Consider the following 144,179-nt stretch of genomic DNA (forward strand, 5'->3'; position numbering starts at 1 on the left):
TTAATTTTTATTCATATACATATTTCATTTTACTTTTTTTATTTTTATATGCATCTTCTCTCCTTCCTACTTCCCCAAACACACATTGAACAATTTAAAAAGAAAAATTAAACCTGTATAACAAATATCCAACAGCAACTAATTCGCACATCGACCATGTCCAAAAAAGGTATATCATTTACAATTTCATTGATCAGAGTTCTAAAGATTTTCAATTTTCTTTATAATGCCATCATTGTTTAATTGTTCTCCTAGTTCTGCCCATTTCACTCTACATCAATTTATAAGCCTCTCCAGCTTCCTCTGAAACTGTCCATTTTATCATTTCTTATGGTGCAATAATATTGTTATATTCATATGCCATAATTTGTTTAGCCATTAATAGGTGGCTATCTCATTGTTTTCCAGGGGGTTGCTACCATGAAAATGGCTGATATAAATATATTTGTACATAGGGATCCTTTTCTTCTTTGTTTGGGGTATAAGCATAGTAGTAGTACTACTAGGTCATAGGATATGGACAGCTTAGTGATTTGGGGGGATATACATAAGGCGTATCTCCCTAATTATAGTACAAGCTTCCCATTGGGTAGGATTATACTTCATGTTTCAAAGCTAGACACAAGTTAGGCACATAATCAGTGTTCCTTGTCATCAGTTGATGACCTCCAGGTTGAAAATAAGATGAAGTATACTTGATTATGCAAAGAACAGACAAACTAAGTTCACTCAAATTAAGTCTTGAATCATATGTTAGGACTGGTTAACCATGATAATTGAGAGATCATGCAGTATAATTGGTGTTTAAGTTTAAAAATTAAAGTTCAAGGGGCAGCTAGGTGGCGCAGTGGATAGAGCACCGGCCCTGGAGTCAGGAGTACCTGAGTTCAAATCTGGCCTCAGACACTTAACACTTACTAGCTGTGTGACCCTGGGCAAGTCACTTAACCCCAATCGCCTCACTAAAAACAAAAAATTAAAGTTCAAGATATGGTCCAAATTGAGAGCTACCAGTTGTCCCTCGCTCTTAGCATTTTCTCATCTTTAAACAACTTGTCCTGACATCTCAAAATGTCAATAATGTCAACATGGTACCCAGTATTGACATCTGTATAGCAGCATCAAACATATGTGCTATTTTGGCTGCTTTGATAGAAGAATGGTGACTAAAACAAAAAAAAATTGGTAGTCCTGCCATATTTGCCCAAGTCAAACAGAACTAGAGTATTGTGTCCAATGACAGGTGCTATTTTTGGTTTTGTTTTTGTTTTTGCAGGGCAATGGGGGTTAAGTGACTTGCCCAGGGTCACACAGCTAGTAAGTGTCAAGTGTCTAAGCTCAGATTTGAACTCAGGTCCTCCTGAATCCAGGGCCAGTGCTTTATCCACTGCACCACCTAGCTGCCCCCAGGTGTTATTTTTTAAGAAAGGTGTTAACAAGTACATCCAATAGGCAGAAGCCTAGAAACTGTGACATATAAAGTTGGACAGTTAACTAAGATTGTCTGGAGGAAAAAAAGACATAAAAGAAGACTCAAATATCTGAAAGACTTTCATGTGGAAGAAAGCAACTAGGTGTCCCAGTTGGTAAAAAACTGGAAATAGAATTGTGTTGCTTGACCCTGGAGGACAGAACATGTTCCACTGGGTGTTTTTTTTTTAATAGTTTCAGCTCTATATAAGGGAACTTTTCCTAACAATTTGGTTTTTGTTGAGTTGTTTCAGTCATGTCTGGCTCTCCCGGACCTGGGCTGCTTCAGAGGGTATTAAGCTCCCCATCAATAAAAGTCGCCAAAGAAGAAGCTGGATCACCACTTGGTAGGAGTCTTGTAAATTGGACTCAGGTGAGACGAGTTGCTCATTCAATCAACCAACATTTGTTGATTGCCTACCATGTGAAGGGCATTAGAGTAGGTTCTGAGCATACACATCTATCAATCAACAGTCAAGAAGTAATTACATGACACTCTTCATCAAGCACTGTGCTAGGCACTAGAGGTACAAAGACAAAAAAAAAATCAAATAGACCCTCTTCTCAAGCAGCTTGTGATCCCTTGGGGTAGACGACAGTTATCTTTATAAGTAGGTAAAAAGAAAACTATAATATACAACCTTCTCTCAGTGAGATTATAATCAAATAGGAAGGAAATACATCTACTTATAAACTATGATACAAGGAAGAATAAGATAAATACAAAGGAGAGGTCCTTTAAAACTGCAAGGAGAAAATTGAGGAGAGAAAGATCACCTTCACCTGGAAAGGCTAGGGAAGGCTTTAAGACAAATATGAGGAAGCACACAAACTGGAATCTGAGTGAAGAGAAGGACTTCAAAATATAGATTTGGTGGAGTACACATTCCAAGCATAAGAGATAGCATGAACAAAGGCAAGGAGATAAGACAGGATAGAACAAAAACAAGAAAGGAAGTCCAATTTGACTGGAACATAAGAGAAAGTGAATAATAGTAGTTTCAGATAAGACTAAGCAGCTAAGTAACAAAGTGGATAGAACAGGGCCTGGAGTCAGGGAAACCTAAATTCAAATCCCACCTGACATATTTCTGTCTTAATCCACTGCAGAAGGAAATAGCAAACCACTCCAGTATCCCTGAAAAGAAAATCCTACAGATAGTAGTGGTGTGATATGGTCCACGGGGTCATGAAGAGTCCAGTGAGAACCAGAGGCCCCTGCCCTCTGCCAAGAAAGCATGAGATGACCTTTCTGAGGTTTCTAAGATCAAATTGGCGTCCTGGAAGTTCATGGACCACCTTTAAGTCATGTCAATCAATGGACTTGAATGGTACCAACCAATTAGCTTGGAGTTGTGTGTGGGGACCTCCCAGTTTCCTGTTCCACAAAGAGTTTCTGATCAAACTGACTGGGATTCAGTCTCTTTGGAAGCGTGAGTGGCTAGGTAAAGGAGCTCGCTCTGGCTCTCTCTCTCTCTCTCTCTCTCTCTCTCTCTCTCTCTCTCTCTCTCTCTCATATAGATATGAGCTAGGGTTTTTCCATTCTTTCAGAGATGTGCTCTCCCTTTTTCTTTACTAACTTCTAATATTCTTTAATAAATGCTTAAAAGCCTAAACTGTTGCTGAATTTATAAGTAAATTCTAACTAGTTTCCTCCCACACTGGGGGGCAGGTAAGGACACATTAGATTTTAAATATCACAGTTGGGCATGACTGAACTACTGAACAACAACAAAGATAAGGCTGGAAAGGTAGACTAGAGAAAGATTATGGAGGGCCTTGAGTGCCAAGATCAACAGTTTATACTATATTCAGGAAACAATGGGTACCAACAGAAGGTTTTGAGTAGAGAAGTAACAGAATCAGAGTGATACATTTAACTATTTCTGGAGATACAGGAGGGACTCCCCGGGGATAGTACGGTTCTCCAGATGCTCCTGTTTGCGGACAACATTGTGCTGATTGCATCAAACCCCAAGATACCACAGAGCCTCCTGGAAGATGATCTGTAATCACTCAAAGGAATTTGATCTGCCCCACTACACAGGAAAGACCAAATGGATGAAGAATGTCTATTGCTGAAATTTCAACATGTATCTGAATAGACACCCAATGAACCTTGTCCAACTCATGTATATCTGGGAAAACAAATATGCATTTACAATGATCTGGTGCTAGAATTGAAAAGGAAGAGAAGAGAAATCGCTGGATTGCTTTTGAGACTGCAAAGCACCCTTCTTGAGCCCAAACTCTCCCAAGCAAAGGTTCATCATTTCTGTGCAAACATTCTACCAATGTTATACATGGCCATAATACCTACAATACCACTACCTCCAAAGAACTAAAGATGAGCATCACACAGAGGGCAAAGGAAATGTACATGGTGGGCATGGGCTTGTTGCAACACATGATCAATATGGAGTTCTGAAGAATAGGAGTAAAGGACATCCTCAAGGAATTGCTTGGATAGAAAGAGAAGATGGGTTGATAACATGGAAAAAGTGAGGGATGACAAGTGGATGACCAAAGCCCTCTGAAGATACCGCATGGTGCACAAAGTAAGTGAAAAATACATCAGTATGTTGCATGTAACACTCTATCCCAGCCCCTCTGTGGTGAACTTTTCTTAGGACATGAATAAGTATTGTAGGATGGGCAACCACAGATGAATAGCAATCAGTATCATTGAAGAGAACTCCCAAATAGATTAGATCAAAGATCCATTTGAGTTTTGAGTAGACAAGTGATCAGTGAGGTAGAAAAAACTAATGGGGTAACTATCTCAATAACTAGGTGACTCATCCTCACCATAACCAGAGCCCCAGAACAAAAATAGAGTTATATCTATAAGAACTGGATTCTTCCAGGAACACCAGAAAATCAAAGCCAACTTGAACAGAGGCTGATACTCCTAAGGAAAAATCCAAAAGATACATTTAAAGGGAGAAACAGCCCTATGGAGGGGGGAGATAAGACAACAATGATAGGGCACAGAAAAAGTAGCAATGATTTAAAACATCATATGCTAATATATGAGTGCCATCAACAACTTATCAACTAATATGGCACCAAAGAAGAGGACTGATGAGATATAAGATCATCCTGAGTGAGTAATGAAATATTCTCTCTCCCATTCCCAAACACACCTATATCCCTATTACCCTAACCCACATTTATCAAATGATGCCATTAAACTGACATGAGATACCCTGATGGGCAGGATGATCACAAATTGACAATTTATGGCACAAAATATATGCTAATCTGTATGGATGAAGCTTGAAGCTTGACAGTAAGGGAGTCTCTATCAAGGATCATATCACTAATAAATATCAGGGGCAGGGCGTAAAATCAGGAGTAGCCAACTCTAAGCTCATCCCTCTCTCCTTTGTACCAAGCTATCTCTCCATTAAGAAGGTGTATTTTTTCAAGGCTAAAGAGTCTATGTGCAGGTTATTGTTCCGCTTCTGTCATCTAAAGCAAAACTATCCAATGAGCATCTGCTTCCTTTCACATCCTGAGTACCTTATGACTAGAGATAAAACAGGATCCTCTGAGAACTCTCAGCCTGGAGTCAGTTAACCCTGAACCTAGCTATGGGAACTGGCTAAATCCTAACTTGTGCATTTAGTCACACTCCCAGGAGAAGGAAGTGGAGAATTTGCCTGGGGGTTTCCAAAAAGGGCTTCCTAGGATGAGGTACAGTGCTCACTCAATAGGATAAGAGAAGTTTTGATTTGTTCTCCCCATCCTCCCATTCCTGGCTTCTGACAGAAAAGTCAACACTGATTCCAGGAAAAACAAAATCCCCTGGCCTTAGGGATGCTGCTCCTAATGTCCATATTTCACTACTTATGTGTAGCTACTATGCCTTTGTTCCTAAAGGGTTCCCACTCTACTGGGTCAGAAGCCTCAGGTTTTGCTTTTAATTTGGATATTAAATGCTATTATGGTAGAACAGTGAAATATTTGATGATGACGATAATAAGTGGCCTATTAAAGGTATTTTTTTAAGTTAATGAGCTCTCACTAACAGATGGCCTTATACTATATTGAAAAATATCTATAAGACACAGGGCACTTTCTTACTATTTATTACTCTTTCAGTGGATGCTATAAAATCTTTATTTGTTTTTCATTCACCCATAGGCTTTGACAAGATACATTTTTTATTTAGGTCTCTGCCCAGCCACAATCAGAAACAGAAGTCTAACTTCCTAAAGTGCAGCCAATATATGTGTATGTATGTATGTATGTATGTATGTATGTATGTATGCATGCACATGCATGCATGCAATAATCAATTTGCTACTAGACTCTCCACCAATGGTGGGGTTGGTTTGGGTTTTTTTTTTCCTTAATTAAAGCGACTTGGCAACAGAATGATTTATCAATGATGTCATTCTGGAGTCTTTTTGTTGTACTGTCACTGCTGGCCACCTCCTGAAATTTACCAACATAAATAAAGCCCTCCATGCCCGAATAAAGTTTTGGTAGCGATTGATTGAGTCTGTCATGTACCCTGGGCCAAACCTGAAGCCAACGCCAAATGCAGAATGCTGTTATTGTCGCATAATTGACACGATGACATCATACACCTCCATTCCCAAAAAGAACAGAGCCCAAACCAGAGCTGAAAACTGAACAAGATTCCCCTAAATGACTCAAATTGCAGCGGTCTAGACTCTCACTCACTGATTGTTCAACTTCTGACATCGCTGCCCTCTTACTGTGGAGCGCCCCCATAATAAACTAATCTATGCCCTGATCTCAATTTTACATTTTCTGCGTGATTAAGTTTTGGCAGGAGCAAATCCCTGTTATTCTCACTCCCCAGGAATGTTTGGAAAGTTACGAGGGGAAAAAAAAAAAAAAAAAACCTCGGGATTTATCCGCTCCGCGCAGAAGACAGAGGCGCAGTGCACAGCCTCGGCTGCTGGTCTCAGCAGGAGCCTGACCCAAAGGCAGTTTGTGAGAGTTGGTGCTAATAAGGCGATGGGAAACATTTTTCACTTTAAAAAACAATCTTAAGTCCTTGCCTCTCTCCCCGGTGAATTGCTTTGCCCAAATCAAATGAAAGGTTATAATTAAATGCCTTAATGTAGCAAGAAATCCAACCAAATTATGTCTAAACATTCCACAGCAATATTATTGATCCGAGATGAAAGAGGGGGAAGAAACCTTTCAGAACATGCGTGCAGGACATAGAATTAAAAAGGAGAAAAATCTAATAACTAATCGGTGAAACCATAAAACCTGCAGTAAAAGAGTTTTTTTCCTTAAACTCCTTTACACGGAGCTGTATAATTTTATGTCACGTTTTATTTATGTCGCTATAATGGAACCTCTGCTGAAAGATGAGGAGCTTTGTGAGAAAGGAATGAAACAGTAAAAAAAAAAAAAAAGGAAGAAAGAAAGAAAGTCTGCCTCTAAGACTTCAAAAAATACTGTATAAAACATAAGCTAAGACATGGGAAAGAATGACTTTTGGATAGAGTTATCAACTCTTACTAACCTATTTACAAATAACACTGAATTCTTTGCTATAAGTATCCTTTCACTAATATTTACCCAGCTACACTCAAAAACAAACAAAAAAGCCCAATGCTCTACCATAAATTGATAGTTAACCATGAATCACAAGATAATCTCATGATAGATCTAAAGAGGTTCCCTAAAAATCTAGAAAGCTGGTATTAAGGGGACAAAACTGACGCAAGAAGTCAGGTTTTTTAACTCTGTCATATTTGGGTCCATATGATTTGATTTCCTATACATATGATTAATTGCCCAAGTTGGATAATTCTACCTTTATCCTGCTCTGATTGGCTTAGATTCTACAAGGCCCCTCTTACAGCCTATGGGCCTTAAAACACAGCCTACTCTGGGCAAAGCCACCATCCCTATCCACTGGTCAAATAGCTAGGTTATCTGAATCCCTATTATTCCTTCCTTCCTGACTCCAAATTCCCAGAATAAATCCAGGTTACATAGCAACAGTTACGGCACATAAAATATTCCTGAAAAAAAGGATCGAGGACATAAGTAAGGATGAAAGGCAATGCCATGCCATGCAGTGGAAAGAATGTGATATTTGGAATCAGACTAGTAACACAATATTTCTTAGCTAGGCAGTACAGTAGATGGAATGCTGGACCTGGAATTAAAAAGATCTGAGTTCAAATCCAGGCTCAGATAATTACTAGCTGTGTGACACTGGGCAAGTTTCTTAACCTCTATTTGCCTTAGCTTCTTCATCTGTAAAGTGGGGATAATAATAGCACCTACCTTCCAGGGGTGTTATGAGGATCAAATAAGACAACATTTGTAAAATACTCTGCAAACCTAAGAGTTCTGATAGAAATACCAGCTATTAATCCACTGTTGGTGGAGTTGTGAAAAGATCCAACCATCCTGGAGAGCAGTTTGGAACTATGCCCAAAGGACTATAGAACTGTGATCCAGCAATACCACTGCTGGGTTTATATCCCAAAGACATCCCCAAAAGAGAAAAAGACCTAGTTGTGCAAAAGTATTTCTAGCAGCTCTTTTTGTGGTGGCTAAAAATTGGAAATCAAAGGAAAACCCATCAATTGGGAAATGGCTAAACAAACTGTAGTATATGATGGTGATGGAATATTATTGTGCTATAAGAAATGACAAGCAGGATGACTCCAGAAAAGCCTGGAAAGACATGTATGAAATGATGTATAGTGAAGTGAGCAGAATCAAGAGAACAATGTGCACAGAAACAGCAATACTGTTTGATGAAGAATTATGGATGACTTGACTATTCTCAACAATACAATGATCCAAGACAATCCCAAAGGACTGTTGATGAAACATACTGTCCACCTCGAAAGAAAGAACTGATATTGACAGAACAGACTGAAGCATGCTATTTTTCACTTCCATTTTTTTTCCTTTTAATAAAGTTTTTTGTACAAAATAACAAATGTAGTAATTTTTTACATAATCATACATGTATAACCCATATCTGATTGCTTGCTTACTCAGGGATGGAGGGGAGGGAAGGAGGGATAAAAATTGGAACCCAAAACTATAAATAAAAATGCTTATTACATTTTTTAAAAGAAATTAAAAAAGGGGCAGCTAGGTGGTGCAGTGGATAGAGCACTGGCCCTGGAGTCAGGAGTACCTGAGTTCAAATCAGGCCTCAGACACTTAACACTTACTGGCTGTGTGACCCTGGGCAAGTCACTTGACCCCAATTGCCTCACTTAAAAAAAAAGAAATAAAAAAGAAATACTAGCTATTATTACACATAAGATAGGACAACTTTCTTTCTTGCCCCCCCTCTGTGTATTAGCCCAGAGAATTCTACATCAAAGAAAGGACTATCCATTAGAAAACTATAGGGAATCATGAGTTAATGGATTTTTTAAATAACTTTCCTATTTAATCAGTTAAGTTTCTTTAAAATAAGTACGAAGTAGAGGAGGGAGAGTACAAATAAAAAAACCAATAAATTAAAATAAGGATTTCTAAGATTCTCTTAGGGAAAATGTAGCTACTCTGAAAAGGCAGTCCCTCTTTCCCTCTGCTTTTCAAAGGAAGATGAGGTTGTTTTTAAAAACAATTTACCCTCTATTAACAATGAAATACAATTCAGCTTAGAATATAGGAAAGTGAAACATATATACAACTTACTGGGCATGTATAAGTATCAAACAGATTGTGTATTATTTAGGTAGGCTAAACATTCAAGTCCACTTTACACCATTATGGAACAGACTAAACAAATCTGACCTGGAGAATGACCCCCGAAGGATCCCAAAAGATTGAAAACTAGGAGTAGGCAGCCCCTACCAGACTTTTATGGCCTGGTAATGGCATGCTAACGACACTCTGTCTCTGTCACCCAGCCAAACTTTGGTGTTGTATATGAGAGCAATTTCCTCAAGAATTTGGAGAAAATGTGATACTTTTCCTTTTATGTACAGAGTTCACAACATCGAGTGTATTTACTAGCCTGCCATGTCGAAGCCCACCAATGACTGCCCTCCCCCCCAGGATCAGCCTGGTCTGGGCAGCAGGGAACAAGCATCCCCTTGGCCCCCTCCATAATTAGCTAGTGTCAGGATGGCTATCAGCACCATGGATATCGGAGCCATGGAGAGCAGGCAGATCTGCCCAGACAGAAAGACCCTCACTCTCCCAACTGGCTGGGATTGTGTGCTGGAGAATGTGGCCAAAGAAAACATCATCAGGATTCATGGTCACTCTTCAATCCAGCGACCATTTTTCATTCAGATCCTCTCTGTGCTGTTACCATCAGTGTCTTTAACTAGAATACTTCACTGAAGAGGGCTCCATGCACTGAGCCCTCAGTAATTCGATCTCGCTAATGACCTGACAGGCATGTGTGTGTGTGTGTGTGTGTGTGTGTGTGTGTGTGTGTGTGTGTGTGTGTGAATACCAAGAGCTGCTGTTGGCAATGGAGCAGCCACAGAGCCAAGATCAAACTCCAGCTCTGAGTATTAAAGGGGCCTGTTTTCACATGTTCCTATGAAAAAAATGTACACACAGGGCAAGATGATTCAAACCTGCTAGGCTGTCTTGGGTAGAATCAGTTAATCTCCAAAAGCCACTTAGCAAGAAGCCTTGGTTCAGGAAGAAAAAAAGTTTTCTTCTCTTGGAGCCTTAAAAAAATCTAGAAAGTTATTTGGTTTTAAAAGGAATAAAGATGGTTAGGTTGAGATTCTGATGCCAGTTACATTTTGAATCCTTAAGTAAAGTTGCAGCCTTCTGCTTGAGCATCCCTGACTCAAGGCTTTCCTCCTTCTAGTCCATCTTCCACATGGCTATCAAAGAGCACAGGTCAGCCATGTCTTTCCTCAGCTCAATAGAACTCAGTGGCTCCCTATTGCCTCTGGGATAGAATAGATTCTTCTGTTTAGCTATTGAAACCTTTCACAATCTTACCCCAGTCTGTCTTTCCCCTTCACCCACTCTACAACTCAATAAAATCGTCCTTTGCTCCTCACTCTATGTCCATCCTCCAAACCTTTGCACTGGTCCTGGAAGCACTCCTATCTTATTCATACTTCATCAAGTCCCTCTCTTCATTCAAGACACAGCTCAAGCACCACTTTCTATATGAAGTTATTCCTGATCACTCTATTAGTGCCCCCTCCCCCAATGACCTGACATTATACTACCTTAAATTTAGTTTTATCTTTATATTTGTTCTGTGTATTCTTATATATGCACTTGTTGTCTCCCCCAATAGAATGTTGGAATTCTTTGATTCTTTGCATTTCTATCCCTCCAGACATAGCATAGTGCCTAGCACACACTGAGTGCTTTAAAAATGTTTCTTAATGGATTGATTGATTAAATAAATGAACTACTAAGGTCCTTCCAGAATCATCTGGTTTTTTATATATTTTTCCCTTGGGTAAAAATTTTCTTATTTGCCATCATATACTCTCTACTTCCTCCCTGCCTTAAAGGTTTTTCAAATTCTAAAGAAAGTGGAATGGGAGAGGAGTCCCTACCCTAAAGACTTTTACCACCTCTTTGATCTCCAACCTTCATTATACCTATCTACAACCAAGGTACATGTGTTTGGTACAAATAAAAATTAGGTGGTGTCTCTAATTCATGGCACTGAAGACAACAAAATTCCTATCTAGAGCACAAACCATCTTGTACTAGTTTCAAAGGCCTGTGATGATTCCATCTAAGCAGCCCCTCTCCTCTCGCCACCATTCCAAATCTAAGTTGAGATCCACTCAACTTTCCTATTTTAGGGGGCAGTTAGGTGGTACAGGGGATAAAGCATTGGCCTTGGATTCAGGAGGATCTGAGTTCAAATACAGCCTCGGACACTTGACACTAGCTGTGTGACCCTGGGCAAGTCACTTAACCCTCACTGCCCTACCAAAAAAAAAAACTTTCCTATTTTATCAATCATATTTTGCACAGATGTCATAGTCACAGAATTAAAATAAATCAACATTATTATAGAAACAGTGAGATAGGAAATGTGATACACTGGAAGCTTGGCAGGGGCCATATTGATAGCCATATCCTTCCTTGGATCATTGCCCCTTTAAAATGGACAGAGGGAAGGGTACCAGGCCTCCTGGAAAGGTACCCACATGGCTTGACTGAAGAGGAAGACCAGCCATCCAATTCTCCATTTGACCTCAAGTGACCAATGAACTTCTGCCTGGTGAAAGGGGAGACATAAGACTTCCTTCCTGGAAGGATATTAATTACTCTAGTCCACAAGACAACCTCCAACGGTCCACTTTCTGAGTTGACCCTGGGGATCTCTAAGAGTTAATACAACTTCAAAATAGGAGGAAATTGCTTTTCCGGCACCAGTAGGACCCAGCACATTATCCTGTCCTATTTATTATATATGTTCCATTAGGAAAAAAAAACTTAGCAGAGCATTCAGTGAGCAGCATAGGATGGCTTCAACGTCCCACTCTAATGGTCTTCTTTCATCTCCATGAGGGTCAGTTCCCAAGTAAACTCTCATTCCCAATAAATCGAGAAAAGGCACTCCTTTCAGACTGACTCTCTTGTATATACAGCATGTTTATATAATTCCAATCCAAGAGACTTTCCCCCTACTACCACCACTGTTTGATCCCTTTCAAGGGAATTAAGTTATGCATATTGCATGAAAGGAGGACCACAGGCTGGGCCTCTACAAGCTGCTAATTGAAAACCTTGTCAGAAGGAGAAGGAAGTGGCCCCAAAAAGGAGGGGGGAGGAAAACTTGGCAGGACCCCACTCTTTTCATGCAGTACTTGGTACTTGGTACTCAGTACTTGCGAACAGCTGTGATTCCCCCCAGGGGACTGCAAGTGATGCCTACCACCAACCTAGCAGGGGATGGTGAGCACGTTCTCTAACACAACTGGGAAAGAGCCGCACGGGACTGCCACACTGACAAATAAATGTTTCATTAGAAATATATAGAAAGATATAAATTCCCGGTGACGGGTCTATCACTAATTCACTTGTTATCTTTGAACAAAAGAATTTGTTCAAAGATAACAAGCAAATTAGAGATAGCCTTTCTGTTCTATGATAAGAACAATAACAACAATATTAATAAATATTAACCAACCTTTATAGAGCACCTACTATGTACCAAGTACTGTGCTAAGCGCTTTACAAATATCTCATCTGAGAGCAATGGACTTGAACAGTCCAGATGTTTGAGCTTGAGGGGGGAAGGGTAGGAGGAAGGTCATAAACAAAATGCAATCAATAAATCAGTAAGCTTCATGCCAGGTACTATGCTAGGCCCTAGAGATATAAATAGTTTTTTAAAACTCCCTGCCCTCAAGAACTTCATAGTCTAGCCAGGAGAGATAACAAGTACATATAGAAGTAAATATAAAATAGATATAAGGGGAATTGGGCAGTGGAAGAAACAGCACTAATCAGCTTTGGGAATAAGGGAATATAATAATTGGGAAATAAGAAAAGACCTCATGTATAAGGTGAAATTTGAGCTGAGTTCTGAAGAAAACTAGGAGTTCTGAGAGATGGATGTGAAGAGAGAGTGTGGCACAGTAGATAGAGTACTGGGTTTGGAATCTGGAAGATTCATCTTCCTGAATTCAATCTGACCTCAGACACTTATTAGCTGTGGGACCCTGGGCAAGTTGCTTAACCCTAGTTACCTCAGTTTCCTCATGTATAAAACAAGCTGGAGAAGGAGATGATAAACCTCTCCAGCATCTTAGCCAAGAAAGCCCCAAATTTGGTAATGAAGAGTCAGAAAGGGCTGAAATGACTGAACAACAAAAGAGATTCTGAGAGTTGAATGTGAAGAGAGACTGCATTCAAGGCAGAGGACAGCCAGTACAAAGTCATGGAGGTGGCATGTAAAACAAATAAATAAACAAAAAGCAAGAAGGATAGTTTGGCTTGAATATATATACATATATATATATATATATATATATATATATATATATATATATTGTGCATGGCAGGGAGTAATGTATAAGACTGGAAAGGTAGGTTGGGAACAGGAGTGAAGGGCTTTAAATTCTAAATAGAGGAGTTTGCGTCTGACTCTAGAGGTACTAGGGAGCCACAGAGTTTATTGAATAAGGGAGGAATGTCATCAGATATTCACTATAGAAAAATCAGTTTGGCAGCTGTCTGAAGGATGGGTTGGAGAGGAGAAACATCTGAAGCAGGGGGAACAATTAAGGTTATTGTAGTAGTTCAGGTAAGAAGTAATAAGGGCCTGAATAGAGTAGTGATTTTGTGAGTGGTAAAGAGGGGACATATGCAAGAGATGTTGAAGAGACTTAAGAAAGGCTTCATGGGGTTGGGGGTGAGGGGTGGGGAAGGAGAAGCTATTGCTTAACTTCAATATTATTCCATCATTATCGACACTGACTAAATGTCAGCTTTGTAAATGTTCATTCCATTTTCTTCATTAGATATGAGGCCTGGTATAATCACTGCCATATCACAGAAAGACCCCTGGCTCTGTGATCAGAGGAACCAGTTCAAATAAATCCTGCTTCTGATGCTTACTACCTCTGTGATATAAAGATACTTAACTTCTATGGACCTCAGTTTCCTCATTTGTAAAATCAGGGCTTTGGACCAAATGGCCTTAGGTCCTCTCTAGGTCTAGATCTATGACCTTTGATCTTGTGATTCTCCTACAACCAGATTAGGTAGTGGTTGGGGATAAACCCAGGGAAGTTAACCCATTATATATTTGTTTAGTTGGAGGAGAATACCTGCCCTGTCAAACACTGAAATCAGTTCACATGGACCCTCAGACCCAGAAGTGTCATTGTGCTTATAAGTGTGTGTAGGCAGACAGACAGATAGATAGATAGATAGATAGATAGATAGATAGATAGATAGATAGATAGATAGATAGATAGATATAGATAGAAAGACAGACAGATAGACACACGGACACACAGAAAAACAGACAGACAGACAGACAGACAGACAGACAGACAGATAGATAGATAGATAGATAGATAGATAGATAGATAGATAGATGATAGATAGATAGATAGATAGATAGATAGATAGATAGATAGATAGATAGATAGATAGATGCATATATGCATGTGGATACATATATATATATATATATATAATGTGTGTACATGTGTCTTTATTTGTGTGTTCAAAGGTCATGGGATGGAGAGAACAGAGAGGAAAAGAATAGAGGAGACTTTCTATAGAATTTCTGGCTTAGAAAAAATATCTTAGGTAATCACATTATCCCATTTCCAAGCGTGAATTCAACCTTGGGGTGACCTCTGTTTTGCTGCCTTCTTTGAGCAGAAGTTACATCACCTACCCATTCATCTATGACAAACTGTTTTTAAAAAATATGAAATCATTACCTGACAAATGTTTGAATATTTCTCTCGAGAGCTCAGGTGGATGTTGACAGTGAACTAACCAGGTTAAGGAAATGAAAACAAGTTAAGTGAAAGCCCTGTGATTACGATGGTCGCGACTTTATCAAGAGACCCCCAAAATTGCTACAAATTAGGTGATCTGAATTGCCTACATTATGAAAACGGCAATGATTTTGCGGCTGCTGATGAGGATAATGACTAATACATTCAGTCAAGAGACATGACAGCTGTCTGTATGTATTTAGAGATATATATTTTTAGATGCCAGTTATGGTACCTCGAGCTACTTGAAGCACTAAATTCTGTTGACATGGTGGAACCCAGTAACAAGGAGGCTTAAGGGAAAAGGTTAAATTTCCTTTCCATTTCCAGCTGTTTCTCGTCCTTACATCATTTTTGTCTCATTATGCACTGGGATCCATAAATCTGCCGCTCAAATTCCAGGCTAAGTGATATGCTACAGGGAAATTGCTAATGTCAGTAAGAAGAGAAATAAAACTCGTTGCCCGGTTCCCAGCATCCATGCTCCCAAGCATCACGTCCGGCTGGCTGGTCCCTCTGACTTGTTCAGGCCTTCACTGACCAAAAAGGTTTCATCTGATAAGGAATATGTGTTTTATTTCCTCTTTTTCTCTTTCCCCCCATTTTCCAACACGGGGAGATTTGCAAGACGAACTCTAATTTTAAGACAAAAGCCAACCCATTAAATCTTAACAGATGTTTCTCAAGTTTAGAAGATTAAGAAAGATTTCAGCATCAGAAATCAAAGAAAATACTCCATGACCTTAAAAAAGGATAAAACGCAAAGCTCTAAACAAACCAAAAGTCCACTTTGACAGCTGCATCTGACTGAATTGATGAGGTGCTATTGATGTTTGGATTAAACTATGCCTGTGTGATCAAGTACTCAAACATGGGATAAAAGACGAATATATTCTTTAATCCTACCAACTAATTTTGTGTAGGCCCTGGAAAGCAGTGGTTACTGAACCAATGTTGAAAGTGGCTTCACTTTTGCTTATTGACAGAGCTATTTTTATTTCATTAATTTGCCAAGTATACTATCAGCATTTAAACCAACAGGGGGAGATCTATACGAGACAGTGGACTCGCCATAAGCAAATCACTACAAATTTCAAAATCACTAAAGACAGAATCGATGACATATTATTGGGGAAAGCAAAGGAATATGCTACTTGGAAATGTAATAGAAAAATTAGATATATTTTTTTAAATCATCTTGTTAAACCAAATAAATAATGTTAGGGATTTTGATTGTCATGCTGGAAGGTGTGTAAGTGTTGTGGGAGGGGAAGGTGTTTAAAAGGAGAAAAGAGAGAATTTTTTTTGAAAAGGAAAGGGTTAAGAGGCAATTAAGTCATTAATTACCATCTTTGTCTAATGCAGTCTAACCCTCCAAACTTATCCATTTCTGTCTTCATCAAAGGTGGTGCTCTCTACACTTTACAAGTATCTCTTAATAAGACAATCTAATGTTTCAAAAGCTACTCTATGAGGAATTTAGATGAAGATAAATGAATCTAAAACTCAGCAGGAGACGCCATTGCTGGACAGTCATACAGGACCCAATGACACCCGAAGACCTATTATTGACATAAAAGGGTTATTATAGCTAAGACAGCTCACAGAGACAGTACTTTGGGTAGCAGTGGCTAGAATCCTTGGGGGTTACTCGAAAAGGGGAGGATCTATAGTCGTCACATCAATATCAGACAACTAGAATAGCAGATTGGTTAATCTCTAGTAATCAAATCAATAGCACCAACATGTCAATCATTTATCCTTGGGCTTCCCTCCACTGACTATGCTCAAACCAAAAAATACCTCCCTAGCTATCATACAATATCAGACAATATGCATTGTCTTCCCCTGTTAGAATGTAAGCTCCTTGAGAACAGGAATTGTCCTGCTTTTTGTATGTATATCCCTTAACACGGTGTTTGGCACATAGTAAACACTTAATAAACATGATTACATTCACTCATTAATTCCTTAATTAACTAATTAAACTTTGTAAGAGGGAGAGGGAGAGGAAGGTAGGGCTTTCCGTCTCCTTGGAATAGCAAAGAGACCCAACTCAACCTTGAAACAAATGGATCAGGAATAATTTTAGAGACCTTGTGAGTTTAGTTGGGGAATGGGAGGAGGATTGGCGACCTTTCCCAGCTCCCCTCCTACACCACAGATACTGTATGGCCTCCAGTCAATTGGACTAATGCCAAAATAAAAAGAGGCTTCACCTCCAGCCTGAGGGAGCTATTTGGCATAATAAATAGAGTGCCAGTCTTGGAGTCAGAAAGACCTGAGTTTGAATGTTGCCTCAAACATTTCTAACTGTGTGACCTTGGGCAGATCATTCAACCTCTTAGCCTCAGTTTCCTCATCTATAAAATAAAGATAATATCCCAGAATTGTTGTGAAGAACAAATGAAATACTATCTATAAAGCACTTTGAAAACCTTAAAACACTATATAAATGTTAGGGGTTTTTTTAATGCTTGTTTGATAGACCTTCACAATCATTCCTCTAAAAAAGGAGAGAGAGAGGGGCAATTAGGTGGCACCGTGGATAAAGCACCAGCCCTGGATTCAAGAGGACCTGAGTTCAAATCCAGACTCAGATACTTGACACCTACTAGTTGTGTGGCGCTGGGCAAATCACTTAACCCTCATTGCCCCACAAAACAAAACAAAAAGGAGAGAGAACTTTATGTTTCTCATTGCTAGTCTAGATGGAAACTTTCCATTCTCAGACCTTTAAAACAAATATCTCTAGAGGCAATGAGAGGAAACCAAGGGGATATTGGAGCTGAGTGAGCATAAAAGGAGGTAATGGATGGGAGAAGTGCATTTCATTGTTGTTTTGGTTTACTAGGCTGCAGTACAGCCACTCCCAGGTTTCTGTACTCCTAGGAAACAGATCTGTGTATGCTTTCAGGAACTTGGCAATGTGCACAGAGAGATGTTCTGGCAGTGCATTCACTAACATGGTGCTCGCTTGGACCTTCCACAAACAAGATATTGGAACAGCACACGTACAAATGTAATGACAACAGCTTTATTTGGGGGTTGCCATGGAATTCTGAAAACAAACCCACAAAAACCACCGATGGGTTCCTTGGTAATTGTGACAAAAACTTCTTAGCCACAGTATTGAGAATAGGGCCTAATTATTCTATAAACACACTTTGATTTGTTTACTTCAACGTCAAATTAACTTCAAATATGTAACAACAGACGCTGATTTGAGATGGTATACAATACTGCCACAGACTGCTTTCATTGTACCTTGTGGAAATCTCTCTCTCTCTCTCTCTCTCTCTCTCTCTCTCTCTCTCTCTTTTTAAATGGGTTCATTTGTAGAAGTGTCTCCATAGAATATTCTGCATACTAAATAGGGGACCACATATGCATTTTATTTAAAAGGAATTGTTTCCAAAGTATTTGGTGTATGTTTTTGGCTCCCTCTCGTTTTTCCCTTTTGTGCAGTAGAGACAAGAACTCGGCAGGGAAAAGGGGAAGGTTAGAAGATTAATAACTCATCATTGAAGAGATACCAGGAGAATTATTGCCCACCTAGGAAAGCACTAGTCTTCTGTACAGGGAGAAGATGCTTCCACGGCTCAAAAGTCATTATCTCCTTAGGTGGGATGAGGTAAAGTGGAAAAAACTAGCAAAGCATTATAGGTTGGGCTCCTTTGCACTATACCTAGCCAGGGCGCATTCACTTGTGGCTGGGATACATGCTCCAGAGGTCATAGGGTGGCCAGAACAAACAATATCAAAATATGACTAACCTAAAAGCAACAACTGGAAAGTGATACAGGGCCCCACCAGCACTAACCCATATGGGACAGATCAGAACTGCCAGAGGAAATTGGGAATTTGGATAACCAATTACCAGTTTCAGAGGGGATTAGACTAGATGGCTCCTAAGCTCCCTTCTAGCTCAGAAATTCAGTGAAGCTATGTGATTCTTTCGTGATTCGTTGGCATTCTGTTTGTGCTCATGAAAGGCATCCTGAAGTTATGATGTTAATCTATCCAATGAAGGCTGACTTCATCTGACTTCTGCATCAGTCCTTATGTGGATACCTCGGAGTGGTAGGAAGGACAAGAGATGTAGCCTCAACTAAAAGGAGGCAAAGCTCCCTTAGAGACTTCATCCAAAAGGCAACAACTCCCACCCCACTCCCAACCTAGTTTACCATTAATCTAATTGTTAAACTCTTTCATTAGCATGAAGGCATATTGCATGAATTGACTACCCTAGAACAAAACTTTACTCAGAATAAAAATGGAATTCAAGGAAATAAAACCTAGCAAAGGCAGACCAAATCACTCTGTTTCCCAGATCAGAACTTAGCAGAACACAAAATCTAAAAAGTTCCCAACCTGTTTCCCTCTTTCCATTATACAGTAAGTTCCTTGGTCCTTGAGGAATATACTTAACTTTTCTATAATGGTCATTTGTATGACTAACCAACTTGCCTTAATCAAAGGAAACAAAAATTTGGGAAACCAAGTTGAATCAGAAGGATATACCAGAACGCTTAAATAATCCCTACCATGGTAAAGTCAGGGATACCAATACCATCTACATATTTTGCCATTTGAAGTATAGGGGAGGGGGCCTGCAGGTCCTACCTAGTCTAGACCTGACACTTAAATCCAACAGTAGGGACTTTTGAATAGTATCTTATCCCTCTGGCTGGCTCGCCCCACAAGACTGAGAACATCTGAGGTTCTCAAGTCTAGGTACTCAGCAGCTCACTGTGCTAACAGACCCAGGCAAGGAATATTGTTGAAAGAGTAAAACATATAATCAGGAAAGAAATAATAGAATACAGAAAACAATTTCAGTCATATTCTTGAAGCACACATTCATTCCTCTTTTTCCCTAGAATAATCTGGAATTAACAATCCACAAAAACTCATAGCTCTAATAGGGAAGGCATTAGCTATGTCTTAGTAGCCTGCTTCTACTACTGGACATATCCTGACTTGGCTTGCCTCGGTAAAGAACAAAGGTGTGTTGGTAAATGTTTAACAATCAGCTCTCAGGGGGAAAAATACACATGACACTTTTTAAAGTTTAATTTGCATTATTAACATTTTCCCCAATTTTTTTTAATCCTAGACAATCAACAAAACAATAAATCAAGCTCTGGTTTGTAATATTTGCCTTTTTCTGAGATATAAAGTGCTCACACTACAAGTTTAACAATTGGCTCCCCGATGAGCGGGCTGTAGCATACTCCTGTTAAGAGCCACTTTTATGTTCAGCTGATTGCCTAATTCCTAGTCACCATCACACTTAGTGCAACTCCTGTTTTGACTTGCCTTAGATACTACCTGGTTATGGTCATATTCCATCAATATTTCCACAACTAGGATGTCTCATTTTCCTGCTCTGTGGAGTCTCAGAGGTGCTTTTGTACTCCTAGGTCCCTGGAAACCATCCTCATTCAGCATGATCACATAGCCGTGGCAGAGAACTCCATCACTGTTCCATCTTGTAGCTCTCCTCCAATGATCCCCCTGAAGCAATTAACCTGTGCTTTTGGCACATAAAACCTCACAGGAAAGAGAGTCCTTGTTTTCTTAATAAATTCTCACATGTTGGGCCCAGACATCCTGGGAACCCTAGTTTCTTGGACATTTCTGACTTGTGTAAGTATATCAGAAGAGTAGAGAGAGGGTTTATTTGAGTTTCCATGTTTGTTTTGGGGTAAAGGAGTAAGGATAGTTTTTTTTTCCTTTCTGGATTGAAATAGTGTTCTTATGGTACTTGCTTTTTTTTCCTTAAAAATAGGCTTTTCCTCTCAGAATTTGAGAGGTAATCTCCAAGAGTTAGGGTATCTTTCTCGTACTATTGTTCATCCATTGTCTTCCCAGCAATGTTGATTGTCAGCTAGTAATTTCCCAATATCGTTGAAACAATATCAATTAACTTTTTAAAAGAAGGTATAGTAAAGACAAAGAACTCAGCCCCCAAAGAAAGTGGGCTCAAATTTAAACTATTTGTTATAAAACCTTCCCCCTACCACCAAGTTCAGTCCTGTGTGTGACAAAGCCAGTGGATGAGTACTCGCACTCTCAGAACACAGTGTCTTAGCTGCCAGGTCAATTCCTCTGAGGTCACTCCTCAGAGCTGGTTCTTCTTAAGACCAGCTACTGATGCTATAAGCTCTGGTTCCTCAGGAAACCTTTGAAGGCTCTTATGAACTTCTGAAATTCGCAGGTCATAACCTGGTCTATTCTCTCTCTGAAACACATTCACCTAAGATCAGAAAATAATAAACACAACAGAAGCAGAAGAAACAGGGACATGATGTGTTCATGGTAACATGGCTCCTGGATAGAGAACTAAGGCAGACAAAGGCAAGCGGTCACTTGGCGGCTCACCACCATTTCTATCACTGCTACTTCTCTACCCTTCCCCCCACCATCCACCCAGAGGCTTACAGCTGTACTTCACTTCTCACCAGGGAAAAGAGAATTTGTCCATTTGAGATTTTTGCATGCAAATTCATTTCTGGCTTAGCAGCCAGTTACAACGCATTTTATCACCATGCAGTAGGTTGACAGGAAATGGTAAGAAAATAGCTGTGTCTATTCCAAAGCAGGAAAAGTCAATCAATTAAATAAGCATGAAGTGGCTACTGTGTGCCAGGTACTACACTAAATGCTGGAGATATAGAAAGAGGTAAAAGACAATCCCCACTCTCAATGAGCTCACAGTCTAATGGGGGAGACAACAAGCAAAAGAATATATACAAACAAATTATCTACATGATCAATAGGAAATAATTAACAGAAGGAAGGTACTAGAATTAAAAGCGTTGAGAAAGTTGGGACTTGAAAGAAAGCAGAGATTTTAAAATTTTTAATTAAATTAAAAATTTTAATTAAACATTTATTAAGTATCTAATCTGTGCCAGACACCATGCTAAGCACTGGGAATATAAATACAGGGATGGACAAGAGAGTCCCCCTGCCCTCAAGGAGCTTATAATTTAATGGGGAAGACAACTCACAAAAGGAAGCTAATAAGGGTGGGGGAGAGGTACTTAATGTTAGGATGTGGTGGAAAAGTAAGAGAAGTCCCAGAGTAGTGCAGCCAGATGAGAAATGAGATGTCTGAGGTAAGCACCCTCCCTTCAATGAAAGTTTTACAGTTCATGGCTCCACCATCCACTCAGAGGGGCAGAAGGTAGTGGTAAGATGGAGTACCAAGATTGATGGATTCTCCTCCCAATAATGAGCTAACTGGCACATGGTGTAAAAGTCAGTCAGAGAAGTTCCAAAGTAGTGGCCAGGTGAGAGATGAGAAGGGAGAGCATTCTAGACATGGGAGATAGTCTGAGAAAATGCTCAAAAGCAGAAATGGAGTGATTTGTCCATGGAACAGAGAAAGGGGACCAGTGTCACTAGATGAAGAAAATGAGGTAGGGAATAAGGTGTAAGAAGACTGGAAAGTGAGGGGGCAGAGCCTAGGTTATGAAGGGTTTGAACACCAAACAGAGGATTTTGTATTTGACCCTGGAGATGATGAGAAGTTACTAGGGTTTTTTTAAGGGGGGGGGGGGTTGGAGAAGGGAGAGACAATGTGGTTGGACCTGCAAGATATCTTCCATCACATATATCCAGAAGCAGGCTCATTGAGTCTCCATATGAATATACAGCAAGTAGAAAATATTTTGCATCTTCTATGGAGTGGATCTCATTGGCCAATACTTCTATCACATCCATACACACTCACAAATATGCATGTATAGTGGTATGTGAATTATTTGGGGCAAGCAATGATTTTTATATAGTTCTATTTTGTGATCACAATAGCCATGTGTATGTGCTTCCAATAACAATAAACTGAACAGATGAAAGTGAATTTAGCTGGTTTTCCTAGCTTCAATTATTTCTCTGGCAGTTAAATTTTGGATTTCATGTCATAGACATGTATTTCATTGCTCTCTTTTGTTGCGTTTTTAACTTCATGGTTGTTAAGAATGGATATTTTTGGGGCACCCACTAGCTGCACACTAGGGTGCCTCCTTCTCATGAGAAGAAAATAAAGTCTTTGTCACCTCGCTGCTGAGTTCCTGAGAATTATTGAGAAGAGGATGGATTTTTCCCTCACATTAGCGGTCACACAAACGACCCGCCCCATCTTCTAGCTGCCCACCTTAGAAGAGTCCATCACTCAGCTTGGACTTAACCTCCTAGCTAAGGAAGAAGAAGCCTTAGCCACTAAGACTGGAAAGAGGAACTTAACCTTCAGTCAAACCCCCACAAACTCTCCAGCTGCCAGAAAGGGGAACCTTGCCTTTCAAAACATTATCTTATTCCTACAAAGATATAAGTCAGTCTCCAAATTATCTGCTGATAAACGATAAGGATTTATCAATCCATTTTTGACTACAGCACAGTGCTTGCACATCATAAGCTCTCCATGTTTACTGAAGGAATGAATGAAGTAGGCCCATAAGCTGCACCCGGAAGGTTGGATTGAGTCAGTTGGCATTTATCATCGTACAGAATGCATCCAATCCCATGCCTACCTGTGCCAGGCAGTGTGCTAAGTGTCCAGGATATAAAGAGAGATCCCCTGAAACTTTTGGAGTGCGGGAGTGTCATGGCCGAACCTATGCTGGAGAGCAGAAAGCCCTGAGGCAGGAAGACCAGTGGGAAGGCTACTGATCTGCATAAAGACAAAATTTGATACCCTGCACCTGACTTCTCTGTCCAGTGATGATTATGACAGTGACAAAGGATCAGATCTCCCAAGCCCAGTCTCCCTGGAAGAGGAGGCAGAGTTCACCTATGGTCAGTGCCATGAATCCTACACCACTTTGCCCAGCCCCTCCAAACAGCAGCAGCTCCAGCACAGTTTAGAAACCCAGCCCAGGAAGTGCTTCATCTGCAAGGTCTTTGAGAAGGAATATCTGAGCCTCGGTGCCCTCAAAATGCACATGTGAAGGGGGCAGCTAGGTGGAGCAGTGGATAGAGCAGTGGCCCTGGATTCAGGAGTACCTGAGTTCAAATCCAGCCTCAGACACTTGACACTTACCAGCTGTGTGACCCTGAGCAAGTCACTTAACCCCAATTGCCTAAAAAAAAAACTTCTTAATAAAAAATGCACATGTGAAGCCAAAAAAAAAAATGGATATTTTTCCAAGGAGACATATAAAAAAGTTACAGTTCTTGAAGGACACTCTTCAATGACTATTAAAGATATTGCAGTACCTCTTGGCATTAGGGAGTTAAAGGTTTTGAGGAGCATTCAAGCCCACAGTGAAACAACTTTAGTTACATCAAAGTGCAAAGAAAAGTGTAGCCAAGAACTGGCAAATTTTATATATGTGTGTGTGTGTGTGTGTGTGTATACAACAGCTTACTTAAGTCCTCAGAAAACAATCACCTCTAAAAGGACTTGGTCCCTAGAAGGCTTGTCACTGATAACTATACAGCACAATGTGGGCTTCTTAAAGCAAGAAGACAAAAACAGAAAGGAGACAGAGGGAAGGAGAAATGAAAGAAGGAAGGAAGGAAGGAAGGAAGGAAGGAAGGAAGGAAGGAAGGAAGGAAGGAAGGAAGGAAGGAAGGAAGGAAGGAAGGAAGGAAGGAAGGAAGGAAGGAAGGAAGGAAGGAAGGAAGGAAGGAAGGAAGGAAGGAAGACAGTAAAAGAAAAAAATCCTAACTGGTGCTCTGAAAAAAAATTATCATAGGCAAGAAAATTGAAAGAATGAAATACTAAAGACTGTAAAAAGGTCATTTTTCCTGATGAAACTGACTTTTTTTTTTAGATAGGCAATTGCGGTTAAGTGACTTGCCCAGGGTCACACAGCTAGTAAGTGTTAAGTGTCTGAGGCCGGATTTGAACTCAGGTACTCCTGACTCCAGGGCCAGTGCTCTATCCACTGTGCCACCTAGCTGCCCCTGAAACTGACTTTTAAATCAAGGCAATACCAAAAAACATTGTTAGAAGAAATTCAAGTGAATTTGTATGATCTGGGCATGTACAAATTATACAACCTCAAAAGATACCACCGCCCAGGAATCAGCTGAGAATAGGCAGCAAAACTCCTGTCCTTCCAGCGTCCAGCTAGAATGTCCAATTCTCCTCCCCCAATCCCATAAAAACCCCACACAGCCCCAACCAATGGGACGGCTGCTCTGACAGTCACATGACTGGCCTCACTAGGCTTCCAATCATTATAATTTTTCCAGGCCCATGTAGGCATCGGGGAGTGGTGATGAAGTGAGGTGCCAGCGCCATGGCAACGGCTACAACCAGTGGGTGGAGCACCATGCGGTTTGAGGAGCCCCAGGCCAGTGCGCGCTGAGGCATAAAAACCTCAAATAATAATTAATTCTTTACAATAAGACTCAGAAATTTATCTAAGAGATGGAGATAAACATCCTCGAATGGCCTGGAAACTCATCTGATTTGAACCCCATTGAAAATCAATGAAGTAGGGGGCAGCTAGGTGGCGCAGTGGATAAAGCACTGGCCTTGGATTCAGGAGGACCTGACTTCAAATCCAGCCTCAGACACTTAGCTCTTACTAGCTGTGTAACCCTGGGCAAGTCACTTAACCCTCATTGCCCCACAAAAAAAAAAAATCAATGAGTTATCTTCAATGCTAGATGTACAAAAATGGGTTGTTGATAATAATACTCTCAATAACAGTATTTATATAGTGCTTTAAAGTTTCCAAAGTACTACATATATTATCTCATTTAGTCTTCACAACAAACCTTTATTATAGGGTTGGTACTATTATTACTCTTCCCATTTTACAGATGAGGAAACTGAGACAAAGAGAAAGTAAGTATTTTCCCCAAAGTCACACAGCTATGAAGTGTCTGAAGCAGGATTTGAATAAAAGATATTCATAATATTCAATGTGATAAAAGTACAGTTTCATGAAGAAAATTAAAGAATATGTGTCAAAATCTTACAAACTCTGTGCTAAATTATGCCAAACAAGTGATTGCTACAAAAAGATATTGCATATTTCGAAAGAGGTTTTGAGATGTAAAAAGTTGTGAGATCTATTGTATACCCCAAAAATTAGTTATTTAACTTTGTATCAAGTAATCCACATCCCTCTGTATACACACACAAGCCCCACCCACCCCCCCCCACACACACACACACACACATACTCACACTGGCACTTTCACCATTCCTCAGAATGAATGCTACAAAGGACCACTGACAAATGTTTCTTTTTAGCCCTTAGCTATCTTCCTAAAGATACTTTCTTTACAAATTGTAGTCTCCACTTCCGACTTTAATTCTCTACATGTGCATGCATCTTCTTCCTCTTGTGAAGTTCTATTCATCTTGTTTCTCTATAAGTCCCCTCTCACTGACTGTGGAGTACAAAAATTTGGTTTAGAAATGTTCAAAGTTAAGTTCCAGGGGCGGAGCCAAGATGGCGGAGAGGAAGCAGCAAGCTGCCTGAGCTCTCCTCTGTTCCCTCAAAAAGAACATTAAATCAAGCCTCTGGACGGATTCTGAAACTACAGAACCTGCAAGGAGACAGAGAGACACAGTTCTCCAACCAGAGATAATTTAGAAGACTTCAGGAAAAGGTCGGTCTGACTCGGGCAAAAGGGAGGCCCAGCGCAGGGCAGCAACCCAGCGCCGAGGGAGTCAGGGCAAGTCAGCAGGAGTTGCGGGCCACAGCCGAACAACTGAGGCCCCTGGAACCTGGTTCAAAAATCTGGTGGCCAAGAAGGACAGTGGAAAAACCTACCTGCACCGGCCAAGAGGGCCACGAATGGGTCCTGCGGGATCAGATGCCAAGATCAGGCACCTGGCTGGCCGAGCGCAATCAGACAGGAAGTGCAGGGCGGGGGATCTCCACACACCATAAAGGCCTCAGAGTAAAAAGCTGGTCACACAGCACCTATACCCCTGCACAAGAAGCCCAAAACAGGGACCCTGGTGCCCCCAGAGCAGACCTCAACTTAAAAAAATAAATAAATAAGCTGCAATAAGGAGTAAGAAGCAAAAAAGAGCCCTCTCCATTGAGAGCTTCTGTATCAATAGGGAAGAAGCCAACACAAACTCAGATGAGGACAATAGCCTCAAATTGCCTACATCTGAAGCCTCACGAGGGAAGGTGAATTGGTCTCAAGAACAAAAAGCCTTCCTGGAAGAGCTCAAAAAGGATTTTAAAAATCAATTGAGAGAGGTAGAAGAAAAAATGGGGAGAGAAATGAAAGCAAAACAAGAAAACTATGAAAAAAGAATCAGAAGCTTGGAAAAGAAAGCACATAACTTCACTGAAGAAAACAAAGCCTTAAAAAATTCATTTGGCCAAATGGGAAAAAAGGTGCATAATCTCACTGAAGAAAATAATGCCTTAAAAATTAAAATGGGATAGTTGGAAAATAAGGAATCCATGAGACACCGGGAATCAGTCAAGCAGAATCAAAAAAATGAAAAAATAGAAGAAAATGTGAAATACCTCATTGGAAAGACAACTGATCTGGAAAACAGATCGAGGAGAGACAATTTGAGAATCATTGGACTGCCTGAAAGCCATGACCAGAAAAAGAATCTAGACACCATATTCCAGGAAATTATTAAGGAGAACTGCCCTGATATCATAGAATCAGAGGATAAAATCATCATTGAAAGAATCCACCGATCACCTCCTGAAAGAGACCCCAAAAGGAAAACTCCAAGGAATATTGTAGCCAAATTCCAGAATTATCAGGTGAAGGAGAAAATACTCCAAGCAGCCAGAAAGAAGCAATTTAAATATCATGGAGCCACAGTCAGGATTGCTCAGGACCTGGCAGCTTCAACATTAAAAGACCGCAAGGCTTGGAATATGATATTCTGGAAGGCAAAGGAGCTTGGATTGCAGCCAAGAATCTATTACCCAGCAAAAATGTGCATTTTCTTTCAGGAGAAAAGATGGACATTTAATGACATTGGGGACTTTCAGTCTTTCCTGGTGAAAAGACCAGAACTGAATAGAAAATTCGATCTCAACATACAAGACTCAAGAGAAGTTTAAAAAGGTAAACAGAGGGGGAAAAAAAAAGGTTACCCCATTAGGTTAAACTATTCATATCCCTACACAGGAAGATAATACTCATAACTCTTAAGAACTGTAAATGTATTTGGGCAGAGAGAAGGACTTTACATAGAGGGTATAAATATAAATTGTCTTTGATGTGATGATACAAAAAAGAATTAAGGGGGTAAAAAGGGAGTCTATGGGGAGGAGAGGAAAGGGGAGGTGGAATGGGATGAATTATATCATATGAAGAGGTGAAAAAAAAACTATTACAATAGAGGGAAAGAAAGGAGGGGTGAACATTGTTTCAACCCTATTCTCATTAGATTTGATTCAAAGAGGGAATAACATATACATTCATTGGAATAAAGAAACTTAACTCATTCTTTAGGGAAGTCAAAGGGGAAGGGAAAGGGGGGACTGATAGAAGGGAGGACAAAAGCAAGGGAGAAAAGGGTAAAGAAAAGAGAGGGGGTGATAAAAAGGGAGGGCAGATTGGGGGAGGCAGGGGTAAAAAGTAAAACCTCGGTGAGGAGGAATAGGGTGAAAGAAGGGGGGAAAGTACAAAGGGGGTAAATAGAATGGAGGGGAATAGACAGTCAGTAATAAGAACTGCGAATGTGAATGGGATGAACTCTGATATAAAACGGAAGCGAATTGCAGAGTGGATTAAAAACCAGAATCCTACAATATGCTGTTTACAAGAAACACATCTGAAGCAGAGAGATACACACAGAGTAAAGGTAAAAGGCTGGAGCAGAATATATTATGCCTCAGCTAAAGTAAAAAAAGCAGGGGTAGCAAGCTTTATCTCAGACAAAGTGCAGGCAAAAATAGATCTCATTAAAAGAGATAAAGAAGGAAATTACATCTTGCTTAAAGGTACTATAGATAATGAAGTAATATCAATATTAAATATGTATGCACCAAGTGGTATAGCATCCAAGTTCTTAGAGGAGAAGTTAAATGAGTTAGAAGATGAATTAGACAGTAATACTATACTAGTGGGGGATCTGAATCTCCCCCTCTCAGAATCAGATAAATCTAGCCGAAAAATAAATAAGAAAAAAAGTGAAAGAGGTGAATAAATTACTAGAAAAGTTAGACATGATAGATGTCTGGAGAAAATTGAATGGGGATAGAAAGGAATATACCTTTTTCTCAGCAGTACATGGCACATTTTCAAAAATTGACCATGTATTAGGGCACAAAAACATCATAGTCAAATGTAGAAAGGCAGAAATAGTAAATGCATCCTTTTCAGATCATGATGCAATAAAAATTACATGTAAGAAAGAGCCAGGGAAAAGTAGAATGAAAATCAATTGGAAGCTAAATAATTTCATTCTAAAGAATGAATGGGCCAAACAAGAAATCATAGAAACAATCAATAACTATATCCAAGAGAATGACAATAATGAGACAACATACCAAAATCTATGGGATGCAGCCAAAGCAGTGCTTAGGGGAAATTTTATAGCTCTAAATGCTTACATGAATAAAAAAGAGAAAGAGGAGATTAATGAATTGAGCATGCAACTTAAAAAGCTAGAAAACGAACAAATTAGAAATCCCCAATTAGACACTAAATTAGAGATCCTGAAAATTAAAGGAGAAATTAATAAGATTGAAAGCAAAAAAAAAACTATAGAATTAATCAATAAAACTAAGAGCTGGTTTTATGAAAAAGCCAATAAAATAGATAAAATACTGGTTAATTTGATTTAAAAAAAGAAAGAAGAAAACCAAATTACCAGTATCAAAAATGAAAAGGATGATGTTACCACCAATGAAGTGGAAATTAAATCAATAATTAGGAATTATTTTGCCCAACTGTATGCCAATAAATTTGACAATCTAAGTGAAATGGATGAATATTTACAAAAATACAAACTGCCCAGGTTAAGTGAAGAAGAAATAAAATCCTCAAATAAACCCATATTAGAAAAAGAAACAAGCCATTAATGAACTCCCTAAGAAAAAATCCCCAGGGCCAGATGGGTTTACGGGTGAATTTTACCAAACATTTAAAGAACAATTAATTCCAATATTATACAAATTATTTGGAAAAATAGGTGAAGAAGGAGTTCCACCAAATTCGTTTTATGACACAAATATGGTGGTGATACCAAAACCAGGCAAAGCAAAAACAGAGAATGAAAATTATAGACCAATTTCCCTAATGAATATTGATGCTAAAATCTTAAATAAGATATTAGCAAGGAGATCACACCAAGTGATCACCAGGATAATACAGTATAACCAGGTGGGATTTATACCAGGAATGCAGGGCTGGTTCAACATTAGGAAAACTATTAACATAATCAACCACATCAATAAGAAAACCAACCAAAATCATATTATTATCTCAATAGATGCAGAGAAAGCTTTTGACAAAGTACAACACCCATTCCTAATAAAAACACTAGAGAGTTTAGGAATAGGGAGAGCTTTCCTTAAAATAATAAACAGTATCTACCTAAAGCCATCAGCAAGTATTATATGCAATGGAGATAAATTAGAGGCCTTCCCAATAAGATCAGGGGGTGAAACAGGGATGTCCGTTATCACCCCTATTATTCAATATTGTCCTAGAAATGTTAGCTTTAGCAATCAGAGAAGAGAAAGGAATTAAAGGAATTAGAATTGGCAAGGAGGAAACAAAACTATCACTCTTTGCAGATGATATGATGGTATACTTAAAGAATCCTAGAGAATCAACTCAAAAATTACTTGAAACAATTAACAACTTTAGCAAAGTAGCAAGATATAAAATAAATCCACATAAATCATCAGCATTTTTCTACATGACCAACAAAGCCCAGCAGCAAGAGATAGAAAGAGAAATTCCATTTAAAGTAACGGTAGATAATATAAAATACTTGGGAGTCTACTTGCCAAGACAAACCCAGGAACTCTATGAACACAACTACCAAACACTCTTCACACAAATCAAATCAGATCTAAATAATTGGAAAGATATCAATTGCTCATGGATAGGCAGAGCTAATATAGTAAAAATGACAATACTGCCTAAATTCGTTTACTTATTCAGTGCCATACCAATCAGACTACCTAAAAATTATTTTATAGAGCTAGAAAAGATAATAACAAAATTCATCTGGAAAAACAAAAAATCAAGAATATCCAGGGAAATAATGAAAAAAAATTCACAGGAAGGTGGGTTAGCAGTACCAAACCTGGAGCTTTACTATAAAGCGGCAGTCATCAAAACTCTCTGATACTGGCTAAAAAATAGAGTGGTAGATCAATGGAATAGGCTAGGCTCAGGAAATGCAGTAGTAAATGACACTAGTAATGTAGTGTTTGATAAACCCAAAGACTCCAGCTTCTGGGATAGGAACTCAGTATTTGACAAAAACTGCTGGGAAAACTGGAAGATAGTATGGCAGAAATTAGGCATAGACCAACATCTGACACCTTATACTAAAATAAGGTCAAAATGGATACACGATTTACACATAAGAGGTGATACTATAGGTAAATTAGGAGAGAAAGGAATAGTCTACCTATCAGATCTTTGGAAAGGAAAACAGTTTATGACCAAACAAGAGATAGAGTATATTATAAAATGCAAAATGGATGATTTTGATTATATTAAATTTAAAAAATTTTTGTACAAACAGAAGCAATGCATCCAAAATTAGAAGGGAGGCAGAAAGCTGGGAAACAATTTTTGAGGCCAGTACTTCTGATAAAGGTCTCATTTCTAAAATATATAGGGAACTAAATCAAATTTATAAGAATCCAAATCATTCCCCAATTGAGAAATGGTCAAAGGATATGAACAGGCAGTTTTCTGATGAAGAAACCAAAGCTGTCTATTCCCATATGAAAAAATGCTCTAAATCTCTAATGATTAGAGAGATGCAAATTAAAACAACTCTGAGGTACCACCTGACACCTATCAGATTGGCTAAAATGATAAGAAAGGAAAATAATAAATGTTGGAGAAGCTGTGGGAAAATTGGAACACTAATTCATTGTTGGTGGAACTATGAACTGATCCAACCATTCTGGAGAGCAATTTGGAACTGTGCCCAAAGGGCGATAAAGCTGTGCATACCCTTTGACCCAGCAATACCACTTTTGGGTGTTTTGCCCAAAGAGATCATGGAAGGGGGAAAGGGACCCACATGTACAAAAATATTTATAGCTGCTCTTTACGTGGTAGCAAGGAATTGGAAATTGAGGGTGCCCATCAATTGGGGAATGGCTGGACAAGTTGTGGTATATGAATACAATGGAATACTATTGTGCTGTAAGAAATAATGAGCAGGAGGAGTTCAGAGAAACCTGGAGGGTCTTACGTGAGCTGATGATGAGTGAGAGGAGCAGAACCAGAAGAACATTGTACACAGTATCATCAACATTGAGTGTTGATCTACTGTGATGGACTATATTCTTCTCACCAATGCAATGGTACAGAAGAGTTCCAGGGAAGTCATGATAGAAGAGGATCTCCAAATCCAAGAAAAAAAAAAAAAGAACTGTGGAGTATAGATGCTGAATGAACCATACTATTTCTTTTGTTTTTGGTGCTGCTGTGTTTTTTTCTATTTTGAGGTTTTTCATCATTGCTCTGATTTTTTCTCTTATAACAGGACTAATGCAGAAATAGGATTAATGTTATTGTGTGTGTGTGTGTGTGTGTGTGTGTATACATATATAACCTATATCAGATTACCTGCTGTCTAGGGGAGGGGGGAGGGGGGGAGGGAGGGGAGGGAGGGAGAAAAATCTGAAATTGTAAAGCTTGTATAAACAAAAGATGAGAACTATCTTTACATGTAACGGAAAAAATTAAAATACCTTATATGTAAAAAAAAAAAGTTCCTCATGCAAAAGGGTTATATGACTGAGCTAATGCTTATTTTGATAAACCATGCGTGTCTTATTTGTCTTTGAGCTAACTTGCTCCCAAAATTTCAATGTCTATTTTCATGCCAGATTTTAATAAATGTATGTAACTTTAGAGGTATTAGTAAAAAGAAGACCACATCCAGGGAACCTGGATTACTAAACTGTCTCATTTTTAAATGTAGACATAGGGGCAGCTAGGTGGCACAGTGGATAAAGCACCAGCCCTGGATTCAGGAGGACCTGAGTTCAAATCTGGACTCAAACACTTGACATTTACTAGCTGTGTGACCTTGGGCAAGTGACTTAACCCCAATTACCTCACCCCCCCCCAAAAGAAATGTTCTCAACATCTAGAAAAAAGAACTATAGATTATAAGTGCAGATTGAGCCACACTGTTTCTAATTTGGGGATGTTTTTTTCTTCCTTCCTTTTTGAGGTTTTTCCCTTGTGTTCTGATTCTTCTTTCACAACATGACTAATGCAGAAATAAGTTTAATGTGATTGCACATATATAACCTATATCAGATTCTTTTCCGTCTTGGGGAGGAGGGAGGGAAGGGAATGTGGGAGAAAAATTTGGAACTAAAAATCCTATGAAAACTATCCTTACATGTAACTGGAAAATAATAAAATAATTTTATTTTTAAAATGTAGACATAAAATTTTAAAAGAATATGATCGGGGCAGCTAGGTGGCGCAGTGGATGGAGTACTGGCCTTGGAGTCAAGAGGACCTGAGTTCAAATCTGGACTCAGATACTTAACACTAGCTGTGTGACCCTGGGCAAGTTACTTAAGCCCAATTGCCTCACCAAAAAACAAAATAAAACAAACAAAACAAACAAACAAAAAGAATATGATCTCCCAAGCATCCCTCGGTTACTAAACAGGAATTAGGATAGAGTGGACTATGGATATAGTGGATCACTTCCTTGGAATATTCTATTAATCACATTAGCTGTATGTTGGACCCACACCTACACCTACCACAGAGAAAGGTAACCAACACTATAGTTTCTTGGCTCTTGCCTTCTCTTCCAAGAGAGCACATATTTACAGCATCCCTTTCCTCAGAGTAAAACTAACTTTGTTAACTAATGTCTCAGACTCTAGCAGTTATTTCTGAAGATGGGCCTCCATGTCATTAGATACTCAGTTCAAGAATGGGCCAGGGTGGGGCAGCTAGGTGGCACAGTGGATAGAGCACCAGCCCTGGATTCAGGAGTACCTGAGTTCAAATCCAGCCTCAGACACTTAACACTTAGTAGCTGTGTGACCCTGGGCAAGTCACTTAACCCCAATTGCCTCACTAAAAAAAAAAACAAAACAATGGGCCAGGGATAGTGGAGGTATGGGACTTGGGAACTGAATCTAGGAACCCTCAGGAGTATCTCTGATGAGTGGGACAAATGGGAGAGTGAGTGATCCAGGAAAGGCTAGGTCCCAGATCTCTGCACTCAGTGTCTGCCCTCATGAATTCAATTCTATTCAATCCAGCCAACATTTAATAGATGCCTACCATGTACACAGCCTTGTACTAGGCAAGGGAGATATAAAAATAGAAATGAAAAACAGGCTCTGGCTTCAAGAAGCTTACCTTCTACTGAGAAATGCAAATGAGTCAATAGAGAAGTAAATAAAAGATCATTTGAAAAATAAGAGAATACCAACAAGGAGGATAATCAGGAAAAGATGCCCATAGGGATCATTTACACATAACAAAACAAAGGGTGCAAAAGGGAAGAGAGGAGTCAGTAACTAAGGTGAATTCAAAACTACCCTCAAAATACTTCATTTCCAAAACATGAACAAAAGTATCCAACATTATAGTACAGAAACTATGGATGAGACTTGTTCAGATTGATCAACAAGGGTGTAGAATAATGTTTACATTATTGATAAATCATGTGTGTGGAAAAATGAAAATTCACCTTATTGACTTTTCCTTGTAGAGATAACACATATCTCCATATATTCTGTATCATATATGTATATAACATATCTTTTTTATTTTAGTCTTTAGCCCTCCATGTTTTTTCTATACCATTTGTTGTTAGGGAAGCAATATGGTTAAGTGACTTTCCCAGACTCATACAGCTACTACATAGTCTGAGGTCACATTTGAACTTAGGTCCTCCTGACTCCCAGGCTGGTGCCCTGTCCACTGCACCAACTAGCTGCCTTTATACCATTTGTTGTTAATATGAACCCTTTGGAGGACAATTTTTGTAATCACAATGTAAATTAGAGGAGAAAAACAGGGAAATAATCTCTCTACATAAATTCTCATTCATTTTTATTTCTGAATTGGCTTACATTATATTCAAACAAAATGTTACTACCAAGAACTGCCTGGGCAAGGGAAGACTACCAAAAAATAAAACATGTCTAGGAGAAATGGACCTTTTGAATAATACATTGCTCTTAGCATGCAAAACGGAGTGACAAGGCAAGAGGTACTTGTGGCCAAAAAGTCTTCTGTGCAGGAGTCCTTTCCATATTGTGACCAGGCTGGCTTTAGATGGACCATTCTGCTCTGCTTCCCTGCCTGAGGTACCCTATCTCTGAATGATGCACACCAGCTTAGTCTGTCTGCTACTGAGTTTTCCATAGTGACTGTCACATCTTTTTCAAGTCAGGCTTTAGTTTTGCTATCACCTTTTATAGAATTCTTCTATAACATTCTGTTCAGAGGAGCTTACCAGGCAGTAGGTGCTTGGGATCCTGCTGCCATCTTTGTCTAATCCTGCTTGGCTGTGCTACACCAAGAATCTCTTTAAGCCCAGTAAGTGGGTGAAATAAAGAACCAAGTCAGTTATCCTGTCTTGATGGCTGATTATAATTATGGGGAGTATTGAGTTTAATTAAGTGAAGGGAAAGCTTTTAGCAAGACTGCAAAAAAAAAAGAGTCTGTTTCTAAAGCCCTCCCCTTCATTGGCCCTTTTTTATGCTTTTATATCCCCTATCTCTAACCTTAGGCATCTAGAAACCTCCCAGGGGCTTTGTCTTCCAAAGCTGGCCACTCTGAACCCTTCCCCCTTCCCTCCTCCACTTAGGTCCCCATATTTCAGTATTTACTTGATTGGGGGGGCGGGGCAATGAGGGTTAAGTGACTTGCCCAGGGTCACACAGCTAGTAAGTGTCAGGTGTCTGAGGCTGGATTTGAACTCAGTTCTTCCTGAATCCAGGGCCGGTGCTTTATCCACTGTGCCACCTAGCTGCCCCTATTTACTTGATTTTAAAAGAGTATATTGATTAACCCCAGTGAATCTATGATGGAATCTAAAGCAGAATAGAAGAGATATTTGGGCAAGAGGAACTTTTTAGTGCCCCTCAGAGCACAGTCCACCGATGCCAACTTACTCCACTAATGTGAGAGTTTCTTCTAAGGAGTATTTATGAAACTATTCTAGATTCTGAATCTGGAGGGACGTAACCATAGAGTATTCTGGGTATAACCACTGCTGTTAGAGACATAAGATCTGCATTGGTGCTATATGTTGACTGAAAAATAGGTCATTTGTACTGGTCATCAACTTCTAGGATAATCAATAAATATTCAGACAATGTCTTGCCTAGGAATCCAGAATTTTAAATTCTACCCACCTCACAAGGTTAAAGAAAACATTTTACAAACCCTAAGATACTATATAACTTTAAGTTATTTTATTATTATTAATTATAATTATTATTCACTGACATCTTCCTGATGAAAGCCAGCTAAGGACTGTACCAAGTAGCTCTTCTGGCATGGGCTGTGAGAATAAAGTCCTAGGCATGGAGCAGCTTAGAGTTGGTTGGAGCCATTCTTCTTTCCCTTTCTCTTTTCCTTCCACTATGAGATATTGTTTGAATTGGCTCTTAGACATGGCTCCCCTGTTAAGGTCTCCTATAGTACTGTACATAGGAAATGTCCATGGGATAGAAAGAGGATGAAAATCGGAACCGCATTTTTGATCACTTAAGGATAAAATGCCAAGTGGAGAGTGCTCAGATGTAACAATCCTTTGAAGGAAAAGAACCCCATACAGCCCTCCCTTTATTGTGGTTTACTACATCCTTAGAGCTAGTTCAGTGGAAATTCTGCATCCACACCTGTTCATTTTGTATAGATCTTGTCCATGTTCTTACACAAGTCATCCACAGGACATCCATTTATGATGTTGGGGGCCTTCTCTCAGGCCATTAAAATAGTACAGGCATGAGATGATAAAGGCCTGGATTAGGGTGGTGGCCGTGTCAACAGAAAGAAAAGCATCCCTCCGTGCCAGGTAAAGGAAGAAGTAACAGGGCTTGGCAATAGATTGGATGTGTCACAGTGAGTGAATGAACTGTTGAAGCTGATACCCAGGGCTGTGGCTGGATGACTTGGAGGATGAAGTTAGCCTAAGACTCACAGCAAATCACTTCACATCTAAGCCTGTTTCTGTATACATAAAAAATAAGGACATAGGGGCCGCTAGGTGGCGCAATGGATAGAGCACCAGTCCTGGAGTCAGGAGGACCTGAGTTCAAATCTAGCCTCAGCCACTTGACACTTAATTAGCTGTGTGACCCTAGGCAAGTCACTTAACCCCAATTGCCTCACCAAAAAAAAAAAATAATAATAATAATAATAATAATAATAATAATAATAATAATAATAATAAGGACATAAGACTTAGTTATCTCTAACTAGTCCCTTCCAGCTCTAAACCCTATAAAATCATAGCCAGATTTATTCCATTTTATAAATATTTGTTATCTTCCAGTCACATTAATAAATTTTTTAAATTATTCTAAATGAATTAACTGGATTTCATGCCAAGCATCCTACAGACTTATTTTCCCCTCTATTTCTACAAGATGATACCATTCACAATCTCCCATCATCTCTATAATATTTTATAAATGAACTTGGCCGCTAAATTAGTGTTGCAGTGGCAGCTAGGTGGCACAATGAATAAAGCACCAGCCCTGGATTCAGGAGGACCTGAGTCCAAATCTGGCCTCAGACACTTGACACTTACTAGCTTTGTGACCCTGGGCAAGTCACTTTACTCTCGTTGCCCTGAAAAAAAATCGTATTGTCCTTGGCTATCATATCTCTTCATTTGGCAAAGAAATCAAGTATCTATTGACTCAGCCAACAGATCTTCTGAGCTCCCTTGGCCTCTTTTTTGTGACAACTAGGACATGGAAATTCTCTTGTATCCAGAGCATTTGCCATAGTAATGTCCATGACTACTTCAACTAGTCGTAGACTTTCTCTTTCTCCATTTTCATCTCTTTATACTTCCTCCCATTATACAATGATGAATTATACAATGAAGAATCACTCAACTAGTTACTGATTGAGCACCTACTCACTGCACCATTTGCCTACATTGTGCTAGATGCTATAGGGAACACAAAGACATATAAGGCAAGGTTGTCACCAAAAGGAGCTTACATTCTATTTGTAGAGACCACAGTTGTAGGCCACATTATTTTACATTTATCTTTCAACACAAAGCAGTTATCACATGAGGGATATGGAAAAAAGATATTGCCAAAAACACATTATTCCAGAGCCATCAATTCACATGAAAACCCAGTGGGAAAGAGAGAAGAGGTAGAGAATATCAAACTTCCCTTACATCCACTGCCTTATTTCTCGTAGGCCTTGATCGATTTCTGGGATGCCAGCAGAAATGCAGGTGCTTATTTTGCTATTGATATTTGCTAACATCATGTGATTTTTTTTTTACATAAGGGATTTTTTTAAGTCAGTGGCAACCTCAGCATTTATTCACCCAATGGGCCCATGTTTGCCTACACCTAAGAACAATATCCCTTAATCACAGGGTAGGTGATGATCTCTTCTTATCTCCCCAATTTCATAGTTAGATAACACCTCAATTTAAGGCTTACAAGCATTCAGACTGGATTTCAACAGATTTTTTTAAATTTTACGGTAAATGTGCCCATAAATTGTTTCAGTTGAGACTAGAAAAAAGAAGGGTTTTAGTGGAAGGGTAGGGTGGGAGGAAGAGCACTTAGGGGCATATAAGCCTAAATCCTCCTAGAGAAATAGGCCGGTCTTTGGTCTTTCACAGCCCAGATTTTTGATGCAATGTACAAACTTACAAAAAAGAAAATGTCTCTAATAGCAACTAGTCATTCTGAACCAAAGTCTAAGCTCATCTTCTAATAAATTCAGTTAAATATGTATGTATGTATTAGGATGAACATATGTCCATGTGTGTGCGTATGTGTGTCGTATGGTTTAAAGGGCCCAGGGGAAGGTCCCCTGCCCAAAATTTTCTCTCTCATTCAGCTACCACAGTACCTGGAAATAGCATCAGGTTCTTAATTATTCATTTCTTTGGATTAAACATTTCCCCCTTTTTCTTGTACTTTTTAAATAGGATAAAGATAGCTACTGTATCTGTGTTTTCTTGGTATAAGCAACCCTCTCTACCTACACAGGTTAGAATCTTCTGTGCAATGTATAATCTAGCTCTAGCCCAGGGACACATTTGTGTTAGAGGGAGGACTTAAAACTCAGTTTACTGGTCAGTTCTCTATCCACCATGCTATACTGACTCTTTAATCTTTTAATAATAATAATAACAATAACAACGACAACCACACACACACACTTTGTGTGTTTATAGGCTTACAAAGAGCTGCCCTTATAGTAACTATGAGGTTGATCATGCAACTATTATTAGTCCTGTTTTATAGATGAGGAAACTGAGGCTTTAAGTGGGTGTATGACTCACTCAGGATGACACAGCTAGTAAGGATCAGAGCCAGGATTCAAAGCCAGTTTTTTTCATACTGAACTCTGCTATTTCATTTTAACCAAGTGCTTCTGGAAGAAGTGATTCATCAAGTCACCAATAACTTACTGAGAATCACTTTGGCATATCCCCTTCTGGGTGAGCATGAGAAACACCTAGTAAGGGGACATTTGAAAGGGCAGGATAGGAATTCTAAGGAGACACTTCAATTGTATACAGATAACCTTCTCCCTTCATGTCTCTTAAACAGGAAGTTCCAGGGATAGGACAGACCTCACTCCCCCTCTACTAATTTTATTGCCTTTTTCCATTTTTGTGATCCCATGTGCTGTGGCTCTAGGCCCCTTCCTTCCAAGAGCCAAAGTAAAAAGGCACCTTCTGCGTCCTCCCATTCTTAATTAGCTCTGAAGATGCCATCTATTACCCAGAGAAGGTAAGGGAATTTCTGACACCTGAGGGAAGTCTCTTGCCAACTAACACTCAAGGAAATAATACAGAGTAACAAATCACAGCAACCTTGTATAAGAAATAACAATTCCATTTATCCTGGTGAACACCTGTGTTCATCTGAGTGAATTTTTGGTTTTGAGTCGTTTTCAGTCATGTCTGGCTCTTCATGAACTTATTTAGGGTTTTCTTGGCAAAGATAATGGAGTGGTTTGGCATTTCCTTCTCCAGCTTATTTTTACAGATGAGGAACTGAGGCAAACAGGGTTAGGTGACTTGCCCAAGTTCATACAGCTAGTGTCCGAGGCCAGATCTGAACTCAGGTCTTCCTGACTCCAGGCCCACTGCTCTAGTCACTGTTGCACCTACCTGCCCTCTGAGTAATTTAGATTGGATTTGTTTTCAAAATCCTAACCATCCAAATTGTTTAACAACCTTTTATGGTAGATCATGGACACCCAACTCTTCCAAATTAACTTGCTGCCTATTACAGCACCCAAGCACAATTCTGCAGCATCCTTTTTATTGTTGGTTTTTGTTGCTTAACTTTTCTATCTATCAGCTATGAGTGTACATATGTACATATACACATACATACACATATCATGTATAAGTATATACACACACTCCTTTAAAGTAAGGAAATCCATAGTACCTAATAGAAAATCAATAATCAGTAAGACAGCAGATGTGTCTACTAGGTGCTAGATAATATCCAAGGCAAAAGGGATACATATAAAACAATGAAACAAAACAATCTCTACTCTCAAGGAGTTTCCATTGTAATGGGGGAAATAAAAACTTTATATATATATATATATATATATATATACACACACACACACACATATATGTATGTATATGTATGTGTGTGCATGTACTATGTGTCTATATTGCAGAAGCATATGTACAAAATAAACAGAGAATAAATACAAGATAGTTTCTATGTGTATACATGTGTGTAAGTGTATGTGAACAATATGTGTATATATGTACATATGTTACATGTATATATACAGAATAAAGACAAAGTATTTGCATTTGTGTGTACACATATATACATTGTCTATGTAGATGTATACACAGAATAAATGTAAAAGAAATCAATTAAAAGTGTTTATATTTATGTATATATGAATTCTACATATTTACATGGAGATAATACCTTTGTAGCAGTAGATTATATATATCATAAACATAAAGAGAATGAAATACAAGGTATTTGTATTTACATATACACATATACTTAGGCAGAAGTATATATACAGAATAGACATAAAGAGAATAAATGTAAAGTGTTTCTATTTTATGCATGTATAGATATATATTCAGGTATATATGTATATACAAAGTAAATATAAATAAAATAAATATAAGGTATTTGTGTATTTATATAGGTGTGTATACATGTATGTATACATGTATATATACACACATGTATACCTATATCTTTGTAGCAGTATAGTATTTGTAGAATAAACATGAAGAGAACAAATTCAAGGTATTTGTATTTTATATGTATTTATACATATGCAAATGTGCATATACATATGTAGAAGTATATTATACACAGAATAAATACAAAGAAAAGAAATATAAGGTGTTTGTATATATGTAGAGGCATATATATATGTATATAGAAGTATGCAGAAGTATATTATGCATGGTATAAATGCAAAGAGAATAAATACAAAGTGTATCTATGTGTATATGTATATATGTGTGTGTACACATACATATATATACCTTTGCAGCATATACATATATACATACACATATATAGAATAAATGTAAAGAGAATAAAATAGGGTGGTTAGGGAGGGAGGGAGGGCACTAGCAGTCGACGGATCAGAAAAGCTTCATGCAGGAGTCATTAATAATAACTGACATTGATATTATGCTTGCAAGTTTGCAAAAGCTTTCTTTAGCCATCTCATCTGAGGCTCCCAGGAACCCTGTGAAGTGGGTATCATCATGCTTATTTCACAGGAGCAGAAGGCAAGTCTGAGAGAGACTCAGTGACCTGTCTGTGGGAACTGAGCTTAGCAGTTGTCAGAAATGGGTTTAAACCCCACTCATCCTCCCTCCAAGACCAGGGTTCTGCCCACTACTTGATGTACTTGATGAATATTTACTCAGCAGAGAATACAGGAATGAATAATTCACCTTGTCATTAAACACAAAAACAATCCTCAGAAAGTCCTCATTCTTGAAAAGAAATGTTTAGTCCCTACAGACAGCATGAGAGGCAGCCTATGGAAGTAGATAGACAGCTGTGTCTTTACATTCTTCGACCACTTCTCTGATAGGGAATAGCTTTCGGGTTTCTATAGAGGGTGTCCCAAAAAGCCTTAGTGCAGTTTTAGGCTTTAAAAACTTAAGCTATTGATATATTTTAAAAATCAATTAAAACATAATAGCTTAAGCTATTAAGGCTTTAAACTGCACTAAGACTTTTGGGACACCGTGTATCTCTATTAGTTGACTATAAATCAAGGTAGTATGGATGGTCTCGCAGCCTGGGTCAAGCCTCACTTGTGACATACCATCTCAGTGTTCTAAGCAACTTCCTAAAGTTATATAAATTGCAAAGGAGATACTGACCTATATTAGTAGGAAGCATTTCCTTACCCATGAGTTTTCTATACCAATGGGATCGCTGGCCTGTCCCTGGCCCTAAACACAGGAGGTCTTCAATTTCTAGGAGTTTTCAGGTAAGTTATTGGCCTATATAATTCCTACCATGTCACTTCTCCACATTATCTTTCTCTCCTCCATCTGCCTTCTCTTCACCTACATACAAAGCAGCTAGGGAACTCGGTGGATAGAGAGCTAGGCTTAAACTAAAAAAAGATCTGGTTCAAGTCCTGCCTCTAACTAGCTGTGTGTCCCTGGAAAAATCACTAGCTTCTAGCAGCCTCTGTTTCTTCACCTTTAAAATGTTTAAAATGGGGGTAATACCTTTCTCATGGGGTTGTGATAAGGAATGGCTGAGCAAGTCAAGCTATATGATAGGGTTGTGATGGAGTGCTGTGGTACTTGCTATAGGAAATGATGAGCTCCAGTATCTCAAAAGGGCATGGAAAGACTTGCACAAAATGATGAAGAGTGGGGTGAGCAGAACCAGGAGAACATTGTATACAATACCAGCAATATTGTTCTTAGAATGACTTTGATCAACTAAAGTCATTTTGACTATTATAAATACCCACCTGGGGCAGCTAGGTGGCACAGTGGATAAAGCACCAGCCCTGGATTCAGGAAGAACTGAGTTCAAATCCAGCCTCAGACACTTGACACTTACTAGCTGTGTGAGCCTGGGCAAGTCACTTAACCCTCATTGCCCAGCCAAATGAATTAATTAATTGGTCAATAAGTGAATGAATGAATAAATAAGTAAATAGATGAATGAATAGATAAATAAATGAATGAATGAATGGGTAGATAGATAAATAAATGAGTGAATGAGCAAATTAATGAATGGATAGATGAATAGATAAATAGATGAATAAACTGATATGAATGAATAAGTAAATAAATAAATATGTGAATAAATAAATAAATAAATAGATGGGTGAATTAATAAATAAGTAGATGAGTGAATGAATAAACAAATAGATAAATGAGATATAGATATATAGATACATAAATGCCCAACTATGTATAACTATAAAGTACCTATGAAGAAAGACACTATCTGCATCCAGAGAATGAACTCATAAATAGAAGTATATATAGAATAATTATATATATATATATATAATACACACATATATGTATACCTATCTGTGACTAATGGTAGCCATCTTTAGGGTGGGGGAAGGATAAAAGAAAAAAAAGAAATTTACATGATAACTTTGTTGTATATTTGGAGGGAATAGCAAGTTGTACATGGTAGATTTTGCAGGTTCACATGTAATCACCTTTTTAATTATACTATGTTATGGAAATGCTTCTTTTGTTCCATAAATTGAAAATAATTTTTTGAAAAAATAATTGCATATGTAAAGTACTTTATAAGCCTTGAAGCACTATATAAATGCAAGCTAGTAGTAGTAGTAGTAGTAGTATACTTACAACTTTCAGAATATACCTATCCACAAGACAGAGATTCTCAGTGAACTTAATGGTAAATGGTCCTTCCCAAAGCTGGACTATCTCCAAAGCAGAATCCAACATTAGCTCTTGACCTGGATTTTCTAAGACTGAGGGTAAAGAAGTCCAGAATAGACGAATCCTTCTGCCCCTAGAAACTCTGCCTAGCAGCCTGGCATCTTAGAAATTTTCCTGATCTTTTTTTTCCCCCACCTTGAACATCCAATTCTATTTCATATAGTTTTGATAAAAGCTGCCACTGTCTGTTGCCTACTTAATTCTAACATGATCCATTTGCTACATACACCAGAGTTTGAAACTTCTCTCCCCAGATGTCCTTGTCTTGACATCAGCACTGGCATATTTTCCTCAAATACACCACTCCATTTCTCCAGTAACTTACTTTGCAGCTTACAAACAGAGCCCTAGTAAATGCACCCACTTAAATCCATATCATTCATTGTTCCAAAGAGTGTTTTGAAAACTAAATCCAGAAACAGCTTTCACCAGACAAAGCCAAGATATTATTAACAGTAGGAGGGTTTTGTTTGTTTTAAAGGTTCTTAATTATTATCCCCAAATTATAAAGGTTCTTCCTTGAACGTTACAAAATTGACTTGGGGAAAAAAAACAATAAAATAGAAAAGCTATTCTAAGAATTGCTTAATATTTTACATTTCAACCACTGAAATATGTCAGCTGCCTTATCAGCTTCCATCATCCAAAATTACACTTGAAAGACCAAAGAACAAACAGGTGGGGAGTGGAGAGAAGGGAGAGACTTAAAGTCCATCTCACTTTTAAAAGAATCACTTTCTGAACTCATTTCTTCTGAGATGAGCCTGAATACATTAGAGACTTTAGGAGGTAAGCCTGGTATTAGCCTAATCACTTGCATTACATTTTGTCAAATATACCCTGATGGAAAATGTACTTTCCTTTTTATTCCAGAAGATCCGAAGGAAGCAAAACCTTATATGAAATTTCAAAGGGGAGGGAGGAAAATGTCATTTCAGAAATTGAAATTCTATCTCCAAAAAAAGACACCAGAACTTGTATTTTCTTATTTAAAAAAAGTTTCCTATAACATGACATAAAAGAAGAAAAGTCTTTCATTTTAATATTATAATTTAGTTTAAGCTATTGTTTCCATGATCTAGTGTCTTACACTTGTTTCCTGGTCCTTTTCTCCTCCCCTGCCCCCCCCCAAAAAAGACTATATGGTAAATATTTAAATTTAAATATTTAAATTTTTTAAATGTTTTTCAATTAACCAAAGTCTATTTTCCTCCCACCTCTTCTCTCATTTCAAAAAACAAAAAACAAACAAAAAATGTATATGGATAATCAAGCAAAACTAATTTTTCCACTGGCCATGTTAAAAATATATATATTTCTGATTCTATACCCTGAGTCCATCACCTCTCTGTCAGGAAGTGGTAAGTATGCTTCATCATGTTTCCCCTAGAATTGTAGAAGATCACTGCACTAATTAAAGTTCTTTTTGTTTCTTTTGCTTTGGAGGAGGGGGGTGGAAATCATAGTTAAGTGACTTGCCTAAGGTCAAACAGCTAGTAAATATCTTATGCTGAATTTGAACTCAAGTTTTCCTTACTACAGCGTTAGTGCTCTATCCACTGAGCCAACTAGCTTCCCCTATTGATCAGAGTTCTTAAGTCTTTCAAAGTTGTATTTCTCTACAATGTTGTTCTTGAATAAATTGTTGCCCTGGTTATGCTCATTTCACCCTGCATATATAATAACATACCATTATTTCACTAAAGGTAGTAAGGTATATGATGGAGAATGCTAGACTTGCAATCAGGAAGACCTGGGTTCAAATTCCCCCTCTGACATTAACAAACTGTAATCATGGACAAAATGTTTAATATCTCTGAGTTTCAGTCAAGTCTCTAAGATTCTTAGTTTAAGATGGGTTGTTCTCTGCCTCAAAGTCTTCATGCCAATAAAATCACTAATCTACCAATATCTAACCCTATCTACTTATCTAAGAAAAAGTTCCACTGGAGGATGACTTGAGTCCAGGTGGCAAGGCAATCCAGGTGAAAGATAGTTTTCAAAATGCTATCAGTGAGCTCCTTATTAGAAAAAGGTCTGGGCATACATGACCTAGTGGCAATCTCAAATCTGTAGGTTTTCCTTAATTCCAGGAGTAGTGGGGACGGAGTAAAGGTCAGAGAGAGCAATTTTGCCTATCTGAAATTGTATTTCTTTGCAATTTGTTTTTAATTCCTGCCCCTAGGACAGGAAATAGCAAAAGTCCTTGCCTCACCTAAGTGCCAGGAATCTATCTAATCATGGCCAGCTAGTGACCCCAGGGTCCTGGTTCATCAGGGATGCCTTGGGTCTGAATAATGGACTCACTAGCCCCAGGATACTCCTCCTGAGGCACCCAGACAAGAAGGAGAATGATGTAGTGGATTGGACTCTGAAATATCTATCATCCAACCTGATTAATTTAGGTCAAAAGAGCTGCCTTGGCTTCAGCTGCGGGGTATTTTTCCTCACTTATATGGATAATTGCTTCAACTCTTCACTCTTCTTTTCCCATCTAGAAACCCATGGAGAAAAGCTTGCATTCCCAAGTTCCCACTACACATGGTACTAACACAATGCTGTCTTCTCTCTCCAGTCCCCACGTGGATACTCTCAATGATCTCTGCTTTAAAAAAAAAAAAAAACAAATAGGTCAACCCAAGCCAGACAGCAGAAAACCTTGGGGTTTAATTTTTCCATGGCCTGAGTTAGTAAAGGGTGCTAGAAAAGGCTCTGAACCCCAAGATGTTCAGTCAGGAGATCTGGATGCTAATCACAACTCTCATTAACTAGGATGTAAACTGTGGTCTATTATTTAACCTCCATAATATGAAGAAGATAATACCTTGTGAGCCTATCTCATTGGGTTGATATCAATATTAAGTAATATGTATATAGAAATACTTCGAAAGATATAAGGCACCATGTAAGGGTAAGATAGTAAGTATTATTATTCTTAAGTGGAGTCTGGGACATGTCCCTTTCATACATTGGGCTCCAGAAAAATTACCCCAGGTTCAATGCAGCCATGCAAAACATATAAAGCAAGCTCACAATCCTCATCATTGTGTTTACTTTTAATAATCAGTTTGAAGTCCTTCATAATGAGAGAGAGAGAGAGAGAGAGAGAGAGGCACAGAGACAGACAGAGATACAGAGAGAGGGGGGAGAGGGAGAGACAGAGAGAGATGGGAGAGGGGGAAGGGAGAGGGAGAAAGAGAGGGAGAAGGAGAGGAAAAGGGAGAGACAGACAGACAGAGAGACAGAGAGACAGAGACAGAGAGAACCTCTGTGGTTATTTTGTGAAACAAGTTCAGAGGGTAGAACCTGGACATTACAATATTGGCTCCATTAACTACACACTCAACATACTCATTAGAAAAAAAAAAGGAATAAAAAAACCTTTGATGAATGGGACTGAAGTTGCTAGATGATGTCACTCCTTGGAAACAGCAAAAGGACAGTGAAGATTTAGTTCCCCTCCCCCTTCCCCTATGCTTGCAGCTGGCAGGCATTTTCAACATGATTTCTGTTTCTTTAAGCTGTTTTTAATTCCTGGTTTTATTTCATGTAAACTATGATGAGTCACAAATGCTCTATGACTCATGTCTGTTAATTAATTGTGTACAGGGGATTTAGAATGGAGGAAGCCAGTGAATAGCGTGGAATTCAAAGAAATAAACAGGATAGAGATTTGAATGTAGGTTCCAAATGCTAGTGTTTTGAGGGGCAGCTAGGTGGTGCAGTGATACAGCACTGGCCCTGGATTCAAGAGGACCTGAGTTTAAATCTTGTATCAGACACCTGACACTTACTAGCTGTGTGACCCTAGGCAAGTCACTTAACCCTTATTGCCCCACCAAAAAAAAAAATGCTAGTGTTTTCTTTAGTTTTTGTTTGCTTCCTCTAGATAGGGTCAGAGTTGAATGAGAGACAGTTTTATATCTTCAGTCAAGGAGACCACAGAGCATGTTCAGTTCAATATTCATAAATATTGTCTGATATACAAACTGTGTTAAGAATATTATACTTATTTCCACTTATAAGTAAACCTATCATACATATAGCTATTTCTGTGTTATACTAATGACCTCCACAGTTTTAATACTCTATATAACTCCTTCTGTTTTGTGTAAAGGGGGTGCTGTATAAAGCTTCCAGTCTCTAAAGTAAAGGGAATAATAGAGGAGTGTATCAAGGAAAGATCTTGAGGCTTAATGGTGAAAGAAAAAGAGTGTGGTCTAGGAAGAGTAGCCTTTCTTTCACTTTTGCTTTCCACCTGAAGCTCCAAATCTTTCCAGATCGAGGTTAGGTAATTAATGACATAGCTGTGGTTGTTCAATATGACTCTAAGTGATTCTATTTAGGTTTTGCTTGGTAAGGATATTAGAGTGGTTTTCCATGTTCATATGCAGCTCATTTTACAGATGAGGAGCTGAGGCAAACATGGTTAAGTGACTTACCCAGGGTCACACAGCTGGTAAGTGCCTGAGGCTGGATTTGAACTCAGGAATATGAGTCTTCCTGATTCCAGGCACAGTACACTCTCTACTATACCACCCAGCTGCCTGAGTTAATGACATAACATAATGCAAAAATGCCATTAGAACATTTCCCCATATACATGGGTCATAATATCCCACAAAAAAAAATATGTATTATCAATAGGATGAATGAATATACCTAGAGAGGGTAAATGATAGACACACATAGAGAACACATGTGGACAGCAAAGAAAGAACAAAGAAAGAAACAAACATTTATTAAGTGTTTATTCTGTGTCAGGCTCAATTCTAAGTGCTTTATAAATATTATCTCATTTGATCCTCACAATAACCTTGGGAGATAGCACTAAAATTATTCCCATTTTACAATTGAGGAAACTGAGGCAAACAGAGGTTAAGTGACTTGCTCAGGACCACACAACCAGTAAGCGTCAAAAGCCATATTTGAACTCAAGTCTTTCTGACTCCAAGCCCCAGAACTTTATCCACTGAACCACCTAGACTAACATTTATATAAAGTTTGTAAAGCACTTAACATATGCTATATCATTTAAGCCTCACATGAACCCTATGGGGTAGATGCTGTTATTATCCCTATTTTACAAATAAGAAAACAGAGAGAGGTTGAGTGACTTGCCCAGGGACAAACAGCTAAGTAAGTGTCTGAGGCAGGATCTGAACTCAGGTCTTCCTAACTCCAAGTCCAGCACTCTATCTACTGAGTCACCTAGCTATCAGGGCACATGATTTATGGGTCATATATGTAGGGACACATGTGACCTGGGTATACATTTGGAGGAATAACTTGTGCCTCTAATGTTCCAGAGCCACTGATTTCTGGAAATGTCATTGTGCTGCTCCTTCTAGGCTAGAACTCCAACCCCCCCCCCCCCCGCCAACTACACTCCCAGTCTTACATGGTATATAGTCCCTGGAGAGCAGTGACCCACTGCTCTCATTCTCTTTGTGAGAATGTTAGAAGGTTTCTCTCTACCACCAGCTTAGGGTTTCAGTTGGAGTTCCTTGCTGAGTTACTGCCCTTCAGCATAAGAAGGAGAGAGAGGATGGTTTTTACCATCCAGAGGATAAAGTTTTAGATCTTTAAGGAAGGTATACCATTCATATATTCAGTATCAGATGGGGGGGGGATCCCTCAAATGATTTAAGGACAAGGAGATGAACCAGTTCCCAAAGTCTTGCCTTCTCTAGAAAGAGAGTCTTTTCCCCCAGGATCTAAACTCTTTTGGAAAACAGAACAACCAGTCAACTGAGTAAAAGCCATAGGTTTTTGATGTATCTTTGGACCTGTGCTTGGGACTGAATCTCAAGCCACAGTACCAAGTAACAATCTGACTTAGAGTTGCAAATTCCTTGTAACTCCCACTTAATCCTTTTTGTGAATCATGTCCTCAAACCTATTTTGAAAGAACTTTGCCAAACAAGCCTCACAACTATGTGGTTCTTAGGTTCCATGAAATGTTTTTATTCATTCATTCATTCATTCATTCATTTATTTATTATTTTTAGCCTCACTCACCCTCCCCTACCCCATACTTTATTCTTCTTTCAAATGAGAGGTAAGGGGAAAGGCAAGAACAAAAAATCAAGATAGAGCCTCTCCAAAGTATCACTTTGCATTTCCATCCTCTGTTCCAAATTTGTTACTTTATTACATATAGATCTGCTTTGCAACAAGCTTTCCAAGCTTCAAGATGCCCTATATTTGTTATCATCATTTCACTTCTTCCTTCACCAACCAAAGTGCCTTTCATTCAAAATGTCATTTTAGATTACTGATAGACTCATGTTTCAGAAACTGAGGCTAAAGGCCTTGGATATCTCCAGAACTAGATGAAAACAGACAATCCCATTTCAAATCACTCTTATAAAGGACAAAGGACCCTCCTCCTCCTCCTCTTCCTCCACCTCATGTTCATGCTCATTCTCCTCTAATCTTCATCAGTATGGATGGTCTTAACATTGCAGTAGAGGAACATGGCTAACATAAGGTAATACTATCTTCTTCCATAAAGGAAGAAAATTTATGTAACTCTTTTACTAAAGTGAGTTACTTGCTCCATACGCCAAATCTATGGGCATAGACAAGGGTTCCTTGAGTTGAAAGATCAACCCACTTAGTCCCTTAATCTTTCTTCCCAGTTTAAGCCCAATTTAAAGTGCTTCAAAGTGGTGGGGCGGGGGGGGGGGGACAGCTAGGTGGCACAGTGGATAAAGCACCAGCCCTGGATTCAAGAGGACCTGAGAGGAGACTTAGAGCTCTAACCAGTACCTGGAGCAGAAAAGTTGGTTATCAAAAACAGAGATGTTCACAAGAATGGGAAGCAGTCACAAGAAGTATCCAAAGTGATCTTCTTCCAATTAAGTTAATGAAGGGGACTTGGTAATCAATTGTATATTTTCATCATGAGGCTATTTCTTAGAGTGTCCTAATTTAGTCTGCCCAAAAATATCTTATCCCAAATTTGTTAGGGCTTCCTACTGTCCTGAGGAAAATTCCACATTCTTCTGCCAGGGTGTCAAGTTCCCCCATAATTGAGTTCTACTTTTCCCAGACAACCATGAGAAGTAGCATAATATACAAAGGCAGCAAGGTGGTGTAGTAGTTAGAAGGATGAGCCTGGAGTCAGGAAAATAGGAGTTCAAATTCTGCCTGGAACACTAGCTAGGTGACTCTGGGCAAGTCATTTAACCTCTATCTCAGTTTCCTCAACTATAAAATGGGAATAATAATAGCACCTATGTCCCAGGATTATTGTGTGGACAAAATGAGATAGTATTTTTAAAGTACTCAGCACAGTGCTTTGCACATAGTAGGTGCTTAATAAATAGATGTTTCCTTCCTACTGGAAAGGATGCCTACTGTATAGTCAAGGGACCTGGGTTTGAATCTTGGGTCTGTTACTTATTGTAAGGCCTTAATCAAGACTGGATCTTTTTATGCATAGGGTCTTGTCATAGTAGGCACTTTTTTACTGAATAGGACACAATTATCTACCCCTCTCTAAACCTCAAGGTAATTGTATTTTTTTATATCATCTGTAAATGAAGGCTTAATGGTGAAAGAAAAAGAGTGTGATCTGGAAAGAGTAGCCTTTCCTTTTTTTTATTTTTGTGTAATATAATAAGGACATTAAACTAGATAAATCACCTCTAAGGTCTCATCCAGCTCTAAATCCTATGACCCAATAGTACCCACCTGAATGCTCCTCTGTCCCAGCCTAGATGGTCTTTCACTCTCCCCTACAACTCCTTTCACTTGCTTTGCTCATGCTATTTTCTCCATCTGAAATGTCTTACCTCTTCCCTTCTGCCCATCCCAATCTTATCCATTCTTCTAGTCTAGCCCAAATGCCACTTTCTCTACAAAACATTTCCAGACTCCCCCAACCTTCATTGATATCTTAGTCCTGTGATCTTACATTACCACTCCTGTCTGTATCCTTTCTTCAATTTACACTTACTCATATACTGCCTTGGGTTTTTATTGTACCATTTCTTTACTGCATAGTTTTTCATGCCTAACTAGACTAACAGCTACTGGAGGGCCGTATATTAACCAAGACACTTATCACTGTGCTCATAGATCTGTAGATAAAGGTGCTAGATCATTTTCTTGAAGTGGTGCAGTGGATAGAGCACTAGATATGGAGTCAGGAAGACCTGAGTTCAAATACAGCCTCAGGTACTAGTTGTGTGACTCTGAGCAAGTCACTTAACTTCTGTTTGCCTAAGTTTCTTTCTCTATAAAATGGAGATAAGGTACCTACCTCTCAGGGCTGTTGTAATGGCACAATGTGATGATAATTGTAAAGTGCTTAGCACAGTGCCTGGCACATAGTAAGCACTATATAAATGTTAGCTGTTATTATTCTTGGTTTGAATTGCCTGATTTTATTTCATCTGAATTCCTATGTTTGAGAACTTCACTCAAACTCCAACAGAGCTCAAACCTCATTATTCCTGTAAACCACCGAGTTCAAACCAGCCTGCTTCTCCTCAGTGGGCAGTGGGGAATAAAAGCAAAGCAAAGCCCTTAGGTTAAGGCTCCCACATGATGTCCTGGTAAGAAAAATTGCCCAATCAGTTGCATCACAACTCAGAGATGCATCCAAGCAGACATTATTCCGGACTCATTCATGCTCCATCCTGCCTACCTGTTCACAGAATTCCTATCTTTTTTTTGTTGCTCAGAGAGGACTGGCATATAATAACAAGTGGCCCAGACTGGGCTGAGGTCCAAAACTCACGCCTCCATCCTAAGAGAAAGAATATTAAATTGTTCACCCAGGACTGAGGCTTCTATTCCATGTCTATTTCCAAATGTTTAGCTGCTTCCAGCCCTAATGATAAGGAGACATGCATTCAGGGTGAGCCTTTCCCATAAAGAGAGTGACATCTTTCTTGTCTGATTACAGAAAAAAGCACTCCCTGACCCCTAAAATAGCTTTTCTTTAATACATAAAATTCTTTTAACAGAGGACATCTTTCATTCTGCAACTACAAATACAGTTTAAAATACTCAACTGCTGGAAAGCTTATCCTTTTCCAACACTAGAGTATAAATGACTGATAACAAGAGCGTTTCCTGAAAACAGGTTTTAACAATGAGTAGAGGATAGGTTGCTTGGACTCAGGAAGACCTGAGTTCAAATCCAGTCTCAAACACTTACTAGCTGTGTGACCGTGGGCAAGTCACTTAACTTCTGTTTGCCTTTATCTACTGGAGAAGGAAATGGCAAACCACTCCGGTATCTTTGCCAAGAAAACCATATGAACAGAATGGTCTATGAGGTGATGAAGAGTTGGACACAACTGAACAGCAACAAAAAGGCAGGCAAAAGCAAGGCTAGAATGGCACCCTGAAAGGGGGTGGTGGTGGAAAGAAATATCTCAAAGCTGGAAGTAAGGAACAGAAAGAGAAAACTGAGGACTTTACTGCTTTTCCTAGGAATTGGCTGACCCTACAACTACCACTGAAGGAGAGTTTAAAGAGTAGCACAAGGTAGCTCATCATAGGCCTCCAAAGTCTAAATTCAGTCTTCTCTGTTTTGAAAAATGGGATCCATTCCATGCTCGGAAGTTTTCCAACCATTTCACTACATCTCCCACTTTTGTGGCTTCAGTATAATGAATTTAGAATGATGGAATTGAAGGATGGAAGGGGTCTCAGAGTCCATCTACTCTCTTATTTTACTTATGAAGCAACTGAAGGAAGCTCAGAGAGGTAAAGCAACTTGTCCAAGGTCACACAGTCAATAAACAATAAATCCAGAATTCAAAACTAGGTCTTCTGACTCCAAATGTAACAATGCATTCAATATGCCATGCTGACTCATAGACACCCAACCATACTTTTCTGGAATCAAACAGAGGAATAGCTTTCATGTAGCACATTGAATTGTTGTTGAATGTTATTCCATAATTTGTGGATTAATTTGGAGATCCAAGAACTGTGTCTAGATGAGCCTTCAGAGAGCCTTTGAAATCCCTTCCAGATCTGAGATTCTGTGACTCTGCCCTGGGAAGAAAGAAGATAGTATAATATACTAGTATATGTGTTTTGTCCACGTGGTTGTGTATTCACATAGGTGTGCATCAATGTGGTTCTTATGTCAGCAAGAGTAGATATCTCTAGAATCACCTGCCCCTGCCCTTCTCCAAGGTAGGCTTTGATTGCTGCCAATAGGGAAGCAGAAGGTTGCAGCCAGAGGCTAGACACTGCTCTCCTCAGAGAGAGGAGGTATTGAGCTAAAATTATATATGCCCCTTAAATATTATTATTATGAGGGAAATAAATTTTAGGTTCAAGCTGAGCTCCTGATCACTATCCCTTAATGGGGAAAGTATTCCCCAAACTAAATAATGATCATTAATAATAAATAGGAGGTAACATTTATATAGCATCTACTATGTGCTAAGCCCTATGCTAAGTGCTTTACAAATGTTAACTCAGTTGATCTTTACAAAAACCCTGCAAAGCATGTAATAGTATTATCTCCATTTTGTTTTGGGGTTTTTTTTTTAGTGAGGCAATTGGGGTTAAGTGACTTGCCCAGGGTCACACAGCTAGTAAGTGTTAAGTGTCTGAGGCCAGATTTGAACTCAGGTACTCCTGATTCCAGGGCCAGTGCTCTATCCACTGCGCCACCTAGCTGCCCCATATTGTCTCCATTTTATAGATGAGGAAACCAAGTCAGACAAAGGTAAAGCGATTTGCCCAGGATCACACAGCTAATAAGTGTCTGTGTGCAAATTTAAACTCAGGTCATCCTGACTCCAGGCCCAGCTCTCTACCCATTGCACCACCTAGCTGCCTCCAAGACTTTTATTCCTTTCTCACCAAATACCAGTTCCAAAGTGAATACACTTGTCAAATAGTAAATAAACCCATTTGTGCAACTAATAGCAAACAGAAAGTAAAGAAATTACACATATATGAATATATACCAGACAATACATAGAGTGAATAAGCTTTGGAAGTAAGAAATCAGCACTACAAAGACAGAGATGAGAGAGAGAGATAGAGAGATGAGAGAGAGAGAGAGAGAGAGAGAGAGAGAGATGAGAGAGAGAGAGAGATGAGAGAGAGAGAGAGATGAGAGAGAGAGAGAGAGAGAGATGAGAGAGAGAGAGAGAGAGAGAGAGAGAGAGAGAGAGAGATGAGAGAGAGAGAGAGAGAGAGAGAGAGATCCTAGATCTCACCCAAGGGGAAATTCCCCAAAGTCTCTAGTGCATTAACCTAGGAAAACAGACATAATGGAGGTGCCAATTCCTCTACATATGTCAACTTCTTCTCTGAGTCTTTGTCTACTTTCATGGACCTAAGGAATGTCTGCAAAAAAAAAGTCTTCTCTTTTAGATCTGGGAGTGAGAAAACCAGGATCTTCCTTCCATCAAGCTCTTGCCAACTCAGCCCCTCATGAATTGAGTAATCAATCTCCACCAATGAAGACAGCGTTATGCAAATGAGATTTGAGCCACAGGTTACAAGAAGAAGGATGATAAGGTTTAATTGTCACAAATAAAGTTGTTATGTTCATTGGAAGTTTTAGAACACACATTCATAATGGCATGGCAAGCATACCTTTGAGAGACCCCATTTCTAACATTCTGCTCTTTACTTCAACCCAGCATTCAAGACTTCAAGGAAACACTATTTCATCAATGTGGGTGATTACTTTCTCAGTGCAGATTATACTACCCCTTCACAAACAGTCCATAAGAGTTTCTATGGTGGAAGAATTCATTAGGGGTAGCAACTAGGTGGTGGGTAAAGTCCACAGAGCACTGGACTTGGAGGCAGAAAGACCTAAGTTCAAATCCTACCTCAAATGTGTCCTAGATGTGTGACCCTGATCAAATAACTTAACCTCTCTCTGCCTCAGTTTCCTCATATATAAAATGGAGCTAATAATAGTACCTATCTCTTAGGGGCATTCTAAAGATCAAATGAGATAACATATGTAAAGAGCTTGAGCTATAGAAATTATTATTATCACCCTGATAATGAGCTTCTCTGAATTTAACTAGGCTGTTCATCCAATGGTAGACAGCCAATGTGTCACTAAACAGGTATATGAAGCTTTTCCAACTCAGTAGGGCCTTTCCAGAGCTTGTGCTCCACTGACATAACTATTGAGATCCCAGGATCCCAATGATACATCAGAGATGGTCTTTGGCAGGTAAACAGTATCCCTACAAGCTAATGTGTTTCAGAAATCCTCAAAAAGGAACTTAAAGAACCAACAAAACCCAACACTGATCACAAGAGACTGAGAATCACCAAAGATAGACAAGCACAGGGCAGCTAGATGGCACAGTAGATAAAGCACTGGCCCTGGATTCAGGAGACCTGAGTTCAAATCCGGCCTCAGACACTTGAAACTTACTAGCTGTGTGACCCTGGACAAGTCACTTAGCCCTCATTGACCCCAGAAAAAAAAAAGATAGACAAGCACAGCAGAGAAATATCAGGACCACAACTTGGTGGGAGGAAATGGCAAAACAAAGGGTCAGAGATGTTTACCAGATGCTAAACTCTATGAGGACAGGGAGATTGTCTTAGCAAAAGTTTATATTTCCCCCAGGGGTCTAGAACAGTGTTCTGCATACATTAGGCACTTGAAAAGGGATTGTTGAATTGGACATCAAGATCACTCACAAAATAATCCATGTCCTTTAATAATCCATGTTACATATGTCTATCTCTATATTTATAGGATGTATACAGTTTTGAGGATATCCCAGATGTCAAAGAGGATGGGAAGGAGGAGGTCAGCATGAACAATGTTGTGAAGGTAACATCAAGACAAGGTTGAGTGACCATGTATCTCAATTTCGGGTTCAAAAAATATATCATTGTGGTAAATTTCATAATGTCAATTTCTTTAAGAGAATCTGTATCATTCCAACTGTCAATTAGCATTGATTCATTAAAATTGATGGAGAACTTTGAAAGATTCTGGAACTCTGATCAATGCAATGATAACTCAAGACTCCAGAGGACTGTAGATAAAACATGCTACCCACCTCCTGCCAGAGAGCTTATGAACTTAAAATGCAGAACAAAATATACATTTTTGAGCATGGCAAATGTGGGAGTCTGTTTTGCTAGACTTTTCATATTTGTTACAGGGAGTTTGTTTTCATTGTTCACAGTAAGAGGGAGAAATAATAAATACATTTATAAATAAATACATTAATAAATTGATGTATGATAGTTTTCAAAAACAGTCTCTAAACCTGAAGGAAAAGAAAAAGGGCTATTGCAAAAACCCAACTGCCATCATTATTTATACCACATAAAGATAGTAATTCTCTAAATTGATTTGAATCTTTAAGCAACTTCTTTTTTTTTTTTCAGAAAGACTCATAGGAGACACATCACAGGTCAATCTACACATCTCAGCCTCAAATGGCCATGGGCTGAATAGTAGATACGGCCATGCCTTTGTTTAAACTCCTTTCCAATTTCCAGTAGAACTGATGAGCTCCTTGTGTCTGCAAGATATGACTCATAAGGAAAAAAACAACTTTTCTGTATCTTTGACATATACAGAAGTCTACATTCAGGTAATTTCTCCCCAAGGAACAGCTACTCTTTAATTCTGAACATTTTAAGACATTCAGAAACATTTTCCCTAAGCAATTATGATTTCACAAAAAGCTATCAAGAACATTGCTAAGTTTTACTGCCCAAACAGAGTGAAATGCCTAGAGCTTTGGACTGTGATTGGTTGTTTACTCTAGAGATAAGTTTGATTTATTCAAGATGAACAGAACTATCCTTAATAGAACAGTGCCTGTTAGCCTATGAGGATTTCTTCACCTTTCCTAACTGTTTATAACGTAGAAGAAAATATACTCTTTCAAGCCCATATAAAGAACTCACCATTATGCATTTAGTCAACAAGTTTGATTTTAATCATTTTTGTCTGAATTTCAGCTCAGAAAAATTCACTGCTTTGTCTTAATAATGTCATCCCAGGGGAAATTGAAGCAGGACAGTATATCCCAGCAATCCAAATGCAGTACTTCTATTAAATGCCTTTTATCTGCTAGAAGCTACATAATCTAAACTATGGTCCAAACCTTTATGCTCACACTACCTAAGAAGACTCTGAATTATGGAGAAAATGGAGAGCATGCTAATACAAATTTGCCAACTTGGATTTTCTGAGCTGGTAACTAACTCTACAAATTGATTATCTTGAGTACTTCCTCCCTCTAGTGGCCAAAATCCTTATCTTCACAGGACATAATTTATTCTCTTATTTAAAAAATTTTTGGTTTTGGCTTTTCTGCAAAGATTCAATAAAGAAATGTGAAGCATCTAGTCTTTCTATTAGGCAGTCAATATGCATTTATTAAGTTCTTACTATGTGCTAAGTGCTAAGAATACACAAAGAAAGGCAAAAGGAGGATCCTTGTTGTGTCTCAAGAAACATGTATTTACTTGTCTTCGAGTCATCTGCACCCTCCTCCTCCTCCTCCAGGAGCCCAGAATCTTTATATGGTTTTTCTTTCTTGTCTCAAGGGGAAATTGTTTGATAAGCTAATTCAGCCTGAGGTGTACAGGACATCTCAAGAGTATTTCTATTCTAATAGAGCACTGAAGAAAAAGGGAAATACTTAACAGAGAGAAATGAATAAAGAATTTTAGAAATTGGGACTTCACTGGGGGGGGGAAGCCTCTCCAACCTTCAAATGACATCATATTAGTGGGGCAGCTAGGTGGCACAGTGGATAGAGCACCGGCCTTGGAGTCAGGAGTGCCTGAGTTCAAATCCGGCCTCAGACACTTAACACTTACTAGCTGTGTGACCCTGGGCAAGTCACTTAACCCCAATTGCCTCACTTAAAAAAAAAAAAGACATCATATTAGTGACAGCCAAGTCTGCCTGGCCTTTTTGAGAAAAACCTAAATAAGAAGATGCAAATAAAGGTTTTGATTAAATATATATATATATATAATTTAAAAGAAAAGCCATCTTTTTTCTACAAAAGTATTATGCATAGTAACTATTTTTTTTGCAGGGCAATAAATAAGGGTTAAGTGACTTGCCCAGGGTCACACAGCTAGTAAGTGTCAAGCATCTGAGGCCAAGTAACTTTATTTTAAAGGCCAAAAAAAACCCTAGTAGGGACACTTGTGTCTAACAATTACAAAATGGCAGAACGGAACACTCACCCTGAAGTCAGAAGACCTTGATTCAAATACCACCTCTGAAGCTTACTACCAATGTAACCTTTAGACACTTCATTTCCCTGAGCCTCGCTTTCCTTATCTGTCAGATTAGAAGGTTGGATGACATAACTGCTGGAATTCATTCCAGCATCAGATATATCATCCTATGATCGTGGTATATCAATGTCATAAAATATTATGGTGCCATAGATAAAGAATCAAAGGCAATGTGGTGGGATCTCTATGATGTAATGCAAAGTGAGTTGAGTTGAACTGGGGAGGTATCCACACTAACTATAAGCATACATGTTTCCTGGATTTCACAATGGATCTGTAAACTCATTGATATGGAAACTCCCTCTGATGGTGTAGATTACAACCTCTCTACCTCCACTCCCCACCCTGTGTAACTCTTGTCCATTCCCTCCTATAAATCCTTCCTAGGCTGTCCATCCAATGTACTGGAAGACTTTCTGTGGTTATCCTGATATAGTAGAGAGACTGATGGACCCCTAGGCAACTAGTTATCCCTCATTTTCAAGACTAGCCACTATCTTTTCCATTAATGTACCTCTCTTATGACATCCTCCATATTTGTAGCATGTATGGTATACACACACATATAACACACTCATAAATGTGTGTACAGTATATATGTGGCGGGGGGGGGCGGGGCAAGGGAGAGAGAGAACAGAGCCATAGGTAGTGGAACTTCAGAGAAAAATGGAAATAACAAATGATACTTGAGACTGTTGGCTATTTGTTGATTTGGTTGTTAAACATTAAGATTAAAGATTTTACGTAAGATTTCATTCTTTACTTTGTGTGTTCGTTTCATTATTAGCATTTGTTGAGAGTTAAGAAATTTGTATGTTTTTCCTCAAGTTTTTAAGCATCAAAAAAGTGATCTGCTTATAGCCTTCTCCCCTACCTCTTCTCTAGCCCTAGTTCCTTTTCCCCCATATATTTCCCATCATCCCATCTCTATTATCTTTCTTATACAACATCCCCAAGGAACTAAAACTTCCAAAGACACAATTAGTGTCCCACTGCCTGGTACAATGGTGTGGTTCCCACCTCAACTCATAGACTTGATGAATCCACAATTATACAATGTTAAAGCTAGAAAGTGCCTTAGTGTTCACCTAAGCCAATATCTTCACTTTATAGAAAAGGAGAATAAGTCCCCAAAAAAGGAGTGACTTGCTCAAGGACATATCTCTAATACAAAGAATACAAGAAACGTAATTACTTTATGTAGATTTTATAATTATGTGTATCTATGTGTATGTATCTTGTCTATGTGTATGCTATATTTCACTCAATAGAATATAATGTCTTTGAGGGGAGAAATAATTTTTGCTTTGTCTTTTGTATCTTCATGGCCTTATACATAATAGGTGTTTAATGAATGTTTGTTGAATTGAATTCAGACCAAAACCCAGGACTCTTGGTCTAGTGTTCTTTCTTCTGACCACCCCCAGGTTCCCAATGTCTCTCCACCATCTTTATTTCCCAGACAATGAGTGGGTGGAAACCCTGGAGAGGAATGTCCTGACTAGGCTCCAGCAATCCTCCCAGAACTGTTAATTGGCCTCCCCACTACAATTCCTCAGCAGGTCAAAGAGTTTTTCAGGCAGGTGGCCAATCCACAAAATGGTTTTACATTGGAGGGAGACAAGGTTGGAGGGAGGGGCAATGGAGGGACTGGCAGCATTTTGAAGATTTAACATTCACCAAGCAACATTTTGGAACTTCATTTTGAGTGAATAATGAATCCCATCCCCTTCATTTGTTTGAAATCGCCCCTCCCTCACACATCTCTATTAATATCAGCAAAGAGGCATCTAAATAACAGTATCCAGCTTCAAACTAGACTTTAATCATTTTGAAAAGGCAAAGGATTCACAAAGAAAAGGAGACCACTTACCGTGCCCAAATGGTTCTCTTTTCTATCTTGGTTGATGAACTGCCCTCTCATTCCAATCCCACCGTCTCCCAGCTATTTGAAGGAACATATGTATGATTGACAGAGACAAGAAAACCTGCATTCTGACCAATACCCTCTATACTTGAAACTTCCCTTCTCAAAAAATTTCTGGGTGCTAACAAGTAGCCCCAGGAGGCTGCACTGATTCCAGTTGTCCACCTGGAATGCTGAGCAGTGAACTGACCAATGAGGAAAAGTAAGGGGCCTGCCTGGATAATCCACAAATTATACAATCAGTCCCTGAATAATCGAAACTAGTTGGTACATTATAATTAATCGCCTCTTCTCTCTAGATGTCCCTTGATGGCAGGAAAAGTTATCTCCAGTTTCACTTTCCTTTCTATCCCAGATAGAGATTATCCAGAGGGACTGTAAATCCATTCCTAACATTTTCAGTTGTTTGACTTATGTTCTACCAGAATTAAGAAGGTGACTTTAAAAACATGAAGGAGAAATAAAGGTTGTACTCTACAGTGCAGAGTCCAGGTATAAAATTAAACTGAACTTTTAATATGAAACTACTCTAGAGGAGAATGGACCAAGTATATTTTTATAGAGCACTTGCATTGTGGGTAATTTTTTAAAATTCAAGGTTCAACTTGCATGACACTGATACATAAGTCTGCAGTTTAATGACATTTATAACTCTGTAACAATACGTTTTGTATAAATTACTGCTGAAGTTGAACATTTCTGATTATGATATATACAATAAAGTGATGTCATGGAAGCAAAGTTATGTCTGTCCTGTTGCCTTAAATAAGTGCATTTCTTGAGACAACTGACTTGATGAATATAAACTCAAATGAACCTTGAATCTCTTCAATTATTCTTATTTAGAATTCATTTTCCTTTGAACTTCCATTTAACTCAAAGCACAATCTCTCCCTTATAAATCAAAGATGAGCTTGTCTCTCCTGCAATAACAAGTATGCTTTAAATAATGAAGCAACACCTAGGATCATAAAAGATAATGTTTCAATGCACCAAAATACAAAAGGTAAAGTAATTTATTATCCTAGTTCAAGGATGATGAGTTGAAAATTTTTATAGCAATGGACACCTATATTCCAATAGACATTTTTCACTCCATTTTTGCATCATATCTCCTCTCCCCAAAGCCCAACATATCTTGGAATCAGAGAAATTCTAGTCACAAAGATGGCTGACATTTGTGGCAAAGATCGGAGGATCATAGATTAGAACTAAAAGAGACCTTGGAAGCCATCAAGCCCAATCCCCTGGTTTTACAGATGAGGAAACTGAGGCTGAAAGAAGATAAATGATTTCCCCCAGGGTAACCCAGCTAGCAAATGTCCGAGATAGGATTTGAACTCAAGTCTTCCTGATTCCAAGGCAAGCACTCTATCTACTGTTTCCCCTAAATGTTTAGAACTATTTTGTTCCATGCAAGTTTAATTCAAGATTTTAACTGCATTAGTTCTAAGGAATCCAAAAACCCTTTATTCTTCCATCAAAGTTTTCCTGCCCTGTTTACTGCTTATAGCCAGAAAATAAAACACCTACATACATCAACTGATGTGCTATCTCCTCGATGCGGGTTTTCCTTCCAACAATGCAAGTCTCAAACCATCTCGCCTGCTCATTCTATACAATTCTTGTCCATGTCTTACTGTAAATCCTTTACAATGGAGCCTCTCAATGAATATACTTAAGGCCTTTCTCTAGTTCTCTTGAAATTGTGTGTATACAAATGGAACATATGGGCTGTCCATCAATTATGCCTTGCCCATGCTACATGACTGGACAATCCATCTTTTCTTCCCCCAACTCTACATTTCTCTGATGGTAGTCCTTATGACATTTATATTTTGCTATTCATTATTTATGAATTTATTATTATTCATTATTCATTTATTTATTATATTATGATGAAGGCACCATAACAGATTCATCTCCTGTTTAAAGGTGTTGATGAAAATCACACTTGCTGTGGTCTAATGGCCACCATGTGTCCCTCCATTGTCTTTGTGGTTACTCAACTTTAATTCATTGAACATTGTGGTATTTTATCAATTTCAAGCATACAGCTGCTCCCTCCACCACTAAAAGTACCCTCTTCAAATGGTTCTTTAAAAAAAACAAAACAGAAACTAAGGGAAACATTTAAATATGAAAAACCAACAGGTGTGTGGGGTGTTATGCCACAACTCTCATGATACACATGCTCCATTCTTCAAACACAGTGGCAGTACCACTGCCCAAATCTATTGGAGCTGTGTGACTTTAACAGGTCACTTAAGCTTTCAATGACTCATAATGTCCACACTTATTTACTGTCTACAGAGAAGACCTGCCTTAGCTGAGAATGAAGTGAAATCATGAATGTCCTTTGAAAAGCATTAAAGTGCTCTCAATATACTAATATTAGAGATGACTCTTTTCTCTTAGAAGTTCCTAGCTATTTTGCCATTCTACTAAGTGACCTTTGCCATGATGAAGTGGTACCTAGGAACGCCTTCTATAACATCATCTATAAGCAGAGGTATGCCAGTGAATATTTAACAACTAGCTCTCCAAAAATGCACCATGCACTTATTATAAACTTAATCTACATTATTAACATTTCCCCCCATCACTTTCTCAAGGCTATAAAATCAACAAAACAATAAATCAAACCCTGATTTGTAGCATTTGTCCATTTCTAAGGTGTACATGATAACACTAAAAATTTAACAATCGGCTTTTACAAACCAGTACAAGCTGGTTGCAGCACATCCTGGTCTATAAAGACCTTACCAGAGAAACCCAGTACAAATGAAATAAAGTTTAAGTGAGTTTCTTCTGATCTTTTCTATAATAAACTCCCTACACAGAGTCTAGATTCTGGAATCAGCAAAACCTGAATTTAAATCCAGCTTCAGACACTGTGTGTAACCCTGAAAAAGTCACTTAACCACTCTCTACCTTGGTTTCCTCATCTGTAAAACAGGGATGATAATAATAATACCAACTCCCAGGATTGCTGTGAGGATAAAATGAGATAATATTTGCAAAGAACTTTCCAAGCCTTAAATCACAATATAAACGCTAGCGCTTATTGGTAGTAGGATGTAAAGCAAGGCTGTTCCAAATCAGGAAGTACTCTGACAGGCAGGATTTTATTTTGTTTTTTCTATCTATAAAAAGCCAGAAGGAGAGCAAAGAGATAAGCAGGTAAGCCGTGTAATTTGAAAATGCCTCCTGTTATCCCGTTATGGATTCCATCTCCCAAACATTTGATCTGTACACCTGAGGGTTGGGGATTTCCATTTTTAATATTGGTGCTGATGACGTAGCAGTCACTGATTAATTGAGATCAGAGTGAAATGTTGTCCTCTCAGCTAAAATAAATCTCCTGTAAACCTGCAACTACACATCCTTTTGTTCTAGCCCTCATTTGAAATAGAATCTACAAAGCTTCCACACAACTCTCCATAATCTTTTGACTCTCACGTTTTTTAATCTGGGTCTTTCTGCTGTATTGGCTTTACTGTGCTTACAATTCAGCCTGGTTACTTAAAGCATCCTCTTCCTGTTCCAGAACTCTGCTCTCCCTTAGCTTTCCCAGCCTATACTTTCTGATGCTGAAAGGATTTATTTTTCATGCAGAGCATTTTCATAATTTGTAGAACATATGTTTCAGAATTACATCCCAATAGATCTCATAATATGTTCTTTGTCTTGCATCTGTTCTATAAAAACAAATACATATATATGTATATATATATATATATATATATATTCTAATGGCTATAGAAGTCCACATTTCCCATATACATACATCTACACAGACAGGGAGAAAACAACAACAGTTCTTCTACCAACTGTAAAAGGGAGGAGGGAGTACTTTGCCAAACCTTTCATGTCATTTGAAATGGTATCATGTTGGAATTCAGTCACCATTGAGTTCATTATAGCTGACCACTCATGAGAGCAAACTTCCCAAAGAGTGCTGGGTAAAATTTTAATTGACTCATTTCAACAATTATTTCCATTTTACAAGCTAATCCATTTATTGAAAATTATCCATTGTTGGGAAACAAGGGATTTAAACTTAATCTTCAGCATCACATGGATAATCAGCATGGAAAGCTTTCAGTTTCACAAAGTAGGACACTCATGAAACAGACCAAAAAAAATTTTATAAGTCTCCATTATCTTCAACAAAACTTCCTAGTGAAGAGAAGAGTCACACAGTAGGGTACCAAGAAAAATCCAACCATGAAGGAAACCCATTCTGGTACAAGAAATATGAAGACGTGGATTCTCGTCCTGACTCTATAATCAATGACAGCTTCTCTGGCCTCAGTTTCCACATGTGTCAAGTGAAAGGACAGTCAGAGTTTTAGAGTGGAGAGAGGGCCAACCATGAATTCAGAAAGAACTGTCTCTGACAGTATACTGAGTATGTACCTATGGGGAGATCACATAACTTCTTGCTTTCCCAAGAAGTTCTCCAAGATTATAAATTACAAATGAATTACTGGTCTGCATTGGCAAAAAGAGTGGCTATTCCAGAAGTTTCCAATACTGATCAAATCCCAGTCTAGAACTAATAAATAACAACAACAACAACAACAACAGAAGGTAGGACTGCTTGACTTCTAAAGTTCTTTTCAGCTCAAAAATTCCCATGATTCCTTTGACAAATACAAAAAACATTGGCCCAGCAGCCCTTTGTTACTCAATCCCCACTTCCTCAACTACACTCTTATACATGAATACATATTTGCTTGACATTTGCAGCCTTTTTGCAGTGAGTCTGAAAGCCAAACAGTCCTAAGTTAGCATGCAAATTCTCAACAAATTCCCCAGAAAAGAATACTTATTCAACCTATCTGCACAGTGGCAGCAAATTTTCAACACTGGCTTAATCATGGGCTTTCATTGTGTCTCACCACTTAATAGTGTTACCCATAAACACTGGGTTAAAAACAAATGCAGGGGGCAGCTAGGTGGCACAGTGGATAGAGCACCGGCCCTGGAGTCAGGAGTACCTGAGTTCAAATCCGGCCTCAGACACTTAACACTTACCAGCTGTGTGACCCTGGGCAAGTCACTTAACCCCGATTGCCTCACTAAAAAAAAAAAATGCAGAATATATAGCACTAATAGAAGAGAGAAGTTGAACATTCCTGTGATTTGGACATATTCCCAGTACCTGTGACATCTGGCAATAATGCTAGCTAGCTTTTATATGGCGCTTTAAGATTTGCAAAGTGCTTTACAAATATTATCCCATTTGATCTTCACAACAACTCTGGAAGGTAAATGCTATTATTATTTCCATTTTACAGATGAGGGAACTGAGGCAGATAGGGATTAAGTGACTTGGTGAGGGTCACACTACTAGTAAATGTTTGAGCAGGATTTGAACTCAGCCCTTCTGAGCTCTAAGTCTAAGATTCTATCTACTTTGCTACCCAGCTGCTTCTGGTAATCGTTCTCAATATGGGCCTAAGAACAACAGCCTCTATTCTGCTCTGGACTCCACACTTCCCTTCCAGATTTATGATTTGGCATTCTTGTGCTGCTGTAGGTTGGCAGAGCATATTCTAATCGTTTGAGAACTTTGGATAAGAAGCCTAGTGTTCTGCCCATTTGTCAGTAGAGAATATTAGAGTGCTGGTAGAAATGTTAACTGACTTATGAAAGGGGCTGCAAAGTGGAATAGTGGAGTATGCAACCAGTTTTCAGTCCTTTCCAGAAACTTCTAAATTCCCTAGTCAATCCACATAGCCTACTATTTAGTCAAAAATAGAAAGAAAAAAGTCTAGTCCTTACTTGGCCATCTTTAATAGTCTCTTTCATGAATAAAAATGAATCATGAGTCCTTAATTGAATGATTAGGTGCCTGAGGTATTCAAAAGAAATAAAAGTCATATTTCCCTGCCCACAAGGAACTTATAATCTATTTGGAAACATAGGACGAAGAACCAAGAGACAATTAGAGTATAAGACTTTACATAATGACATCTTAAAGTGTGAAGAACAGCCTGTAAATGTAATAGGACCCAGGGGTATTCTGGAACCAGCTCTAAACAGCTTGCAAGGGTTGATTGTTAAATTTTCAGTGTGAGTACTTAAGCCTCAGAAATGGGCAGGTGCTGCAAATCAGGACTTCATTTGTTTAGTTGATCATCTATAATTTTGAAAGTAATGGGGAAAAATTTATTATGTAGATTAAGCTTTAAAATGTGTTGTATTTTCAGTATCATCAACATTGTGTGTTGATCTACTGTGATGGACTAGATTCTTCTCACCAATGCAATGGTACAGGAGAGTTCCAGGGGACCCATGATGGAAGAGGATCTCCAAATCCAGGGGAAAAAAAGAACTGTGGAGTAGAGATGCTGATCAAATCATACTATTTCTTTTGCTTTCAGTGCTGTTGTTTTCTATTTTGAGGTTTTTCCTCATTGCTCTGATTCTTCTCTTATAATATGACTAATGCAGAAATACCTTTAATGTTATTATGTATGTGTGTGTATATATATATATATATATATATATATAACCTATATCAGATTACTTGCTGTCTAAGGGAGGGGGGAGGGAGGGGAAGGAGGAAGAAAAATCTGAAATTGGAAAGCTTGTATAAACAAATGTTGAGAATTATTTTTACATGTAACCGGAAAAAAATACTTTTATCAGAAAAAAATGTGTTGTATTTTTCAAAGAGCCAGTGATTAAATATTTACCAGCACAGCAAGCAAGCAGTTAAAACACTGAAGTGATTGCAATAAAATTGTCCTTGTGAACAACTGGGTAGAGCATCTCTAGTGTAGTAAAGTGGGGTAGGAATATGATAAAGATTGCCAACTCTTCTTCATGTAGGATTCTTCCCAAAATCTTTCTCTTCTTTCAGGGATCTGAAGAGAGGTTGGAATGGTATATCTTCTCTCTCAGAGCTGAAAACCAGGATCTCTTCTTATCTCCAGTTATGATCAAACCCACCCACCCCCACTGCAGACACAGGGCATTAAATAATCAACCTCCACCAAGGGGAAGAGAGTACTATGCAATTGACCCTTTGAGCCAAGGATTTAAAAAGTATTTTGCAAACTTTATTTTGTACATCCTCATAACAAACCATGGATAGAAAGTGCAAATAGCATTAGCCCTATTTTAAAGAAGAAAATAATGAGAATAAAAGAGGCAAAGGGATTTTTCAAGGTCTCACATAACTATCAGGTAGCAGAGACAGGAATTGAATTCTGGTCTTTGATGCTAACTCCAATGATGTTGCATTCATTACATTGCTTTAATAATTATTTTAAAGAAAAAGAAAAACACATGATGAAAAACATGACAAAAAAAAAATCACAGTGCAGGTGCTTTTTCTTCTAACAGTGCCTACAACCCCCCAGGGGAAGGGGTTAATAATGCAGATTAGATAGTTCAGGACATCTGAGGAGTTAAAGACATCTAAGAATCAATATGCCCCCCCCAAGTAGTGCCATTTTATCTTCACTTAGTGCCCACAAAATATGCAATGTGACTCAGTATATTTTCTGAAAACTGAGTAATGCAGGGCAGCTAGGTGGTGCAGTGGATAAAGCACCGGCCTTGGATTCAGGAAGACCTGAGTTCAGGTCCAGCCTCAGACACTTGACACTAGCTGTGTGACCCTGGGCAAGTCACTTAACCCTCATTGCCCAGCAAAAAAAAAAACAAAAACAAAAACAAGTAATGCATTACATGTGTAAAATTACTACAAATATTATGTACAAGCTGTTGTGATTAACACAATAATTTATAAGCATTAACAAAAACTCACAGTAACTTTTGTCATTATGTTTTTGTAGATGATGCATATTAACCATTCGATTAATAAGCAGTTAGTAAACACTATTTGCCAGGTTCTGTTCTAGGTTCTGGGGATACAAAGGGGGGAAAAATGAAACACTTCTTGCCTTCAGAGAGTTTACATTCTATAAGGGAAAATAACACATACACATATAAATATATACCAAATATCAATATACAACATGGGGCACCTAGCTGGTGCAGTGGATAGAGCATCTCACCTGGAGTCAGGAAGATCTGAGTTCAAATCCAACTTCAGACTAGCTATATGACTCTGGGCAAGTCACTTAATCCCTATTTGCCCCAGTTCCTCATCTGTAAAAAGGGAACACACTAGGAAAAAAGGGCAAACCACCTCAGTATCTCTGCCAAGAAAACCCCATAGATAAAGTCCACAAGGTCACATGGAGTTGGACATGATTGAACAACCACAACAATATACATTACTATTTTAACTGTTGTGCTGGAGTCCTCTAATTCTTTTAACGTAATTAATAATAATATAATAGCTATTATTATTATTAAGTATAGGGATAGGGATCTGTGATTTTATTGTTATAGGGGACTCAGGTGACGAAATTCTCTCTACCAAGCACATGAACATTTTCTTAGTGACTCACAGTGGTAGAGAGTACGCTCAGCTTCACCAAGAACTGAAGAAACTTGCCCAGGGGTACCCAACCAGTGTGCATTTGAGACAGGATTGGAATGGGGGCCTTCTCAGCTTTGAAGCCAACTCCCTATCCACTAGAGACCTCTGCCTCTCCTACCCAACATTTATACAGGGCTTTCAAGACTAAAAAGTGCTATGCGGGGCGGCTAGGTGGGGCAGTGGATAGAGCACCGGCCCTGAAGTCAGGAGGACCTGAGTTCAAATCTGGCATCAGATACTTAACACATACCAGCTGTGTGACCCTGGGCAAGTCACTTAACCCCAACTGCCTCACTAGGAAAAAAAAAAGTGCTATGCATGCAAAAGGGTACTTATGATCCTGCGCCATGGCCATGATCTGACATCCATCCATTGATCTAAGCCTGCAAAACTGGAATGCCGTAATATAGAAAGAGACTTCATCTACCCAAAGCCAAATGGAAAAATTAGCTGTTTTCTGAAGAGATGAGAGCAGGCTCACCACAAAGTACCTGTTGAATTAAAACATTCAAAAGGTGGGTAGCTAGGTGGTACAGTGTTAGAGCACTGGCCCTGGATTCAGGAGAACCTGAGTTCAAACCAGCCTCAGACACTTGACACTTACTAGCTGTGTGACCCTGGGCAAGTCACTTAACTCCAATTGCCTCACCAAAAAAAAAAAAATTCAAAAGGTCACTTGCTGTAATTAGAGCCATATCACTTACCATATCTGAGCCTCAATTTCCTAACCTGTAAAATGAGAATTTGAACTAGTTTATCTCTAAAATCTTTTCTGCCTCTAAAAGTCCACGAGACTTATCTATTGCCAATTTAGGAACGGTATATCAAAATAAAACTCTCTCCAGAAAATAGTGCAAAATGTCTTCCAGAATAAAACTGTTTTCTCATATGTTGTTGTTCTGTCATTTCAGTCATACCTGACTTTTCCTGACCCCATTTAGGGTTTTCTCTTTTTTTTTTTTTTTTTTTTTGGTGAGGCAATTGGGGTCAAGTGACTTGCCCAGGGTCACACAGCTAGTAAGTGTCAGCTGTCTGAGGCTGGATTTGAACTCAGGTCCTCCTGAATCCAGGGCCGGTGCTCTATCCACTGTGCCACCTAGATGCCCCTTGGGGTTTTCTTGTACTAGAGTAGTTTGCCATTTCCTTCTTCAGATCATTTTACAGATGAGGAAACTGAGGCAAGTGGGGTTAAATGATTTAAATGACCAGGGTCATACAGCTAGTAAGTGTCCCATGCCAGATATGAACTCAGAAAGATTAGTCTTCCTGACTCCAGACCCAGGACTCTATCCACTGTGCCACCTAGCTGCCCTTCTCAAAAGTATATCCAGCTGCTTTCCTGGTTGGGCTGGTTTTGGGGAGGACACCAGCAGGGGAGTAGACATCCGCCATAACAAGGACTGGAAAGTCCAGCGCAATTAGCCCAAGAGCCAGGACACCTACCTGTGGCTATTAGTGAAGCTCTACCAGTTCCTGGCCTGTAGAACCAACTCAGCTTTCAAGATTGTGCTAAAAAGGCTGTTCGTGAGCCAGACCTACCGGGCCCCCCCATCCCTGTCCCGAATGATCAGGAAGATGAAGCTGCCGGGCAGGGAAAACAAGCTGTGGTTGTTGGGACTGTGATCGATGATGTGAGGATCCAGGATGTCCCCAAGCTGAAGGTGTGTGTTCTTCTCGTTACTAGAAATGCCCGGAATTGCATCCTCAAGGCTGGTGGGAAGATCCTCACCTTTGACCAGCTGACCATGAGGTCACCCAAGGGCAAGGGCACTGTCCTGCTGTCTGGTCCCCGGAAGGGCTGCGAGGTATACAGGCATTTTGGGAAGGCACCCGGCACTCCCCACAGCCACACCAAACCATATGTCCGATCCAAGGGCGGAAAGTTCGAGCATGCCAGGGGCCGCCAGCCAGCTGAGGCTACAAAAACTAATCCCCCTCCTTGCTACATTAAAGATGTTTGGACAAAAAAAAAAAAGTATACCCAACCTAACTAACCCTCTTTCCTCCCCCACATCCTGCCATCCCACCTCATAGCCAAGGAACATTTGGTTTGCAAGTAGTATATTACCAAGATTCAATTTGCCTTTTATGACAAGCCACCTGATCCTGGAGATTGAAGGCTAAGGAGGTACCCTGTCCAAAACCGAGTGCTCAAAAGTCAACTTTGAAATGGAAGCATAAATATCTGCTCCCTGATTATTTGTGCTCTCTGTCTGCATCTGGTAACCACTATATAAGACCTACAATTCAAAGAGTGGAAAAAATTGTTCCTTGGACAGCAATAACAACAAAGAGAAAATAAAATGCTTTTATTTGCTATGTAGCTAGCGAAAGAGCGAACAGCAGCCCTCCAGCTTGCAGATGTGAGAAGTGCAAATACCGAGGTATTGGAGTTCAAATGGAGAAATGTCTGGTTTATCTAAATACCATCAGAAGGCCAATATTTCCATGATTTCCTCAGCATGGGCACTAACTCCACAGCTGCCAATGACAATCCCCCTGTTATATAGTAGGCAGTCTGCAAGAGTTATTGTTAGTGGAAAAACACATCACCCTTCCATCAGGATCATTTTAAGCCTCTCCAAACTTAGCTAGGCTGAGTCCTTGGACAGCAGACATATGATATGGGCCATCTTCACTAGATCACCTTCTCTGAGAAACCTTTCCCAGTCCCTTTTAAAGCTAGCCCCTTCCCTCTAAGATTATCTCCAATTTACCCTGCCTATATTTCATTTCTATATGATTTATTGCACGCTATTCCCCCCATTAGACTGTGAGTATCTTGAAAGTCTTTCTTTGTCTCTGAAACACTTAGCATGGTGTCTGGTGTACAGTAAGTGCTTAATAACTGCTCGTTAACTTGCCTTGCTTTACTAAAAAGCCTTCCCTATTTCCAAAGCTTGTGCTCCATGGCCATAGCCTTCAAGCACTCAGGGTCACCTGCACATCACAATGAGAAAATAGAAAAGGACTCTATTGTAACCAGTGATTTGGTCACACACAAAAAAATTGATGTAATAGGATGCATAATATTGGCCTACCTCCTCCAGCCTGCCCCTTAATCTCACTACCCCCATTCAATGCTGTAAACATCCATTAAGTGTCTAATTCGTGCCAGGCAACTGGGAATACAAACTGCAAGAGAAACTCTGACATCAAGGAGCATGAATTCTATTAAGGGAATAAAACCCAATAAATTGATCAATAAATTCTAGCACATAGTAGGTACTTAATAAATGTTTATTGATTGGTTGACATTGAAATTCAAAGTAACATCAAGAGGGTGAAAGTACCAACAGCTAGGAAGAGAGGAAGGGGGAAGGGAATCAGCAAAGTTCTAGCATGGGAGGTGGCACCTGAACAGTGCTTTGAAGAAAGTAGAGATCCTAGGAGATGGGAGTGGCTTTCAGCAATGGGGGAACCCTGGTACAAAGGCACAGGTGTGGAAGATGGAATGTGATGCACAGCAAATAGCCGGCAGGTCTGTTTGATTAGAATGGAGTGAGTGCAAAAGTGAATAATAGGAGAGAAGACGGGAAAGATAAACGGGAGCCATTATATGGAGGCCTGTAAATGCCAAACTGAGACTTTCATATTTTATCCTGGAAGTAATAGGGATCCATTGAATATTTCTGAACAGGAGTGTCACATGTGTAGTCTAGGAATGTTATTTTTGTAGCTGTGTGAAGATTCATTGGAAAGGAAATCACCTGGAAGCATACATATTAATTAGGAAACTATTGCAATGGTCTCCATGAAAGGATGTATGAATAGAAAAGAGATGGATATGAAATGTGTAAGAGATATTATGAAGGTAGCCTGGCTGCTAACTGGATATGAAATGGGGAAGATATTGAAGAGTCAAAGCTTGGATGACAAAAAAGACAATAGTACCTTTTCCTCAAAGTCCTTAATCCTGACCAGCTGAAAAACCAAAAAAAGTAGCAATACCCAATATTAGTCTACTTGTAGAACCAGCTCAAGCCAACAATCAATTGATTAACAACCAACATACCAAATGACTGGTTCAAAAAATTGAAATACAGACCCTCTGAGCAACATCAAAGAGCTAATCAATCAAGTGATGAACAAATATTTTATTAAATATCTATTATGTTCCAGGAACTGTACTAAAAACCAGAGATACAAAGTCAAAAGCAATATAGACTTTGCCCTTCAGGGATTTACATTCTAACAAGAGAAGACAACATGTGTGTGTGTGTGTGTATATACATACACATATATACATATATGTCTATCATATATTGGTATACATATGTAGATGTGTGTATATGTACATACATATGTGCGTGTGTTTGTGTGTGCATGTTTATATCAGACATATTTATGGAAAGAGAGGGTAAAGGTTGATGCTAGCAGCTGAGGGAAGCAGGAAAGCCCTCAAGCAGAGAAGGAAATGAGCTAACTCTTGACAGAAGCCAAGAACGATGACCTAAATACAGCTTCACCCAGCTTACTTACAGTCTGATTCCTCACCAAGGATCTGAACATTTCTTCTAAATCTTCTAAATCTCATCTTCAATGTGATCCACAAGACTGGACACTCAATGAGCAATCTTCCCTCTCAATCAATCAACAAGTCCCTCTTCATTGAGTAGTTATTACACTTAAGCTAGGTTCTTTGCTGACTTCAGGAAGAAGCGATGACACAGCTGGTCCCTGCCCTCAAGAGTTTATAATCTAAATTAGAGAGGAAAAAACTAGCCCAACCAAAGTCACTAAGGAACAAACTAGACAATATATAATTAAGTGCTAAATGATGTGCCACAGACTACTGAACTGAGAATACAAGGTAATTTTTTTATTCCAGCCCACAGAGAACACAAGGCAATTTTTTTTCCAGCCCTCTATCCTCAGAATTCATGGCATTTATCGTCTGACACACCCACTGAGAAATTAATCCTGTACTGCTGCTGTGATGGTGACTTCTTACAGTGTCTTGTATTATCACGTAACTCCCCTATTGTTAGCCTGTCCTTTGAATGTTTAGTCTTATTTCATCAACTAGACACTAAGCTTTTAAAGCAATAGACACAAGATTTTCTCAGATCCATGTATCGCTATCAGTCATTTTTATTTTATTTTATATATTATTTCAAAGACTGGGTATCACCCTTCCTCACTCAGCCTAGAAGTACAGTGGCCACATGTTGCCTGGATTCCAATACTGTTTGGTACAGTAGCTTTGACCTGTTTCCTTTCAGACATGGGCTGATGGGGCAGCTAGGTGGTGAAGTAGATAAAGCATGGGCCCTGGATTCAAGAGGACCTGAGTTCAAATCCAGCCTCAAACACTTGACACTTACTAGCTGTGTGACCCTGGGCAAGTCACTTAAACCCTCATTGCCCTGCAATAAATAAATAAATAAATAGTTTTTCTTTTTAAAAAAGGACATGGGCTGATTCTTCCCTCCTTAGGTAGCCTAGTGGCCCCCTCTTTCAGGGGTTCACCACACTGGTACTAGAATTAGTGGAATCACCTGATCATCTTTCACCACATGGAAAATCAGAACTCCTGAGCTCAAATAATCCACCAGACTTGGTGTCCCCAGCATCATGGATTACATCTGTACATGTGTGCTACTATGCTTAGTTCAACAAAACAATTTTGAGCACAGATCCCAAAAATGTGAATATTTTATTTATAAATTACATACATGTACTCAATATACATAGCTATATAATATCTAACATTTATCATTTATGTAGTACTTTAAAGTTTGCAAATGTCTCATTTTATCCCCCAATAACTTTAAGAGGCAGGTATTACTACAATCCCCATTTTTACAGATTAGGAAACTGAGGCAGGCAGAGGCTAAGTGACTTGCTCAGAATCACAGTAAGTATCTGAAGTAGGATTTGAACTTAAATGTTCCCAGTTCCATGTCCAGGGCTCTATCCACCAAGTATTAATTCTAATTAATACTAATATTTATTATAAAACATGTAAAATAGACTTCTAAATAAGATGAGATAAATATGAAATAATATTTGATCCTAAATTCAATAGGGAGCTACTTATTGAATAGAAGAAGACATGATCAGACCTCTGACTTAAGAAAATTACTTTGGTAGCCATATGGGGAATAGCTTATACAGTAGCTAGAGATCTGAGAGAGAAAAACCAATTAGGAGGATATTATAGTCTTCCAATCAAGAAGGGATAATATTCTAAGATCATGAGTGGAGAGAAAGGGATGAATGTGTGGGGACCAATTTTTAATTGGGGAGTGTTAGCTAAGCGGCTCACCACAATATTGGGGCAAGGAAGGAGACCGGCAGCCTCCCTCAAAACAGAACAGGATTTATTTTAACAAGAACTAACTTAAAAAAATAAAAAACACAAGCAGGATCAGTAGGATCAAGGGAAAGGAAATAAAATGGGGAAAGGGAAATTATACAACCTGAAAAAATACCACTGGGGCAGCTAGGTGGCGCAGTGGATAAAGCACTGGCCCTGGAGTCAGGAGTACCTGAGTTCAAATCTGGCCTCAGACACTTAACACTTACTAGCTGTGTGACTTTGGGCAAGTCACTTAACCCCAATTGCCTCACTAAAAAAAAAAAAAAAATACCACTGCCCAGGAATCAGCTGAGAATACACAGCAGCACTCCTGTCGCCTTCTAGCTTCCAGCTAGAATGGCGAATTCTCCTCCCCCTCCCCAGCAGCCGCCAACCAATTGGCTGGCTACTCTGACAGTCACATGACTGCCCTCACTAGGCTTCCAATCATTATAATTTTGCCAGTCTCATGTAGGCGTCAACAAGTGGTGATGACGTGAGGTGCTAGCGCCATGGCGACAGCTACAACCAGTGGGTGGAGCACCATGCCATTTGTGGAGCCCCAGAGGCCAGTGTGTGCACCAAGGGTTTTTTTTTTAATTCTAGCCAAAATATAGGGTCATAAAAACCTCAAATAACAATTAATTCTTTACAAATATATGGGGGAATTATTGCAGAGATAGAAATAAGATTCGGCAACTGATAAAAAATGAGGGATGAGAGAGAATGAAGAATTGAGGATAACACTGAGGTTTCAAACCTAGGTAATGGGAAGGGTGGTGGTAGCCTCATGACTAATAGAGAAATTAAGGCAGAGAGAAAAGATAACAAAAGGTGGAGGGTAGAGGGTGATAGCAAAAGACTCTTGGTCAGCCTGGTCATTTCCTTGGGTCAAAGAGCCCTCTCTCTAAAGAATGCCTGATAAGGACAGTAGCTGGGGCTGGTGAGGTGGAAATTTTCCCAATGGAACTTAACGTGACTATGATGAGTGCCCATGTGATGTTTAGTCTTTAAATGCCCTAAGGGGCCAAGAAATGGCAAGGAAACAGGAGGCAGAGACCTTTCACTGGAACCTCAGAGAACTACAGATATGACTCATCTGTCTTCCCACCATCCAATTGGTTGATCATATCCTTTGGGGTCAGTTCATAACCCCCACTTTGAAGATTACATTCCTTACTTTACTTTCTCCACCTAGGAACCTTCCATAGTACTAGGTAGGCCCTAGGCACTCAGCCAATATGTGTTGATTGATTGATTGATTTCTACAAATGCTTCCCTGTAGGCCACTGACTCCTACCCCAGTCAAAAGCACTTTACCCTATTAGGTAAAGAGGAGGGAAGGGCTATGTCAAACTAGCTCCTCAGGCTGGGCCAATCCCCACCAAACCAAGAAAGCAGGTAAAGTTTCCAAGAGAAAGTATCCCCAGAGTCAGGGTTCAAGGGATGGAATTTGTTGTTTTCATTGTTGTTGTTTTTTCCAAGTAGGATAACTATCTCAACTTGTTCCTAAGAGGTAGAAGACCAGGTCATATAGTATCCGCATTTCCTACAAGTTAAATCTTTGACCATGAAAATTTGATCCAGATCCTGCCCTGTATTACTTTGATGTTGGAATGAGGCAGGAACTGAAGTCTACTTAATTGTTGCTTCAAAATAACTGCTAGGACTCCTCCCACATCCCCTTCAGGAGGCTGACCTCTCAGGTTTCCCCTTTATACAAGGTAAACCTTCAGGATTTGAGTGATTAACTTTCCCTACTTCCCTCCATCGGTACTATCTTCCCATGACCAAAGAAGCCCCCAAATTAGCTTCATATTCTAACTAATCACTAGCCTGAGTAAGCACAAAGACATTTGCCTGGTTTTTTATATTAAACCATCGATTAACAAGAATTTATGAATTCAGTCATCTATCATGTACAAGATACTATTCTAAATACAATGGAAGATACTGAAATAGTTAGCATTTATATAGGCTTTAAGGTTTGCAAAGCACTTTACACATGTTATTTCATTTGATCAACCATAGGAGGTAGGTGCTATTTTATCCCCATTTTCCATTTGAGGAAACTGAGGCAGGCAGAAGTTAAATGACTTGCACAGATTCACACAGCTGGCAAGTGTCTAGGGCCTAATTTGAATTCAAGTCCAGGCTCTATCCATTACCACCATTCAGGATCTCCATGTATATGTAAATGTATAAAATCAGTCAAGGAATAGACAATCTTGAAGGAAGGGGGATAATAGGAGACTAACTTACCTAAATCCATCAAGTCAAGTCAATAAGCATTATTAAGCCCTCCAGAAGCTCAACTTCTAATGGGAGAGACAACATGCGAGCAATTATGTACAAACAAAATACATACAGGTTATATTGGAGATAATCAACAGAGGGAAAGCACTAGCAGAGAATTCATCTATGTGGTCTCCTCCATTAGACTGTGAGGTCCTTGAGAGCACAGGCTGGGTTGGTTTGGGGGCTGGGGATTTTGTTGGCTTGTTTTCACCTTCCTTTGTACTGAACACAGTGCCTGGTGCATGGTAGGTATTCCATCAATTATTTTAGTCTGACTGAATAACTGACTAAATTGTGTTTGTGGATTTTTCAGGACAGTAGAAAGTCAAAGAAGAGATTTGAAGCAACCCCAGCTTGGTGAGGGTGGGTTTCAAATATACTTTCTTTTTTTATTATTTATTTATTTGTTTGTTTGTTTGTTTGTTTATTTTGCGGGGCAATGGGGGTTAAGTGACTTGCTCAGGGTCACACAGCTAGTAAGTGTCAAGCGTCTGAGGCCGGATTTGAACTCAGGTACTCCTGAATCCAGGGCCAGTGCTTTAACCACTGTGCCACCTAGCTGCCCTCTCAAATATACTTTCAATCTGATTTTCTCACCTCCCCAGCTTAGTATCATGGATTCATGGGGAGATGGAAGGGGTGAGATAGGGAATTTTTTCAGTGTTAACAAGGGACAGTCAGAGTCAACCCAGAAATCTAAAGTTCTACTCCCCTCTGCTGTCTCTGGGGGGGGGAGGGGGCAGCTAGGTGGCACAGTGGGTAAAGCACCGGCCCTGGATTCAGGAGGACTTGAGTTACTAGCTGTGTGACACCCTGGGCAACTCATTTAACCCCCATTGCCCCACAAAAAAAAAAAAGGAAAAAAGAAAAAAAGATATAAGTCATAGCAGATGCAAGAAAATGAAAGCAAAAGAGAGCAACAAGTGGAGGAAGCAGATGCATGAGGAGGAGGAAAAGGAGGAGGGAGAAGAAGAAGGAGGAGGAGGAGGAGGAAGATGAGGGATAAGGAGGAGGAAGAAGAGGGATGAGGAGGAGGAGGAGGAAGGAGGAGAAAAAAAGGAGGAGAGGATAAGAAGGAGGAGGGAGGAGGAGGAAGGATGGAAGGAAGAGGAGAAGAAACAAGAGGAGGAGGAGAAGAAGAAGAAGATGATGATGATGATGAAGATGAAGATGAAGAAGACAAAGAGGAGTCATGAATGCTCTGGATGCTAATCCAACACACTGTTGGAGTTACCCAAAAGCAGAAACTTGCAAATATCATGCAAAAGAGAAACATTTATAACTTATTCTTTAATCCTCACTGAACCTCTGCCATTTCATGCATGCCCAGGATGTTTGAGATCCTTTTTGTTAACACTTTTTCTTTTCCTCAACAGGGAATTCCCAGGTGATGAAAGAGTGTCTGCCTGCTGTGGTCCAAGAGGATATACTGATTTTTTTTTACAAGCTCCAGAGATAAGATGAAATCCCTGTCAAGCATGTTTCTCAGTGAGCCACTGGGTCTAAAGCTCTAGATTCACAAAATTAAAACATCTGGTCCACTTAGTTTAAAAAACAAAAAAGTCAAACCATTTATCTAATGTCATTTAGCCAAAACATCTGGCTGGCTGGCTGCATTCTTCTCTTTTCAGTTGCCAAGAAATTATATATTCACAACCAAAGAGTCATTGCTGAGAAGGGACCAGGCAGCTGAGGTGATGGGGGAGGTTATAAAATCTTCATTATCAACTAGAAACACTTACTGAGAAACCATTGTCTCTAGCACTGAGCTAGGCACTATAGGAACTACACAGATATAAAAGATAGCACCTCTCACTCTTGGACCTCTAACTAAATTTACATTACCCATTGCATCTGGAATGGGTATGTTAATGGATTCCCTATGGTTTTATTCATCATGCCTATAACTTTACATACCAAAATATTCTCCCTGACTACCACTGCACTATAGGTGTTTACTCCTTCTCTTATGACAAAAGCTCCTGAAAATAGGAACTATCTTACTTTGGGGCTTTTATTCCCAGTGTTTATCAGTGTCTGGCACATAGAAAATGCTTAATAAATAATTTTCATTCATTTACTCATTCTTGACCACAGGAAGCTAATACTCTGAGTAATACATCAAAATACAACCACCAGCATAACGAAATGATATGGGCTAAATGGCATAATTGTCTAGGGTAAAGTCAGGAAATGCCATAAGAGTTCAGAAGAAAGGAAGGACCACTAGAATCTAAGATAACGAGGAAAGACTCCCTAGGAAAGAGAGCCGTCATCTGGGCTTTGAAAGATGGTTGGAGGGGGCAGCTAGGTGGTGGAGCAGATAAAGCACTGTCTACTTTATCAAGCTGTTGACATTTTCCCCATGATTTTCTTGCATCACTCTCATTTCTCTTTCCATTTTTTCCTCTATCTTTCTTACTTTATTTTCAAAATCCTTTTTGAAGGATTTTGGGCCTGGATTCAGTAGGACCTGAGTTCAAATCCAGCTTCAGATACTTGACACTTACTAGCTGTGTGACCCTGGGCAAGTCACTTAACCCTCATTGCCCAGAGAGAGAGAGAGAGGGGGAGAGAGAGAATGAGAGAAACTGAGAGAGGGGGTGGAGCCAAGATGGCAGAGGAAAGCCAATGATTTGCCTGAGCTCTCCCCAAGACCCCTCCAAATATTTTCAAACAATACCATAATCCTAGAGCTTTAAAACCCACAAAAAGAAAGGGTCAAATCATGTTCCAGCAAAAAACAACTTAGAAGGTTGGCAGGAAAGGTCTGTTGTACTAGGGTGAGAGTGGAGCACAGTCTAGCCCCAGTACAGACCCAGACTGAGCCCCAGCAATCCAGGAGCAGGCCTTGGGAGCCTCAGAATCAGCAATAGCAGCAACTGCTTCTGGAACTCAGCCCACAGAGGGCACGGGGGCCAAATAGTTGGCCAGAAGGAGATTGCAGGGATCTCTTTGCCAGCACTGAGGCCAGACCCTGTTGTTTTGCCCATACTGGGATCCAGATCACAGTCTTGGGTGGCAGTTCCAGGAAGGAGGAGCACAAGCACCCTGGAGCTTGTGGCCACAGAGGAGTTCATAGTTCCAGGGCAGAAAACCAGGCTCACCGCTGCTTGCAGACCAGAGTACAGGCCAGGAGAGTAGTAAACATACCTCTTCTTAAATCATACCACCTTGGAAGAACTTAAAACTTACAAATTCCTGGAAGTATCTCTGAAAACAGCTGCACAAAACCCCTTAAGCTTGAGACAGTATACCCTCCACCCTGGAAGCAGTGCCCCACTTTAACAAAGAGTTAAAAGTCAAGAAATAGGCTGGGAAAATGAAGAAACAGAAAAAAATACTGACCATGGAAAGTTTCTATGGTGACAAGGAAAATCAAAATATACCCTCAGAAGAAGATAACAAAGTCAAATCTCCTACATCCAAAGCTTCCAAGAAAAATGTGAGTTGGTCTCAGGCCATAGCCACACTCAAAAAGGATTTTGAAAATAAAGTAAGAAAGATAGAGGAAAAAATGGAAAGAGAAATGAAAGTAATGCAAAAAAATCATGGGGGAAATGTCAACAGCTTGATAAAGTAGACACACACAAAAGTGCTGAAGAAAATATTACCTTAAAAAACAGACTAGGCCAAATGTTAAAAGAGATACAAAAAGCCAATGAGTAAAAGAATGCCTTGAAAAGATGAATTGGCCAAATGGAAAAGGAAGTACAAAAGTTCTCTGAAGAGACTAACTCCTTAAAAATTAAGATTGAGCAAATGGAAGCTAATGACTTTATGAGAAATGAAGAAATAATAAAGCAAAGCCAAAAGAATAAAAAAATAAAAAGCAATGTGAAATATCTCATTGGAAAAACAATTGACTTGGAAAATAGATCCAAGAGAGATAATATGAAAATTATTGGACTACCTGAAAGTCATGATCAAAAAAAGAGCCTAGACATCATCTTCCAAGAAATTATCAGGGAAAATTGCCCTGATATTATATAACCAGAAGGTAAAATAGACATTGAAAGAATCCATCTATCACCACCTAAAAGAGATCCCAAAATGAAAACTCCCAGGAATATTATAGCCAAATTCCAGAGCTCCCAGGTCAAGGAGAAAATATTGTAAGTAGTCAGAAAAAAACAATTCAAGTATTGTGGAGCCACAGTCAGGATAACGCAAGATTTAGCAGCTTCTACATTAAAGTATCAGAGGTCTTGGAAAAATTATATTCTGGAGGGCAAAGGAACTGGGATTACAACAAAGAATCACCTACCCAGCAAAACTGCATATAATCCTTCAGAGGAAAAATACAAATTCACTGAAAGAGAGGACTTCCAGGCATTCTTGCTGAAAAGACCTGAGCTGAATAGAAAAATAGACTTTCAAAAACAAGACTCTAGAGAAACACAAAAAGGTAAACCGGAAAAAGCAATCATAAGGGATGTAAAAGGTTAAACTGCTTACATTCCTACATGGGAAGATGATACTTATAACTCGAAAGAACTTTCTGATCATTAAGGCAGCTGGATAGAGTATATTTAGACAGAGGGCACAGGTGGGAGTTGAATATGAAGGGATGATATCTTTTAAAGAAAATGAAATTAAGGGTGAGAGAGATGCACTGAGAGAAAGGGAAAGGGAGAGGTGGAATGGGGTAAAGTATCTCACATAAAAGAAGCAAGAAAACATTTATCCAGTGAAGGGAAAGATGGGGAGGTGCTAGGGAGTGAGTGGACCTTACTCTCATCAGAATTGACTCAAAGAGAGAATAACATGGACACTTAATTGGGTATAGTAATATATCTTATCTTGCAGGAATATAGGAGGGGATGGAGCTAAAGGGTGGGGGAGTGATAGAAGGGAGGGAAGATTGAGGGAGGGGCAGTCAGAAGCAAAACACTTTTGAGGAAGAACAGGGTGAAAGGAGATAGAGAATGGAGTAAATGTCATTGGGGAGGGAATAGGATGGAGGGAAATACAGTTAGCAATAGTAACTGTGAAAAAATTTTGAAGCAAGTTTGTCTGACAAAGGCCTCATTTCTCGAACACATAGAGAACTGAGTCAAATTTATTAAAATAAGAGCCATTCCCCAATTGATAAATGATCAAATGATAGGAAGAGTTTTCAGATGGAATAATCAAAGCTATCTATAACCATATAAAAATAATGTTCTAATTCACTATTGATTAGAAAGATTCAAGTCAAAACAATTCTGGAAAATTACTTCATACTGATTGGATTGGATAATAGGACAGCAAAGGAAAATGACAGATGTTGTAGGGGATATGGGGAAAATGAGACATTAATGCACTGTTGAGGGAATTATAAACTGATTCAAACATTCTGTAGAGCAATTTGAAATTATGGCCAAAGAACTATAAAACCATGCATACTCTTTGACCTAGCAATACCACTACTAGGTCGGTATCCAAAAAGAGATTTAAAAAAAAGTTAAAGGACCTATATGTACAAAAAATATTTATGTTCTGGTGCAAAGAATTTGAAACTGAGGAGATGCCCATTAATTTGGTAATGGCTGAATAAATTGTGGGATAAGATTATGATGGAACACAACTGTGCTAAAAGAAATGATGAGCAGGATGCTCTCAGAAAAACCTGGAAAGACTTATATGATCTGATGCAAAATGAAAGGTTCTATATACAAAGTAACAGAAATATTGTAAGATGATCAGCTGTGAATGACTTAGCTATTCTCAGCAACATAATGATCCAAGACAACTCCGAAGGACTTATGAAAAATGTGATCCATCTCCAGAGAAAGAACTGATGGCGTCTGAATACAGACTGAAGCATAATTTTTTAGTTTCTTTTTTTGTCTGTTTTCTTTCACAACCTAATATGGAATTGTTTTTCATGACTACATATGTATAACATATTGAATTGCTTGAGTTCTTAAGGGGGTGGGGAGGGAGGGAGGAAGAGAATTTGGAACACAAAGTTTTAAAAATGAATGTTAAAAATTGTTTTTACATGTAATTGGGGGAAATAAAAAATAAATGAAAAAAAGAGTGGAACATAGCTCAGTGAACTTTAAAAAAAAAGAATATACATGGTGTACTTAAAGATCAGTAACTGGACTCATTTTGTTGAATCCAAAAAGGGGAATAGTGCTAGACAATATTTTAGAGGTTGGGGCCAAATTGTAAATGGTCTTAAATGTCCGACTAGGGACTATGGATTATTATCTGATCCATGCAAATTATTGCATGGTTAACTCCATCAGGCTCAATAAAAGTAATTTCAGTGCCAAAAATCAGCTCAAAGAAAAGGAACAGGAAAGAGAAGAGAAAAATGTAGGGTCACCTGTGTCATCTTCAAATATAAATGAGATATTTGGAAGTGCAAAGAGACCGGGGAAAGGGGTCAGTACTGCATCAATCTCTGCAACAAAGTTTTCACCCCCAGAATTGCTTCTTTCAAGTTGCTCAATACACGCTATCACACGACAGCATTCAATGAATGTAAAATAGCAATATGCATATCATATCAGTATAAAGAGAATATTTAGGAAAGCATTTTTGCAGGGGGGACAAAGTCAAACATAAATAACTTGGGGATAGTTCATGCCTTCATATTATCTGGACCTCCTTTCCATTAAAAAAGATGTGGGGGGGGGGCAACTAGGTGGTACAGTGGATAACGCACCAGCCTTGGATTCATGACAACCTGAGTTCAAATCCAGCCTCAGACGCTTGACACTTACTAACTGTGTGACCCCTGGGCACGTCACTTAAACCTCATTGTCCCGCAAAAAAAATTTTTTTAATTTTTTACAGATGTGAATTTTCCCCTCGTAGTATATAAACTTCTTGAAGACAGGAACTATTTCATTTTTTTCCCTGTATTTCATAGCTCTAGCACAGTTCTTGGCACACAGTAGGTGCTTAATAAATGCTTGTGAATTCATTGACTGATTGACATGGGAATGCAAATTGCACTTTATAACCAAGATAAACAAGAGTTGATGGCTATAACATTCTTTAGTTTATCTGAGTATATCCATATCTACCCATCACCAAGTACAGTAGAGATTTGGCCACACTTCGGTTAACTTAACCCATATAAACCTCTAAACTTCATAATCCAAACTCCCAAGTAGTGCCCCTCCCCCATCTTTGGAGTCTAGTGTGTAGACATGCAGTCTGTCTGGCATTTGTGTAATCTAGCATGGATGCGTGCCGAACAGACGCTTATAAAAGCACAGCTTAGTCTTTTAGATACTCTTTTGTTGCTTGGACAAACTGAAATCATCTGCACCCCAGTCTTCTTCTGGAATAGATACCGGCATTCTAATCATCCCTCCTAAAACCACTAGCCATTAAGTGTTGTTTTTTTCACCCTGTTATTGCAAAATATGAAAGAGAAACCTTTTCACAAAAGTTCAAAATTACTCTTTGGAGAGAAGGAAGACAAATTCAATCAGGTTCCTACGGGATTTTGTAACTCTTGGTCTATTGGTTCCTGTGAAGTCCCATCCCAAAAATGAGGGGTCAACTACTCCATCATAAGCTTGGGGTTTTTTTTTTAATTTTTAAAAAAATTTATGGGTTTGCCATTTAAAAGTATATAAGATTGCAGCCACAAAATTGAAGTTCTGTCTTTCTGAGGTTTTTATGTACTCCTTTAACTAAAAGCAGCTTCACATAAAAAGATCCAGTTTTACAAGTTAGCCATACTCAAAATAGTAACTACCGCCTTAAGGGCTATTATCCCATTGCTACATGATGGATTTAGGGCATATAAATTCCCATTAACACTACTAATAATAATCATCTGATTTGGAAAGTACCCTTTTCCCCAGCCAAGGCACCATACAATTACATACTCCCAATTAAAACATCATAAAAAATCTAATAGACACAGCCTGAAAACAATTGCCTTCTAAAAGTCTGACCCACCCTACAAAAAAATTCTGATACAATCAGTTGTCTCTAGAAGTGGCTGTGGTAAAAAGGGAATTTTCAAAGTAGAAGGATGACACATCACAAGTGTCTCTCTCCCACATTTTAGACTCAAAGTCAGTGAAGGTATGTGAAGAGTGAATAACAAGCCCAAGAAGCTGACAGCTTTTACTTCAAAGGGGTTTTTTGATTCCTTGGAAATAAGAAATGCTTGTTGAATTGAATTGAATTGAACTGAAGTGAAATTAATTGAATTATGTCCACTTTTTTCATCAGCAGATTTGATCTTTGCTTGTTTCCAGTGAAATATTTATTGGCGTTAAGCTGAGGAAATCTGACGATGGCATTCAGCCCTGAAGCAAAACGTATCATTTGTTCAAGAGCCCCTTTGCCTCTAGTTACCTATTGGAGGCATGGGACTCAGAGCCTTCTTCCTCTCGGCTCCCACCATATACTCTACCGGGGAACAGCCCTCATTTTCTTCTTATTCTACCTAGAATTATATGCATAGATAAGGATGGAGAAAAACAAATTAACCTGCCACTTAAAATAATGATGACGAAGGCGACCATGGTGACGATGTTGGCAAAAATAATGACAATGATGATGAAGATGATGTTGGTGATGGTGATAATGACGGTGATGATAGCATTTATATAGTGGCTACTATGTGCCAAGAACTATACTAAGCATTTTACAATTATTATCACATTTGATTCTCACAACAACCCTGAGAGATAGGTACTATTATTATTCCCATTTTACTGTTGGGGAAACTGAGGCAAAAATATATCATAATTCAGCCCAATGGCACTATTATACCCATGGCTTTATTTGTTCCTGAAAACCTTCAAACAAGGAGAATAATCAAACGGTCTTCTCTCAACTTGTCCCACAGCTCCAAAGCAGTAGAGTAGATAAAGAACTAGATTTATGGGGAGAGGATCTAGGCCTGAATCCCAGTTCTGCCACCTGTATGACCTTGGCAAGTCACTTAACCTCTAGATCTAGTTTCCCTCATCTGTAAGATGAGGGGGTTGGACTTTGAATATCCCTTTCCATTCCAAATTCCTTTGATCTTAGGACTAGATTTATACGTGAGGTTTCCAAGCTACTGAGAACTTATTAAAATGGATCTTTCTCTAAGGTATATAGGCCTTCTCAGGGCAGATCAATATGATGATCAGTATGAATAATCTCCTTTCATAACTTTCCTGGAAATAGAGCGGATCATGGGCCAAAATCAAATTGAATTCTTAGATTTTTGTAATCACAAGATTTTCAGTGAAGAAAAGGGTACCCAAGGATATATATCATCTAGTATTAACAATTCAATTAAATTCATTATCTCTTATGTATCTCAGCACTGAGGAAGATACAAAAAAGTACCTGATAAACTCAAAAGAAGAATTTCAAACTATTCGCACCTATAGGAAAGGATATTTCAAATCACTAATAATAAGAGAACTCAACATCAAAACAACTCTGAGGTTTCACATCATACCCTACAAATCAGGCAAGAAGACAAAAGATGGGAATAGTCAATGTCATAGGAATTATGGAAAGACAGGATCACGAATACCTATAAATGCCTGTGAAGCTGTGAATTGATACAGCTAGTCTGGCAAACAATTTCAGATTATGCAAAGAAAGTGGCTAAAACATCCATATCCTTTGACCCAGAGATTATACTGTTAGGCGAATAGCCCCCAAAAAAATAAGTGACTAAAAGAAAGTACCCATATACATCAAAATTTATAGAGGTATTTTTTGTAGTAGCAAAGAACTAGAAACAGTGTAGAATCATTTAGGGGAATGACTGGACAAGTTGTAGCACTTTCATGGAATATTAGCTACCGTGCTATAAAGAAATGGTGACTAGAGAGAAGTATAGAAAGATTTCTATGAAGTGATACAAAATGAATTAAACAGAAGCAGGAAAGCAATGTTTTCCAATGACCACAACAGTGCATATGGAGAGAACCATAGTGACAAAAGAATATGAAGGCTTTGAAATTATAATAACCAAATTTGGCCCCAGAGAAGACTCGTGCAGAGCTGAGAGACTATGGTTACGGAATACTACAGACAATGTAAGATTTTTTCAATGTGTTGATTAGTTTTGTTGAACTACTTTTTCCTCTGTTTTATCCTTTTTTTATAAGTGAGGGGGAGAGGGGAAGGAGTACATTGGGAAATAAAGGTGAATGGATGAATAAAGAATGTTCTATAGATGTCATGATAAATTAAACTGAACAAATAATCTGATCCAATCTGGTCATATTTATCCATGGTGGAATATATGCCTTGTTTTCCTCAGAGTACAGAGGTAATATGGCGCCTCCCATGACACTCTCCAAGCTTAGCCCCAAATTCCTAATACCCCATGGAAAATTGTCATCTAACCAAGTCTCAGTTTCTTTCCATGCACTTCTAGGATCATTAATTTTGAGCTAAAATGGACTTTTTATTAGTCCATTTATTTTATGGCCTTCGTTTTACAAATAAGGAAAGAGAGTACAAGAAGGGTACAGGGATGTAACCAACATCACTCAGGGATTAACAAAGCTGCAACTTGAACCTGGGTCCTCTAATTCTATAGACAATGCTCTTTCCACTGTGCCATGCTGTTTCCTTCACCTCTGAAGCTCCTGCCCCATATTAGCTGCTTCATGAAACTAACGTTTGTCTCATTTGGTTCAGTTCTGTTTCTCAGAAGAGTTAATTGGGAGGAAAAGGGCTTTGGGTATGTTGTTGTTGTTTTTTAACAACAAGCATTCCACCCCACTGAGTATGTGTGTGTGTGTGCATTTTAGACCATCAAGCCACCCCCTTGACCCAATGACCCAATCTATCTTCCACATTAAAAACTCAATAATGACAAAAATGTTTCAAAGCACCAGAACCATATTTTGTGTGGAACTGGAGCTTAGAGTATGGATGCTTGACTTTAGAATACCAGGTTTTCATAACAAACATGTGTTACCATGGTGACAGAGTAAGCCTATGTAAACTTCAGGCATTCATATTCATAGAAACTCCTGAAGCAAGACTGAATGTTGGCCCTGACATCAGCACTCTTGCCAAGTTTCAAATAGTGCACAAATTATGCCAGGAATAAATGGGTGTGACTAATACAAGCTTAGAACATCAAAAAAACAAGTTTTTGCCTTGAGGGCAACATTTGTTGATATAGAGGACGGGTGTGTAAAGCATACTTTTTCCCCCCCATAAACCCGTCTGTTTTATTTACACTTCCTAAAAGACCTGCATGCACATTTTTTTCCATCGATTGTACAACTGCAAGTAATCACGTATCATTTCAATCTGTGCACCAATTCTATTTTAACCCTCACTCACTTCCTTTGTGTTTGCCTTCCATTAAAGAGCATATATGAGCCAAAGCAGGCATGTCTTAACTCTTCTGGTCCCAAATATAAACTCCAGTGCTACATAGTTGTCAACAGGCTTTTGAGCTGCCGTCACCTTCAAGGACTGCAAGCTGGGGGGGGCGGGGAACCTCTAGCAAGCTCAGGATGTTGAATTGGTTTCTCTAACTGACCTTTGGTACGTCTCCTCACTCCTCCTCCTCCATCACACTGACCCCCAATCCCATGCTCCCCTCTTCTCTGTCACCAAGGTCAACCAGCAAGAAGAGTGAGCCCTGCCCTGGGAAGACTCTCTCCAGAGTCAGAAACTAGAAGCTAATTACTGTAGTCACACTTCTTAATTCACCCGGCATCAAGCGGCTCTCCAGCAGATTGGGTCACCTAGCTATCTCATGCAGGTCACTAAGTTGGCATTTATTTCCTGATAGAAGATAGCTTTGCAAGGTAGCTGTTCCAACATGAATGGTAATCAACAATAATTATAAGTGATACACCCACTCTGACTCATGAGATAGTGTTAAAAAAAAAAAAGAAGAAGAAGAATCAGGATCCCCAGCCAAAGCAGATAAGCCTTTCATCTCAGCTCACAATTTATAAAAGATCTTGGTAGGTTTGGCTTTTTCATACCAATTCACACACAGAAAAAATAATGTGCAAGGTCAATAGGTCCAGTGCCCACCATGTTTTCATTTTGATGGTACTCTCACGCCAACAATCATGAGTCTGAATTGACAGTAAAGGAAGTATTTATTTCCCCTCCAAGGCTGACTTCTCTTGGTGTTGTTTTTTTTTTTCTGCAGCTTTATCACAATGAAGCCCTGGAAAGTTTTACTCCAGATAAGGCAGCCGGATCAAACTGCTATCTAGCCATTTCTGCAAACTTATCTCTTTCCTGTCCTTGAGATAAGCAAGCAAGGGGTTAGCATTCCCAACTATAATTGTAACCTGTGTGCCCAACTTGCCTCTGTGATGACAAAGGAAATGTAAGAGGGCACTGCAAGGGGGGGGGGGACATTGGTGAGTATACCCAGTACATTTGACAGATTCAATCTCCACCCGGAAGAAGGTAAGGAACTTGCTTCCTGAAAAGGAATGATGACAAGTTGCTGGTCCTAAATTTGGAACTTGTGCAGACGTTCTGTAACTTGTTCTGGTCCATTAACCATGTGGTAAAGAGGATTTTTGATTGGCTGTGGAGCAGGAACTAACTAGCTAATGCAAGTCTCTTGGTCTGACTGGGGTTCTACCAAGGAGAAGAAGTTGCTCTAGGCCTCCAGGAGGGGGAGAGGACTCAGCCTTTCTCTTACCCATAGCCAACATGAAGCCAAGAGTGCATGGCCCTGCTATTGCTCCTGTCTCCATTGTATCTAGATTTCCTGGTTTTAGATGAAGGAGATTGCTAGTGACTGAGGCCTAGTGAGCCTTGAAAAGGTAGGAGAGCAAGCCACTAGAAATCCTGGAGCTGCAGTCTATGTTGGGGTTTGCCTGAAACCAAGCAATATAAGAAGCTCCAAGACATTTGCTTAACCCAGGCCAGGAGAAGTAGAGGTTCAGACTCATCTATCCATCATCCATCCTGCATTTGGACATAAACTTTGGTGGAGTGAGTGCTATATAAAAACTGCACTGTAGGGGGCAGCTACGCGACTCAGTGGATAAAGCACAGGCCCTGGATTCAGGAGGATCTGAGTTAAAATCTGGCCTCAGACACTTGATACTTACTAGCTGTGTGACCCCAGGCAAGTCACTTAACCCTAACTGCCTCACCAAAAAAAAGGAGTATCTGAGTTCAAATCCGGCCTCAGATACTTTACACTTTCTAGCTATGTGACCCTGGGCAAGTCACTTAACCCCCATGGCCCTGCAAAAAAACAACAACAACAACTGCACTGAGTCTAAGCCCAATCTCCCCATGTACAGAAGTAGTATAAAAGAGAGTCTATTCCCCAGGTGTTGGGGGAAAATCATTTGTACTTCTATTCTTGCTGTAACTTCACAATATATATCCCTCCTTATAAGCTAATTAAATGATGATAGTTGGTGAAATGGAAATCAGATATTACTCACAGGCATTGACAGTAGAGGAATATACCAGAACAGAGGCTCAACCCAATAGCATCAGGGATTCCCACAGTCCCTCATGGGTACCCCAAGACCCTAAGTGGAAAATATAGCATTTCTCTGGGGATCCAATTGATCAGTGTTAGTGGGGATTGGGAAGAGAGTACCTCAGAGGATTGCTTCACAAAGAAGTTATTTTTAAAATATGGTAGTAGTCTGGTATTGCACCTCTGAAGTATGCTGGTTATATGACCCTGAGCAAGTCACTCAGTGTCTTAATACCCCAGGCAACTCTCTATAAGATGCAGAGAAGGTGCTGTTCTTCATTGGTAAATCACAGAGGAGGGAAGGAAGGAACGAACGAACGAAAGAACGAAGGAACGAAGGAACAAAGGAAGGAAGGATTGAAGGAATGGAGGAAGGGAGAAAGGGAGGGAGGGATGAAGGAATGAAGAAGTGAAGGAACAAAGGGAAGAAGGAAGGGAGGGAGGGAAGGAGGGATAGAGAGAGGAAGAAAGGGAGGAAGGAAAGAAGAAAGGAAGGAACAAAGGAACGAAGGAAGGAAAAGAGAAAGGAAAAAGAAAAAGAAATTTCTGATTTTTTTTTTAATCTCAAAGAACCCAGGGAGAACCAGAATATGCAGGCAGATGAAAAAAAGGTGCCCACATCTGTTTTGCCAATCTACCCCGACCTCTGCTGGTGGAAAAAACAATACCCAGCCTTTATAAATCACATTTCACTCTTATACCTATGGAAATAATGGAATAGACAGAATGAGGGAAATTCCTTGTCCCCTTTCTCTCTGCACTATGTGCTAACATTACTGTAGAATCTTCAGTTGTTAAAGAGGTTTTGTCCATTCTGTTTAGTTTTCCTTATAGCCACATTCTCAGTGTGAAAATGGACCATAGAAAACATCTAATCCTACCTGTGCCTGAAAAGGGAATCCCTCTATAATATACATAATAGGGCTCATACAACCTTTACTTATATGTATCAAGTAAAGAAAAACCCACTAGTGACACAGTCCATTCCACTGTGGAACCAGGCAGCTAAGTGGTACAGTGCCTAGAGTGCTAGGCCTGGAATCAAGAAGACTCATCTTCCTTAGTTCAAATCTGACCTTACCACCTACTAGTTGTGTGACCCTGGGCAAGTCACTTCACCCTGTTTGCCTTAGTTTCCTCATCTGTAAAATGAGCTGGAGAAGGAAATGTCAAACCACTCCAGTATCTTTGCTAAGAAAACCTGAAATGGGATCATGAAGAGTTGGACACAACTGAACAACAACAATAATTCATATTGAGTCTATTAACCCCCTAGAACTTTTTCAGATGAATTGCTTTATGGCTCATATTTCTACCACCTTGGACATCCTGCAAATATAATCATCCGCATATTCGGGACTGCAAAAGTCATAGGGAAAGGTTTCCAAAATCAAAGGTTTCCTTTTTGCCTCCTAACTACCCCGTCTAAGAATTTCCAGAAAGCAGTAAGGAAAGCAGGGAGCCCATGTGCTCCCTTAGAAGATAGGCAGGAGGACCCTGATCGGTTTCATCACTTAGGGGTAGAAAACTAAAATCAGCACTAAGCTACTCATTTTACAGATGAAAGAAACAGGAATTCCAAAGCACTAAGAGCTTCCTCTAAATTCAGTTCAATAAATATTTTCTGAGCTTCTTCCATGTGCAGTGCTATGCTAGGTGCTCTAGAATCAATCCATCAAACAAAAGCATCTATTAAGCCCCTGCTGTATCATATGTCAGGCAGAGTGCTAGGCACGGGATAAAAAGACAAGTGGGAAACAATCCCTTTTCTCCAAGAGCTTACATTCTAATAATGGAGATAATATGCACGCATATAGGTATACAAAACACCTACAAAGCAAATACAAGGAAGCCATGAGGGAGAAAGTCTGAGCAGCTGGGAGGAATCAGAAGAGGGATTATTCAAAAGATGGCATTTAAAATGAGTCTTGAAGGAAATCAGAGACTGCAAAAGGTAGAGGTGAAGAGGGAATGCACTCCAGAGATGGAGGGTATAGTCTCAACCCTTATAGAGATTACATTTTTGCTGAAAATACAAGACATCAGAAATAATGAGAGTGATTCAAAGAAAGAATTTAATAAAAGATCAAGTAAATAGTGACGTGCCAAAATACAGAATAAAGGAAATCAGTGGTATGGGTGAGCAAGAAAGGAAAAGTTTGCTGTTGGCTAATGGGATGTTTAAAAAATTCAAGAGACATAATTTCTGTGTAATTAATCTTTTTATAAATAATGCTAGCATATTCCCAATAAAATGGGTCTGTGACACTCTTGAATGTCAAAGATCAATGGCAATGGGCTCACAATTTATATGCTATTGGAAGTGTGGGTGTTCCTGAGGGTGATAATCAACTTGGATGGGTTGACAATTTTTTGAGGGGGTGAGACAATCAGGGTTAAGTGACTTGCCCAGGGTCACACAGCTAGTAAGTTTCAGGTGTCTGAGACTGGATTTGAACTCGGGTCCTCCTGGCTCCAGAGCCAGTACTCTATCCATTGTGCCACCTAGCTGTCCCACTGGTTAACAGTTAATAAGAAAGGGGGCGGCTAGGTGGCACAGTGGATAAAGCACTGGCCCTGGATTCAGGAGTACCTGAGTTCAAAGCCAGCCTCACACACTTGACACTTACTAGCTGTGTGACCCTGGGCAAGTCACTTAACCCCAATTGCCCCGCAAAAAAAAAAAAAAAAAACAGTTAATAAGAAAGAATGAATATTAAAATGAGAGGTAGACCTATTCTAATGAGGAGCTAAGGGATATAACTTTGATTGTGTCATTTACTTCCAAATCACCTCTAAACAAAGTAATCTATATCTATATCTACCCTGCCTGCTCCACAAGACTAAGCAGAACACAAGGGACCAGAGTTTCACCTTAGATTAAATTCCTTGTTAAATTGAGTGGGATAGCAATTCCTAGATTGAGGAGAATGTTGATCATATCTGCTATCATCAGTCCTGTCCTTCAGAGGCTGAGTGAGGACTTTAGAAAAGGGGGGTAGAACTCTGGATCTCCCCCAAATTATTGGTTATTAATAATCATTTCTCTCACTGGAAATATCAGGGAAGACTTCCCGGAAGATGGAGGTCTTGAGGTGGGTCCTGAACAACAGGCAAAATGAGAAAGAGTCCAGGCAAAACTCAGCCTTCTTTTTCCCACACAGAAGCAGAGAGGTTCACCAAGGGCTTTCACAGTTCCTAGAGTTTCAGCCAACCAATACCCTGTTGAGTATTCTCGCTGAATAGAATTCTTTCACCTCTGGGCTCAGGGAACAGTGGAGCCAGATGCATCAGATATGAACTGAGACCACCGAACAGGATTCCATCTGCCCTTCCACTCCTCCCACCCCCAGACTTTCTGCCACATTTCCTCACAGAAGCACCATGAAATTCTGGACAATAATCAAATTGCATTTAAGACCAAGGTTCTCAAGACTGACTTCAAGCTTTCTCCTCCAAGAAAAGAACCAAATTAACCAATGACAGGGAAAGCAGCAGGGGCTTCCTCCTTGAATTTCAGGAAAGGCATGGGAAACAAATGGCAGCTCCCTCTCTCAAATAGCAAATCATACCCATAAACACCAGCCAGCAGCCACTTGCACCCAAAGCAGTTTATTTTCCAGTAATTAGCCCATGGGAGTCTCATGAAATTTGACTTCGGAAACAGCTCTAAATTAGGCCCTGGAGCATGGCCGCCCAACACCTGTTGTCTCACACCTAAGAATACCACACTGGCGATCCAATTAGCGGGCAGAAGGTTGGAGAGCAAGGAGTAGCCCCAAGCTTTGATTGACCCCTCCCTTCTCCAATCCCTGTCCCCACATTATTTTCACAGTTTGTGCCTTTTTTCCCTTTCTTTTCAGGGCAAAAATTAATTTACACCAGCCCAGGTTTATGGGGGTCCTCCTAAGCCAGCCATTCTTCTAAGGCCCAGCAAGCCATAACAGAGGTCACCAATTCATCAGGCTATAAACTCCAGCCTGAAATCTGTTTTAAAACAATAATGGCGGGGAGGACCAAGAAAAATCAAGACTACTGACTTCACTGTCATTTGCCTGTAAGACTGCCAATATAAACCTCGTTCTCTAGTTTAAGAAATTTTGGGGAAATATTTACTCACCTCCTCCCCACAACTGCTACATCTATTATGTCTGACATAGCTACATTGTCTTGATAGAATTTAGCTATCCAAGAATCAAAGAGTTGGCAGGTACCCTACAACCCAGTCAACTTAAAGAAGAATAAACTGAAGCCAAGATTAAGTGAAAGGATTTACCCAAGGTCACATAGGCAATAGAAATGGTGGAGGATTTAATGTGATTTCAAACCCACCACCTTTCTAGGAAAACTGACTTTTCAGCCCATTTATTTGCAGTGAGCACTAGTGACATAGAAGGTATGCTTTAAGGTTCAAAAGCCGGTAAATTTCACATCCCTACCTATTCCTCTAAGTTTTCTCCAGTGTGAGATTTTTTTTAATTTTTAATATTATTGATTCCTTTTCCTTTTATTTTTACATATCTTTGGATACCATTTTTTGTTTTGTTGTTTTTTATGTTTTGTTAAATATACATATATGTATTTATGTATTTATATATAGAGATATGTAGATATGTGTGTATTTGAAATGTCTAATGACTCCTCCACTCCAAAAACAAAAACAAAATAAAGTCCAGTCCTTTGTAAAAAATTACTACAGTCAAGGAAAACAATATATTGGCCACATTCAAAAATGTATAGCTTCTCCTCCTCTACCTATTATCCACCACCTTTTTACCAATATTTAGGTTATGCTTCATCACCAGGTCCTCTGAAGTCATGATTAGTCATTGTATTGATGAGTTCTGAAGCCTTTCTTTTTTAAAAATATTTTTATTAAACCAATAATAAAATAAATAAATAAATTTTATTAATTTATCCTCCTAATTGCCCTCTTTCATTAAACATTTTTAATTCAAACAGTATGGGACTTTATTTAGCAAAAAAAATGCTATATAGGTGGCTTGTGAACACAATGGATTGTTTATAAAAATAACTCATGTTTAAAAAAAATAACTCATGTTTGTACAAAGCTTCGAATTCTCCAACAGTTTCACTCACATTGTTATCTCATTGTCTCTTCCCAAAAGACCTGTGATCTACTGCAAGTATTATCTACAACCTTAAGTACAAGCAGAAAAGGTGATGCTTAAGAGTCATAAGTGTCTATTACACTGCCCTAGAGAATATGAGCATCTTGCGCAGCTTTGGCTAAGGTGGGAGAGATAATTGTTCTCCCCAGCAACTGAGGAAACAAATGTTATGCACTCCTCTGCACAGAAAAAAAAACCCACAATACCCACTCACAATAGGTACCCTAAGGATAAACATTATCTCCAACCATTCCTATAAAGAATGAATTGTGGGGCAGGTAGGTGGCGCAGTGGATAGAGCACCAGCCCTGGAGTCAGGAGGACCTGAGTTCAAGTCCGACCTCAGACACTTGTCAATTCACTAGCTGTGTGACCCTGGGCAAGTCATTTAACCCCAATTGCCTCACCAAAAAGAAAAAAAGAAAAAAAAGAATGAATTGTAAGGGGGAACCAGGTGGCGCAGTGGATAAAGCACCAGCCCTGTATTCAGGAGTACCTGAGTTCAAATCCGACCTCAGACACTTGACACTTACTAGCTGTGTGACCCTGGGCAAGTCACTTAACCCCCATTGCCCCGCAAAAAAAAAAAAAAATGAGTTGTAGCTGCATTTGGCCCCCTTATTCATTTTTTTCCATGTTCCCTGGTGATTACAACTTCTAGGTCTATGTAGTCCCACACTGGTGGAAAAAAACAGATCATCTATAGGGAGGTTGACATGGCTGTGGCTTTTATACTAGAGGGGATTCTACTTCTGGGTTACCATTCATCTCTCCTTCAAGATCTATGTTTTGGGGATCACACTGGTTGATCTAGTGGGTCTTCCAGATTATCGCCCATGGCACACACTTGCTGGAACTGGGCCTGGAAGACTTCTCAGAGCCCCTTTTGTCTTACACATACTTAAAGCCCTAGAAGACGAGATATTGTACGGTGAGGCTTTTAACAAAATTAGGAATATAATAAACAAGCAGAAATGCAGGCTTAGTCTGGACTCATGATTTCATGAGGCCCTGCCCTATCCCATGAGCTCCTTCTGCCTCTCCCCACCCCTATTCCCACTTTAAAAAATTAATTATTTTGTATTTGCATCTACTTAAATGTTCATATGCTGACGTTGCCTGTGGAATGTAAGCTCCTTGAAGACAAGCTAATTCATTTGTGTCTTAATATCCCCAAACCGCAGAATTTGAGAGTTGGAAGAGGCCTTAGCAGCCATCCACTAAAACACATGTACCAAAGAAATCCCCAATAGAACCTATAGAACAAATGGTCATCTTGTCTCTGCATGAAGACCTCCAAGGAGGGGAACCTGACACCACCCAAAGCAGGCAAGCCATTCTACTTTGGAAGGGATTGTATGAGATGATTGTGGATTTGAGTCAGATTAAACTCTGAGGATGGGGTCTGGAAGATACCCAGCCCTGTCCCAGTATAGTTAGTTTAAAAGTTTATTGCTGGGGGTGGCTAGGTGGCGCAGTGGATAAAGCACGGCCCTGGAGTCAGGAGGACCTGAGTTCAAATCCGGCCTCAGACACTTGACACTTACTAGCTGTGTGACCCTGGGCAAGTCACTTAACCCCCATTGCCCCGCAAAAAAAAAAAAAAAGTTTATTGCTTGTCAAATTCTCACTGTCTCCTTTAGGTTTTATTGCCAATTAAGAGTATTTTTACTTCTGCTCAGTTTCCCCACTTGTCAGCTACATTTTAGACTTATCTGGAATCCATCATGTGTCAGAACCCCAGTCCCTGTTGAGTGGGTAGGGGAATTCACCCACCAGTTCAATACTCGGGACTCAAGAAGAAAGGACAGGCGATCACGGGGCTCAGCACAGGATGCAGCAATTAAGTTGAGACCAAATGTTAAGTGACATGTCTCTTTTTCTCAGAGCAGAATCCCCTTGACCCTAGGGTCCCAACAATGGATTATTCTTTTATTCTTTATTCTATTTCTTTGATTTCCCAACATAGCCAAAGATAAATTTTAAGTCTGTCATCCTTCTAAAATTAACACGACAACAAAACAATGCTAAAACACCTGAGTGACGCTTCCTGTTATTCAAGTTGAATATCTTTAGAGATAGGGGCCGGGAGAGGTGGTGGGGGAGGGTGGTCAGTGGGTACTGTGAGATCTGAAACATCTGACTGTCCCCCCTTCCCTCTTCCTTTGTTTTGACCTTATTCCCCCTCCCCTTTTCCCCCTTGTTCCTGGAACACGTATGCATGTCTCCATACATTGATCACGAGCTAAGCACACATTTTAGGTGAGACAGAATTGGATGTTAGATTGTGAGCTCAGCCTAGTGCACGTGGGGACTTTCCTTCCTACAATTACTATAAAAACCCAAAAGTTTGGGCCTATCATTGCGACTCAGCTATTGAGTTTGCCCATTCTTGCAAGAATGTAATAAATCTGTCTCTGCTTGACTTGGTGGTCTCCTTGAGTTATTTGGGTAAACTGAGGCAGTTTGTCCCAAACAGGATCTACCTGCAAGAGGGTGTTTTCCTCCCCCTTTCCATCCCGTTGCTCCTAGCTCTGACCCTCGGCTCTAAATTGCATAGCTCATCCTTCTTCCACATTTGAGCCCTTGAGAATGGCTCTCATGCTCCCTCTGAATCTTCCAGTCCCTTAAACTAATCCTATTGTATCATGAACTCAAGGCCCTTTAGCGTCCTGGTTGCCCTTTTCCAGATACTCACCAGCTTATCAATGTCCATCTTAAATGCTGGTGCCGAAAACCAAACACAACATTTCAAAAAAGGTCTGACAAGGGCCTGATACAGTGGGACTATCACCTACCACTGTTACTAGAATTTGTATCCCCCTTAATGCAACCCCAAGGTCACAATAGCTGTTTTACATTCTTCAACATACTTCTGACCCATAGTAAGTTTGCAATGCACTAAAACCTCAGATCTTTTTCAATTAAGCTTCTGTCTATCCATGCCTCTGCCATCTTATACTCGAGAAGTTAATTTTTTGTAGCCAAGTGCAAGACTTTATACTTATCTCTATTGAATATAATCTTCTCAAATTCAACTTAGTCCTCTAACCTGTCAAGATCCTCTGGATCTCAACTTGACTAATGTGGAAATGTTCTGCGTGACTGCACATATATAACTTATATTGAATTGCTTGAGTTCTTAAGCAGGGTCGGGAGGGAGGGAGGGAGGGAGGGAGGAAGATAATTTGGAACACAAAGTTTTAAAAATTGATGTGAAAATTTCTTTATACATGCAACTTGGGGAAAATTCTAAATAAATAATTAAAAAAAAAAAAAGAAGATCCTCTGGATCCTGCCTCCTTCATCTGCTGGGTCATCTATCCCTCCCAGATTTGTGAAATCTACAAATTTTATAAGCATGCTATCTATGCCTTCATGTGAGACATTAATAAAAATATTAAATGGCACAGAGCCAGTCATGGATCCCTGGGATATGCCACTAGAGATCTCTTACCCTATTGACATTGAACCATTAGTAATCATTAATAGAATCCATCCAACCAACCAATTCTAAATCCATTTCATTATATTATTGTCTATTCCAAATCTCTCCATTTCCTCCACAATAAGAGTGTGAGATATTTTATCAAAAGCTTTTTCAAAACTTAGGTAAACAGTATTTGCAGCATTCCCCTCATCTACTAGTTTAGTAATCAAGTCAAAAAAGGAAATAAGGTTAATCTGACACAATCAGCTTGATGAAGCTGTTCAGAAAAAGTCACTTTCTTTTCCAGATGTTTGCCAACCATCTCTTTAATGATCCATCCTAGAATTTTCCCAAAAAGATTATGTCCCCAGCACCTAGCAAAGTGCCTATCAAAAAATAAGTGCTTTGGGGCAGCTAGGTAGCACAGTGGATAGAGCACCGGCCCTGGAGTCAGGAGTACCTGAGTTCAAATCTGGCCTCAGACACTTAACACATACTAGCTGTGTGACCCTGGGCAAGTCACTTAACCCCAATTGCCTCACTCAAAATAAATAAAAAAAATAAGTGCTTAATATATGTTTGTTGATTGGTTGATTTAATTGGCATAGAGGATCCCTCCTCTACCAGATTAGCCACTGTTCTGCAAGTTATAGTCTTAGAGAGATGCTTGGGTCACTGAGAGATTAAGTGACTTGCCCAGCATCTCAAAGACAGTATGTCAGAGGAAGAACTTAACCCAGATATCCCTGACTCCAAGACTGGGCCTGCTTACTGACTAACTGATATAATATAAACATATCTGTCATTACCTGGAACCTCCTTTTATGGATATTATTCTTTTTTAAAATCTTAATAATATTTTTCCAGTTACATGTAAAGATAGTTTTCAACATTCATCTTTGTAAGATTTTTAGTTCCAAATTTTTCTCCCTCCTTACCTTCCATCCCCCCAACAAGACAGCAAGCCATCTGATATAAATTATATATGTACAATGACAGTAAACATATATCTGCATTAGTCGTTGTAAAAGAAGACTCAGAACAAAAGGGGAAAACCTCAAAAGAGAAAAAAACACAAAAATTAAAAATAGTATAGTTCAATCTGCATTCAGATCCCACATTTCTTTTTTCTGAATGTGGAGAGCATTTTCTATCCTGAGTCCTTTGGAATTGTCTTCGATCACTGTATTGCTGAGAAGAGCCAAGTCTATCGCAGCTAAGGATATTACTCTTGGAGTTACATCCAACATAGGAGCAAAATTCATGCCTGATGTGACAGTCACTCATCTCATCCAAAATGTGACTTCCCAATACAGGGAGCCACCTAACGGCTTGAATTAATTTCAAATTCAAGAGGTTTGAGGAAAGAGGTCTCCTACTCCCTGCCAAGAAAAGCCTCTTCTGTATGATGCTATTTGAAGTTACTTCCTAATGGGCCTTTTGGTTCATATTAGAGAGGTGAGTTAGAATCCAGATTTCCCCAGGAAAGGTAACAAAGTGATTGAAGTTCAAATGAGTCTGTAAATTACTGTTATGGGGTCCTTAGCCAAGAAACTGTATTTATATAGGAAAAGACGTTGCCTTTCTTACAGGTCAGGAAAAGGGTACTATGTAGAGAAGTGAGGAGAGGATGCAGAAAGGTCACTGAATCATAGCTTAGGGATCATCTAGCCCAGTAGTTCCCATTTAATTGTTAAGCGCTTAGGAGTTTGCAACAATGGTCCAAGGGAGTTGCACTAAAAAAAATGTAATGACTCCTTAAGCAGTAAATTCAGATTATGATTAGTATATTAAATTACTCTGGAGGTTCACAATACAATTTTGCTGTTGTTAAAAGGGGATCACAAAGGATAAAACAAGAGCAACTCATGTAGCCCAACCCCCTCATTTTCCAACTGAGGAAACACCTTCATAGAAGTTAAGTTCTTTACCCAAAGTCACATGAGTAGTAAGTGGCTAAACCAAGATTCAAACCCAGGTCCTCTGCTCCAAATCCAACACAGTTTCCACCATATCAGGGTACATAAATAACAACTCTTCACTATCCCAGAGAGTTTTCTAATATAATAAATTGCAGAACAGTGGCTTATCGACATTAATTTCCTTAGTAAACAAGACGTAGTCCAATAGAAAAGTAAGACCTAGAGAGGTGACATTATGGAGAAAGAACATTGGACCCAGAGTAATCAGGAAAGGGAATCTTGACACTCACTTATTATCTGTATGAGATTTAAGTCACAATTTCTCTGAGCCTCATTTTTCTCATCTGTTAAATGGGTTAGCATTATTTAAGCTATCTGGAGTTTTTCTAAGGAACAAATGAGGTAGTGCAGATAAAACAATTTGTTTTTGTAAAACAATTGATTGTTCTTAATAGCTTAAAATATAAAGAGTTGTGAGTCAGTAATACTTGAATTCTAGTCCCAGTTCCCCCTTTAAGTAAGTATTACTTCAGGCAAATCATTTAACCTCTTTGTATTTCCTCATTTGTAAAATAGCAATAATAATATCTAAGGGCAGCTAGGTGGCACCTGGATAGAGCACCCCACCTGCAGTCAAGAAGACCTGAGTTCAAATCCTGATACCTTTCCTGGTCTTACTTTTCTATTGGACTACCTATTTAATCGGTGTTGGGAGTTCCCTAGTTATCAGTGCAGACAAGCCACTGTTCTGCAATTTATCATATTAAAAAGCTTCCTGGGGGCAGCTAGGTGGCACAGTAGATAGAGTATTGGCCCTGGAGTCAGGAGGACCTGAGTTCAAATCCAGCCTCAGACACTTAACACTTACTAGCTGTGTGACCCTGGGCAAGTCACTTAACCCCAATTGCCTCACTAAAAAAAAATAATAATAATAAAATAGTTAGATTTTTTTTTAAAAAGCTTCCTGGGAAAGTGAGAAGCTAAGTGACTTGCCTAGCATCCCACACTCAGTATGTGTTAGAGGAAAGATTTGGCCCAATCATTAAACATTTATTAAGTGCCTACTATGTGCCAGGCACTATCCTAAGAACTGAGGATGCAAAAAAAAAAAGGTAAAAGACATTCCCTGTCCTAAAGGAGCTTACAATCTAATGGGAGAGACAACATAGAACATGTATATATATTTGATTTAATACAAATATTTCTGTCATTACTTAGAGTCTCCTTTGCAGGGATATTACTCTTAAAGTTGGAGCATCTAGGTGGCACAGTGGATAAAGCACTGGCCCTGGAGTCAGAAGGACTTGAGTTCAAATCTCACCTCAGACACTTACTAGTTGCATGACCCTGGGCAAGTTACTTAACTCCAATTGCCTTAAACATCTGGGGCCATCTCCAGTCATCCTGATCTTTATCTTGCCACTGGACCCAGATGGCTCTGGAGGAGAGAATGAGGTTGGTGACCTTTCACAGCCCTCCCTCACTTAAATCCAATTCAGTACAAGTCATGACATCACCCCAATGTCATGGTCCTCTTCAAGAAGGAAGGACGAGGGGTGGCTAGGTGGTGCAGTGGATAAAGCACCAGCCCTGGATTCAGGAGTTCCTGAGTTCAAATCCGGCCTCAGACACTTAACACTTACTAGCTGTGTGACCCTGGGAAAGTCACTTAACCCCATTGCCCCGTAAAAAAAAAAAAAGAAGAAGAAGAAGAAGAAGAAGAAGAAGAAGAAGAAGAAGAAGGAAGGACAAACAACAACAATTCTTGAAGTTACATGAAATATCTAATCCAAACTCATAATGAAAAACTAGAAAATGCATGGATGCCCACCTACTGAGGAATGGCCAAACAAATTGTGGCATATTAATGTAATGGAATATTATTGTACCATAAGAAATTATGAAATGGATGATTTCAGAGGAAACTGGGAAGACCTTTATGATTTGATGCAGAGTTAAGTAAGCAGAACTAAGATAACAATTTACATAAAGACAGTATTAGAGAGAAAACCAACTTTGAAAGACTTTTGAACTCTGATAATGATAAAGGCTGAACCCAGAGGACTGAAGATGAAGATGAATCATGCCACCTACCTCCCTAATACAGGAGATGGACTTAAAATCTAGAATGAGATATGCATATTTGGGGATTTGTTTTGCAGGACTATGCATATTTGCTATGAGAGTTTTATTTTCTTATTGTTCAATGAGGAAGAGACTGTGAGAGGGAAAGAAAAAAATTGTTTTAATTCTCTAAAAAAAAATATGGTTGACTAAACAGTAATCTATCAATTCTTTAAGAATCAACGGTTCCGGGGCAGGTAGATGGTGCAATGGACAGAGCACCAACCCTGGATTCAGGAGGACCTGAGTTCAAATACGGCCACAGACACTTTACACTTACTAGCTGTGTGACCCTAGGCAAGTCACTTAACCCCAATTGCCTCACCAAAAAAAAAAAAAAAAAGAATCAGTGGTTCCTATATTTATATGTGTGTATGTATATATATGTATGTATACATATACACACTTATACACATACATATACCTACTTGTATCTAATGTTAGCCATCTCTAGGGTTAGTCATTAGTGAGAGTCCTTCACCAATACATGTGTCATAGGCCTTTATGCCTTAGCAGACTACTATCTATCTCAGTTGAGAAACTAACTCTAAATTGAGGTAGCTGAAAAATTCCATAACTTTCTTTTAATGAGTCTCTCTAAACTTAGCTAGCCTTGGTTTTGGAGGACAGACATACACTCCATCATTGTGTCCATACTTGTGTAATAATCTTGATCTTTAAAACATCTTTATTTTTAAAAGAATCCAATTCTATCATTTTCAGATCTATGCATTAACTCAAACTTAAAGTCATCATCAGGTCCTGCATAGCAGAAGTCCTTAAGGGGATTTATTTTAATAAATGCATAAGAATGATTTTTAAAGATCTTTCTCATTTTTAATCAGCACTCCCTCATGTAAATGAGTGTTTCTAAAGTATTTAAAATACTTTTTAGAAAAAAAAAAAAAAGCTTTGTTTTCTTAGCCTTTCTTGACATTTTTGTGGACTAATGGTCTATTGAAAAGACTCTCAGTTGCTGGTCAGTAGACCTGAGTTCCAGGCCTGGCTCTATCATTAATTCCCTGTGTGATCTTTGACATCTCTGGGCCCTCATTTCCTCATCAGTAAAATGAGTTCATTTTGAAAACTATTAATAATAGCTAACATTGCAATTGCATTTAATATTCAAAAGACTTTGAGAGGTATTCTGTCATTTGAACTCCCTACAGCCCTGTGAGGTTAATCAGAAGACTTTCATTCCAACTCATTCATTTCTCTGGTTCTTAGGTTCTTCATTTGGAAAACAAGAGTTCCAAATCTGTAAACCTATGCTATTATTATTATCCAGGAGAATATCAACCGCTTGAAGGTAGGGATTGCTTTGTTTTTGCCGTTGTAATCCTAATACAAAACACAGGACCAGACATATATAGGTGCTTAACAAATGCTTGCTGAATTGTATTGAAAAATGAATCAACCCCATTTTATAAATAAGGAAAATTAATCTCAGAGAAGTTAAGCAACTTACCCACAAAGCTAGTACCAGAGACTTTCATACCCCTAAGAGACCACTTAGTGCTATAAAATAGTTATTCATTCAATGCTGGAGAAGTAATAATTCATTAGAAAGGCCTCATTCCCATATAAGGAGTAACCAACCAATTGGAAGAGTCTGGTTCGGCTCTTTTTTCTAAGTGGTAATTTCTTAATGTCCAGCTGTTAAACTTCTCGAGTTTTTCCATTTGAAGCTTGACTTTCAATTCAGTCCTTCCTTCTGGGCTTGTCCAACTCTCCATTGAGCTCTTATTCCCCAAGTAATCATAGACAGTCTGTCCTCAACCTGAATCTGAACAAGGCTTTCAGGATTTGGGCTCAATGACTGTTCCCTCTGCCAATCCCCTGTGACAAAAAGGGCACCTTTGGGTAACTCCTCTGCTCTACTCACTACTTCCTTGCTGCCAATGACTTAATGTTTTATCTGTTTTTATTTGAATTTGAAATTGAGGGATTAGACTACTTTGTACACATTCCCATGTTCCCAAGGCCATCCCACTATGGTTGAAACCATGATATTTTACTTACCAATGAATAGCACTGAATTTTAATGATAGCAAGCTACAATAAGCTGTGGCTGATTGGACAATGTCCTTGAGACTTCATCTTTATCATTTCTTTCCTTGTTGTTGTTCAGTTATTTTAATTGTTTCCAACTCTTCATGACCCCATTTGGGGTTTTCTTGACAAAGATACTGGAGTGGTTTATCATTTCCTTCTCCAGCTCATTTTACAGATGAGGAAACTGAGGCAGACAAGGTGAAGTGACTTGCCCAGGGTCACACAACTAGTGAAAGTCTGAGGCCAGATTTGAACTCAAGAAGATAGAGTCTTCCTGACTTCAAACCCAGTACTCTATCCACTGCACCACATACCTGCCATCTATCAGACCCCAAAAAGTGAGGAAAAATCCAAAAGTAAGAGCAGGAAAGGATCAGCCTTTTAACCCATGGCCATATTTTCTCCTGTCCCTACTAAGTCGGGTCCAGATTTTATTCATTCATACTCATGAGGAGTCCCTGCATACCTTAACCTCAAATTTCATGCAAAAGAAAAAGAGGGCTTTTTCCAAGTTACTTAGTGATAATACCTCACTTTAATTCTTTGTATGAAAATTACTCTTAGGTGGGATACATGTAATGTGTAAATACTGAAAGTACAATGAACATGGAGTCAGAAGACCTAGAATCTAGTTTCGGGGGGGGGGGTTGGTGTTTGGTTTTGGTTTTTTTGCAGGGCAAGGAGGGTTAAGTAACTTGCCCAGGGTAACACAACTAGTAAGTGTCAAGTGTCTGAGGCTGGATTTGAACTCAGGTCCTCCTGAATCCAGGACTGGTGCTTTATGCACTGGGCCACTTAGCTGCCCCCCTAGTTTCAGTTCTGCAACTAACTTAAGACCTGAGATTTGGCCAACAACAACAACAGTAACTGACATTTATTCAGGCTTTGAAGGTTTGCAAATGGCATTACCTACATATCATAAATTCATAGGTAAGATCATCATAAAGGGGGGCTGCTAGGTGGAGCAGTGGATAAAGCACTGGCCCTGGATTCAGGAGTACCTGAGTTCAAATCCAGCCTCAGACACTTGACATTTACTAGCTGTGTGACCCTGGGCAAGTCACTTAACCCCTATTGCCCTGCAAAAAAAAAAAAAATATATATATATATATATCATAAAGGCCAGTTCCCATCTAATATAGTGTCTCTCACAAAGTAGGGGCTTGATAAATGACTGCTAAAATTAATTATCTTATTTGATCCTCATGAAAACCCAACCAATTAAGTACTACAGGCAGAAATAACAATGATGATAATATTTTAAACAACAACAATAGCAAACATTTATATTGCTCTTTAAGGTTTAAAAAGAGGGGCAGCTAGGTGGCGCAGTGGATAAAGTGCCAGCCCTGGATTCAAGAGGACCTGAGTTCAAATCCAGCCTCAGACACCTGACACTTACTAGATATTTGACCTTGGGGAAAAAGAAAAAAAAAAAAGGTTTACAAAGAACTTTGCAAATCTTTCCTCTTTTTGACCCCCACAACAACCCTGGGAGGCAAGTTATTATGGTTCTCATTTTACAGATAAGGAAAATGAGGCTAAGAAGTTAAGTCCTGTGGCCAGAGGAAGCCCAAATCCTATACTCTATCCACTCCACCACCGAGTTGCCAAAAATATCATCCTCCTCATTCTACAGATGAGAAAACTGAGGCCGAGAGAGTATAAAATGCCTTGCCCATGTTCATACAACCACTGTGATAGAACCCAGGTCTCTCCTACATGTTCTACAAGTCCAACACTCTCCACAGCCCTGTTGGAAACTAAGCTCCATTAAGCTTTTCCAGGCTTTCAATTTCACAGCTTTGGGTTTGTTTGTTTTTAATAAAGAGGATTCACGAGATAATCTCTTCCATCTTTACCAGTTTATGATTCTATTTTTGTATATTTTTATAATTTACTTCAGAATGAATTGGAGCATTTTTCTCCATTTTCTTTAATTCAATTGAACAAATATTTGAGTCTACTATGTATGAGATACTCCACTAGATACTTTACAAATATCTCATTTAATGCAACAATTCTATTATTATCTCTTTTTTATAGTTAAGGAAACTGAAGCAGTAAGGCTTAAGTGACTTGCTCAGGGTCACACAGCTATGAACTCTGTAAAGTCAGATTTGAACTTCCTGATTCCGGGCTCAATGCATTATCCAATGTACCATCTAGTTGACTCTAGACCAGCAAATTAAAGCCTTAGATCATTGCCTGGAGTACATCTGGCTAAGGTGGCCTCCCAAATGGGAGAAAGACAGTCCTGTTCCCAAATACTTACCCTAGCAAACACTGATTTTCACATCAAATTGAATAATGATCCAGAAATTCAATGAGAAACTACAGTAAGGGACTTCTTCCACAGAAAAGCTACTCAAGTGGTCCCCCAGAATGCCTGAGGGCAAAAGGGAAAAGGGTCCACCCGCAAAGTAAGTGTCGGCACAGATTAGCCTTGAAAAGCAATGAGGGACAAGGAACTGCAAAGCCTACAAGTTCTTGTCCAGAGGTAGCAAGGATGGAGGGCTCCCCTGGGAAAGAGCCAGGCTGGACAGAAAAGCCAATGGCAAGAACCTTGGAAATGACAGGTAACAAAATGGCCAGCAACCACTATACAGGCAAAGAGTTCAGACTGGGCACACAGGGACCCTCACGTTGTGGAATGCTAGGGAGCCTAGAAGACCCAGCACTCTGAGGGGCAACTAGGTGGTGCAGTGGATAAAGCACAGGCCCTGGATTCAGGAGGACCTGAGTTCAAATCCAGATTCAGACACTTGACACTTATTAGCTGTGTGACCTTGGGCAAGTCACTTAACCCTCATTGCCCCACCCAAAAAAAAAAAAAGATCCAGCACTCTGAACCTCAAAGATCTAGGGTGGGGGTGGGGGATGGAGGTCTAACCCAGGAGATGGAGGTCAACACAGGAACCCAGGGACACAACACACAAAAAGTTAAACAAGAGAATGCAATCCCTCAAAGCAACACATGACTAACTGCTAAAGGAAAGCAACAGATTCTGTAACAGAAAGTAAGAAGAATTCATCACTAACTTTCTCTCTTGCTGAACAAGGAAAAAGGAATGAAGAATATAGTTGAAGAAAACCCTATGACCATTACTGTTCATATAGGATAAATAATTTTAAAAACAGACACTTGGAGAATATATTTAGGGGGCTGGAAGGAGAGAGACCTTGGGATTCTCTCATCAAAGTCATGTGGCCCCAAGAAATGTGCCTCAGTCCTTGTTTTCTGTATCTGGTCCTTTCTATTCTAGAGGAAGAAATTGGAGCTTCCAATCTTACGTATTTCAAAAGTTTGTGAAAGAGTTTTGGTGTTCCAGCATTCTAGTCTAGCTTTGGCAGCCAGTTTTGACACCCTGAGGAGTAACCCCTGGGAATGACCCTCAGAACCTATCCTAGTGATATCTGGGAATAGAATTCACTCAGGGGTCATGCTGCATCCTAACATTAATATGGTTGGACCCATGCTATATACAAACTGAAACGTGTAAGCCCATTCTCCCCAAATACTGTGGTGATATTTTGTTGTTGTTATTGTTCGGTCGTTTCAATCATGTCTGACTCTCTGTGACCCCATTTGGGGTTTTCTTGGCAAAAATACTGGAGTGGTTTTGCCATTTCCTTCTCCATCTTATCTTACAGATGAGGAAACTGAGGAAAACAGGGTTAAGTTGCTTGCCCAGGGTCAGATAGTAAGATATCTGAGTATCTTACAGATAGTAAGTATCTAGAGTCATATTTGAACTCAGGTCTTCCTAACTCTATCCACTGCACCACCTAGCTACCTGAGGTGATATAGGGAAGAGTATGTCCCATAAGGTATTGGGAAGATATTTTAAACTTTGTTCTCAATATATCTTTGAAGTAAATACCCTTTTGTAAACAACTAATTGATATTAAGTAATTAAATGGAACTGAGATGCTAGTCCTCTCACTGGCACAGTGAGTGGAACAATGAAGGAAACTCGGTCAGTGGAAACTTGAGCCAATGGCTGTAGAGAAGATACCTGTCATCCCCCCAAAGTATCCCTGGAACCCTAAGGGCAGATGTCTTGAGCCTTGGAGTTGCGACATGCTACATCTATTGATTCTTTCCTGATTTTAGGAAATGAATATGTTTAGAAGGCAGTGCCCAAGTGACTAGAAGATCTATCAGAACCATCAAAGGTGTCACTGGTTAACAGAATAAATAGCATAGTCCACCAGAACAGAAGTGGTCAATACTGGGGTAAGTGTGAACAGACAGATGTAGAGGACAATGGCAAGGTGTTAGCTGTAGAGTCTAGAAAAGCAGCAGCTCAAGGCAGCTAGGTGGCGCAATGGATAGAGCACCAGCCCTGGAATCAAGAGTACCTGAGTTCAAATCCGGCCTCAGACACTTAACACTTACTAGCTGTGTGACCCTGGGCAAGTCACTTAACCCCAATTCCCTCACTAATTTAAAAAAGAAAAAAAAAGAAAAGCACCAGCTCTTAGAGTCCAGTAGAGAGATGCTCCCCAGGAGATGCTCGAGAACTCCATGAAGGGAGAAAATGACTCCTGGAGCCATAAGTCAGAGGTATTCCCTAGCTATATGTGTTCCCTACATATATGTCTCACTACTGTTATACTTTCTATTTGAGCTCACTCTCCATGGGGACTTTGTCTATATAAGAAAAAAGTAGGGGCAGCTAGGTGACGCAGTGGATAGAGCACCGGCCCTGGAGTCAGGAGTACCTGAGTTCAAATCTGGCCTCAGACACTTAACACACTAGCTGTGTGACCCTGGGCAAATCACTTAACCCCCATTGCCTCACTAAAAAAAAAAAAAAAAAAAAAAAAAAAAACCACAAGAAAAAAGTAAACCCCACTATGGGGGAGTGGAAAGAATTGGTTTTGTCATTATTCTTCTAGGTATACCCTCTCCATAAATCCCTTTTCTAAAAGCTAATAATAGTTCTACTTATTTACTGATAATAAGGAACACACCTGATGGGGACTCACAAGGTACACTACCAAAGAAATCCTTCAAATCCTAAGGAGAGCAATAATCAACAATCATCTAAAGACACAATCTACTAGTACAAATGGGAGTTGGACAAGTGAGAGGAGAGGGGGCTATAATACATATAGATATATACCTGTGGAGGGAGGGGCACAAAAAAAGTACAAAAGTGGTTTTCTTGTTTTTGTTTTTGTTTTTTTTTGGGGGGGGGAAGAGGGCAGTGAGGGTTAAGTGATTTGCCCAGGGTCACACAGCTAGTAAGTGTCAAGTGTCTGAGGCCAGATTTGAACTCAGGTCCTTCTGAATCTAGGGCCGGTGCTTTATCTACTGTGCCATCTAGCTGCCCTAAAAGTGTTTTTTTTTATTACAGAATTATATTCAATGTTTTTTCTACTAAAACACTGAATTTACAGAGTACCCGACCTGCCCAGTGCAAGAAGGAGTTGGACAAGTGAATGCAGAGGGCAGTATAGTTCTATAGATATATAGATATATGTGTATGTGTATGTATATGTATATATGTACATGTATCTATCTAAAATCTATTCATACACATATATACATGCACAGTATAATACTACAAAAGTACTTTACTTTAGATTCAGAGTCATAGTGAGTGTTTTTCCTACTAAAATGCTGCATTTCCAGAGGACATGGGTTCAAATCCCCTCTCTCCTATTTGCTATCTGTATGACCTTGCTCAAATCACTTAATATCTCTGGGCCTCAGTTTCATCCTCTGTAATATAATAGGTTTGGATTGGATGACCTCTGAGGTCAATTCCAGCTTTGAATTCTATAAGTGATGTGTCCTCAGGGTATTGAATATTTAGCAATGACATCTAATTCTCTTATTAAATTGACACTCTGAGTACTTCTCCTCATTATTTTTGATTTAATGAAAGCATTAACTGAATTAAGACAAATGTTCAGAACTGAACATTGAAATAAAAACATGCCCCATGTTTTGATAGTGCTTGTTCATTCACTGTAAGATCAAGACTTACAAGTTGGAAAATAAATGTATTCTGACACATCAAAAGCTTTTTCTTTCCTCTGAAATCTTATCTGTTTGTGCTACGGACCTTGGAATTCTCATGTATGTTATCATGAATACCAATGGTAATTATGTGTTTCTCAAAAGGCCATTTACATTATCAAATAGCCTTACCCACTTTGTTCTCATATGTCATCTTAATTGAAGTGTTGGAGGAAACTCAACTGATGTTCACATGGCCAAAATCACAACTGGTTTTAGAGCAGATAGAACAGGCTACTTAAAAGTGATTTCCAAAGAATAATTCATTCAAAAGACAGTCTGACTTGGAGTTAGGAGGGGAGAGGAAGAGGGAAGAAAATTAACTACTTATCTTAAAATGCAAAAAAAAAAAATTAAAGTAAGAAAGGAGAAAGGGAAGGAAGAGAAAAGGAAGGGAGGGGAAGGGGAAGGAGGGAAGAAAAAAACAAATGTGTAAAGGGATCTCAGAGCATGGTTTCTCAGCAAATCAATACCAATTCAGAACTTCAATTACAAGATTAATACATGAGCAGTGGGCAAAATACAACATCTATAAACATCCTTAGGTATTTATTTTGTTTAAACAAGTATTCTACTTGACTACTTACTGGCATTTCAGATACAATTTGTGGAATTTTTCATATCCACTTGTGTCCATTCTGGACTCCGTAGAGAGCAATAACAGCTGGAAAGCAAGTACCTCCAAAAGTCACCGTATGTTTGATTCTGTGACTAGCATATGAATGTTCTCTTCCCTCTGTTGAAGGAGTAGGGATGACAACAGTGAAAATCTTTTCAAATGGTTCTCTCCTTCCTATTCAGTATTCTCTCTTTTGGAAACAGGCTATTGTAGGGATCAACAACAAGTCAACCCTGTTTTAAAAGTCCATCTTGGATTTAACTTGGTGAATCTTCAAGATGGAAACTGTCTTCTTCCCAATTCAGTGGAATTCTCATCAGGAAGGGATCTAAAGCTAACAGATGCCTCCTCCTTCTCCCTCCTCAATTCCCCATCTCAGCCATCAGTGACTTGAAACCTCAGTAATCCCCACACTCCTTCATAATAAAATTTGTGGAACTATAAAGGAATTCTCCCTTGGGAAGTGATCAGGGACTTCTTTCCTACTTACACTGAGAGAAGGATAAGCCAGGACACTAACAGCCTTCTACAAGAATCTTGGGTGGAAGAATTGTGGTAAGGAAGAACATATGATCCATTATAGTTATCCCATAATTGTCGTTTCAGAGAGAGCAACTAAGGGCGAGCTAGATTTACTTAGTTCTTACTTAACTCACAAAATTTTTTTAAAGACCAACTATGTCTGAATTTGAGTGCAGCAATCAAGTTTTGAAGACCACTATCAGAGCCCAGGGTCCCAGTGTTTGGCATTTAAAGCTCTTCACAACCTGACCCCTCCTCACTTTTCCAGCCTTCTTACACTTTACTCCCCACTCCCTCTCCTTAAGTAACTGATTCACTCCTATGGCTTACCTGTCGTTCCTCCCACAGGGTACTATCTCCCATCTCTGTTCCTTTGCATTAGCTGTGCCCTGTAGCTGAAATTCTATCCTTCTTCACCTTTGCCTCTTTGTTTCCATGGCTTCTTTCAATACTCATCTCAAATCCTACTTTCTACAAGAGGCTTTTCCCCAGTGACTAGTGCCTTCCCCTCGGAAATTACCTTTACTCTATGTGTATTTTGTATTCACCTAAGTATTTTTGTATATATCTCCCCTTTTATAATTCAACTTCCTTGAGGGCCAAGACTGTTTTTTGCTTTCTTTGTATCTCTAGCACTTGGCACAGTATCTGTCACATGGAAGCATTTAATCAATGCCCGTTGGCTGAATGGTTAAAACTGACAGTCCTGTAGGGTTATCATTGAGCATCTGTTCTTAGATCCCTCCCACAGGATTCTGGTAGCTGTTATCTACCAACTCACAGGACATTCTTCCTCCTTCCTCAGTGAGTTAAGTTCAATGCCTAACAGTGCTTTTCTCTTCCCCAACTCCTGTACTCAAATGAGGGAATTTCAACATACGTGTTGGGATTCCCTCAAACACCCTAACCTCCAGTTCCTCAATTTACTCATTCCCAATGACCTACTCCTCCATCCCACCACAGCTACATACAGAGCTTGGTCATACTCTTGATATTGTCATCACCTACAAATGGGGTCAGGGAGAATTAGACACAACTGAAACAACTGAACAACAATAAAAATTCCATTTCTATGCACTTGAATTCTGCCATTTCCTTTATCTGTCACAATTTGCTATCATTCCACCTCCAGCTCTTCTTTGCAACCCCAAATCCAGTTCTGCATCCTCTCTGCAACCTCCAATCCCAGCATCCCTTAGTTCTTTCCCTAGTCATCATCCTTGCACTGGCTATAGAATCCTCCCTTCTCTATCTTGACTATTTTGTGAAACAGTTCAATTTTATTTATACTGTCATCCCAAGTCCCTAGCACCCTTATCCTATTATTGATCTTACCCTGCCAAGACTCAGCCCTGAATTACTCCCATCATCCACTGCCTTCTCTCCTACACGTGTGCTACTGAACAAAGATGGAGAAAATCATGAAATTGTGCTGACAAGGTTCGTTACAAATTGATGTTACTTGATCTTAACTGGGCCTTCATTGTGTCAAGGCTATACTTCTACACCTCCCTAATTAACTCAATATCCCAGTGGCTTTTCTAAATCTTTTCAAGATTCCTCAAACCTCTCTTAGCAGAGAGGTTTACTCCATGTTTACAGAGAGTTCTACTCCATGCTCTCAGCTGAGAACTTCATCTTACATTTCCTTCCTCTTGAGGCAATACTACTAACTTGCCTCCATAGGATTTTGTCTACAATGTCATTGAATCCTCTTCACCCTGGAAGGGCACTCCCCCTTTAGAGTATGTCTTACATTAGAAATACCTACCTCCCCTGAGACATCACCTTCTGATTGGCTGGTTCCTCCCAGAACTTCCAATCTAAGGAAGAGTCTAGACCAAAGTTGTCTTCATTCCTCTCCAGGTTGTACCACTACCTCATCCCCACAGGACTTTCTCTGCCATGCCATGGCCTAATGCCTGGTACCTTCCCTGCCCTGCCCCATTTTTCAGCTCCCTTTTCTTTGTAGTCTTCCCCATTCAAATGTAAGTTCCTTGTGGGCAGGGACTATCTTTCTGCTTATATTTATATTATTATATTATCTATGTTATATTTTATACTATATCATATAATAAATTTTGTTTTATTATACCATATTATTCTGTCTATATTACTCTTAATTATACTTATATTTATATTTATAGTATATTGTCTATATTATATTATACTGTATTATATTATTCTGTCTATATTATACTTATATTCATATTATACTGTCTTTCTTTCTGCTTCTATTCCAAGCACATAGCACAGTTCCTGACACATAGTAAGCTATTAATAAATACTCATAAAATTGAAGTTACTGGTGAGGCAATTCTTAAAGTTAGAGTTGCCCAGAAAATCTCCCTCATTGGTTAGAAGGCTAAATTCCTGGATTCAAAAATTCACCCTCTCCCCCACTTACACAGAAGTTTCCTTGGCATTCCTGAACATTGTCCATAAACTAATCCCTTAGTATACATGGGCAAACAAATAATATTTGACTCTTCTATGACCTTCTGCTCTGACATCTCTTGGGAAGATCAAATGAGATTTTATATTTATATATATATATATATATATATATATATATAAAACCTTAAAGTGCTATGTAAATGATGATGATTATTATTATTATCTCTTCAGCTAAGAAAATCCATTCTCAGGGGTTTCTGGTTTCAGATTTGTACTCAGAAAGCTATGGACAAACACATATAACTCCTTCGTGCTCCTGTCTCAAGGCAGTCACTACTAGTTCCTGAGAGATGCACAGGCATCCCAGAACAGAGATCTGCTCTGTCAAGTGCTGGTCTGTCTTCTCAATAGGGAAAAGACTAATGGGCAAAAGGCCTGAAATCATCTGCCAGCTCACTTTGCTAGACCATGAAGAAGTAAAGCTTGTTTATCAAAGATCTATCCTCGTGAGACTCAGTCACTAATTTATCTTATAGGCAGCCCAATTCATTGCTCTTAAAAAAATTGGGGGGGGGGGGCATCTAGGTGGCACAGTGGATAGAGCACCGGCCCTGGAGTCAGGAGGACCTGAGTTCAAATCCGACCTCAGACACTTAACACTTACTAGCTGTGTGACCCTGGACAAGTCACTTAACCCTCATTGCCCCCCCCCAAAAAAAGGCACTCAATGGAATACCCAAACTTTCCATAAAAAGGTGTTAGCCTGACTCCAGACAAAGATTTTCAACCTGTAAGCACATCAAATTGATCATGGAGATCACTGACCCTAGAATCAGAGGAACTGAGTTGAAATCCCACCTCTTTCCTAGCTAGCCTATGATTTGATTTTATAATCCATTGTCTAGCTAGCTAGCTTCCTTACCTAAGCCAAGCTAACTAAAATGATAGCCTCACCAGGTTTAATAAGTACTTAGAAATTTTTTTCTAAATAGCCAAAGTGGAAGAAACCCTAATTAAGTACCTCATTAGAGATTTCATTAACCCTTAATCTCTTGATCACTTCTTAAAGTATTATAGAGATGGGAAAGATGGTCAAAAAGAAACAGAATTTTCCAAATATAACGTAGCTGTGTGGTCGTTAATTCTATTTGAGATATTATCTTTTTTAATTTAGTGAGGCAATTGGGGTTAAGTGACTTGCCCAGGGTCACACAGCTAGTAAGTGTTAAGTGTCTGAGGCCGGATTTGAACTCAGGTACTCCTGACTCCAGGGCCAGTGCTCTATCCACTGCATACCTAGGTGCCCCAAGATATTATTAATTTTAAGGATACAAAAAGTTAATGGAAGAAGAACCAATCTAATTAATTATTCAGTAGATAAGGAAAGGGGGACCTGGGAAAAGTATCCTTGCTTGACATTCAGGGACCAATGGAGGAAATCTGGTATATTCTAGAAGAAGATGAGGACAAGAAAGCATTGAAACAAACCATTCAGAATGAGGCAGTGGAAAGAGCACTGAACTAGGAATTCAGGAAAACTGGATTAGAGGGAGGGTTCTGTCATTAACTGGCTATGTGACTAAGTAAATCACATGACTCTGTTAGGCCTCAGTTTCCTCATTTGTCAAATAAAGATTTGTACTAAATTAGACTTAAAGTGCCTTTTGGCTCTAAGAACCTTTGAATCTCGGTTACTTGTGATAATTGGTACGAGGAATGTGAGCAAAGTGTGTGAATGCATGCTACTATCAGAACAGAAGCCCTGAATGGAACACTAACACTTCCTTCTCCCTTGGAAATTCTGGCCCAGAACCTTTATCAAACAAAAAGCAAAAGAAATGGTGGAAGGAGACCTGCCACTATTCTTTGTTGTTTCCAGAGACTCAAAAGATAGCTCAGTGGGTCAGTTCTGAGAAAGAGTCATCGAATTCTGAGGGGGAAAAGTAGCATAAAACTAAGTGAGACTCAGAGCAAGAAGGACACTGGGAAGGACAGTCTTCCTCCTCATGTTGTTTGATTTTTTCATTCTCTGAGAAAGAACAAAATGACCTGGGCAGGGACCCCCTCTGAGCCCACTCTTCCTGTTCTTACAAGGTGTTAACTAGTCGGCCAACACAGGTAAAAAAGGTGGCCCAGAGGGGGGCCGCTGCTACAGAGGAAAGCAGGAGGTGTGACAAACTTGATGTGAAAGGCCCCTCATGGAGCTGAAGAGAGATGCAATGGAGTAAAGGGGGACCCATTTACTAGAAGTGAGACTGGCAGCTGGGGAATTAAATGAGTTATTCCATATGTGTGCGTGTGCGTGTGTGTGTGTGTGTGTGTGTGTGTGTGTGTGTGTGTGAGAGAGAGAGAGAGAGAGAGAGAGAGAGAGAGAGAGAGAGAGAGAGAGAGAGAGAGAAAGAGAGACAGAACGAGAACCATGGGGAATATATTTATCTATTTCTCCCACAATGAATTAAAAATCATTAAGCCTGGAAAGTGAGGGAAATCTCAGGCTGATTTCTGTAAAGCACTAACTCAAGTGACATCATTAACCTATATCTCTGCTCTCTTTCACAACTAACCTCTGAGAAGCAGCTGTCTCTACTCAGTTCACTCCATTTCATCTCCTCTCACTAGCTTCTCAACAACCTGCAGATTGGCTTCTAACCTCATCCACACTGAAATGGTTCTCTCCAAAGTCATCGATGATGTCTTAATTGCCTGATGACCTCTTCTTAGTCCTTGTCCCTTCTTGATCTCTTTCAGACATTTGACACTGTTGACCATCCTCTCCTCCTGGATACTCTTTCTGATCTCTGAGTTTTCATGACACTGCCTTCTCTTGGTTCTCCTACCTTTTGAACAATCCTTCCCAGCCTTCTTTGGTGGCTCTTCATGGCTATACCCCAAAGCTTTGCCCTGGGCCCTCTCCTCTCTCCTTTCTCTACATTCTCTTTCGGCTACCATGGATTTAAATATCACCCCTACGCAGACAACTCCCAGATCTATCTATACAACCCTACTCTCTCTCCTGAGGTCTGATCCTATCATCACATTCCAAATTAGATGTCCCATAAAGATCTCAAATGTAACATGTTCAAAACAGAGCTCATCATCAAGAACTGTGGTGGTCTGGAGGAATTTGGATTCTCTATTAGCATCTGAGTAGCATCCCAGGAGCAGCTGAAGGCAGTGTCTGCCTTGAGAGTAAAGAACAGGGGGCAGCTAGGTGGTGCAGTGGATAAAGCACTGGCCTTGGATTCAGGAAGACCTGAGTTCAAAACCAACCTCAGACACTTGACACTTACTAGCTGTGTGACCCTGGGCAAGTCACTTAAACCTCATTGCCCCACCCAAAAAAAAAAAAGAGAGAGTAAAGAACAGATTGAGTGAGAGGAGGAAAACAGATTCAAGTTTCTACAATAATATCCTACAATGTTCCTAAAGGAAATATTTTTAAGGTTTCCAACAAAAAGATTTCTAGGAGCTGGGACTTACCCCTTTTCCATGTGGGTTCTCTAAGCTTGAGCTCAATTTCTCTTGGACTCTTTGTGTTCTTGTGGGGGAGCATATTACAGACTTTAAGGAAAATATTTTATTGACTATTCTTTTTGTTTTATTTTGTTTTTTGTTTTTTGCAGGACAATGAGGGTTAAGTGACTTGCCCAGGGTCACACAGCTAGTAAGTGTCAAGTGTCTGACGCCAGATTTGAACTCAGGTCCTCCTGAATCCAAGGCCAATGCTCTATCCACTGCACCACATAGCTGCCCTGACTATTCTTACTAAAACTCCTCAGCAAATACCTCTTTATTAAAAAAAAGAAGAAAGAAAAAGAAACAAACTAAGTCCAGCTACCTAATTAATATCACTGTTAATCAATGCAGAAGGAGGAAGGGAGAGAAGCAGACTTGTGGAGATTCTTAATCTATAGCATTAGAAAATCAGTGCCTCGGGGCTACCCCAGATCCTGAAAGGAGACATAAGAGCCACAGTCTAGACACCTGACTAATCAGAGAATGAGAGTTGGCGATAGTGACTCCAGAACACGTGTTCCATACAAATTACAAACCTGACACAGGACCAATATGAAATTGTAAGAATACTATGTGAGAGGGGGCAGCTAGGTGCCACAGTGAATAAGGCACCGGCCCTGGATTCAGGAGGACCTGAGTTCAAATGCAACCTCAAGACACTTGACACTTGCTGGCTGTGTGACTCTAGACAGGTCGCTTAACCCTCATTGCCCCATAAAAAATTTAAAATTTTTTTAAAAAAAGAATACTATGTGAATAAAATTGTACTTACTGTGTGATTTAAAATACCTAGACATCTTTCAGGGGGCTCAATCCACTCAAAGCAGAATACATTCTTGATTTATTTTGCTGACAATCTCCTCTCTCTGAAAGTAGAGCAAACAACAGGAGACCTACTCTTTGGGGTATGATCCCAACCGACAAGAACTCTCAAGTGATGCGTCAATGACAAGAACCTGAGGGGAAATTCCCTATGTCACTGTGGTATTCATAAAAGGCAAAAGAGAGAATATGGACCACAGTCAGACATGTACTCTAGACTTTAAGACAAAATTTCAGAAGATTCAAAGAATAGATAAGTACGAACCAAAACATTAAAGGAGAATAAGAGTTGAGAGAGGGACAGAAAACTCCAAAAAACAAAATTCTAATAATATAATCACAAATTATCCTTTAAGTGGAGGCATATTCAGAAATATGTTTAATGTGATTGTACATATATAAACTATATCAGATTACTTGCTGTCTTGGGGAGGGGGGAGGGAGGGGAGAGAGGGAGAAAAATTTGAAACTAGAAATCTTATAAAAACAAATGTTGATAACTTGTCTCTACATGTAACTGGAAAATAATAAAATATTTTTATAATTAAAAAATAAAATAAAATGACAAGTATAAATTTTGGAAGAAAGAACACACAACCATATAAGAAATTGCCATGAAAAGGGGGTGGAACAGCTAAGTGGCACAGTGGATAGAGCACTGGCCCCTAGAGTCAGGAGAATGTGAGTTCAAATTCAGTCTCAGATACTTACTAGCTGTGTGACCCTGGGCAAGTCACTTAACCCCAATGGAAGGAAGGAAGGAAGAAAGGAAATTGGCATGAGCCTATGAAAACAATGTTAGGAAAGCTAAAGTCCAAAATTAGCAGAGTCCTGACCAAAAAATATATATACATACATATATATACATATATATGAATGTATACACACACACACACACACACACACACACACACACACAAAGGACATTCAAAGAGGTGAGAGGGCAGGGTTCTTTAGCCATGTTCCAAGCAAAAGGAAGAGATATTTCATTTATTTGAGGTGGCACAGTGGATAGAGCACCGGCCCTGGATTCAGGAGGACCTGAGTTCAAATCCAGCCTCAGACACTTAACACTGTGGTCCTGGGCAAGTCACTTAACCCCAATTCCCTCACCCCCACCCCAAAAAAAAGTTGACTAAAAAGAAAGAGAGAGAGAAAGAGAGGGAGGGAGGGAGGAAGGAAGGGAGAAAGGGAGAGAGAGAGAGAGAGAGAGAGAGAGAGAGAGAGAGAGAGAGAGAGAGAGAGAGAGAGAGAGAGGAAGGAAGAAACAGAAACAAAGAAAAAAAGAAAAAGAAAAGCCACATCCACATGAAGTCAAGGCCCTTTCTAGTTGACGTGTGTCTGAAAGTCATACAAGGCACCATATCTTGTCCTGTTAACCAAATACAATTTCATACAAAGACCAAGGGGACTTTGCCTGTATTCAAGCTAAGTGCCACTGTGTCCTTACTGTGTTAGGACAAAGTGAACCTCCTTTTGTTAACTGTTCAATGACTTTAGAATGCCTCACTTTATCCCAGTGTCTAACCTGAACTAAAATGGTATTGGCATGAAACCCACCCCTAACACAAATCATTTCAAACTAACAGCATTACTTTCAGGGGAGATTACTAGATCTTTAAATAATAATATTGATAGCTAAAATTTATTTTTGTTTGTAAAACATTTTATATTTGATTCTCACAACAGCCTTATTAGGTAGGTGCTATTATTAAGCACTTTTTACTGATCAAGAAATAGAGGCTGAAATGTTAAGTGACCCACCCAAAGTCACACAGGGAATAAGGACCTAAGTCAGGATTCCAACTCGGATCTTCTTGACTCGAAATTCAGTGTTCTATAAGTATTTGATAGAGTTTCTCATGACATCTTTGTGAAATGATCAGCATAAGCTGAGTGATCATACAGATCACTTTCGTATTTTTAAATATCCCTAGGATACTCAGGCCACACAGCCATATCATAACACTTTTACCCCTTCTCTGTGTACTATCTGTCCATCTTTTCCCCAAAAGGATCTCTCCCATCCACTGGAGATCTTCCTCTTAGTCTCTCAGTATGTGAGAGGCTACTAATATGCCATTTAATCTGTCCCTTTGCTGTCTTTCATTCTCCCTACTGGCCCAGCTCACCTCCTTTCCTAATAGAACATATCCTTGGCAACACACATTTTTTGCCACTTCTTCCACTTAAGTCATTGTTAGCAGCTTATTGTAGCCTGCTTATGCCGATCATGCATCCTCACATTCCCCTTTGGGTTGTTTATCATTTTAATTCTTTTATCATGACTGTGTTCCATGATTCATAGTTATATAGCATCACCAGAAGAATATGGGTATTACAGAAAGGGGCTGCTATAATGGGTGGGATCAACAAAAGCACTATATAATTTCCCAAAAGTGATTCTCCTGTTGTTCATTTTCAGGCCCTGGCCACCATCCATGGGAAGCACTTGTCCAAATAGAGAATATTGCTTTTGTGAAATTGAAAAGTTCAGCCTGATAGGGCAATGGATGGAGCCCTAAGTTTGGAGTCAGAAGACCTGAATTCAAATCTACAATCAGATATTCACTGTGGGATCCCGGGCAAGTATTTAACCTCTGTCTGCCTCGGTTCAGTCAGCTATAAATGGGTAAATTAGTGCCTACCACATATACTGCAAATGAAATGATATTTGTAAAGCATTTAGCATAGTGTCTGGTAAATGGCTTGTTTCCTTCCTCCTCTCTCCCTCACTTTTCCTCCTTCTCCTTCTCCTTCTTCTTCTCAGGGCAATAAGGGTTAAGTGACTTGCCCAGAGTCACACAGATAGTAAGTGTCAAGTGCCTGAGGCCAGATTTGAACTCAGGTCCTCCTGAATCCAAGGCTGGTGCTTCATCCACTGTGCCACCTAGCTGCCCCCCAACATGTCCCCCTCTCCCAAAGACAAAGGTCTATCTTTTTTTAATAGTGTCACTCAGCTGTCCTAAAATCTAATGCAAACTTTTGTTGTTGTTGTCAGTCATATACAATATTTCATGACCCCATTTGGGGTTTTCTTAGCAAAGATACTACAGTGTTTTGCCATTCCCTTCTCCAGTTCATTTCACAAATGAGTAAACTGAGGCAAACAGGGTCAAGTGACTCACACAGCTACCAAGTGTCTTGAGCCAGATTTGAACTCAGGAAGCTGAGTCTTCTCGACTTCAGGAATGGCACTCTATCCACTGTGTCCCTAGCAGCCCCAGTGTAATCTTAAACTGATTTAATAGAAACAGTGTCCAGAAAAGAAATGGTTAAATTCTTACTACTTAGGCCACTAGTTAATGCTCTCTTCTAGGTATCTCATTTTAAGGGAGACATTTGCAAATTAAAGTGTGCCCAGAGAAGATGTAACCAGGATTATGAATGCCCTGGAGATTATGTCATATAAAGAATGCTCAAAGCAACTGAGGCATCTTAGATTAAGAAAAAAAGACTTACAGGGGCAGCTAGGTGGCGCAGTGGATAGAGCACCAGCCCTGGAGTCAGGAGTACCTGAGTTCAAATCTGGCCTCAGACACTTAACACACTAGCTGTGTGACCCTGGGCAAATCACTTAACCCCCATTGCCTCACTAAAAAAAAAAAAAAAAAAAGACTTAACAAGAGGGGCGAAAGCTACCATTGAGTATAAAAAGGAATGTGTCGGGCAGCTAGGTGGTGCAGTAGATAAAGCACCGGCCCTGGATTCAGGAGTACCTGAGTTCAAATCCGGCCTCAGACACTTGACACTTATTAGCTGTGTGACCCTGGACAAATCACTTAACCCTCATTGCCCTGCAAAAAAAAAGAAAAAGAAAAAAAAGGAATGTGTCATGTAGATGAAAGAATGAATTATCATAGGCCTCTTAACAGGAAGGGACAGATTCCACCTTCCCCTCAGGTAAAAGTATGGCCTGGACCAACAGAGATTTCATAGGTTTTGAGTTTTCCCTAATGTCCTGAGCCAAGGAAATATCATATGCCTTTAAGATGGAAGTGGGACCTGGAGAGACAAAGAGAAGACAATTAACCTTAAAGGAGGAGAGAAGGGGTAGGGTGGGATGGTTCACCTTTCTCCATCTGTGATAGCAGCTGCAGAAGAGAGGATGGACAATGACTGAGAATAGTTTTTTTTCTTTTTTTTTTCCTTTTTTTTTTAGTGAGGCAATTGGGGTTAAGTGACTTGCCCAGGGTCACACAGCTAGTAAGTGTTAAGTGTCTGAGGCCAGATTTGAATTCAGGTCCTCCTGACTCCAGGGCCGGTGCTCTATCCACTGCGCCACCTAGCTGCCCCTGAGAATAGTTTTAACAGCAGCTACACCAAAGGCATCCACTAGGATGAGGTTACCCACCTCCAGCGCCCATGAGGACACTGAGTGAAAAAAATGGCAGCAGGCAGAAAAGTATAAAAACTGATCTTTCCCATTGTAAATTTGCTCATGTGGTTGAAGCCTGGTAAAGACAGATGGTTTTCAGGGAATATGGAAAAACTAAGCATCTTTCTCCCTATCCCCTGGCCCTACTTTTGCTGGGGGTGACTGGGCCTCATTTCTGAGTTCTTTCATTTACTCTGCTATAAATTATAATTTTGGTTTTATTCCTCAAAAGTATCTGTGGTCAGCCTGGGTATGTGTGTTTCCTGAGCCCTCTTGTTCAAATGCTGAGCATTCAGTGGGACAGCTCTGGTCATTTTAAGCACACAAAGAAAGAATTCCTCCTTTTCACTGGGAAACTTCTTTTCTAACTCTAGGCTAGAGCCTCCAATCTCTGGTCCACTGTTAGAGAATCTCTAATTGGGGGCATACCTGATAAGCCACTCATCCAATATTTTCACTAGTTAGGAACTCTCCAGAGTAGAATTTCTAAGGGGGAATTCATGACTTCTCACTCCCAAAGAGGCTGACTTTCTTCATAGACCCATTGATGGGTCCCAGAGGTGGTTTGGAAAGAAGAGTGAAAAGTGTTGAGAATTCAGGATTACTTCCACCCTAAACCTTGTTATACAGCGACGCCTAGTGTCAGAAATGAAAAAATTCTTAAGCACTTATCAGGTGCCCAGCACTGAGTTAAAGCTGAGAGATACAAATAAAAAAAAGCAAATATAGTTTCTTTCCTCAAGATATTTACATTCTAATGGAAAATAACACACAAAGAGGAATTTTGATCCTTCGGTGAGCAGGGCCACTAGGGAGTAGATTACCATACCCTTCCAGGAATTACGGTAGTATTGATTTAATCATCGTTTTAGAACTAGAATAGTTGCCCTTCCAATGAGGTTGTAAAGGTGACTTGGGAGTAGAGAATGAAGGGAAGCATGGCTGAGAGACCTGCCTGAAAGGCTGGGGCCAGGTGTGACAATCAGCAATCATGGATCACTCCTTCCCAGAGTGGAATTTCTGAAGATGAAAGAACTAGACAAAAATTGAATCATGCCAAGAGCCAAAAGTGGGATCAACAGAGGAAAATTAAAAGGAGACCAATGTCTGCTCGATAACAAAAAAGAGTTTTGTGACCATCAGAGCCGCTCAGAAATAGAATGGGAACAGCTAGATGGAGCAGTGGATAGAGCACCGGCCCTGGAGTCAAGAGTACCTGAGTTCAAATCCAGCTTAGGACACTTAACACTTACTAGCTGTGTGACCCTGGGCAAGTCACTTAACCCCAACTGCCTCACTAAAAAAAAAAAAAAAAGAAGAAAGAAGGAAGAAGGAAGAAGAAGGAGAAGGAGAAGAAGAATGGACTGACTAGAGAGGGACAGGATCCTCACCACCCAAGTATCCAAGCCAAGACTGCATGACTGTATGTAAAGGGATATTGTATACTTTGGATTTCCAAACCAGGCAGGAGGTTGTACTAGATGACTTCAAAGCTCTCTTCCAACTCTGAGATCCTGATTCTCTGAGTCACCTGAAACTGAACACAATATTGCATCTGTGATGAAATAATGAGATTCAGCAGATACTCAAAGACCCACCTGGAGATTAATCTAGACTGATTGAATCAAGTGAGAGTGATTAACTGCTGATCAGTCTACTTCAAGTTAATTGGATTGTAATCACACCTTAAGAACACCTTCAGAACCAATGGATTTGGAGGATGCCAACCAATCAGCTTGAAGCAGTGTGTAAGGACCGCCTCTGTTCCAGACCTATAAAAAGCTTCCACACTCAGTTTGCTGGAGAGAGTTCATGATTGAAGCAGGCTTGTGGCAGAGGACTTGAGGAAGAACCAGACCAGGCTGGAACTCTAGGCTAAAAAGGCTTTTTTCTTAACTTTCTGAACTCCATGGGAATATCTGTATGCTTTAATAAATGTTTAATGCCCAAGGACTGGTGCTAAAGCCTCTAATTTAAGGCGACCACAATTTAGATTTTAAACATCACACATCCATATCTTAAACCTGTGAAGGGAAGAAAATGGAATAAATGACCTTACCAGGAATGCCACATTTTCTGCCCAAGCTTTGGACCCTACAAGGTTGACAGGCTCCTGGGGCATCAGTATGCGTAGCCCTTAGCCATAGAAACCCACAGGAAAATAGAAGGAGCACCATAACTGATTATTGTTCTTAGTTCATTGCCTAATTGCATTAAAGCCTACTTTTGGTAACTGAGAAATGCCACTTAAATCAGCATTAAAAAGCAAGAGTAGGGGCAGCTAGGTGGTGCAGTGGATAAAGTGCTGGCCCTGGATTCAGGAGAACCTGAGTTCAAATCCAGCCTCAGACACTTGACACTTACTAGCTGTGTGACCTTGGGCAAGTCACTTAACCCTCATTGCCCTGCCCCAAAAAACACTAAATTTTTTTTAAAAAAGGAAGAGTAAATCCTGCCACAAGGTAGGTTCTTAAAGATCTGACTGACTTCTCATTCAGTCCTTTGCCTAGTGCCATTACATCCTAGGTGGGTCCTTGTGAATAGGGGGGATGCTAGAGAGTTATATCTATGTATGTATGTGTGTGTGCATACACACACATACACAATATTACATATATAAATTTATTTTATGTTATATATATATATATGCAACATTTTGTGTGTATATTTGTCCTTCATTTTTCTTTTTTGTTTGTTTGGTTTTTGTTTTTGTTTTTTTTGGTGGGGCAATGAGGGTTAAGTGACTTTCCCAGGGTCACATCACTGGTAAGTGTCAAGTGTCTGAGGCTGGATTTGAACTCAGGTCCTCCTGAATCCAGGGCCAGTGCTTTATCCACTTCGCCACCTCGCTGCCCCCTTGTCCTTCATTTTTGAAGAGGACCAATGACATCAGAGTGCTAGCTTAACTCCTGGGTGAGTTGGATTTAAGTAAGCAGAGTTATACAAAGTCATCAGCCTCACTCTCTCTTCCAGAGTCATTGAAATCCAGGGGCAAGACAAAAGTCAAGATGACTGGTGATACTCAGGATGCAGTAGATGGCCTTGGTGTCTTCCACGTCTAACCAAGCTCAAAGCACTCCACATCTCTCCACAAGGCCTGCTTCAGTTGCTTTCATGGCCATTGGAACAAATTATTCTCATCCACCCATACACCAAAGGAACTCTTCATGCGCTTCAGATAGATCCCACCCCAACTTACCAACAGGTTTGTGGACCATTGGTTAGCCTCAACATGGTTTAACCCATCTACCTAAACGGTGTACCAGGATCGTAGCTGCTCAGTGCTCTATAGCTTCTTGGAGCCACAAATAAGAGTTGATAGCCAAGTAGACACAAAAGGTAGAAGGGTAGCTAGGTGGCACAGTGGATAAAGCACCAGCCCTGGATTCAGGAGGACCTGAGTTCAAATTTGGCCTCAGACACTTGACACTTACTATCTGTGTGACCCTGGGCAAGTCACTTAACCCTCATTGCCCCACCGGAAAAAAAAAAAGAACAAAAAAACAAAAAAACATTTCTAGTGACATGGAATTCATGAATTAGCCAGAAATCATTTGGGGCAGCTAGGTGGCACAGTGGATAGAGCACCAGCCCTGGAGTCAGGAGGACCTGAGTTCAAATCCAGCCTCAGACACTTAACACTTACTAGCTGTGTGACCCTGGGCAAGTCATTTAACCCTAATTGCCTCACCCCCCCCCAAAAAAAAAGGTGGAAGAACAGCCCTGAAAAGGGCTCATCAAGCCCTCAAACCAGAGGTACTAGTCTTCTTTGAACAACCGTAATATATACATATATACACATATACATACATATGTATATATGGTTAAACATATATATATACATAATTTTAAACATATATAACACATTATATATACACATATATATTTATATATACACAATGTTAAACATCTATATCCTTGTTGCTGTTATTCATTAAAAGAGGTATTGCTAATTGCCTCATCCACTCAATTTCACCAAATCTTGGCCTTGAACTTGGGACCAGCGTGGATCTGCCAATAACAGATCTCTAAGGTCCCTTCCATGTCTTAACATTCTATGAGTGGGACTATGAGTTTTGATGATTTCAATATTACTTTTCTTTTAAACATCCTAAGACCATACGTGCTTTGTAAAGTCACAGCACATTCTTGAATCTTATTAGGCTGGTGGTCAATGATTATTCCCGGATTTGTTTTCACTTAAATTGCAGCAAATGGTTTCCACATTTTTTTTTTTCCTGAAAGAAAAAAAAAAATCCTTCAGAAAGTCTACAAAAGCAACTGCCACTAGGCGTCACTGTCCCCTAAGGTTTGGGGGCTAGTCCTAGGCCATTAATTACTCTAAACTAAAGACAAGGACAAGTGAATCCAGAACTTATTTTTGCCTTGTTTGGGTCCAAAGAGGGAGCCCGAAAGCAAAATTTCTCATTTCCTCCTTGGCCCCAAATTAAGGAGCTCATACCAAAGTTTGAGAAATCAGACCGCAGAGACAGATTCAGTTCATAAAGAACAAAAAAAAATTTTTTTTTTAAATCTAATTTCCCCAGGCAAAAAAAAAAAAGTAAAATCGCAAGTGAGGTCTCAGGCCAAACTCTGTCTGAATAGGAATGTCCTATGTGGCATGCCCGACAAATCGTCATCCTGACTCTATTTGAAGACTTCCTGTGAGGGGGAATCCACCACTTCCCAATTATTTCACTATTTGGGTGGCTCCACTTGTTAGGAAAGTTTTCCTTCAAAACTAAATCTGCCTTTCTGCAGCCTCTTCCCATTAATCCTCCTTATGTCCTCTGGAGCCAAGCAAAACAAATCTAATCCATCTTCTGCAAGACAGCATAAAGTAACAAACACAATGTCTGCCTTCCTTTTCTGTGGAAAATTAAACTGGAGTCCCTACCTTTCAAGAGCACTATTACAAAAGGCTCTGTGCACTAATATACTGTTGGCAAGCTTATGCACTTTCCAATCGTTCTGGAGGGCAATTTGGAATCACGATTTTTTAAGAGAGTAAAGGGCAGCTTGGTGGCACAGTGGATAGAGCACCGGCCCTTGAGTCAGGAGTATCTGAGTTCAAATCTGGCCTCAGACACTTAACACTTACTAGCTGTGTGACCCTGGGCAAGTCACTTCACCCCAATTGCCTCACTAAAAAAAAAAAGAAAAAAAAAAGAGAGAGTAAAAAATGTCCATCCCTTTGGCCTAGAAGCCCACTACTGGGCACATACCCCAAGGAGGTCAAAAACCAAAAGAAAGGTCCTTGATATACCCAAAAGTTCATAGGAGTTTTTGTGTTTTGTTTGGGGCGGGGGGGGGGGGAACGACAAAAGTAATGAGAACAAAAAATAAATGCCCATAAATTAGGAAATGGCTAAATGATGTATGGTATGTGAATATATTGGAGCTGTTATTGATGATGGCCCTATGTAAGGCCTAGTTGGGATGATCACTCCTCTTTTTAACTGCTAATGGCCAATTTCCTTATTAATTTTCACCGGGTTCTAAGATCATCAAGGAGTATGTTCCGGTATTTCCTTAAAAATTAATAGAAATGCACAATACCTTTCACTGACTAAATAATTAGTTGTGATCGCCAACTCCAGTTAGAAAAAGAAAACAGAGAAACTTCTATCCCATAAGCTTTCTTTCCTCCTTCTCAAACCCTAGCCTAAGAGGAATCCTAAGCAGCCAGGTGGAACAGTGGTTAGTATGCTAGGCTTCAAGGTCAGGATGATCTGAGTTCAAAGCTGGCCTCAGACAGTTATTAGTTGTGCTGACTTGGAGTCAGGAAAACTCCTCTTCCCATGTTTAAATCCAGCCTCAGACATTTAGTAGCTGTGTGACTCTGGGCAAGTCACTTTACCCTCTTTGCCTCAGTCTCCTCATCTGTAAAATGAGCTGGAAAAGGATATGGCAAACCACTCCAGTATCTTTGCCAAAAACCCCAAATGGGGTCAAGAGGAGTGGGACACAACTAAACAAACAGCAACAAAAAGGATCTATGAAAAAGATCAGGGGCAGCTAGGTGGCGCAGTGGATAGAGCACCGGCCCTGGATTCAGGAGTACCTGAGTTCAAATCCAGCCTCAGACACTTAACACTTAACTAGCTGTGTGACCCTGGGCAAGTCACTTAACCCCAATTGCCTCACAAGGAAGGAAGGAAGGAAGAAAAAGATCACAACCAGATTATTTTTAACCCTCTATTTTTCCTATTGATGAGAGCACCACCATACTCCCAATAACCCAGGCTCACAACCTAGGTGTCACCCTCTATTCCTCATTCTCTCTCCTGACCACATCTAATCTATTGCCAAATCCTATTGATCCTCCCTTTCTAACAGCTCTCCTGTAAACCTCCTCCTCTCCTCTAACACGGACACTTACAGTGGTTCAAGCTCTTATCATCTCATACCTGGTATTACGATAGCTTCCTACTTGGTCTTCCTGCCTCTGCGTCTCTCCACACCGATCTATCCTCCCCAGGATCAAATATAATATCTTCTGGTGGTCAGAGTCCTTCATAACCTAGCTCTCTTTCCAGTCTTCTTACCCATTAATCACACCCATATACTCTATAATGAGTACCACATGAGACTGGCCTCCTTGCTGTTCCTAAAACAAGACGCTGTATCTCCCAACTCCAGACATTTTCACTAGCCGCCCAATGTGCCTGGCACTCCCTCCTTCCTCACTGCTAAGTCCTATCCTCCCTGACTTCCTTCAAATACAAGCCAAAAATCCAGCTTCCTACAAGAAGCCTTTCCTAATCTCTCTTAAGGCTAGTGCCTTCCCTCTGTTGATTATCTCCAATTTACGTGTGATTGTTTGCATGTCACTCCCCACATTAGACTGCAAGATCCTTAAAAACAGAGACTGTCTGGGCAGCTAGGTGGCACAGTGGATAAAGCACCAGCCCTGGATTCAGGAGGACCTGAGTTCAAATCTGTCCTCAGACACTTGACACTTACTGTGTGACCCTGGGCAAGTCACTTAACCCTCATTGCCCTGCAAAAAACAAACAAACAAAAAAAACAGAGACTATCTTTTGCCTTATTTGAATCCCCAACACTTAGCACAGTCCCTGGCACAGAAGAGATGTTAAATAAATATTTGTCACCTTAATGACTGTCAACTCTAACTGCTGACTTCTCAACTCTGGACACAATCTCATTATTTATCTCTCTCGGAATGGTAGTCAAAGTCTGTCAAGAATTCTTTTCAGGATACTTTCTCTACAGCATTAAAAATCAACTAAGTGGGGCAGCTAGGTGGCGCAGTGGATAGAGCACGGGCCCTGGAGTTAGGAGTACCTGAGTTCAAATCTGACCTCAGACACTTAACACTTACTAGCTGTGTGACCCTGGGCAAGTCACTTAACCCCAATTACCTCACTAAAAAAAAAAAAAGAAAAAAGAAATCAACTAAGTGCTCTCAGAAAATATTTCACTCATTTTTTGTTTTTAATTAATTATTTTTAATTTTAATTTATAAAAATTTCTTTTCTCCACACACCCCCATTAAAAAAAAGAAAGAAAGAAAGAAAAACAACCTTGTAACAAATTTGCAAGTCAAATAAAAAAATTCTCACATTGGTCATGTCCAAAAATATAAATGTCTCATTCTGCAGTCTGAATTTATCACCTCTCAGGAGGTGGGCAGCATGCTTCATTATCAGCTTTCTGAAATCATGATTGGTCACTGCATAGGTCAAAATTCTTATGACTTTAAAATTTTTTTCTCTTTACAATGTTGTTATTATTTTATGTTAGTTTTCTTATACATGACAGTTAACTTCCTTGGTCTCTCAAGAAAGAACTTCTTTTAGTCATTTCACAGTCTCTCTCCAACCAGGGAAGTTTGTAGTCTCTAGAAGGGTGGTTAAACTGCCAAGCATCTCTTCCTTCTTAAAGATATAATAACAAGGTTATTGTAGCTGGAATTAAAAATCTAAAAAGCCATAAGAAATGAAAAAAATTCAAAGAAGTATGGGACAACTTTTATGAACCAGTGTACAGTGAAATTAGCAAAATTAGAGAAAACAATATATACAATGACTATAATAATGTAAATGAAAAGAATGAAATTGAACTGTGTGATTATAATGAACAAACTTGACCCCAGAGAAAAGAAGAAAAAATAAAGTTCTCTCCTTCTTTGTAGAGATGAGAAATATAAAAAAAAAGTATTTGCTAGGCATTATGCAAGAAATACAAAGACAAAAATGAAATAGTTCCTGTCCTCAACAAGCTAACATTGTGTGGGGGAGGACATATACATGTACAGGATGTCACCAAAAGTCTTAATATGGGTTTTCTTCCCCAAATATTTTTTCCAATTACATATAAAAACAATGATTAATATTTATTTTTTTTAATTTGGAGTTCCAAATTCTTTTCCTTTCTCCCCTCCCCCTTCAATAAGAAGGCAAGTACTTTGATATAGGTTATACATGTACAGTCATGCAAAATATATTTCCATATTAGTCATGCTATGAAAGAAAACACAGAAATGCTCTCTACATCCAGAAAAAGAACTATGGAGTCTGAATGCATATTGAAGCATACTATTTTCACTTTTGTTGTTGTTGTTTCTTCTTTCTTGTGGTTTTTTTTTCCTTTTGTTCTGATTCTTCTGTCACAACAAGACTAATGTGGAAATATGTTTAACATAATTGTAATATATGACCTATATCAGGTTGATTGCTGGCTTCAGGAGGAGGGGAGGAAAGGAGGGAGGGAGTAAAGGGTCTTATTATACAAAATTACTTATAACAATTCTTTTTGCGGTGGCATATGATTGGGATATTGGGATATTATTGCAGTATAAGAAATGATGAGCAGGATGGTTCCAGAAAAAGCTGAATACAAAATGAAATGAGTAGAACCAGGAGGATATTCTATACAGTAATGGCAATATTGTACAATAATCAGCTGTGAATGACTTAGCTCTTCTCAGCAATATAATGATTCAAGAAGGACTTATGTCCTTCTTGGAATCTGAATGCAGATGAAAGTATCTTTAAAAAAAAACAACCAACTACCTTTCTTTATTTCTATTTCTTTGTTAATCTCTTTGAGATACAGACCTAGTAGTGTTATCTCGGGGTCAAAGGGCATAAACAGTATTATAGTTCTTTGGGCATAGTTCCAAATTGCTCTCTAGGATAGTTGGCTCAGTTCACAATTCCAACAGTGTGTTTTCCCCACATCTCCTATGTTTGTTGTTTTCCTTTTCTGCTATATTAACCAATCTGATTGTGTAAGAAAGTACCTCAGAGTTGTTTTATTGCTTTTTTTTTTTTGGGTGGGGCAATGAGGGTTAAGTGACTTGCCCAGGGTCACACAGCTAGTAAATGTCAAGTTTCTGAGGCTGGATTTGAACTCAGGTCTCCTGAATCCAAGGCCAGTGCTTTATCCACTGCGCCATCTAGCTACCCCCTCAGAGTTGTTTTAACTTGCATTTCTCTAATCAATAGAGATTTAAAGCATTCTTTCATAATACTTTGGTTTCTAATAATAATTTCATAATAGCTTTGATTTCTTCATCTGAAAACTGTCTCCTTTGTCCATTTATCAATTGGGGAATAACTTGTATTCTTATAATTTTTACTTAGTTCTCTATATATTTGAGAAATTAGGTGTTTATCGGAGAGATTTGCTATAAAAAATTTTCCCAGCTTTCTGCTTTCCTTCTAATCTTGACTGCATTGTTTTTGTTTGTGCAAAAACTTTTAAATTTAATTCATCAGAATTATCCACTTTACATCCTGTGAAGCTCTATATCTCTTGTTTGATCATAAATTCTTCCCTTACCCATAAATCTGATAGGTAAACTATTCTATGATCCCCTAATTTGTCTACCCATGTTGACCTTACCTTGGTATACAATGAGATACATTGGACTATATCAAAGCTTCTTAAACTGTGGGTTGTGACCCCATACAGGGTCATGTAACTGAATGTGGGGATGATGAAGAATTTGGCAGTAAATATTTTATTTGTATACCTATTTTATTTACCTATATATCCAGGGTCACATGAAAATTTATCAGGAGAAAAGGGGTCGTGAGTGGAAAAAGTTTAAGAAGCCCTGGTCTATTCTTCTTAGTGCAGTTTTAAACCTTAGCTGCACTAAGACTTTGGGGCACCCTGAATCAGTAAATACAAAATAAATCCAAGAAAACAGAAGCAGGGAATAACAGTGGCTATTGGGGGATTGGGCAAAGCCTCAAGTAAAAGGTGATGTGTGCACTAGAATTTTTAAAATTAAAAAAAGGATGCTTGAGGGCAGCTAGGTGGCGCAGTGGATAAAGGACCAGTCCTGGATTCAGGAATACCTGAGTTCAAATCCGGCCTCAGACACTTGACACTTACTAGCTGTGTGACCCTGAGCAAGTCACTTAACCTTCATTGCCCTGCCAAAAAAAAAAAAAACACATAGGTGACAAATCTGGCCTCAGACACTTGATACTTACTAGCTGTGTGACCCTAGACAAGTCACTTAACCTTCATTGCCCCACACAAAAAAAAAAAAAGAAAGAAAGAAAGGATACTAAAGCAGAAATGAAGAAGTAGAGCATAGCAGGCATAGGGGACAACCAATTCAAGGACATGAAGACAGGAAATGGAGGGTTGAGTGTGAGGAACAACAAGAAAGCCAGTCTGTCTGGACCACAAAGTATGATAAGGTGAGTACGTTAAAATTAATATGGAAGGGTTGGGACCAGGTTGTAATAAGAAGTAAAAGCCAAGGGGGCAGCTAGGTGGTGCAGTGGATAAAGCACCAGCCCTGGATTCAGGAGGACCTGAGTTCAAATCTAGCCTCAGACACTTGACACTTACTAGCTGTGTGACCCTGGGCAAGTCACTTAACCCTCATTTCCCTAAAAAAAAAAAAAAGAGTAAAAGCCAAACAGAGAAGTCTATATTTTTATGTGTAATTCCACAGTTTTTCTCTAGAGTTACCAATGATCTCTCAATTGACAAACTGAATGACTATTTCTTATTCCTCATTCTTCTCAACCTCTCTGCAGCAATGGATTCTATTAACTACAATGTCCTCTGGGATATTCTCTCCTCTCTGTGTTTTTGTCACATATTTCTCTTGTTTCTCCTCTTATCTGTCTGATCTCTTCTTCTTAGTCTCCTTTGCTGGATGATCATATCTGACCTTCTATTTATTAATGTACTCCAAGCTTCTGCTCTGTACCCTCTGCTCTTATAGATTTCGAACTTAGAGGAGAAGGTGTCTGAGGGCAAGCCATGCAACTTTTCTTTGGCATCAGGAAGTGACGTTTGCTTGTGGGTACTGTCCATCAAAGCTACCAGCCAATTAGCTTGGAGCTGTGTGCGCATGTGGATGGGATGTTCCCAGTTTCACAGGAGGCTTGTGGGATGAAGAAGGGGTGGTTCTCTCTCTTTCGTCAGGACTCTCGTGGAGAGTGGAGCAGAAATGTGGGCTTCCTGAGATAGATAGCTGAATCTAGGCCTCTTTCTCTCCCTTCACCAAATTCTTATTCTCCTTAATAAATGCTTAAAAGTCTAAACTCTTGCTAAAGCTTATAATTTATTGGTGACCATTCATTAGATATTTTAGACAGACTAGCTAGAATTTTAGCCCCTTACACTATCAAGTCCAACCTCCTCGTTTTCCAGATGATAAAACTGAGACTGAGTTTGAGTCACCTGCCAAGGGTCATACAGCCAACAAAAGTCTGAGACAGAATTTGAACTCAGGTCTTCTGAGTCCAAGTGCAGCACTGTAATACCTAACGGCTTCTCTCTCTCTCTCTCTCTCTCTCTCTCTCTCTCTCTCTCTCTCTGTCTGTCTTTCTTTCCCTCTTTCTTCACCCCTCTCATTTAGTGGTCTCAATAACTTCAACAGGTTTGTCACCCCACAAAATTAACTCTCAAATCACTATGTCTAGCTCTAGTCTCTCTCCTGGGCTCCAGTCCTCCCCATCAATTGCCTGTTAGACATGGGCATCTTAACTTTGGAAGTGATTGTATGACATGGGAAATACTGGCACAGGACTGCCCAGCATGGCATGCCCTCGCCAGAGAAACTGCTGTGCTCTATGAGCAAAGCAGAATTGAAGTAGTTTAAAAGAAATGTGAGATGTACAAATTTAGAGAATCCACCCCAAATGCTGACATGGACTACTTGTGCCTGACCTATGGTAGAGCATTCCAAGTTCATATTGGTCTGATCAGCCACAGTCAGACATGCTGCATCTTGACTCTAACATAGTGAGAACTTATTGTTTATATACCCTCTTAGAGAAGACCTGGAATTAAACCTGCAATTGTATTCCCAGAACCTCAACTTAAAGGAGGGCGTCCAGACAATCCATCTCTTCATTTCCTACCCATCTGTTCTCTGAACTTCTCCATCATGCCCTCACCCAAGTCCCTTCCCACTGCCCCACTCTTTTTTTCTAAAGGGCAATGAGGGTTAAGTGACTTGCCCAAGGTCACACAGCTAGTAAGTGTCAAGTGTCTGAGGCAAGATTTGAATTCAGGTCCTCCTGAATCCAGGGCTGGTGCTTTATTCACTGCGCCACCTAGCTGCCCCTGCCCAACTCTTTTAAATTACCTTTTATGTGTTGTCTTCCTCCATTTAGAATATAATCTTCTTGAGAACAGGAAATATCTTTTGTCTTTCTTTGTTTCCCAATGCTTAGCAGAGTGCCGGGCACACAGTAGGTGCTTAATAAATTTTACTGATTGATTGACCAATTAGCAGTATTCAATACATTGACTGTCTTTGTGAGAACCAGCTGGTCTTGTTGGAAACCATTACTAATTTACTTGCTCACAACCAAGCGCTAGAGAGGGGAAGGAAAACTGAGCTTAAAAGAAAGAGCAAACCATCTATAGAACATATGCCTACTTCCCTCCCAAGTTCTTCAACACAATTTTTAAAAATTACTTCTCTGAGCCTTGGTTTCATCAAGGAACTTCCTTAAATCCACAGCAAAGAAGTCTTAGCTACATATAACCACAGCCAAGAAATCCTCAGTCCCAGACCTTTGCTTCAGCCACACGTCTAGGCTAGATCTTAACATGCGGAGGTTTGAAATGGAGGAAGGCATTCAACTAAGTGCCAAAAATTCAGAAAATATTTGAATTGATCTAGGCACGCAACAACCTGGGACAAAATCCAGTTGTGTCAGAAAATTCCTGCCAAGCCCTTTTCTAAAGGATTTAGTTAAGGGAAGAGACTGACATACACTGGTAGCATGCTAATAGCTGCTAAATAGCTTCAGTTCACCCCAGGCAAATGGGAAATTTTCAGCATATTCTTCTGCTGCATAAACTTGTCTGAATTGCTTCCCATAAAAACCCTGGTAATACAGATCCATCAATAAGTGAGACGACTTTTCATTTTTTCATAAACAGGACTTGTCAGTGATGTCTGCGTTACTACATGCCCTTGCTGCTTATTCTAGAGGTCTGGGGCTGTCATTTCTGCAAGAACATGTTGGTCTAGCTTTCTAAAGGGTAGGATTTTGAGGCTGTGTTTAAATTCACCTTTATTATTGACCCCATCTGATATTAACATTGCCTCAGAAAGTGCCAACGTTTCGGCACTTTCAATTGGGTTTCAAGCTAACACTTGTTAATAGGAAACAAGCCATTCCCACTGGTATCATAAGATCATAGATTTAGAAATGAAAGGGCCTTAGATGTCAACGAATCCAACCCCTTCATTTTGCAGAAAAGCCCAGAGGTTAAGTGAATTTTCCACAGTCACCCAGCTGGGGTCTCAAGTGGGATTTGAACCCAAGTCTTGACTCAAGTCCAGAATCCTATCCATTATGCCATGCTGTTCCCCATTCCCCCAAAATAAATAGTCAGAATGGAGTGTTTTAGTAGCAGATAAACTTGTTCCCAAAAATTTTCTCCCAGGCATTATATTAGATATTGGGAATACAAAAATTTTAAGAGATATATAATATATACATATTTGGCATATATACATATATTTGACATAAATGTATACATACATACATACATACATACATACACCAAATTGTCCTTGCCTTCAATCATATTCCAGTCAGAGGAAGGGATTACATCAGATAAACAGATAAGTAAATTCAAAGTAATTCAAGGAGTGAAAAGAGCACTTATTCCTGGGGAGTTTACAAAAGGTCCCCAGAAGGAGGTGGCATCTGATCTAAGCTTTGAAGGGAGGCAGGGATTGTGAGAGGCAGAGGTAAAGATAGAGAGAATTCCAGGCATATGGCACAGTCTGTGCAAAGGTAGGGAGATGAGGATGAAATGTCACTTTGTGTGAGTCACATAATTATTACAGAGGCAATATGCTACCTCCTTCTTCCCTCCCCCGCCCCCTCCCCTACTGTGAGCTCTTCCAAAGACAGCATTTGAGGCATCTTTTTATATCTGGTTTTATTATCTCTCACATGATAAAACACAACAGAATTAGCTGGATGTGTGATTAAATGTTCATTTAGACCACTGAGGGAGGGAGGAGAGAGTTTCATGATGCTAAACACTGAACAGGAAGTTAAAAAGGGAAGGGGGGTAGGGAGGAGATTGAGACATGATATCCAGAAGGAAGAAGCAATTTAACTGAAACTACAAGAATGTCCTCTACTACCTAAGCAAGTGAAAGAAGTTGATCCCAAGTGCAGGTTGTGAGAAGATATGAAAATCAGTATGTACATGGGTAAGATGGAAACTGGCAGGGTTGGCTTTGGCAGCCACCTCCAAGGTATGATTTCAGAAAGAGAAAAAAAAAAAACTGTACCAAAAAAAAAAAAAACTTTTCCCTACCAACTATCAATATATCTCAAATCATTACTACTACATACATTATTTGTATCTTAAATGTTTTTTGGTCTTCAAAAGTCTACTATTATAATGTAAATATCCCTGAGAAGGATAATACTTTTAAGTCTGACTAGGTAACATTAAATCTATGATTAGTTGGCAGCTGAGAGCAAAGCTCTATAGGAATGGGGTTGGGGGTGGGGAGGAACCAGGGAGTGGTAAGGACTTGGGGAGAGATCTGGAAGAGCAGAAAGGGGAAGCTGAAGGAGCCAAAGACAACCATTACTGACCTCACCATTTTGCCTGGGACAAGACCTAGACACTGTGTCCCTTGTTAATATGATTGACTATATCCTCAACACCTGTTGAGCCAAGACAAGCAGAGAAGCTTGGAGAAATCACAATCCATTGCACACTAACTAGACCAACCCAGCAACTGGACTCTTAAGCAGGAACTGTAACTTCAGACTATAGGCCCTAAAAGATCCACCTTAATAATCCAAGACTTCGTTCTCCATTAGATCTGTGATCTCACTGGCATGGTATTCCCTCCAACATTGCAGCTAACAACCCATACTTACCCAGCCTAGCAAACGCATCCATGAATTCCCATTGGTTGACCTTCACCATGCATCTCTCCATTGCCCTGGGGATGGGCTTTCCTGTCTTTCCTCAAAGACTATAGCATACAATAATGTATCACTATACATCATCACCAGACAAACACTGGTGTTTAAAAAAAAAGATGTTCATAAGATTTGCTTTTAGCCATTTAGCTGTGCCATTATATGCATACAGATCATCCCTAATACCAGACTCGTTGTCCCTAAACCATCTTTTGATTGCAATTTACTCAGTAGACCTTATCCACAAATCAGGAATCGTACTCTGAGAGAAAAACCTGAGGATCAAAGGAGGTCAAATGAGAGAATAAATACGAGAATGCTTTGAAACCTAAGAAGCATGAAATTATGATGCTAGCATTAATCCTTCACTAAAGAACTTGTTCAGTTCCCAATTGTAGTATGGAAGTGACCCTGGGTTTCCAAAAACTATACCAATGGAACATAAGATCTGAGAAGAAGAAAGAAAAGGAGGGAGGGAGGAAGGAAGGAGGAGAGGAAAGAAGGAAGAGATAGGCACAATATTTTCAACTCCATTAATACTAATACTACCATTACTAATAAGAAGAGTATATAATAATACTAATACTATTAATACCTCTAGTATTACTTCTAATACTACTACCTATAACTAGAATTTATATAGGACTTTAAGGCTTGTAGTGCTTTGCATATATTATCTCATTTGATGCTCACAACAACCTTGGGAGTTGGGTTGCTATTATTATCCCCATTTTACTGATGAGGAGACTGAGACAGACACAGGTTAAGCAACACAGCTGGCATCTGAGGCAAAATCTAACCAAGGTCCAGGTCCAGTGCTCTATCCACACCCCCACCTAACTTCTTTGATACTATATTTGGTTCAGTAGTTTATTTTTAGTATTACTACTTCAGGACTTGGAATGCTCCAGAATCTCATCAATAAAGGCACTCCCTCCATCACTGAAGACTGCAAGTGATCCAAGCTTCCTTATCCTGTGCAATTCTCACCATGCCTCTCTGGAAATCCTCCACAGAAGATTCACCCAGCACTCCAAAGGGCCTAACTCTTGTTCTCCTACTATTTCATGAGCATCCAGGCAGCACTCAAGCTGTCTGCTGATACTCTTCACTCTTGCTACAAAAATGGTCAATCTCTTGGGGGAAGCTAGGTGGCGCAGTGGATAAAGCACTGGCCCTGGATTCAGGAGGACCTGAGTTGAAATCCGACCTCAGACACTTGACACTAACTAGCTGTGTGACCCTGGGCAAGTCACTTCACTTAACCCCCATTGCCCCGCAAAAAAAAAAAAAAATGGTCAATCTCACTTTCTGGCTATTCAGTCAGTCAGTCAACTAGCATCTATTTAATGCCTACTACCTACGAGACACTACAGTGTCTGGGAATGTAAAGGCAAAAGGCAGTCCTTGCTTTTAAGGAACTCACAATCTAATGAGGAAGACAACATGAAAATAACTGTGTACAAACAAGATACATATAGGAAAAATTAGAGACAGTCAATAGAGTGAAGGTACTAGCACTGAGGAGGAAAGGCTTCTTGCAGAAAGCAATATTTTAGCTGAGATTTGAAGGAAAGCAAGGGAAGCAAGACTTGGAGATGAAGAGGGAGGGAATTCCAGGCCTGGAGGATAAGAACAGGACTACCATACTTGGAGATGCAGTATCTCACCCAAGGAACAGCATATCCTCAGTGATATTGTTTTTACACACTTCCTTTGCACAAGTTATCCCAGGTAATATGCTTTCACATATTTTACACTAGAGGCAGCTAGGCGGCACAGTAGATTGAGCACTGGGCTTGGATTCAAGAAGGCTCACCCATACGACTTCAAATCTGGTCTCAGACACTTAATAGCTATGTCACCCTTGGCAGGTCACTTACCCCTGTTTGCCTCAGTACTTCACCTGTAAAATAAGCTGGAGACAGGGAGCAGCTAGGTGGCACAGTGGATAAAACTCTGGCCCTAGATTCAGGAGAACCTGAGTTCAAATTCGGTCTCAGACACTGGACACTTACTAGCTGTGTGACCCTGGACAAGTCACTTAATCCACATTGCTCTGGAAAACTAAATAAATAAATAAGCTGGAGACAGAAATGGCAAAGTACTACAGTATATTTGCCAAGAAAACTCCAAATGGGGTCACAAATAGTCAGACACAATTGAAACAACCACCAACCTTTTACACTCACCATTGACCTTTGGGTCATCCACAATTTTGACTGCCCTGAGATTATGGCATTTCATTTTTTTGTAGCCATACAGTATTACCAAGAGAATACTTCAGATCTTTGATAGATTTATAACCTTGCCTAGATTTGCTGCTACGGCTAATTCCAATGTTTGAAACAATAGCATAATCTATGACCTATTGCCAAAGCTCAGAATTTGTATCAGCTGGGCTCAAGCTTAATGGTCTTTCTTTTCTTCATGTTCCACACAGGGTTTCCCCCAGAAACATTAGGATGTAGCTTGTTTCTAGTACACCCCAACTCCCAATACATACACACAAAAGAAAAAACAGTTCCCTAGCATTGATGCAAGCAGTTAAGATATCAAATATAGGATACATTTTATTTATTCAGACAAAAAAATTGTATAAAAGTCTTTAAATAGTCAAGACAACTCTTTTTCCTGGTCCAGTGAGTCTCCAACTCCCCTAGGGACTAATACTGTTTTCCAGAATTATAGTATGAGGCCTTCCCCAAACAGGAAACAACATGGGATTGCTAGCGTCATCTGGTGAAAATGCATGTCCCAGAATATATTATCCTTCCCTGACTTATAACAGGAGGATGGGGGCCTCTTCCTACAAAAGGAATACATTTGAGATTACCAGAGAGTCAAGCAACCCTCCTCTCTGATGAGCCCAACTACCCTGGTTGTCTGTATAGAATTATAGGCACGCACACACCCCCCCCAGAAGTCCCCTTGTTCCAGACCTACATAGCCTATATGGCTCCCAGTACCTGCGAAGGGCAAAGACTAAGATTGTCCTTCTTCATTGTAGTTCTGTCCAGAATTTCAGGCCCTAAAGAACTCCAAAATTCATCTAGCTCAACCCTTTTATTGAACAGATGAAGACTTTGAGAGCCAAAGAAGTTGTTAGTTGTCCAAGGTCCCAAAGATAAATGTTAGAGATTGAAAACAAATGAAGGTTCTCTAACTCCCTTACACTTCATAAACTCTTTTTTTTTTTTAGGTGAGGCAATTGGGTGGGGTTAAGTGACTTGCCCGGGGTCACACAGCAAGTAAGTGTTAAGTGTCTGAGGTGGGATTTGAATTCAGGTCCTCCTGAATCTAGGCCGAGTGTTTTATCCACTGTGCCACCTAGCTGCCCTCAACTTCATAAACTTTTAACGCTACCCCACCCCTGCTTCCCTCTGCTACCATCCAGGGGGCCTTGTAAGGGCCACTGTGGCTGTGTAAGCCTCCTTCCAGGGAACCAAGACCCTGTCTGTATGTAGTGACCTTTTTCTTGGTTTGATCTCTTTTTTTCCAGTCTTTCTAGAATCCTTACTGAAGACCAAGCTCAAGAGTGTAACTCAGGTGTATAAACTAGCCATAGTCCCATGGAGTTCCAAAACAATGACCTGGAACAATGAGAACTTTGAATCCTATCCAAAAGAACCAAAAGGAAGGAGGATTGGCTCTCGGGCCATGCCTGGGCACTCTTACTCCAGTAGTCATGCCAAAAGACATATTTTAGAATTTTTATTTAAAATCATATTTGCTTGACATCAGGTTTCCTCCAAGCCTGAACATTTCTTTCATCCTTGACCTGTAATCCCTTAATAATTTGTTCAACTGAGCATACTAATGCTTTCAAATATGTGTTTTTAAAAGGTCTGCTACATTCTTAACTATGATTTTTCAATGTGCCCTGCAGCAGAAAAATAAAATTTCCAACATAACATGCCTCTTAGCTTT

The 144,179-nt window shown here is 39.5% G+C and overlaps 1 pseudogene; it reads left to right on the forward strand.

Annotated features, from left to right (window-relative positions):
• Positions 1–37,033: 37,033 nt before the first annotated feature.
• On the forward strand, positions 37,034–118,319 carry LOC122739330 (annotated as a pseudogene).
• Positions 118,320–144,179: the final 25,860 nt, after the last annotated feature.

Source organism: Dromiciops gliroides, chromosome 2 (genome assembly GCF_019393635.1).
Source record: "Dromiciops gliroides isolate mDroGli1 chromosome 2, mDroGli1.pri, whole genome shotgun sequence".
Lineage (NCBI taxonomy): Eukaryota > Metazoa > Chordata > Mammalia > Microbiotheria > Microbiotheriidae > Dromiciops > Dromiciops gliroides.